The sequence below is a fragment of the Oryctolagus cuniculus genome, chromosome 2, assembly GCF_964237555.1.
Source record: "Oryctolagus cuniculus chromosome 2, mOryCun1.1, whole genome shotgun sequence".
Lineage (NCBI taxonomy): Eukaryota > Metazoa > Chordata > Mammalia > Lagomorpha > Leporidae > Oryctolagus > Oryctolagus cuniculus.
Window position 1 is genome coordinate 164450887 of NC_091433.1, and position 143589 is coordinate 164594475.

The 143589-nt window shown below is 45.3% G+C and overlaps 1 protein-coding gene across 9 annotated transcripts; it reads left to right on the forward strand.

Annotated features, from left to right (window-relative positions):
* The first annotated feature begins 35429 nt into the window (after window positions 1-35429).
* ATL2 (atlastin GTPase 2) lies at window positions 35430-94247 on the forward strand. 9 transcript variants are annotated; one of them, XM_051839515.2, is made up of 14 exons: window positions 35430-35741; window positions 65950-66194; window positions 76792-76926; window positions 77481-77585; window positions 80853-80903; window positions 81175-81231; window positions 83110-83202; window positions 85391-85529; window positions 86315-86442; window positions 87488-87544; window positions 89506-89577; window positions 90567-90998; window positions 92418-92432; window positions 92532-92858. In XM_051839515.2, exons 1-14 carry the CDS (start codon window positions 35624-35626, stop codon window positions 92637-92639), a joined length of 1755 nt encoding a protein of 584 aa, XP_051695475.1. In that variant the 5' UTR covers window positions 35430-35623; the 3' UTR covers window positions 92640-92858. The 9 variants fall into 9 exon arrangements, with proteins under 9 accessions (XP_051695475.1, XP_002709960.1, XP_002709959.1 ...); XM_051839539.2 differs by lacking the exon at window positions 35430-35741 and adding an exon at window positions 36051-36226; XM_002709914.5 differs by lacking the exons at window positions 92418-92432; window positions 92532-92858 and adding an exon at window positions 93031-94247 and having other exon boundaries at window positions 35472-35741.
* The last annotated feature ends 49342 nt before the right edge of the window (window positions 94248-143589 follow it).

Below are 143589 nucleotides of genomic sequence, written 5' to 3' on the forward strand. Positions count from 1 at the left end.
CTGTAATTCAGGTTCTGAAATATTCCTGCCTCAGCCTAACAGGCTCATCTGATTCTCATTCCCTTGAATTACACCCCCGGATTAGGCCCAGATCTTCCTAATTTGCCTGCAAAGCCCATACTGGTCTCCTTCATGGAAGAACATGGATGGCTAGTTATCTCTGCATCCCTAGGGGTAAGATAGGGAGCAAGGACCTCCCTGAGTAATGAATATTTTCTTTCTGCCCCGTGTTCGATTTCCTTTCATGGGGAATTTCTCGTTGTCCTTTTGATGATATAAAATTCTTTGTTTCTATCATGCATGATGGTCTTGCTGTTAGCATGATCCTTTTCAGAGAGTCTTTGCTCTTCGTGAGGCTTGGAAGTAAATCTCCATGCCACACAGGGGAGTGCTAAAAGGTGATGATTAATTCATCTGGTGCTACAAACCGAGTCAGAGGTGAGATGAAAACAGGCTCTAAATCCTTTTACTCCTAAACGCTGTCTCTAAAATGGCAGGCAACATCAGGGAGCCTGGATTCTTCTTCAGCCAGGACAAGGAACTAGTTACAAGAAAATGAACAGAGGAGACAGGACACTACTATTTATTCTCACCTTTGTGGTCCTTCTTCTCTCCCAAGGAAAAGATTCTGAGCAGAAGCCTCTAGAGTGATTCATCAGAGGGTGGGCCCACAATCAACACTCCCACCCTCCGCCTCTTCAAGACCCTCATGTAAGCTGTTGCAAACGCATTTGTAATTCTTAATCTGCAGACTTTGTTTGGGGCTCAGGGAGCGTCTCAGGTCAAGTTGGAGGTCACAGGATAAGTATAAACATCTCTGTAAAAGCCCGAGTGTTGACTGCAAGGGGTCTTGAGGGCTTGTGACGTTTTGCCTATGTCTGAAGGTGGACCAGGCAGCCTTTGACATGGGGAATTGACGGCACCCTTCTTGTCACTCTGTGTCTTAGCTTGGGGGTCCTACAAGCTGAGCTCCCGGTGGGGACTCGAGGGGGACGATGCTGTAGGAGAAAGGGGATGGTTGAAGCAGGATGGGACAGAGGGTGGAGCTAAGCAAGAGTGGGATCCCAGCTGGAGCCTGGCTTCATCCTGAGCCTGGCTTCCGCCACAGAGCTGGCCCACCTGCAGACAGGGCTGCAGCCTTTGCACAGAGGGCCATTGTCTGTCAGTCACGTGTTGGTCAGCTGTCCTGGAAGACGGTGGTGACGTGAACTCCAGGATGGAGGGCTCCTGTGCAGCCAAGGACAATTCTCTGGAGAAGGGGGTGACTCTGAGATCTTTGTGGCCATCCAAGATGGCCACGGACAGAGTCGACCTAGTAGCTGGGGATGAATAGGGATCAACACAGGCCTTTGGGCAGAGCTGAGATAATAGAGAGCCCTGTCGTATTCTGTCTCCGGTATTGGGCTGAGCAGGTATTATTAGGAGACTGATGTAGGTTTTTTGGGTCCTGAAGCTTACTACAATTTGGGGAGCCCCTTTTAAGGGAAAGCTGTACAGTCAGAACTAGGTTCACAGCCTGTGCGAGAAGCAGGTCGTGTAGCCGAAGCTTTGTTAGCTTCATCCATCTCTGCGAGCTTTAGCTCTCTTGTGCAGAAGAGCAAACCAGGGCTCAGAGCTGACGTGAAATTGTCAAAGGGTAGCAGTCCAGAGAGAGGCTGGAGAGGGAGCCCTGAGGTGCAACACCTGCTCTTTCATAACACAGCCACGCCCGCTGCAGAGCACTGCGGGGAGGGTTGGGCGATAACAAGTGAGGTCAGGCTTTCTAAGCGCCCTCTGGAGTGCCACGTGGCTATAAGGCCACGTGATTCAATAAGCAATGATCTGTGAGCCAATGTGAATAATTTAGTCAAAGGGGAGACCTATCTTTTTTCTCTCCTGAGTTTTCCACTCTGGCTTGCTGGGTTGGTACAATGCCTTTTTTTTTTTTTTTTTCAAGTATCCCTGGCTTAATTCAAAGCTTCAAGCGTCCAAAATTGGCATGAGTAATAAATTGATAAATCTCCCAGGCTTGCTGCTACTTGCCTGAGCATGAAAATGGAAAAAAGAGGCTTTATCAGTGAGAACAAGAGCATTCCTCCTTATCACTCAACCAGAAGGAAGAGTTGAGGAAAGCTCAACAGTTCTTCAGAGTCAAGGTCGAGAAGACCAGAGAAGGAAGTGTGGGTCCCTAAAATCACAGTGCAATGATGCAGTGGGTCCCTAAAAACCTGTCTCTGTCCAAAAAGTGTTGCCAATTACCATGGCCAGCCCTATGTCCTGGATGCTACAGTTTGTGCCCAGTGAGTTTCCTTCATCCAAGCTCTCATCAGCAGCGGGCTGGGGGGCTGCACTTACTCTCTGAAGGTGAGTGAGTGTCATTGAGTTGGGATTACATTGGCCTCTTTATCTTCTTTCTGCAGACTGAGCAATTCTACTGAATTGTGGGACAGTGGCACCCTGAAAGAATTGAATGGCTTTATTGAAGGAGCCCTTCTGTGATTCGGTTTGTTGAAGGAGAGGTCTGAGAGTGCAGGACTTCAGAAGCTGGTAGAGTACCGTGAGCTGACTTCTCAGAGGTGGGAATCCCTTTTGGAAGATTTCTGGCAGGTGATAACCGGGCTCCAATGGAAGCTTCCTAAAGACAGGGTCTCACTGTTTACGACGCCTATCTTGCTGTTGTGAGCTCAGGACAGCTCTTCTTTCTCTGCTCTGCCATCTATCATTCCTTTTCCCTTCTACTCGTTGATATTTCTACGCATTAAGACTCATTCTGAGGGACAGCACTGTCGCATAGTGTGTTAAGCCACTACAGGCGACGCCAACACCCCATACGGGTGCCCATTCAAGTCCCAGCTGCTCTGCTTCCAATCCAGCTCCCAGATAATGGGCCTGGGAAGGCAGCAGAGGATGACCCAAGTGCTTTGACCCCTGCCATTCATGTGGGAGACCTGGAAGAAGCTCCTAGATCCTGGCCTCAACTTGGCCCATTCCCAGCTGTTGCAGCTATTTGGGGAATGAACCAGTGGATGGAAAGTCTCTCTCTCTCTCTCTCTCTCTCTCTCTCCATCCCTCTCCCCTTTGTAACTCTGCATTTAAAATAAATAAATACATTTTTTATTTTTAATAAATAGACTCATAGGGCCAGTGCTATGGCATAGTGGGTAAAGCTACTGCCTGTAGTGCCGGCACCCCATATAGGTGCCGGTTCCAGTCCCTGCTGCTCCACTTCCAATCTAGCTCTCTGCTATGGCCTGGGAAAGCAGTAGAAGATGGCCCAAGTCCTCAGGCCCCTGCACCCACATGGGAGACCTGGAAGAAGCTCCTGGCTCCTGGCTTCGGATTGGCACAACTCTGGCCATTGTAGTCAATTGGGGAGTGAGCCAGCAGATGGAAGACCTCTTTCTCTGCCTCTCCTTCTATCTCTGTGTAATTCTGACTTTCAAATGAATAAATCTTAAAAAAAGAGAGAGAGAGAGACTTCCATCTCAATTCAGAGTGCCTGAGTTCAAGTTCCACCTGTGCCTCTGAGGCCAGCTTCCTGCCAATGCAGACTCTGGGAGTCAGTTGGTGATGGCTCAAGTAGTTGGGTCCCTGCCACTCAGGCAGGATACCTGAATGGGGTTTCCCTCTCCCAGCTCTGGCCTCAGTCCACCTACAGCCATTGCGCGCATTTGAAGAGTGACCCAGTGCATGGGAGCTCTCTCTATGTGTCTGTCCCCCTCTCTTCCTGTCTCTCAAGTAAATAAATTTTAAAAAGCGATGTCTATGGCAATTACAAGATCACTTAAGACAACATGAAATACTCTTTGCTGTCCCCCAGAAATCTGAATAATATAGACTGTGTGGGTCAAATAAGTCTGGGTTGATCCACAGGTGCATATGGGCAGGACAATATACAAAGTGATACACACCTCGTAGGTTTGGCAGTTCCTCTGGGCTACAGATTGGGTCATGGAACCATCCCAGATAATTTCTAGTGGGCTAAAAGTAAAGCACACAAAGCAATGCTCACACCAACTTCAGAGAGACCCGAAGAGTGGGAACAGCACAAAATTAGAAAATTGCAGCAGCCTATTTCCTGGGTCTGGTTTTCTCCTCTTCCTTTATACTTGAACACTTAGGCTCAGACCCATGATCAGAGGCCTCTAAAATGTTCTTACACAGAGGAGCTAGTAGTGGCTTCCTGACCTTTGGCCTCTAGCACATTTACTAGAAAAAAAATTTGCTCCAACCTTCAAACCTCAAGGAGAGCAGTTCTTTTTACCCCAAAGCCCTGGCATCCCCTGTACCTGAGCTCATCGAGCTGAGAGACTAGCACTTGGTTGGTCTGCTGTCAGAAGACACGCTGTGTCTAACTCATTGTCCTATGAGATCTATGGAAAACAGACGGGCATGTAGGATCTGGAGTCACTTTTCTATTTATGTCACAGACCCAGCCATCTTGGATGAGCTGAAATTGCAATTGATATGCAATTTCTCCATTGTCTCATAGCCCTTCCTGGGTTTCACACTGTAAAGCTATTTCTTTCAAGGATGTCTACCTTGGTAGAACTACTGCCGAGGGCATGGGATGGCTCGGGACATGTGGGTATTGCCTCTCACTTGGCACTTTGTTTGTAGAGCAACTTATTCAGTACTTGGCTTTGGAGAAAGCTCTTTAGAGCCTTGAAGGGTGGCAATGGATGAAGAAATCGGTACAGATGTGGGCTAATGGCATGATTAGGTCCAGAAGGCAAGGAGACCGAATTGTCAAGATCCTGGGATTTTTATGATCTCGTTGATTTGAAATATGTCATTATTGCCCATATTGTGCATTTAAGATCAATCCCTTAAAACAGACGTGAGCCATTTGCTGGGGCTGAGATGTGAACTATAGAAGGAGGCTCATCTTTGGGACTTCCCTGTCTTTCCTTTCTTCTTTTTGTACATCCCAAAATTCTAGATAAAGGCCTACAGTTGACATTTAGACATTATATTTATACATCCAATTGGAAAGTTTACAGAAACTCCAAAACAAACTGCAAGAACTCCGAGATTAGAATGTGTGTGTTTTTAGACCTTTGCCTGTGGCACTGCTTGCTACTGCCAAGAAAGAACAAAGGGAAAAAATAGATTTCATCCTTCCTTTGAAGCAAGTAACAGAAAAATATGGGGTGTGGGTTAAGAGGCTTGGATCTTTTATCTGCCTTAATTCTCTAATGTTGGCCAAGATATAATCACTCTTATCAGTAAAATGGAAAGGGCAAGGGGAGTTACCTTCTAACCCAAATAGACAGACCGTGTGAAGATTGTGGTTAGAAATTACTGCGATGAAAGAGAGAGAACAAAAGCAACTCAAGTCTTGTTTCTTTTGGAAATATTAGGACTTGGGTAACATCCATGGGCATCATGTCTACAGAATGGCGACCTTCCTTTCTCCACATCCTCATTTCTTTTTTTTTTTTTTTTATTTCTTTTTTTATTTTTGACAGGCAGAGTGGACAGTGAGAGAGAGAGACAGAGAGAAAGGTCTTCCTTTGCCGCTGGTTCACCCTCCAATGGCCGCCGCGGCTGGCGCACTGCAGCCGGCGCACCGTGCTGATCCGATGGCAGGAGCCAGGTACTTATCCTGGTCTCCCATGGGGTGCAGGGCCCAAGCACTTGGGCCATCCTCCACTGCACTCCCGGGCCACAGCAGAGAGCTGGCCTGGAAGAGGGGCAACCGGGACAGAATCCGGCGCCCTGACTGGGACTAGAACCCGGTGTGCCGGCGCTGCAAGGTGGAGGATTAGCCTAGTGAGCCGCGGCGTTGGCCCCACATCCGCATTTCTAACAGGTGCTACAGTGAGGCTTCTTGAAGCTTCAGGGTCTGGATAGATTGTCCGGGGGAGATGTCCTTTCGGACTTGGGGTTCTGGGAGATGGCTCACCCCAGGTTAAAGCCCAGTAGAACTACAGATGCAGGCTGCATCCAGGGTGTGTGGCTAGCTCTGAAGACTGCTTACAGGAATGCATAAAATCTAAAAAAACAGCATAAATATTCAAGACAAGAATGTCTCTCCTGGGTATTAGGACCAAAATGGAAGTTCTCCCGAGGATCCTCAGAAAGACAGTTTTGCATAATGAACACATCACGTCTTCAACAACATCCATGGGGAGACACCATGGAGAGATTCGGTTGCACTTTGCTGGGACTACACTCCATAAAGTTGGGTGGTGATTTCCAGAATTACAATCAGAAGTCATCAGGCCCAATCTTTGGACATCACTGCTGGGGGGCAGTTCTCTCCTTATTTTAACCACGCCTCTCTCTCTCAGATTCACTGTGTGGGTTGGCCCTCAGTGAGCAGTTGGCCACCCTGAGGACACTTCATTCTCGGGTTGTTATAAAAGCAGCATGGAGATTTAAACACTTGCACACACACACACACACACACACACACTTTGTTTTCTTTCTGGCCCACCATGCATCCCAAAAGACACAAGTTCTAAAAGACCATTCCACTTGGAGAGAACCCAAAGGAATGAAAAGGTCTTTCTAAATAATGAAAAATGTGAAACAACCCAGCAACAGCCACCCAGTTGGACGCTGGTGTCCTTTATTTCCATGCAAATGTAAGACAACTGTGGCCTAATAAGGGGAAACAGGGCCCTGGAGGACCAGGTCCCACAGAATGCAAGTTTTCATTCTCTCTGGCATGTTTTGCTGATGTGGCAGAGCTTTGGGAAAACCAGTTATTCAAAACCAGCACTTCTAAAATTCTCAAATCCACAGGGAGTCCTAACAATTATCTTTGGAGTAGCACAGTAAATTTCAGACCTATCCTTTTGTTAGTTAAAGTCCCCAAATCTAGAGCCAGGATGATTAGGGATGCTGGCAGAGTTGCAGGAAAAAATCTCTCTCCCAAGGCTTTGTTCTGTTCCAATGGGCCTGCCAGTTCTGCCTGTATATCCAGAGAGGGTTGTGTAATCCCAGCACCCCTGGGAACCTACCAACCCCCAAAGAGCCTGCCTCTGACTTTAACCTGGCCCAGCAGGTCCCTCAAACAAAGACCTCATTCACTGCCCACAGAACCGGCTTGAGCCACATTTTGCTGCAGTTAAAGCTATAATCCACCACCTACCTGGCACAGGTGGCTAAGAAGTAGCCCTTTATTCACTTGTGCAACTCAGAGTTTCTGGGCTGTGTTTAGATCTTATCTTTTTCTCCTCCCTCGTCTATAACAAAGGAGAGAGCACAGGCGGTATGACTAGTGTAGCAAGTGCCCAAAAGGATGGCAGCACAGGGGTGGACCTCCAACTGCAGCTTGGGAGATGCAGGTAGCATTAAAGGAAGAGTTCTGGCCAGGGCAGGTGAGGGACGCCAGGAGCTCCCTGGCCTTGTATAGGGGAATTGGAAAGCTCTCCTTCCCCCTTCGAGTTCCTGAAGCGGATTGGATTGCCTCAAGGTAAAGACCTAAGAGGTTCAGGGAGGACCCATTCCCCAGATTAGTCTTAAAAAGATTTATTTGAAAGGCAAAGTGACACAGAAAGAGATCTTGATCTTCTATCCACTGGTTCACTCCCCTAAATGCCCATACAATGGTAATGGCAGGCCAGGCCGAAGCCAGGAGCTAGGAAATCCATCTGGGTCTCTAAGTGGGTAACAGGAATCCAGGTACTTGGGCCATTATCTGCTGCCTCCCAGGTGCTTTAGCAGGGGGCTGGATTGGAAGTACAGAGTAGCTGGGACACTCTGGGAGTGGAATGTGGGTGTCCCAAGTTTGTTTGTTTCTTTTTCTTTTCTTTTTTTTTTTTTTTTAAGGATTTTGTTTATTTTTTGAGAGGTAGAGTTACAGAGACAGAAAGGGAAAGACAGACAGAGAGGTCTTCCATCTGCTGGTTCACTCCCCAAATGGCCGCAATGCCTGGAGCTGGGCCAATCCTAAGCCAGGAGCCAGGAGCTTTTTCCAGGTCTCCCACGTGGATACAGGGGCCCAAGTTTTCACTGCTTTCCCAGGCCAGAAACAGAGAGCTGGATTGGAAGAGGAGCCCATATGGGATGCAGGTGCCTGTCAGAAGCTTAGCCCCCTATGCCACGACGCTGCCACGCTCCCTCCCCCCAGTGTGTTTCTTAATGGAAGCTCTTGGGTCTCAAAGAATACCCTATTAAAATGTAATTACCTTGTGTAGGGTTTTCTAGGAGTGACAACTTTTAGCAGAGAGGAGGAAACACTGGCCCCTCCACCCCCAACCCCCAGGCTGAAAGAGGACAAATCCTGTAATCTACAGATAGCTCTGCTTCCCAGTGCCACCAGCAAGACAAAGTAATGCCTAGAGGTCCCTCTGTGCCCTGATTGGGCTGAGGACAAAGGCCACCTGGGAAGGAAAAGGGGGAGGAGGAGGGGAAGAGGAGGAGAGAAAGGGACTGGAGAAACTGCAAGGCTCCAGGTGGGGAGAAGACGATCTGGCCTCAGAAGTCTGTTGGGGCCAGGCCTGTTTGCCTCTGCCCTCGCTGACGACTGCTGACCGCTGGGGTGTGGACGTGTCTAAAGGCACAGGCAGAGTGGTGGGTTGGAGGTGGCACCAGCCTGAACTGCAGGGGCTGTCCTGTAGCACCTAGCCAAATGACCTCTGGAGTCATCTTGCTAACCTGAGGGGGTTGGTCAGATGGTCTCAAAGGTTGCTTCCACCTGGACAAGATACACACAGGTCCTTGTGTTGCGAAATGGCCATGATGTTGAAAGCCCCGTGACTCCAGCACCAGGAGGAGCTCATACCTTACCCAGAGGACATCCTGATTGACGCCAAGGAAAGATTAGCTGTGGAGGCCTCTGCCACCCCTAGGCTCCTAGGCTGAGGGTCATTGTCAGTAGAAAGTTCACAGGAAAAGGGCCGCTGGTCTTAATTCCTTTCTTTAACCTTGAGATAAGGAGGCCTTTGTTTGAGTCTCAAGCAAGTCTCCGAGTTATATAACTCACTTTTATTAAAACTCTCCCTGACTGTTTTATATTCAGCTTTTTAGCTGCCCTGGTTTGGGGCTTTAATTAAGTAGGTGGCCTTGTATTTATGCTAATTTTTTTTGTCTTTCTCTTTCAGATCTTGACAGGATAATCACATTGATTTGTTTAGTAAACAGTGAGTCCAGCTCCACCATCCCAGGCCTGACAAGTGGCCTGGGACTGCCCTGGGAAATCTTTGCTCCAGGCCAGGACTGCAGCAAGAGTTTTCAAGGCAACAAACCCAGTCCACCCAAATGTGCCTCCTCCCCAGACCCGACCCCTTAGAGAGCAGATGATTTTGTTCTTGGTTGCTGAGCAATTCCCAGGGCAAGATTCATTCATCCTTTACTCCTTAGAGCTGTCATGCCCTCCTCAAAGTAGCTCCCTTCCCCCAGCCATTGACCTTTTAAAATTGTCTCCACAGTGTTAAGGTAGGTAGACAGGAGTGTGGAGTGTGTGTGTGTGTGTGTGTGTGTGTGTGAGCGGCTGAAGAAAAACAGGAATTTCTGTGTGATGGAACAAGGCAGGAAGCCAGTATTTACTATCAAAAGTCTTGCCATTGTTCAAAAACCTGGTTGAGTGGGTCCCAGCCCTCTCCCTGGGGACAGTTTAGAGGATTTTCATCTGCCCTTCCCCAAGGGGTCTATGATGAAGTTCTGGGAGGAATTCCGCACCAGGAAAGCAGTCTATCCAGGAAATACCAGAGCAAGGGTGGGGGGCGGGGAGAAAGAAGGTCCACACCCAACATCCGTAGAAACTGCAATCTGAGTGCGGACTGGGCTCTCAGTTCTTCAGGGAGGTGCCTGCCTGGTCTGTCAGGTGCACTGTCTTTTCAGAGTTTGCTAGCATGCCTACCTCTACTGCCTGTCTCATGTCTGAATGCTTTCTTGTGCGTAGTAACAGATCCCAGGTGACAATGGGACATTTGCAATTATTATTTTATTACTATTATCATTATTATTTTGAGAGAGAGAGCGCTCATATCTGCTGGTTTGTTCTCCAAATGCCTGCCATGGCCAGGGGACTAAAGCTGGGGGCCAGAAACTCAATCCAGGTCTCCCATGTGGGTAGCAGGAACTCAAGTACTTGAGCCCTCTTCTATTGCCCTCCAGGGTCTGTGTTAGCAGGAAGCTGGAGTCAAGAACTAGAGTGGGGACAAGGACATTATGCTAGGCCAAATGCTCTTCCCAACACTTACCAAGATTTGTAATTATCTTATTTGTTTTTGCTCAGAATAATTGTCGTGCCCCACCTCGCCCTGGGGTGTGAGCATGCCTGAGAGGAGAGGAGTGGCCTAACAGTGACCACAACCATTGCCTTGCATGGGGTACCATATAGTTATGTAGTCAACAACCATTTCTTGAGCACCAAGTATGGCTGGGCTAGGTGTTGGGCTTACAGGGTGGGAGACAGGCGTAAAGTAAAGAAAGAAACAAAAAAATGATATATTTGGGGGTATGTTGGTAAAACTAGAAGTCTCCTCAAGCCCTTGTGTCCTTCCCTACTAAGTATTTGAGAGTCACGAGCCATTGATTTAACATTTGGCATTGAACTAGGAACTGGGATGGAGAAAGAGAATGCAAAAGATGGATAAGATGTGTCTTCTAGGAATTCTTCAATCTAGCATGGGGTGGGCCATAGGAGGGAGTCAGACACGTAAATGAATAACTGACATAATGAGATCAGTGCTCTAATAGAGAGATATACACAGTGTTAGGGGAGCCATCATCAGAGAAAGATGAGAGACTTAAACTATCCAGAGCCCTGAGGATGCAGTAAGAGATTGACAGGAGAAAAGGGGGAAGAGCATTCAAGGCACAAGGAGTAGCCTGTGTCAAAGGATGGAGCCCTAGAGTTCTCTGCTGTCAGAATGGGGCCAAGCTGGGGGCAGCTTTGCACAGATGCAGGGAAGTGGTGGAGGTGAAGCAGGGACAGGTGGAAAATGAAGCTGGAACGTTTCGCTGGGGTCGATTGTGCAATGTCTGGGCCCAGGTCCTAGTAAGGAAAAGAGACGCAAGTAGGGCAGCCCTTAGACATGGCAGTGTCTGACTTCCTGGACAGGATGGGAGGACTCAGAGCTTACAAAAGGGAGGCATTCACAAACCTCCAGGTCCTGACCTATACCAGAAATTTGCAAGGCATTTGGGTGCGTGTAGGGGTGGCGACAGGTTTGGAGAGAGTTTTCTTAAAGAAAAACTACAAAATCTGATTACCAGGAAGCCGGGGTGCCTCCTGGGGCATTGGAAGGGGCTTGGACACAGGGAGTTTGCTGTAGTGGTGAAGTGGCTGAGGGACGCCCTCATCCCATATCGGAGTGCCTGGGGTCTAGTGCTGGCTCTGCTCCCAATTCCAGCTTCCTGCTCCTGTGTACCCCGGGAGGCAGCAGATGATGGCTCACGTCCTTGGGTCCCTGTCAGCCATGTGGCAGACCTGGATTGAGCTCCCGGTTCTTGGTTTCAGTTAAGTCCAGCCCCAGCTGTTGTGGGTTTTTGAGGAGTGAACCAGGGGATGGGAGATCTCTTCCAGTCTATCTGTCTCTGTCTCTCTCCCTTTCAATCAAAAACCAGTGGGAAAAAAAATCTAAGTTAAAAAAATAAAAAGAAGTGGGGCACAATGACATTTATATTCTAGTCTTTTTTTTTTTTTTTAAGAGTTATTTATTTATTTGAAAGGCAGAGTTACAGAGAGGAAGAGTCAGAGAGAGAGAGAGAGAGAGAGATCTTCCATCCCATGGTTCACTCCCCAGATGGCCCAAATGGCCGGAGCTCAGCCAATCCGAAGCCAGGAGCCAGGAGCTTCTTCTGGGTTCCCCACATGGGTGCAGGGGCCCAAGGCCTTGGGCCATCTTCTGCTGCTTTCCTAGGCCATAGCAGAGAGCTAGATCGGAAATGGAGCAGCAGGGACTCGAACCAGTGCCCATATGGGATGCTGGCACTGCAGGTGGTGGCTTTCCCTGCTATGCTACAGCGCCAGCCCCTGGAAGAGTCTCTTGCCACCAGTTTTCCCTCTGCTGTGACCATGTCTTCATCGTGTTTCTGGCTTACCTCTCTGACCACCTCTCTGGCCTTTTCTTGCTCTAGCGACGGTGGCTTCCACTTGGTTCTCAGGGAGTTCAGCTCCGTCTCAGCACCTGTGCATCTACTGTTCCTTTTGCCTGGAGCACTGTCTCCTCAGAAATCCATTCTCACATTGAGGACATGGCTCACATGCACCACTCTCAGAGCAATTTCATTGCATTGCATTGTTAGTCTCCTCAGAGCACTCTTCTTTTTTTTTTTTTTTTTTTTTAAGATTTATTTATTTTTTACTTGAGAGTCAGAGTTACACATAGAGAGGAGAGGCAGAGAAAGAGAGAGAGAGAGAGAGAGAGAGAGAGAGAGGTCTTCCATCCAATGGTTCACTCCCCAATTGGCTGCAACAACCGGAACTGCACCGATCCGAAGCCAGGAGCCAGGAGCCAGGAGCTTCTTCTGGGTCTCCCATATGGGTGCAGGGGCCCAAGGACTTGGGCCATCTTCTACTGCTATCCTAGGCCATAGCAGAGATGCTGGATCAGAAGAGGAGCTGCCGGGACTAGAACCGGTGTCCATATGGGATGCCGGCACTTCAGGCCAGGGTGTTAACCTGCTGAGCCACAGCGCCGGCCCCCTCAGGGCACTCTTCAAAACCAAAGTTTGGTTTGCCTTTCTACTATCTGTCTTCCAGCATGTGAGCTCTTGAGAGCAGGGAATTTATTAGTCTTGTTAACTCCACTGTGCCCTCCGCAGCTGCAATGGCTCACAAGGACATTCATGTTTGAAAGAACCCAACAGACTTTATCAGCACCCTCCTACCATAATTATATAGCATTTTGTTAATTTTTGTAATTTCGGGTTTTTATAAAGCATTTGCTTTCACACATTCATTTCCACTTCAAAAGAACCCAAGGAGGTAAACGGGAGAGTGATCCTGAAGGACTCATTGTGTGTGTATGTGTGTTTTTTTAATGTTTACCTTTATTTATTTCATTGGTAAGGCAGAGAGAGAGAGAGAAAGAGAGAGAGGGAAAGAGAGATTGATTGATTCCATCTTCTGGTTCATTCTCCAGATGCCCACCACAGCCACAGCCAGGGCTGCAGGCTGAAGCCAGGAGCCTGGAACTCTGTCCAGGTCTCCCATGAGGGTGGCAGGCACCCAACTACCCGAGCCATCATCTGCTGCCTCCCAGGATGCATCAGCAGGAAGTCGGATCCGAAGTGGAGGAGTCGTGACCCTAACACGCACTTTGATCTGGGGACATGGGTGTTTCAAGCAGCAGCTTGACAACCTGCTCTGCGACCATGCCTGCCCCAGGGCCCCATTTTATAGACGAGCAAGTTGAGATTCCAAGAGGTGCTGTGGTCTAAAATTTTCCAAATGGTTAGCGGCAGCACCAGGTCTTCTTCCATTAGGACCAACTATTTTCCCATTCGCATTCTTAAGTCATGTTAGTTTTCCTGGCTCCTCAGAACAGAAGAAAGAAATCCATCCATGGAGAGAAAAAAAAAAAATTACATTTCCCCACTGCCTTAAGAGGAAAGGAAAAGAGCGTGGTTGCACCGGAAGGTTTGTGACAGCACAGACTTCACCTGTGGGTTCACAGAGCATCAGGCCAATTCCTCTATGGCGGTAGCAATTAAGTTTGGGTGATAACAACACATTCCTCTGGTGCAGTAAAATTGTGTTACCTATCATGAACGTGGTGAGGGACTCGAAGTTTCATTTTGATTTAATGTCACAAGCACCGACAGCAGTCCAATTTCACATATTTCACCTTAAAGGCAAATCTGTTTGACAGTGAATGAAGACTGAGAGGCAATTTTAATAGAGGAAATAGAATAATGATTTTCTAAAACTGCCTGGAGAATCATGGGCAGAACAGGGAGTTAAGAATCATGAAGTTACTGGTCTTATTCAAAGATTATTGGAAATCAATTGCTACAACTCTTCCGGCTTCACGTCTCTATTAATAGATGTCATTGGGAAATGTTGATGGGTTTATAGTGCTGAAATGTGAATCTTCTATGACTTTTTAAATTGGAAAACATGCATAAAAAGTGTGCAAGTCATGTAGTGCTCCATGAATTTTCATAACATGCATCACTCGTGGAAATAGCTCCCAGATTAAAAAAAAAAGATCATTGGGACTGATTTTGTGGCCCAGCGGGTTAAGCCACTGTCTGTCATGCTAGCATTTCATATAAGAGTCCTGGCTACTCTGCTTCCGATCCAGCTCCCTGCTAATGCATTTGGGAAGGCAGTGAATGATGGCACAACTATTTAGGCCTCTGCTACCCATATAAAAGACCTAGATGGAGTTCCTGACTCCAGGCTTTAGCCTGGTCCAGCCCTGGCTGTTTAAACCATTGAAGAACTTCTCTTTCTCTCTCTCTGTCACTTTATCTTCCATATAAATAAATAAATAAATAAATCTTTAAAGAAAAAGAAATTGATCATTACTACCAGCATACCAGTTCTCTTCTTGCCTCATCCCTGGGTAAAGGAAACTGCTATCCTGAGTCCTGCCACATGATTTAGTTTGACCTCCTTTTGACCTTTATATAAATGCTATCACCTCAGATGTACTTATCTTTTTTGTCTGGCTTTTTTTTTTTGCTCCATTTTGTATTATTGCTTATAGTTGTAGTTTCTTTATTCTCACTACATTCTGGTGTCAGATTGCTTGAATATATTATACAGCCACTCTACTGAACTGGTGGGGATTTGGGTAATTTCTGGTTTGGGTCTGGAATGACCATTCTTGTCCATGTCTTGGTGAAAATATTTATGAGCTTCAGTTGGATCTAAATCCAGGAGTAGAACTGATGGGTTATAGAATATAGATACATTCATAGACATTGTCAAACAGTTTTCCAAAGTGGTTTTTGCTAATTTATTCACCTATCATTGATGCATCAGAGGTTTTGTGGCTACTCTGCATCCTTGCCAACATCTGGTATTATTTATCTTCTTACTTTTGCTGTGATGGAATGTGACTCATGATGGGTTTTAATATTTAGTTTTTATAATTTACTGCTTGTGGAATGATACATAAGGAAATACATGAGATATGAACAAGACCAATTTAGGTGCCCAATTATATCTTTGTCTTGTGCTGTTCTTGATCTCCTCCATGATGGATAGGTTCAGCCCACTCAACAGGATGGCTAGCTTCTTGGAGAGATGCTAGCTTAGCAGTTTAGATGCCACATCCTACACTGCAGCACTGAAGTTCAAGTCCTGGATCAGGCTCTTGACTCCAGCTTCTTGCCAATATAGACCTTGGGAGGCAGTGGTGATGGCTCAAGAAATTGGATTCCTGCTACACATAAGGGAGACTTGGTTTGCATTCCTGGCTCCCAACTTTGGCCCTGGCCCAACCCTGGCCATTGCAGGCATGTGGGGTGTGAACCTGCAGATGGGAGCTCTGCCTTTGTTTCTCTGCCCTTCAAATAAATAAATAAATAAATAAAGTTTAAAAAATGAATGAGCAGCTTCTCGCAATCAAGGGTTTTGGTAAAGGCTTCTCTTATAGTTGATACAACCTTTAGCACGGTGTGCAGGGTAGATACAATCTGATTAGATTGTTCTGGATTAAATGATGGAGGCAATCTCACCATTCTCCACCCACCCCATCACCCCATTTTCAAGCACTTGTTCTGGTGCCAAAACAACCAGGAGAGAGGAATTCTAGAAAATATTCAATTCCTTTGTGTTCCTCCAGAGTATACATTCCAAGGGCTAAAAATCTTCAGGTTGAATGAGCTCATTTATTTCAAACTGGATTTTCTTGAGGGAGATACCTTAGGCCAACAGAAAATGGAATAGTTAGAATTCTCTCTTACCATGGATATCAGGAGAGAGGACTGTTTGTGTCCTTCCAAGCTTGAAGGAGTGCTTTGGACTCAAAACGTCTGATATTATTATACCAACCTGATTTCCCTGTGGCTGAATCAAGTTTGACAGAAATTTCTCCAAAGGCCACAGTAAACTCTAGGATATTTAATTGTCCTTTTTGCTGATTTTTTAAAAATCTGTCCTAACTTTTTTTTTTTTTTTTTGACAGGCAGAGTGGACAGTGAGAGAGAGAGAGACAGAGAGAAAGGTCTTCCTTTGTAGTTGGTTCACCCTCCAATGGCCGCCACGGCTGGCGCACCGCGCTGATCCGATGGCAGGAGCCAGGTACTTATCCTGGTCTCCCATGGGGTGCAGGGCCCAAGGACTTGGGCCATCCTCCACTGTACTCCCTGGCCACAGCAGAGAGCTGGCCTGGAAGAGGGGCAACCGGGACAGAATCCGGCGCCCCAACTGGGACTAGAACCTGGTGTGCCGGCGCCGCAAGGCGGAGGATTAGCCTAGTGAGCCGCGGCGCCGGCTTACTGTCCTAACTTTTAAAAACTGTTTCTATGATCTGGTAAGCTAAAGGATCAGTACTCAGTTGCCCATTTCAACATGCAGCATTGTGTCATGCTGTGCACATTTTTGCTCATGTCAAATATTGGCTCTTTCTGGATTGAGAGCCTGAGATGTTAAGCACATTTTACTGGTTCTTGATTTGATTGGAATTAGGTACATAATGAAAGTAATTCATGTAGACATTCCTCCTGGCCTTTCTATCAGATTTGAGCTCCTACTTTCAGCAAGAAAGATGGGGTTTAGTGGTCATAATCATGAAGTGGGGATTTAAAAAAATAAAAGAAAATGCAGACCTTAATAAACATGTGAAGAGGTGCTAAAACAGCCTTCCTGGGCCAGTTTCCAGGCTCCATTTGGGCAAACCTACCTTCAGATGTACCGAGGTGGGGTGTCTGCGTGTCTGTGTGTAGGGGATGGCAGGAAGAATAAGAAATTCCTGAAAAGAACATTGTGCTGAGACCCTGACAGCATATCGGACAGTAACTGTATACTGTCACTAATGGGAACGGGCTTGTTCGGCAAGCTGGGATCCATCAGCAGGTAATCAGATCTAGAGCTCTGGGGCCTCCCTTGACACGGTGATTGTTGTAGACCAGACCAGGAAACAATGGGATGTTTTCTTCTCTCCTCTTTCTTTCTCATCAGGCTTGGCCAGAGTCCCAAGATTTGTGGGGAGATGCGGAAAGCCTGCGAGTTTCAGAATGTTTTTCCTCTGGGGATGGTCACATGTCTCTGATCTCCTGATAGTTCATTCCCTTTATCTGTGTATTTGCTGTTCATCCTCAGATGGAACTCTGAGTTCATTAAGTTCAAGTCTATTAGGCAACTCTGTGGGGATTTTTGACTAGGAACCAGGGGTCATGAGCTGGATTAGGCAGGTAGCACAACTATGAAACAGGGTCTTTGGCAAGCTGGAGTATCGCTTTTTTTTTTTTTTTCTTTTTTTTGATAGGCAGAGTGGACAGTGAGAGAGAGACAGAGAGAAAGGTCTTCGTTTACCGTTGGTTCACCCTCCAATGGCCGTTGCCGCCCGTGCACCATGCTGATCCAAAGCGGGGAGCCAGGTGCTTCTCCTGGTCTCCCATGTGGGTGCAGGGCCCAAGCACTTGGGCAATTCTCCACTGCCTTCCCAGGCCACAGCAGAGAGCTGACCTGGAAGAGGAGCAACCGGGGCAGAATCCGGCGCCCGGACTAGGCCTAGAACCCGGTGTGTCTGTGCCGCAGGTGGAGGATTATCCCCATGAGCTGCAGCGCAGGCCTCGATTTCTTGACCAAAGGGGACTCAACAGTCAGCTTCAGACAATTCGCACTGTGAGGAAGACTGGCCCAGGTACACTGGCTTTTCTCAACAAAAGTTGGAGATCCAGATTTTTTAAAAGTGTGCAAAATTTTATGATTTTTAAATGTGATTAATTTTGAAAATTCAAAAATCACTTTGTAGGCCAACTATTTGAGTACCAAGCAAGACAAACCTGTGTATCTCATTTAGCTCGCCAAACCTGGACTTCTTGGTTACATTGATTTTCTGGGGGGAAAAATCCCAACACTTATTCCAGTCACTTCAAGTTATGGGGGACTATATTACAAAGATGCTTGTGGCAGTAAGGAAAACAAGATTTTCAACTATTCAGCAAGGTAAAAACCCTATAAACATCCCAGGCCAAGGGAAGAACAGCAAAAGCACATGGTGGGTACTTTGGGTGGGTTATTTGGAAGGTTCTTTAGCACCATTGATGGTATATAGTATACTTCTCACTTGTGGCATAATTCAGTAGAAGCCACCCATGATTATACTAATTTTTGGATAATTGTAGAATTCTTAACTGGGTCTCAGGGCTTCCTGTAGTAGAAGGGTCTTCACACTACACTTGTGATCAAATTTGGGAATTATTGGCCAAAGAGGGGAGCCAATAGAGTGTGCTCAGAAATCATGTCCAGTGTTCTTTCTCAATGAGGCACACTGCGTGCTGCCTCTCCATTGGCCATTCCTTCCTTCTTCCTTGCTAACAGCATCTGAATTTTGTTCAGATATAAGACAACATATACTTCAGGGGATGCTCTGGCTCTAGCCCAGAGCCAACTGATTACATCATTACACCAAACCAATCATGACAAGTCCACTTCCCTTGCCTGAAATTAGTTTAGGATTGGGCATATATAACAATCCTGAGTAATGAGACTGACAGAAAGTTAAGGGGGCTTCTGGGAAATTTTCCATCTGATGAGATCAGATTCAAGGCAGATTCATGACACTGTTGTCCACACTGTTGCATCTTTAAGGAGCACTTAAAAGTTTGGCAACCAGTTTGTAATGATGGAGGAAGAATGTATGGACAGACGTCAACATATCAAGGAAGGAAAAGCAAAAGTTGGAAAAAGCCCAAGTGCTTTAATGATGTCATTGAGCAATAAGTTAACCAATTCTGGAACCATTCTACCTTTGAACTTACTGCTATATGAAATGTACATTTCCCTTTTTGTTGATGGTGTTTTTGTTGGGTTTTCTGTCAAAAGCATCCTGACACACATATTGTCTAATTGACAATTAGACAATTGACTAATTGACTATTCACTTTGAATAGTGAATAGTGAATAAATCTAACTTTCCCCTCAGGATTAGATTGTGTTCACAAAGCACCTACTAGAACCTATCTATAAATTTTACTTAATTAATTTTTACATTTTTAAAAAATAATTATTTTATTTTGAAAGAATTGCAGAGAGAGGCAGAGGCAGAGAGAGAGAGGTTTCCATTCCGCTGGTTCACTCCCCAAATGACAGCAATGGCCAGAGCTGAGCTGATCCAAAGCCAGGAGCCAGGAGCTTCTTCTGGGTCTCCCATATGAGTGCAGAGGTCCAAGCACTTGGGCCATCTTCCACTGCTTTCCCAGGCCATAGCAGAGAGCTGGATCGGAAGAGGAGCATCTGGGTCTTGAACTGGTGCCCATATGAGATGCCGGCACTGCAGGCTGGGGCTTTTTTGGCCTGCTGTGCCACAGTGCCGGCCCCAGTTTTTTCATTTTAATTTACTTATTTTTATTTGAAAGAGAGTGAGACTGATAGAGAGTGAGAGAGAGCTCTTCCATCTGCTGGCTCACTCCCAATGTCTGCAACGTCTAGAGTTGGGCCACACTGAAACCAGGGGCCCAGGACTCCATCCAGGTTTCTGACATGGGCAGTAGGGACCAAAGTACTTGAAGAGATTGGAGATCCCTGGAGGACTGGTAGATTGGCTCAACACCAGATCCTTAGGTCTGGGAATCAGGCACAGACTTGAGTTTAAAACACCCATACTCATTGAAGTAGAAATTACCTAGATTATCAAAGGATCAGTACAGAGTTAAACCTTAAAGTGTCTGCTGTATGTAAGCCTCACGCGGAGTGGACAGTGAGAGAGAGAGAGACAGAGAGAAAGGTCTTCCCTTACCGTTGGTTCACCCTCTAATGGCTGCTGCAGCTGGCGAGCTGCAGCTGGCGAGCTGCGGCCGGCGCACCGCGCTGATCAGAAGCCAGGAGCCAGGAGCCAGGTGCTTCTCCTGGTCTCCCATGCAGGTGCAGGGCCCAAGGACCTGAGCCATCCTCCACTGCACTCCCGGGCCAGAGCAGAGAGCTGGCCTGGAAGAGGAGCAACCGGGACAGAATCCGGCGCCCCGACCAGGACTAGAACCTGGTGTGTCGGTGCTGCAGGTGGAGGATTAGCCTATTGAGCCGTGGCGCCGGCCTATTTTTATTTTTTAAATATTTATTTACTTATTTGAAATTCGGAGTGACAGAGACAGAAAGATCGAGAAAGAGTGACAGAAAGAGTGCTTCCATCCTTTGGTCTACTCCCCAAATGGCTGCAACAGCTGGAGCTGGGCAAGTCAAAACCCTGCAGATAGGAACTCCATCAGGGTCTCCAATGTGGGTGGCAGGGGTACTTGGACCATCTTCTGTTGCCTTCCCAGGCACTTTAGTAGGGAGTTGGATTAGAAGCAGAGCAGCTAGGACTTGAACCAGCGCTTTAACATGGAATGTGGTGGTGCAATAGAGCCCTTACCCGCTGCCACAGCACCAGCCCCAAGTGTGCTTATTTCTAAGGATAACTTTTCATGACTTAAAATGCATAACACATGGGCCCAGAATTGTGACATAGCAGGTAAAGCTGCTGCCTGCTGTGCCAGTATCCCGTGTGGCTGCTGATTTGAGTCCTGGCTGCTCCACTTCCTATCCAACTCCCTGCTAATGGCCGGGGAAATGCACAGAAGATGGCCCAAGTGTTTGGGCCCTGCCACCCACGTGGGAGACCCAGGGGAAGCTTCTGGCTTCTGGCTTTGGCCTGGCCCAGCCCTGGCCATTGTGACCATATGGGAAGTGAACGAGAGGATGGAAGATCTCTCTCTCTGTAACTCTGACTTTCAAATAAATATATACATCTATAATAAAAATATGGAACAGGTGGTTGTGCTGGCAGTGTTCATGCCCTTGAGATGCTCCACAGGCCTTTTGAGAGGAGCAGAGAAGGGGCACAGGTAGAAGGCCCGGGCTGGCTGCTGCCAGTGCCGCCCCAGTGTGGTTTCCACAGAGTAGTGGCTGGGGAGGCACATTGCTTCTCTAGCAGCAGTAGCCCTGCTTGAAGCCATCTGGGTTCCGGACCTGAGAGGCAGACTGCACTGAACACACTGGAGCAGCCTCCACTTCGTCTGCTGAGAACTGCCATTGTTGTTACATGCTGATGGTGGTGGCAAGCAGTCGAATGGAGACACAATCGGTAATCGACTATGGCCTTTGACTCAGGAGTAGAGAAGATAGCCCTTAATGATTGGAAGATTTTTTTTTTTATCCTGAAGGGTCTTAAACTCTTACAAGGGGACTTGTGGTGGGGGATTGTCAGGTCAACCCCAAGGAGCTATTGGTCTCACAACCCGGAGTTCTTACAGGCAACAGAGTTGAACCATTTGAGCGCTAGGGTTGCATCTGCAGCAGGGTCAAAGCCTAAGTCCATTATTTTATAAGCTTAGTAGCGTCAGACAAATTGCTTAATTTTTCTTTGCCCCAGATTTTTCAGAGTAAAATATAGTCGTATCTTTGCTTTAGACTTATTGCGAAGCTGCATGGAAAGAAAAGTAATTATTATTAGGATAATGTTAATTCCCTGGCATATATAAGGACCTGATCAATGTTAAGAGGATTCCAGGAAGTTTACCCTGTAACTTATGAATCTGATTCTGGAATCTGGTGCTGTTTTTCTCTTCGTTCCTGGAACAATGGCTGAAAGAACAGGGTTGCAGGCAGAGTAGAAAGCTTCCTTGTGTGACCACCTGGCAAGGGGGCAGGCGAGGATGCATGTTTGAGTCCCTGTGCTACCGGGTGGGGCCTTGCTGGGCTCTGCTGTGAGATGCTTGGCTAGTCTTGTCCCTGTGCACTCACGTCTGTGGAGCTGAAGTTGATCTGACTGAGCTTTCTTTGTTCTTTGGCTTGTCTGGAAGTTGGTGCTCCTTTTTGTTGGCCGAGACCACCTTGGTGTGGCCTACCTGTTTGAGTTTCACCTACAACCTCCGTCTGATTCCTGGCTTAGATCGAACTCCCTGTCCCACTACTCTCACTTCCAGTTTTCCATCAGCTACCTCTTTTCTTTCCTCTGGCGAAGACTCCGAGTCCTATGAAGGGAGGAGCAGAAGGGGTAACTAACCATCTGACCACCAGGCACCGCCGTGTTCAATGGGCTAAGTCATTTCTCAAGGCAGTAAGGTTGCTTTGTGGAGCAGTGTCTTCCATGAGTTCCACAAGGGGGCAGGGCCACAGCTCCCCTCCACTTTCTGTTTCTCCCCAATCTACTTAGCATCAACTGCCAGGATGTTAGCCCTGAAGCCTCTGTCTCTCAGTTCCCATATTCCTGGACTCAAGGTCAGTGGTTGAAAGCGTCCTTCAGTGCCAACACCAGCAGTAAGCATGTGGGGAGTGGGGGAAAATATTTGAAGTGCTGGGAGCCAGAAATTGGTCTATGGGAAATTATTCCCATCAGAAGATAGGTCAAACTGTAAAAAGAATTTCCCCTCATCAATGATGATTAAAAATAGAATTTCTCTACTGTCAAGAATTTACTGCAAAACACAGGATATATAGTTAATAAATATTCCACACATTTTCAATGCAAAGAGGATTTCAGAGTGTCACCAAAAAGAATACTTGATAGACCCTGAAATTTGAAATTCCTACATAAAAGAGACCTGATAGAGATTTTCTTAACTTTGAAAATACTCCTAAAGATTTATGTGACATTAAAAAAATGTAGTGATGCTAAAAAAGACTTTTTCTAACAACCAGTAAATGAAAACTATGCTATAGAGAAGACTAAGTTGTCTTTCTATTCTCACTTCCAAAACTGATATCCCCAAACTGGCATACTATGAAGAGTCCATCAAAGACATAAAGTCAGAAAAATTGTTTTAGGAAGGCGTATCATGAAAGTAATCAATTAAACATAATTGTTCTGCATGCTTGGTGTGTGTCTTAGCCTTAAAAAGTTGTGGTTTCGTGGGGATTATTTTCTCACTCTACATAAACATTTACTTTTAGAGTTTCTTTTTTTCATTCATAATTTGCTTTGTTAAAGAAGCCCCCTGTGTTTGTAAATGCTTTAGACCCCACCAGTACTGGACCTGTTCCTGATGGGAGCTATGTGGTTCATGGTCTAACTGACAGTGGTCATTAGTGGAAATTTGGGCACACCCATGGGAACATATCCTACAAGTGAATGTCATCTGTCATTTGAGTTATTGTCAAGCAAAGCAAAGCAAAGCAAAACAAAACAAAAATAAGAATCATCACTTTAGGTACAGAAGCAAAGAATTTTTAGCAAGTTTATCATTATCTGAATTCAGTACTCATTGTTGTTATGTATCTGTATGTTTATCACACACATATGTACACACATATACATACACATTTATCCATTGGTGTTTTACCACATGCACATGTTCTAGTTATTTATTTCTGTATCACAGATTACCCAAAAACATAATATCTTTTTTTTTTTTTTTGACAGGCAGAGTGGACAGTGAGAGAGACAGAGAGAAAGCTCTTCCTTTTTGCCATTGGTTCGCCCTCCAATGGCTGCCATGGCCGGCGTGCTGCGGCCAGCACACCGCGCTGATCCAAAGGCAGGAGCCAGGTGCTTCTCCTGGTCTCCCATGGGGTGCAGGGCCCAAGCACTTGGGCCATCCTCCACTGCACTCCCGGGCCACAGCAGAGAGCTTGCCTGGAAGGGGGGCAACTGGGACAGAATCCGGCGCCCCGACCGGGACTAGAACCCGGTGTGCTGGCGCCGCTAGGTGGAGGATTAGCCTATTGAGCCGCGGCGCCGGCCCCAAAACATAATATCTTAAAACAAGAGTCACTTCGTTATTTCTTATGATATCTCACCTTCTTGGAGAGCAATCTGAGCAAATTTGAAAGACAATTATTTGTTGGGCAGACCAGGTGACAGGGACCATTGCATTTGCTAGTTCAGGTTGAGCAACGGAAAAGGGAAAGAAGGAACTCACATTGTGAGTATTCAGTCACAGACTCCAAGATTGACGGGGGAGGGGAAAAGTGATGTGAGACCAAGGGCAAGTGTTTGAGGTGAGGTGCAGTGAAACCAGAGCAGTGGCCATGAGTCCTAGGATTAAGTAGGCTACAAGAGGCCCAATGGCTTCCAGAGGATTTGTTAAGGTGGAGTGTTTCCTTCTGCCAACCTGCCAGCCAGTTTTTCAGAGTTTAGAATTAAGCTTAGATATGAGATGCAAAGAAAGATTTGGCTGTTCTCCGGGTACAAATAAACTACTTCTGTTGTAAGAAGGCCAGTGCGGATATTGTCTTAATCTTGAAAGAGGCCAAGCTCTGCAGTTCCTTCTGTGAAATCTGCATTTCTCGCTGACTGTAAAGGCATTCCTAAGGGCAGGCAAGGTATGGGGAGCACACTGCCAAGGTGGACTCCGTTCATACTACACTCCCATTGCAGTCTAATGCACAGGGCAATGCTGGCTTCAAGCTACACGCACGTTTCTTGTGTTATGGTGGCTGCATTCCCTCCCTCACTGTTATTTTTGAATCAGTACTATAGAATATGATATAGTTAGTTTCTAAGGAGTTTCTGCCAACGTTCTTTTGTACGACGTTCATAATCTAAAAGTCAGTCTCTGTCTACTTTTCCAAACATACTGAAGTAAATCCAGTTCATAGATGTGTTTATTTGCGGATCCTTCTACTAAATTATGTTAGCAGCCTGAAGATACCCAGGAACTCCCTTAGAAGTCAGTAATTCTGGGAGATGCTTGTCATAACATCCAGGAGAAGTCTTGTCATGGTACTCATGGGGCCCCCATCAGGGACAGGTATCCCATACCATCTCCCGCATGCCCACATGATGTGCTTCTAACTTCTTAGTGGTCTGGGTAAGAGGTTCTTTTTTTTTTTTTTTTTTTTTTTAAGAGGTTCTTAACGATTAAAGAGTGCTCAGTGCCTAGCTGCAAGGTCAGTGTATTATTATCTAGACACAGGTAGGAATATGGGCATTTTAAAAAACTTATTTATTTATTTAAAAGATAGAGTTACAGAAAGAGAGAAATCTTCCATCCACTGGTTCACTCTCCAAATGGCTGCAATAGCCAGATCTCGGCTGATCCAAAGCTGAGAGCCAGGAGCTTCTTCCAGGTCTCCCAAGTGGGTGCAGGGGCCCTAGCACTTGGGCCATCTTCTGCTGCTTTCCCAGGCCACAGCAGAGAGCTGGTTGGAAAGAGGAGCAGCTAGGACTCCCACTGGTGCCGGAGGCCATAGCTTTATCTGCTATGCCAGAGCACTGGGCCCGAATGTATGCTCTTGAGTCAGACAAAACTGGGTTGAAATCTCAGCTCTTCAAATTGCTAGTCATGTGGCCTTGAATAAACCATGTAATCTTTCAAGACCTTCATTTGTTCATCTGTGACAGGCCGATACTAAGGAAAACGTCACCCATGTCTGTCTCATAGAGATATTTTCTAGATTCAATGAAATCATGGATAGGTATGATTACTAATTATCCTCCTGTTCTTGAATCCCTTCTTAGACCTGAAAGAGCTACTTCACTGGTGCAGTAATCATGGCGGCTCTGAGGTACAGCCATGAGCCAGCTGGCAGGTTCAATGCTTCCCATTGTACTGAACTTGTACTGAAAAAATGCTAGGAAGGAGACCTTCACAGCAGAGGAAACTGAGGGTCAGAGAGGTTAACTGTCTTTTTCAAGATCATAAAAACGTGTGACAGAGCTGAGGTGTGAGCTCCAAAACTGGTGTTCTTTTCACTAAGCTGCACGAATGCGCATGTTCCCAGCCTTGAAGATAAATGTGGGTCAGAGTAACATTAATTTCCTCTTGCATTCATGAGGGGACAGCTGGTCCTGGTTGTACAGAAAAACAGACATCCAATGTTAAGCAGCAAGCCTGGGTGGAAACCCGTCCACCCACAGAGTTCCATATAGAGCGAGTGCCTTTCAAGGTGCCCACAGTGCTCTACACGAGACAAACACAGTTGTCCCAGAAGAGGCATGCACCTGTGTCTAAGCTCCCACAACAAGTATTTCCCCCAATGAACCCTTGATGTTCTTGCTTTGATCTCCCTCAGAGAGTAGAATCCAATGTCCCTGGTTCACCAGCTTTGGATATAAATAAAATCTCTCTGCCAATCAATAAACCAGTTTGTATTCTTGTCCACATCCATCCCAGCTGGGCCTCTGATATTTCCTTTTTCCCCCGTAAAAAAAATTTCTGTCTGCTCCCCGCAAAGTGTTTAATCCCAAAGGAAGCCTCAAATGTGGCAGATTAACTTATCAGCAATAGTCACTATGCAACTTCTGGGGCTAATGAATGGCCACTACTTCTGAGGTTAATGAAAGCAGACTTCAGAGTCCAAGGTGGGAATATCGGTGATTGGGTCAAGCTTACCGTTTCCTAACACCCGACACTCTAAGTCCTTCAGCCCAGCATCCCACCCTGCTCTTTATGTCACTGGGACCCTGAAGCAACAATGCTCGTGTCCAGAACCCCACGGAATCTCAGAGAAATAGCTCATTCATCTCCTGTTGCACATGCTTACACAAGAAAGCACACTTCTTTAGGAACAATAGTTTGCAAGCATGGGGTAGCTTAAATAATGCTTCCGGAAACCATATCATTGATAAATCAGCAAGATCTACAGAGATGCAGTTTGCCTCCAACAGAGACGACACTTTCAGTTCTCAGAGAGACCAATTTATGTCATTTCACCCACAGCGATAGCTAACACCTTTTCTGTTGTGGTCTCTGCTTTACATTTCTCTATTCGTTCCCTCCTACTCTCATTCTTTCCCATCTGATGGCCACTGAATCAAGAAACAGTTCTCACTAATGGATAGCCCAATCTCTTAGAGGGAGGAACACGGCTTACACCACCTCTATGAAGGTTAAGAAGATTGTAGGACAAATTCTAGTCAGTCCTCATACTCTTGGTTCCCTGTGAGTCTTTCTCCCATAAAAGAGCCTCCACAAAGATTGTCTCCGATCACTAGCTTTTTTCTGGGCAGTCATCTTGTGCTTGTAAAAAAAAAAAAAAAAAAAAAAAAAAAAAAAGGTGTTCAAATGATCTTGATTGAAGAGTAGGAACCCCAGACGATAGAAGGAGTAGGTTTTTGGCAGAATACTGAAAAAGGAAAAGTGCATTGGGAAGGAAAAAAGAAAAAAGTTCAAGAGGTTGTAGATTAGATTAAAACATAGAATTGGGCTTATTCAAATTGAAGGCTGAGGGGGGATAAACCATAAGAGCTCTTATCACATCCAGAATATTCTGCATCTCCCAGAGAGAATGCCTGCTATAGACAGCAGAGGGTCAATGGGCTTAGGTGAACACTGCAGGTCAGTGAGGATTTAGGGAGCTTTTGTTGCTGTTGTTGACTATCATCTTTACCCTAGCGAATGGCTTATGCTGTCCTGTTTGTGAACAGTTTCTTTTTTATGTGTGGCTCAGCAAATATTTTTAGTGAGTAAATGCCAGCGTATACATTTTTGTGGAGCAATCCTTTTAAAGCTCTCTTATTTTTTAATTTTTTGATCTTTTCAAAAAATATCATGTTCTGTGGGCCAATGATAAAAAGCAAATGTCCCGACAAAGCAAGATCTCCAAAGCGTCTGTCACAAAGACAGAAGAGGAAGGTCACTTGCCACAGTGAAGAAGAAACTGCCTTCCTGTGCAGGAGGGCGGATGATGGGTCTTTGCATTGTGGTGGGGGTTCAGGCCCCAGAACTAGAACCTTAGCTCATCAAAGAACATTGCCAGGAATGTGGATATGTTTCTCAGGTCTGTGTGACAACAGGGACAAGCCCCTGACTCTGTAGTAATCTACTGCCATGTGGTAATCTGTACATCAGTTTAGCTCTTCCTTTCTGACTTTTCAGGTCTATCAAGCAATGCCCAGAGCTTCTGGGAGGAAAAAGGAAAAGAGAACATGTGATTTTTTTGTAAGAGGAGTGAGGGGACCAGGGACACAGGCTCTCAATTTCTCCTCTGGCAGGTAGACCTAAAGCATGCTGATGTCCTTCTCATATGGAGCATCTGCAGGCATGGTTTCATACATGGTGCCAGGGTGTGTTTGAAATCAGAACAGTCTGGGATGCTTGGACTACACGGCTAGAAAATTGTGCTGAGTTTTCTTTCAATTTCCAAGACATAGACCAGGCTGTGGAGAAAACCCCAAGATATTTTTAGCAGGTGTGGGGAGTAATCCGGACTAGACTAAGTTACTCGAATTAAGACTTATTCTATGCATCTGCTCTCCCACAATATGGCGCTGGGAGAGAAGTAAACAGCTTCCGCACAGCTGCCTCCAGTTCAACCAATTAACTGTAGGACTTGCTCCTGATTGGAGAGCAGCGTACTCGGCGTGTGGGCAGCCGAGTTGGGATTGGTGGAGAGGACTATAAAGGAGGAGAGAAACGGCATGCACCGGGAACATCTATGGGGAACATCTAGCTGAAGGAACACCCGTGCAGCCCCCAGAGAACCGGCTGGCGGTGTGCCGCTCCCCTGCGGAAGTGGGGAATGCGGCCAGGGGGAACTGCCCTTCCACGGAGGTGGAAGGGATAGTAGCCAACCCGGGAAGAACCAGCAGCAAACCCGGGGAGGGCCGAGCAGACGAAAGAACAGCGCAGGGTCCTGTGTTGCTCCTCCACGAAGACGGGGAGCGACAAGCAGGATTCTATACAGAAGGGACAAATGGCACATCAGAAATAGATTTTGAGACACTCTGGATCATTAGTTGTCCTGTTCAACATTTTCCAGAGAGATATCCTAACTGGAATTGTTTACATGTGACATTACTTTCTAAGACTTGTTTTCCCAGGCAGGAAGTCATTTCTGGTGTCTAATTTAAATCCTTCTTCCTGAAATCCAGGCCTCTTTCACCATTAAAAATTTGTTAAAAGTCCAAATGAGCTACCTGCCGAGTAATTTTAAAAAGGAGTATGGCCATGTGCTAATATCACAGAAAATTTGTAAAGTAGTAGAAAATATAAGTTCCATATTTTCCCATCACCTTCCTTTACCTTTTTTTTTTTTTTTTTTTTTTTTTTGACAGGCAGAGTGGACAGTGAGAGAGAGACAGAGAGAAAGGTCTTCCTTTGCCCTTGGTTCACCCTCCAATGGCCACCACGGCCGGTGAGCTGTGGCCGGCGCATTGCGCTGATCCAAAGCCGGGAGCCAGGTGTTTCTCCTGGTCTCCCATGGGGTGCAGGGCCCAAGCACTTGGGCCATCCTCCACTGCACTCCCGGGCCAGAGCAGAGAGCTGGCCTGGAAGAGGGGCAACCGGGACAGAATCCGGCACCCTGACCGGGACTAGAACCCGGTGTGCCGGCGCCACAAGGCGGAGGATTAGCCTAGTGAGCCGTGGCGCCAGCTCCTTTACCTTAAATATATCTTGTGTCAGTGTTTTCCATGTCCACTTGTGTTTTTATACAATTGTGATCTGCTTTTTTTTCCTACTAGACAGTATAAATGATTTCCTTTATTGTTAAATTGTTAATGATAGTAATTCTTAGCAACTGTGTGATAATACATGGAATGTAAGTTTTTCAAAGAATTCTTCAACTTTATAAAAAATGATTTATTTATTGAAAGACAGAGAAACACAGAGAGAGGGAGAGACAGAGAAAGATCTTCCATCTGCTGATTCACTCCCCAAATACCTGCAAGAGCTGGAGTTGGGCCAGGACTAAGCCAGGCACCAGGAACTCTGGTTTTGCCACATGGACATCAGGAATCCGAGTACCTAGGCCATCATCTGCTGCCTGCCAGGCGCCGTAAGAGGAAGCTGGATTGGAAGTGGAGGCAGGCCTCAATCCATGTACTCTGATATGGGATGTGGCTGTTGCAAGGGTTGGCTTCACCTGCTGCGCCACAACACTAACCTCTGGGAGCGTCAGTTTTGATGGAGTTTTTACCCATCAAAGGGATATGATGTTTTTCCCTTAAAAAAAAAGCTCCTTTTACATTTTATTTTTACATGTTTGAAGTAAAAAAAGAAACCTAAGCTCTCTTTTTTGGAAATAATTTCAAACCTACAGAATATCAAGACTAAGACATGGAACAGTTGTATATTCTTTGTCTTGATTCCTGTATTAATATTTTGCCCTATTTGCTTTAGCTTTTCATTTTCCCTCTCTCCCCTATCTCGTTTTCTGTAGACACATACTATGTTTTTGAAATGGTTGAGAGGAAGTTGCACCCATCACAGCTCACTGTTCCAAGTGTGGCCATGGAGAGCCCCTTGAAGGTGACTTTGTGCCATGCCTCACTAATTTTTGAATACTTCATCACATTCTGCCAATGAAATCGTGCTCACCTTGTACCTCTGCTCGAACTCTGGAATCAGTCATTTCTCAATACTTCTGATTCCTCTTAGTAGGGAATTATATCAGAGGCCAAGACTGGGCACTAGGTATGACCACTGCTACTTGGGTACCTTTCCTTAAAGACCCTTTTTGTGAACAAAATTAGAAAACATATGCAGGATATATAAATAATCATACAACATGTGTGAAGGTACTTTAAAAAGTCATGGGGAGATGGAATAATACAAATTCTCCACTAAATTTTTGAATATCCCTTGTATGTGTGGATTTCAATTTTTTTCTGCACCAAAACAAACCTTTTAGTTCCATTTTTCAAAATTTGAAACTTGGTATATGTCGCTCCCCCTCTTCGTGGAGGAACGACACAGGACCCTGCGCTGTTCTTTCGTCTGCTCGGCCCTCCCCGGGTTTGCTGCTGGTTCTTCCCGGGTTGGCTACTATCCCTTCCACCTCCGTGGAAGGGCAGTTCCCCCTGGCCACATTCCCCACTTCCGCAGGGGAGCGGCACACCGCCGGCCGGCTCGTCTCGGGGGCTGCACAGGTGTTCCTTCAGCTAGATGTTCCCCTTAGATGTTCCTGGTGCATGCCATCTCTCTCCTCCTTTATAGTCCTCCTCTGCCAATCCTAACTCGGCTGCCCACACGCCGAGTACGCTGCTCTCCAATCAGGAGCAAGTCCTACAGTTTATTGGCTGAACTGGAGGCAGCTGCGTAGAAGCTGTTTTCTCCTCTCCCAGTGCCATATTGTGGGAGAGCAGATGCATAGAATAAGTCTTAATTCCAGTAACTTAGTCTAGTCCGAATTGCTCCCCACAGGTATATACATCGATATGTATACCTATACATTTACATGAGTATGTTTCTCTTGCCTGCACACACATATTCATGTTGTAGAAGTCTCAAGTCCATATTAATACTCCCCATTTAGGGACTGGTGCTATGGCATCTTGGCAGGTAAAACTGCCTCCTGCAGTGCTGACATCCCATAAAGGTGCTGGTTCGAGTCCCGGCTGCTCCACTTCCGATCCAGCTCTCTGCTATGGTGTTGGAAAGCAGCAGAAGATGGCCCAAGTCCTTGTGCCCCTGCACCTATGTGGGAGACCTGGAAGAACCTCCTGGCTCCTGGCTCCTGGCTCCTGACTTTGGATCGGCACAGCTCTGGCCATCTGGGGAGTTAATCAGTGGATGGAACAACTCTCTTTCTCTCTCTCCCTCCCTCCCTCCCTCCCTCTCTCTCTCTCTGCCTCTCTGTAACTCTGCCTTTCAAATAAATAAATCAACAACATTGGCCCATCACTCATTTGCTCAATCCTATAAAACATCTAAGTGTAGAGGGATGGACTTTTGGTGCAGCTGTTGACACATGGCTCAGAATGCCTGTAGCCCTTACTAGAGTGCTTGAGTTCAAGTTCTGGCGCAGTTTCTTTTCCCAGCTTCCTACTAATGCACTCGGGGAGGCATTAGTAGATACCTGGGTTCCTGCACATGGGAGACCTGACTTGAGTTCCATGCGCTCAGCTTTGGTTGGGCCCAGCTCGGAGGTTTTGGGCATTTGGGAAATGAACCAGCAGACAGATAGATAGATAAATAGATCTCTCTCTCTCTGCCTTTCAAGTGAAAAAACCAAGCACATAAAAATTTAAAAATTATGTAAGTGAACAATTGCTTTCCCTCCACCTCTATAAAAACAAGCCTACCAAAAAAAGTTCTGAATTTATTTGCTATTCTACTCTCCTGACCCTGACCAAGATTGAGAAATATTTATGGTCTCATACTATGTTTGTAAATTGCATTAGTTGTCTTTCTATTTTTTCTGCCCAGGGTGGTTGTGTTATTGATTTTAGATATTGTTAAGATCAGCTCTCCCTTCCCATTCTTGTGGATTTAATTGTTTTGATCATGTAGAGCATGTTTCCAGAAGTCAACCCTAAACAAATGGTACACTCAGAGAAGTGTCACTTTCCTATGTTCCTTCTGCCCATGGTGGGCCCTCACTTTACTGTTTTCTGGTTAATCTTTCTGAGTTTCTTTTCAGACAGATAAGTAGACATATGTATATTTTGTTATTTCTCTTTCTCACAAAATACACTCTTTAACCCTTTATTTTTCCATTTAACTTTCTCTCAGAAATATATTGATTCATAGAGATTTTTGTTTGGAAAAGATCAAACAGCTGCAAAGTGCTCCCTAGTTTGTTTAATTAATCATCTATGTTTGAACATTTAGATAGTTTCCAATATTTTGTAACTGCAAATCATGTTGCAATAAATAACCTCGTGTTAGAGTTGTATCTTCAGGGTAAATACTCAGAAATGAGACTGATAAGTGGAACCATAAAAGCAAAGTTGGTTTACTGGAGATTGTCAAATTCCTTTCCACGGGGGTCTACCATTTTGCATTCTCATTAACAATGCTTGATAGTACTTGTGTCCCTTATCCTTACCAGCAAAATGTAATCATAAACTTTTAACAAGGTTGATTATTTAATGGAAATCAGAGAGAGACAGAGACAGAACGAGGGAAGGAGAGAGAGAGGGAGGGAGAGGGAGAGAGAGAGGGAGGAGAGAGGGAGAGAGGGAGAGAAGGAGAGAGGGAGAGAGAGAGGGAGGGAGAGGGAGGGAGAGGGAGAGAGGGAGAGAGGGAGAGAAGGAGAGAGGGAGAGAGAGAGGGAGGGAGAGGGAGAGAGGGAGAGAGGGAGAGAAGGGATTTTCTATCCAATAGTCAACTCCTCAAATGCCTATAGCGGGTCGGCTGAAGCCAGGAGCCAGGAACTTACCTGGGTTTCCCATTGTGGGTGGCAGGGACTCAAGTACTTGAGCCACCATTTCTGCCTCTCAGGATGGTAGATCAGAAGCATGAAGTAGCTGGGACTTGAACCAGGCACCTTGACAATGGATGCTGGGTCTCCCAAGCAGTAGCTTAACTCGCTGTGGCACGCTGTTCGATTTCCTCCAACCTGAGACATGGTGTCTCAGGGTTGCTTCAGTCGGTGTGTCTCTTAATGGGTTAAACCGAACATTTTTTCATATGTTCAAAAATAATTTTTATAACTCTTTTTTGGTGAATTGTCCATGGATATCTTTTATCTATTTTTCCATTTAGCATTAAAGACTTCACATTTGGTAGAAATAGCTTTTTTTAAAAAAAAAAGATTTACTTATTTATTTGAAAAGCAGAGTGACAGAAAGGGGTGAGAGAGAGTGAGAGCAAGAGAGAGCGAGAGAAAGAGAGAGAGAGAGAGAGAGAATGTCTTCCATCTGCTGATTCACTTCCTCAACAGCCATGCTGCCCAGAGCTGGGCCAATCCAAAGCCAGGAGCTAGGAGCTTCCTCTGGGTCTCCCACACGGGTGCAGGGGCCCAAGGACTTGGGCCATCCTCTACTGCTTTCCCAGGTGCATTAGCAGGGAGCTAGATCAGAAGTGGAGCAGCTGGGACTTGAACCAGCACCCATATGGGATGCTGGTGTTGCAGGCGGTGGCTTTACCTGTTATGCCACAGAAATAGCTATTTTTGATAGACTTCCCATTGCCTGAAGACAGAACTCCAGAGGCCGTGCTGTGGACAAGCCATCTGAAAGGATTCTGCCTCCCAGAAACTCACCGATAGCCTGAGCACTGTCACCGTGGGGACTGCTGCCTCCAAAGCCATTCCTGCTGCAGAGGCAGGGCAGGTCGCCTGTGGCGCCTCTGTTTCTCTCATCTAACAGCATTTCTAACCCAGGGTTGCTGTTACGGCTCCGTGATTTAACACCCGCGAATCACTCTGAACAGTGCCTGGGACAGGAAACATCTCATACATGTTAGCTGATTACAGTCAAGAACACGTTCTCAATGTGTTATTTGATTTGGTCCTCTAAGAATCCTGTTATATTTGTTGAAGGAAGAGAGTGAAGGGAGGGAGGCCTGTGTGGGGAAACATGAGGCTCCGTGTACAGACGGAGCCAAAAATCAAGAAAGTCCTTGTCCACTGCTCCAGAGTTTGGGCGTCATCCGGGGCAGAGACACTGCAGGATCAGACTTGCTGTGCCGAGGCAGCAAGGGAGAAGGGCAGCCATGGGCGGCTACTGCAACAGGTCAGGTGGGAGATGATGAGGGCCTGAATCAGGAAGGGCTGATGGGCTGGAGAGGAGGTGAGCAGGGGGAGAGACGCCCAAGCGGGAAGTGACTTCCCGTGGGATTGCTGGGTACGGAGGGCAGGCGAGGAGAGGGTCTGGAGTAACCCTGAGGTATCACTGGGATAAGAAATTCAAGAGGAAGAATGGAGGAAGGCTTTTAACCGGAGCGATTGCAGGTGAACGTGGGACCAGGGCTCATCCTCTTGGAGTTGGGAAGCTGGACCTGTTCCGGACACTGCAGGTGCAGCCTATGAGCTTAACAGGGTCCGGTAGTGGGAAGGAACCACTTCGGAGTCCAATGGGCCAGCAGCTCAGTCTGGGGAATCTCCTTAACGCTTGAGGGTCCCTGATGGGATCTCGCAGGGTGAAAGGCTGTGGTTTTTAGACTTTTATGACGAGACTGGGTAAGGCAAGCATTCGGACACCTGAAGGAACTTCGGAAGCAGCTGGTGATGTGATTTAAAAAGAAAAATCTAAGGAAATAGGTACCATGTCCCAGACACCTCCATGGGACGACACTGATTTTTTAAAAAGCGACTTGAACTTTCTACACGATGTTACTGATCCCCACAAGAAGGCTCATCACAGTCGGGGAAGCACCTGCTACCAGCTTCCCCGCCCCAGCTCTGGGCTTGCTCCCCCCAGAGCCAGGAGCAGGAGGGCTACGGCATGGACTGCTAAGAAGCCGGGGGAGTGGATGCGGAGCTGGGGGTGGGCGCGGACGGGAAAGGATAGCCTTACAGACTTGTGTGAGGGCAGCAAAGACCAAGAGAAAAGCCGGGCACGAGCAACAGCTGGAGGGGTGCGGGGGGCGGGCCTAAGGCTGTGGAGATGAGGAGAAGAAAAGAGTGCCAGAGCCACGGCACGTGCGGGCGCCAATCAACCTCACACGGGAGCGGTGGGCAGAACCGGGTGACTGGGCTGGGAAGGAGGCACCGGGCCCTCCAGAGGTCTTTCTCGGTCTACACAGGCCCGCCCAGCGCTCAGGGGGTGTGGCGCTGAGATCCGCGAGGCTGGGGCGTGGGACAGCAGCGGCGGCGGCCGCGGATTCCCTCGCTCCTCGCAGAAGCGGCCGGCGGCGGAGAGCCAGCGGCCGGCGGCATTGCGGGGGCGGAGCGAGGGAGCCTGCGGGCGGCCCGGGGCGGGGGCAGGCCGGGGCGGCGCTAGGACCCGCCGGCCACCCCGCCGGCTCCCGGGAGGTTGATAAAGCGGCGGCGGCGTTTGACGTCAGTGGGGAGTTAATTTTAAATCGGTACAAGATGGCGGAGGGGGACGAGGCAGCGCGAAGGCAGCAGCCGCACCAGGGGCTGCGGCGCCGGCGGCGGACCAGCGACTCAAGCGCCGAGGTTAACCACGTCTCGTCCACGACCTCCCTAGGTACGGGCCGGCTGGCAGAGGCCGCAGGGCGCGGGTGGGGTGAGGGCGCGGGCCGCTCGGGCTCGCGGGCACCGGCCGCAGGCGGCGGGGTCGGAGTCTCCGGCTGGCTCTGTTCCCCTCCCGCCGTCGCGTCTGCCCGCTGGGCCTAGCCCCGGCCGCGCCCCGTGCTCTCGCCGCGCGCGGCCCGAGAGGGCGGCCCGCGGGGCCTGGACGCTGGCAGCTGGCAGCTGGCAGCTGTCGGGCGAACGGGCGGCGCGCGCGTCTGCGCCCGGCCCGGCCCCCTGCCCGCTCTCCCGCCGCGTGGCTGCAGCCGTGTCCGCCCCGACCTGAGGGGGCGGCCTTGAGCCGGGGCCGCAGGCGCGGGGAGCGGGGAGGTCGGCGGCGCCTGCGCTCGGGACGCGGCCGGGGCGACCCGTCCTCCAGCGGGCACTCACTGATGGGCCCCGCGGAGGAGGAGGCGGGCGGAGCGGTCACCTCGCGGCCAGGTTGGCGAGCTCCCCGGGCAGCCTGCTGGAGGGGACCGCAGTCCGCAGGCCGGGGCTCCTCGGCCCGGGGCCGGTTCGCGCGAGTCGCGCGTGGCCAGGGTTGCAGGCTCAGGTCTAGGTGTCCCCGTGGGCTGTGAGTGCGGGGGTTACTCGTTCCTCGGACGCCAGTGAGGCCCGATCAGACCGCAGGTGTCCGGGGTGAAGTCACCTGACCCCTCGCTCCCCGTTTTTGCTGAATGTGAGCTCCTACTGTCTCCTACTGTATGCGTCCCAGGAGCGCCCCTGCCCCCTCGAAGACGCATTTGCGTTGGCAGCCGGGGGTTGTGTGTGTCTCTCTCGCTCCTGACACCCCTATTTTTAGGAGCTTAGCATTTGATCTTTCGTTGCTGTGAATTGAACGCACGAAATCCTGATTGAGAATTTTCGAGGTAGTTGAAGGCATAAAGTTTTTTACCCCAAGGCTTTTATGCCTCGCCGAAGCCTACAGTCAGGAAAGTGTGGGCAAATTAAAGAATACATCAGGTACATTAAGTGTGATCTGGTGTTTTTAGATTTCTCCTTTCATAATCTGAGAAAGGTTTTGCTGGGTTAAGTTTAGAGCATTTCGATGGAATATTAACCACAAGGCTGCAACTTTACTAGGAAAGTTTATTGGAAGTAGACTTCATCTTCCATGGTAGCCCTTGGACCATACTTTAGGTGATGACAAATTCGAGTTTTGCTGAGACAAAAAGAAAAAGAAAATAAAGCTTATTTTTATTGCCTGCCAACCACAGTACTTGACCGGTTATAGAAACGGTAGCCCTCTGTAGCAAAACAAAAATACTATCGGATGGGTTTCCCCTCACATCTGCGCTCCTTGGGATTTCTGTGAGTAGTTAGATGCTTTGGAATGCTGATGGATTAATTCAGCTCTTTTGGACCCTAGGGGAAGAGGTGTGTGTGATTTTTTTTTTTTTTAAGTTACCCTAGTTTAGTTGTCATTCCAGAATGTTTTGTTATTTGCCTTATTAGGAGAAGCATAGATTTCTGACTCTGTCATGGTTATGAACATCGTTTTTATCCTGTGGTACATTGAAAAGAGATGAGACTCTTGAGACTGTTTAGAGCCCAGCATTCATTAAATGCTCGTGTCTGCTATGATAGGTTGATAGGTTTTTGGCTTTTTATTTATTTATTTTTGAGATGGCGTTGGTGGGGAAGAAGACCTTCACTTGATGATAGCCATTCCTACCCAATGGCTGCCTAAAACAGCCCAGAACCTGCTAATTTGCTCTGAGTCACCCATTATTGCATTAACAACCAAATCATCGTGTTAGAAATGCTGTTGGAAGTCTGAACGGGGCTGGGAAGGACTAGGGACTTGTCTGTGTTTGTGTAGAAACTCTGTCTCCCTCTGCTTTCTGAGGAAGCAGAGTTGGGATGAGTCAGGTGTCACTCAAGTAGTTCAGTAGCAAGATGCTTTCTCACCCGGGAGAAACACTCTAGGAATGTAGGACCTTCCGAAGGCAAGTAAGCTCTCGTTTGATTGACTGTAGGTTTATAGGTTTCTGTAGGTGTGATTAAATGCATTTAGTAAAGGGTTTTGAAATTCTGTGAGAGAACTTGGGGAGAAGTAGGTGCCTTACAGCCAAGGGATTTATTATAGAGAAAATTAACCATGAATGGAAATGAGGTTCTGGCCTTAAGTTGAGTGCATATATGTTGGGTGGTTTTTTTTTCTCCCTTTCAAATTTTGGCTTTAAGATAATTGTTAAGTATTCACAAGTAAAAGTAACTTTCTTAAAATTGTTAGAACTTTCCCAAAATTGTAATATTAGCTGCTCAGAATACCAGGAAACACTGATGAACAACTAGTTTGATGCTGGAGTTCAAGACATATTTTAAAAATGTGTGAAAAAATTGTCTATGCTTAGCTGGCAGTTCTCTTTGACACATACGATTTTAGGAAAGCTTTACTGCAGGCTCTCAAAGTCAGAAGCGGAGAGGAGAAGTTAAGCTGTTTTCGGTAATGATTTACAGCTCTGCAGAAGGAGAGTCCCCCCGGGGTTTTCCTTTTTATCTTTGATGACACACAATGGATTTTGATTTTGTAGTCATTTTGGGTTTTCAGAGCTCAGGTATGTTATTCACCTTCTGGAAAATGTGGACATCATTCACCATGAGGAAGATAGATGTGAACATAGAATAACTGGACTTGATTAATTACTTGAATAAGGTTGTTATCATTTACTGTTCACGCTACCTGTGGTCTAGAACAGGTGAGGACTTTTTCTATAGATTTCTTTTTCTTCAGGATTTATTTATTTATATTTGAAAGGCAGAGATAGAAGGAGAGGGAGAGATCTTCCATCAGCTGGTTTCTCTCCCCAAATAGCCACAACAGCCAGGGCTGGGCCAGGCTGAAGCCAGGAGCTTCTTCCTGGTCTCCCACGTGGGTGCCGGGGGTCCAAGGGCTTGGCCATCTGCTGCTGCTTTCACAGGAGCATTAGCGGGGAGCTGGATCAGAAGAGGAGCTTACAGGACTCAAACAGACGCCCGCGTGGGATACCAGCACTGCAGGTGGAAGCTTAGCCTCCTGTGCCACAGCCCTGGCCTCTTTTTCTATAGATGTAAAACTGGAGAGACATCCAGAAGAAAACACCAGCCTGAAAACATGATGGCAGTAGGGTAATACTTGGTACTTTTATAAGGCATGTGCAACGTCCTGGTTTTTTTTGACAGGCAGAGCTAGAGAGAAAAAGTCTTTTCCATTGGTTCACCCCCCAAATGGCTGCTACGGCCGGTGCGCTGTGCTGATTTGAAGCCAGGAGCCAGGTGCCTCTCTTCCTGGTCTCCCATACGGGTGCAGGGCCCAAGCACTTGGGCCATCCTCCACTGCACTCCCGGGCCAGAGCAGAGAGCTGGCCTGGAAGAGGAGCAACCACCGGGACAGAATCCGGCGCCCCAACCGGGGCTAGAACCCGGTGCGCCGGCACTGCAAGCAGAGGATTAGCCTAATGAGCCACGGCGCTGGCCAACGTCCTGGTTTTGTTTTACTTCCTGAAGCCTTCCTATGAGAGAATGAAGTTGTAGTTCCCATTGGAGAGAGTGAGTGTGATTTTGTTCACAGTCATAGAAACTTCTGTTTGTTTTGGTAAAGACTTATTTATTTGAAAGGCAGAGAGCGAGAGAAAGGGAGAATGAATAAATGAGAATCTTCCATCCCTTGGTTCACTCTCCAAATGGCCGCAATGGCAGGAGCTGGGCTGGTCCAAAGCCAGGAGCCAGGAGCTTCTTCTGGGCCTCCCATGGGGTGCAGGGGCCCAAGGATTTGGGCCAGCTTTCACTGCCTTCCTAGGCACATTAGCAGGGCGCTGGATCGGAAGTGCATCATCCGGGACTTGAACCGGTGCCCATATGGTTCTGAGGCACCCTTATTCCTCATTAAACTTTGGAGGAGGTTAAGGACCCTTCTTGGGTGGACATTATCACATATAATTAGAGGTGGCTGAGTAAAATCTAGTGTAAGTGAAGTTTGCGATCAGACTGATGGGAAGAGAAAATTGTACAGTAAAAAAGGTGAGGCAAGTCATTGAGTGGAGTGGGAATCTTTAAAAAAGGAAGAGAGAAGGTGGCTGTTGTAGAAAGAAGTACAGTTAGTGAAGGAAGTAGAACAGTTCTTGGATAGACATGAAGAAGCATGGAATGCTCAGAAGTTCAAAGCCAAAATAACTATTTTACAGTTAATTTTTCAGGTTACCAGTAAGCATACCCGTGTCCCTGATTGTATATACATATAGCTAAAGTTGGGTAATTTTGCAAGGAATGTGTGTATTGAAGCAGTCACCTTCACTGCCTACTCTGGGACAAATGGCTATGTAGTAATTTGTCTTATGGCAGATGATAGCTACTAGAAACAATGTTTAAGTCATGAAAGACTAATTTCATACACCCTCTATTTTCCCTAGAGATAATGTGACTAATTTTGGATTTGACCTTTTGGCCAGTACAAGTAAAATATGAATCTAGAGAATTCCCTTGCTAACATACCCGTTTAATAAAAATTATTCATACAACTTGTGTTCCCATGATTGACACCAAAATATCAGTTAGTAGCTAACTGGATATTTTGCTAGCCAATATAATAACTTGTTGGCTAAATAGTGTGTAACTGATGAAAGTTGCTTTTCTGGGATCTCTGGTACATGTCGTCTTTTACTACAAAATGCTGTTTTTGGTGGCAGTGTTTCTTTATCAAGAAGGAAGATGGTACAGTGGGAAAAGAACGAGGAATCAAAAGCTGCGTGACTTCACTTAAGCTCTCAGGCTTGAAGCTGTCGTATGTAGTAGTGGTAATTATCTCATAACAGCCCTCTTGTGGAAGCAGATGATAGGTATAAGTGTTTTGCAACATTTTATAGTTAAGCTGTCTCTTTGTGTAAGACAGTAGTATATGTAAGAACGTGCCAGTTTAACTACCTGTGCTATTATATGTTTATATTTGCAATCAAAAGTTTTGATTTTTTTTTCTGACAGAGTTGTTAGTTTGGCTCAGGGTGATGGGCAAGTTTTTAACTTTATTTTTAAAATGCTGATAATATATTCATGATAAGGTTATTGTGAGTATTCATTTAACCTGGTGCCAGTTATCCTATTGGAAGCAGTTGTTACCATAATTTCTGGTTAGGGTGAGATTTTGAACTAAAAATTTTCAGAATGGCTGGCTTGAATTCAAATTTTAAACTAAGATAAATATATGTATTCATGCTTCTTAACTATCTTCATTTCAATAAGCATGCATTTAAGATAATCAATGATGCTACAAAGTAGTTTTCTGGACTTGTTTATTCGAATTATAAGATTCTTAGTTTAAGATTAGTCAGTTTCAAAGTGTAGTGTACTTTTTTTTAAGATTTATATATTTATTTGAAAGGTAGAGTTACAGAGAGGCAGAGAGAGAGAGAGAGAGAGATTGAGAGGGAGATTCTACCCACTGGTTCACTCTCCAAATGGCCACAACATCAGGAACTGGGCCGATCTGAAGCCAGCTCTTCCACTTGGGTGCAGGGACCCAAGGACTTGGGCCATCTTCTACTGCTTTCCCAGGCCATAGCAGAGAGCTGGACAGGAAGTGGAGCAGCTGGGTCTCTAACTGGCACCCATATGGGATGCTGGCACTGCAGACTGGTGGCTTTATCCCTATGCCACAGTGCCGGCCCTGTACCAACTTTTTAAATGACAAATCTGCAGAATCGAATTTGGATCTGGTATGTACAGGGATACCTTAAAAGATTGCCTTGAAATCACCACTGAGAGTGAAGTTAATTAAAACCTTTTTATTGCCTTCATTCATTCATTCTTTTGTATTAGAGTCATGGGTTGTGATTAGAATGATATCTTCAACATTGTAATTAAAAACGAAAATTTGTAAAATTAATTTTTTTATTTGAAAAGTAGAAAGCCCGGGTGGGGAGATATCTTGTATCTTGTATCCCCTGCTTCACTCTTTAAATGCCAGTCTGAAGCTGGGCCAGACTGAAGCCAGGAGCCAAGACTCCAGTCTGGGTCTTCTACTGTGGGTGACAGGAATCCCACTACGTGAGCCAGCACCTGCTGCTTCCCAGGGTGCACATTAAGCAGGAAGCTGGAATCAGGAATGGAGTCTGGATTCAAAGCCAGGTACTCCCGATATGCTACGCAGGCTTCCGGGAGTTGTTTTAACCTCCACACCAAAAGCCTACTCCTAACTAAAAACTTTGGCGTCCTGTAAGCTTCCTGTTATCTTCAGAATGCGTTTAGAATGGAGACTTGGATTTTAATGTGAGATCTCTAGTGTTTATCTGTCACATTTTTCCCTTCCTGGTGGTTGATATCTACCTTATCAAACTTAGAGTCTTTATAACTAAGGGGATGATGCCTGTACAGGCACTTCAGAAACTAAAACCTATTAAAAAAAACTTTGGAGGTGGGAAGTGGCACATTAAATGAGCTGCTGTTTTCATATCCATGAATGGATTTATGGGATATCAAAAGTTGGATTCAGTTCATTTTTGCCAGAGAGGGGTGATTTTTTTTTTTTAACTGGTAAATTGGAGAGAAGTTTTGACAGGAAAATCACCTTTGTTCTTAAGTATATTTTGAAAGCAGTTATTAAATCTTCAGAAATTGCTGTCTTATTTCCATCAGCACTTTAATTTTTAAATAGATAAGACAGTGTTTAGAGTTGAGAGCCATATTATTGCAGGAAGATAGCAGTGTACTTTGTGTGTTGTTTTCCCCCAAATAGCTAAATTCTGAAGTAGGCTAGCAGTTCGTGGGAAAGTTTAGTGATGTAGCTGATACCAAATATCTTGTTACAAGTAGGTATTATGATAGAGATTTGCTTCCTTTAAGTTACATCTATATTTGTTATTGAGCAGGGCTTTTGATCACAGCTTTTAAGTTTATTTGGATAATGTGGTTGTTCTTACCTAAAAGCTAAGTGGCTTTTTTTTTTAAGATTTCTTTATTTGAAAAGCAGAGGGAGGGAGAGAAAAAGAGAGATCGATCTTTCATCCCCTGGTTCACTCTTTTTTTGTTTTTTTGCCAGCCTGTGTGCGGCCTCCACATTCACTTCCGGGGGCACCCGCAGGCCCCCCCCCCCCCCGCCCCCGCCCCAGGCGACGAGGCTCCTGTTGCTGTGCGCACCCTATTGGAGCCTGGCCATGGCACGCGGCGGCTCCGGGGTTGGGGTGCGCGCCCCTGGTTCACTCTTGAAATAGCTGCAACAGCCAGGGCTGGGCCAGGACAAAACCAGGAGTCAGGAACTCCATCCTGGTCTCCCACATTGGTGGCAGGGGCCCAAGCACTTGGGCCATCTTCCACTGCTTTCCCAGGTGCATTATCAGGGAGCTGGATTGGAACTGGAGCAACTGAGATTGAACCAGTGCTCAGATATGGGATGCCAAAGACACAAGTATTGGCTTAACCCTCTGCAGCACAATACTAGCACTGCCCCCCCCCCCCCACATATACCCCCAAAATAAAAAAGGATTTTTTTTATTTCAAAAGTGAGACGTCTTTGCAGATATTTCTCTCTCTCTCTCTCTCTCTCTCTCTCTATATATATATATATATAAAGATTTATTTATTTGAAAGAGTTATACAGAGAGAGAAGGAGGGGCAGAGAGAGAGAGAGAGGTCTTCCATCCGCTGGTTCACTCCCCAGTTAGGCGCAATGGCCGGAATGTGCTGATCCGAAGCCAGGAGCCCGGAGCTTTCTTTTGGGTCTCACGCAGGTGCAGGGGCCCAAGGACTTTGGCCATCTTCTACTGGTTTTCCAGGCCACAGCAGAGAACTGGATAGGAAGTGGAGCTGCTGGCTCTTGAACTGGTGCCCATGTGGGATGCTGGCACTGTAGGTGGCAGCTTTACCCGCTATGCCACGGCACTGGCCCCTGCAGATACTTTGGAATCACAAATTTAAAAAAAAGAAAAATACAGTCTAGTGGTAACCACTGTTAGCATTTTAGTGTTTATTATTTTTAAATACCTAATTTAATTTTTTCCCAAACTGAGATCTCCTTGTTAATGTGCTTTTGAAAAAATCTTCATTATTTTATTTTGATGTAGAGAGAGAGGGGAGAGATCATGTGTCTGCTGGTTCACCTTCCAAATGCCTGCAACAGCTGTGACTGAAGCCAGTAGCCCAGAAATCAATCCGGGTCTGCTCTGTGGGTGGCAGGAACCCAAGTACTTGAGCCATCATCTGCTACCTCCCAGGGTTCACATTAGCAGGAAAGTGGATCTAAAGTGGAGTAGCTGGAAGTGCCAGCATCCTATCTACTATACCAAATGCCCATTTCTATATTTTGCTTTTTCATTTAATATCGTATTTCACCACGTGATTGTATAATCTCTATAATTTTTTTATTTAAAATTTTTTTCTTAGTTTTAAAAAATTTATTTGAAAGGCAAAGAGAGAGTCAGGTGGACTTAGAGATCTCCCATTCACTTGTTCATTCCCCAAATGCCTGCAATAGTTGGCTGATTCAGTGTGAATCTCCCATGGGGTGACAGGGACCCAAGTACTTGAGTCATTCATTACCTGCTGCCTCCCAGGGTGCACATTAGCAGGAAGTTGGAATAGTGGTGGTTGGAATTCGAACCCAGGTACTCAAATTCAGGTTGTGGACATCTTAATCACTGTACCAAATGCCTGTGTCGTTGTTATTGTTTATTTGCGAGGCAGAGTGAGAGAGAGAGAGACAGAACTCCTGTCTACAGGTTCACTCCCCAGATGCCCTCAACAGTGAAGGCTGGGCTAGATGGAAGCCAGTAGCCCAGAACTCAACCCAAATTTCCCAGGAGTGTCAGGGACTCAAGGGCGTGAGCCATGAGCTGCTGCCTCCCGGCATATGCCGTAGCAGGGAGCTGGGATCAGAGGCAGAGCTGGGGCTCAAACCCAGGCACCCTGATATGGGATGTCGGCGTCCCAGGGGGCATCTTAACGACCAAGCACCTGCCCTAATTCTCTCATTTTATTGCCAGAGTATGAGCATCTGCCCAGTGCCCAGTAGTGTGGTAGAAGGAAAGCAAGCTTAGGAGCACTCAGTTTCCTTAATTAAAAAACCTACTTCAGAAGTTTGAAAGATAAAGTCCCTTCTCTTGAGGGCTGGAGAAAACGTAAGGGATTGGAATTAGCTTTCATTTGGGATTTGAGAGGGGAGTGGGACAGGCAAAAAGAGGACTATACTTAGACACAGAACTTGCTTTCTCCCTTGATGTTATTTGACATACTGTGTACTTACCTTATAACAAGGCTTTTCAGTTGCTTGTAATGAATATGTGCATACAAAAGTGTGGCAATACATGTTCCAAAAGTTCATGTAAACTGGAGGTCATTTAAACTTCATGAATACTTGTGAGTTAAATTTATTCTTAGATTTGTAAGTTCAGAAGTAGAAATTACTGCCTGCTGGTTTTGTTGAAAATATCATGGAGGAGAGTGGGTTTTGTTAAGCTTTGAAGAGTGCACTGGTGGATCGTCTAGAGCAAAGCACTTTCATAGGATGCACTACTGATTTGGAGATATAAAGGAAGTATGGGAACCTTTTTACAAAGTAATTTTAAGCATTTGTCCCTGATTTCTAAGAATTTGCAATCTAAAAGGATGCTTACAAAGTATTTTAAAGCAGTTAGATAGAGGTAACTGAGAGATGAAATGAAGTTAGAGCATATTTAATAAAAAGAATATGAGCTGTTTTTCAGTAACCAAGCAGAGCAAAGAATTGATTTAAATAACTGGATAATTCCTGGAAAAAGTAGCCCAAGATGTGACTTAAAAACTGTGGCGATGTGTTTCTCCCTACCCATTTTTGAGCGTGTGTATTTATTTACCAGAAGGAATCCTGACATGAGCTGTAAAATTGCCAAACTAGGGAAAGGACAGGAGACTGTAGTGGGAAGCTCTCACTTTCTTACCTTTTGTTTTTTCAAATTAGTCACATTTTATCTAGTTGGAAGGATGTTTGTTTTTGGCACCATTCCCTTCATTTTACAGCTGCTCTTGTACTAAGAATTTTGCCTGTGTTGAGCCAAGTCTGGAATTTGAGCGAGTGCTTTTCTTTTTTTAAACTGTTGCTGTAGCAGTCATCTGAGGTAGAGAGATGTGGTAAAATAGAATTTAGAGTCTTATTTCCAGAATCTTGGCAAGTCTGTTTTTGAGATTTGTTATGATAACCCTGTCTAAATTTAAGTTTGGATGTGTGTGTGTGTATGTGTGTGCATGACTCTTACTAACTGGTTATCCCAAGTTTCATAGCTTATTTATTTTTTTTTGTGAGTTTTATAGCTTGAACTTCCACTAAGGTAATTTTTGTGCCAAAAAGGAATGATTAACTATTTGCCTGAGTCAAAGAAACCTGGAGTTCTGATGGATTCCTTGCAGTCACTGTGCCAAAAAATACTTCTGGAAATGGAAATGTATTACATGTTGCTTTATAAAGGCTTATGTGAAAAGAGAATGTCTATAGAAAATGTAGAATAATTTAACGTTAACTGTTGCCTCAGCCAAAGAAGGCTGTCTCAGGAACTAGCTCTTGAGTGCACCCCTTTTCATTTTTACTGTCAACGTCTTGACTTGGACTTCTCATTTAATACACGAGTTCTTGCAGTTGCCTTCTATCTCATCGCCCTGTTTTTAGGCTCTCATCACACTTAGGATTCACTCATGACTTTCAGTTTACCTCTGTAGTACAGCTTTGATCTTATCACTCCTCTCTTCCCAAATTTTCAGTGGCTCCCTTTGAGGGTAATGCCCAGCATTCTTAGCCTACACCTTTAAACTTTTTATTTATTTATTTATTTATTGAAAGGCAGAGAGAGAGACTGACAGACAGACCTCCCATTCTCTGATTCACACAAATGCCTGTAATTCTGAAGGCAGAACTGGGAACTCCATCCAGGTCCCCTGTGTGGGTGGCAGGGACTCAAATGCTTGAGCCATCATCGGCAGCAGGCTTTCTGTTATGGGATGGCAGCCTCCCAAGCAATGTCTTTTTTTTTTTAAATGTTTGTTTATTTATTTGAAAGAAAGGCAGAGTTACAGAGAGGCAGAGGCAGAGAGAGAGGTCTTCCGTCCGCTGGTTCACTCCCCAAATGGCATTGATGGCCGGAACTGGGCCTTTTGAAGCCAGGAACCATGAACTTCCTCCTGTCTCCCGTGAGAGTATGGGGTCCCAAGGACTTGGGCCATCTGCTGCTGTTTTCCTAGGCCATAGCAGAGAGCTGGATCAGAAGAGGAGCAGCCAGCACCCATATGGGATGCCAGCCCCACAGGCAGAGGCTTAGCTCACTACATATACTACATTGCTGGCCCCTCCAATCAATATCTACACTTTTTTTTTTTTTTAAAGATTTATTTATCTGAGAGGTGGAGTTGCAGAGGCAGAGAGAGAGTGAGAGAAGGAGAGAAGGTCTTCCATCTGCTGGTTCACTCCCCAAATGGCTGCAACGGCTGGGGCTGGGTCATTCTGAAGTCAGGAGCCTGGAGCTTCTTCCAGGTCTCCCATGTGGAGGAAGGGCCCAAGGACTTTGGCCATTTTCTCTGGCTTTCCCAGGCCATAGCAGAGACCTGGATCTGAAGTGGAGCAACCAAGTGTTGAACTGGCACCCATATGGGATGCTGGCTCTGCAGGTGTTGGCTTTACCCGCTACGCCACAGTGCTGGCCCCAGGATTTTTTTTTAAAGACTTATTTACTTGAAAGAGTTCCAAAAAGAGAGAAAGGGAAAGAAGGAGGGAAAGAGAGAGAGAGAGAATGAGAGATTGAGAGAGAGATCCTCCATTTACTGGTTCACTCCCCAGATGATTGCAAGAGCCAGGACTGGGCTGGGCTGAAGCCTGGAGCCTGGACCTTCATCCCAGTGCAGAGACTTGAGTACTTGGGCCATCCTCTGATGCTTTCCCAGGCATGTTAGCCGGGAGCTGGATCAGAAGTGGAACACCTGGCACCCATATGAGATGCTGGCATCGTAGCCTGTCGCTTTGTCTACTATGCCATGCTGGTCCAGAATTTTCTTTCTCTGTGTTTCTGTTTGTTTTGTGCACTACTAAATCTCCAGTTCCTAGCTCCATGTCATAGGTGTTGAGTGACTTTTATTTAAGGAATAAAGGCCTATGTACCTCCAATTTTAGTCCTTTTACCTCCTCCTCATGATAATTTGGTGGTTGTTAGTGGGGTGCTTATTTAAAATGTAGATTCCTGGGCATCATTACTTATGCACAAATCAGACCCCGAAGGTGGGTCCAAGAATTTTTTTTTTTTAAGATTTATTTGTTTATTTGAAAGAGTTACACAGAGAGAAAGAGAGAAAGAGAGGTGCTCCATCTGGTGGTTCACTCCCCAATTGGCCACAATGGCTGAAACTGTGCGATCCGGAGCCAGGAGCTTCTTCCAGGTCTCCCACGTGGGTGCAGGGGCCCAAGGACTTGGGCCATCTTGTACTGCTTTCCCAGGCCACAGCAGAGAGCTGGACTGGAAGAGGAGCAGTCAGGTCTGGAACCAGCGCGCAGCGGGTCTCGAACCAGCGCCCATATGGGATGCCGGTGCTTCAAGCCAGGGCATTAACCCGCTGAGCCACAGTGCTGCCCAAGAATCTTTATTCTGAGCAAGCCACCAGGTGGTAGTTCTTAAGCTTTGGTGTGCATTTGGCTTACTGTTTTACTGTGTGGCTGTGGCTAAGTAAATATTTATGGATGCATTATAACTACATTAAAGTTGAATTGACAATTCAGTAGCAAATACCCACCCCCCATCTTGTCTGTTAAGGAATGGATGTGTATCTGTAGGTGTGATTATTTTGGTTATTCTAATTTTTGTTCCTTAATCCAGTTTTAGGGAGCTAAAAATCTGAAACACCAGATGTCAGTCCACCTCTCCCAAACAAAAACAAGCCTTTTAAACCCACTCGTCCTCTGAACTTGTATTTTTTTACTCAGGAAAATAGATGAGATGAGCTAATATTAGGGATTTATTTTAAAATATAAGCATCACTCAAAACATGGACTAATTTGAGTATCCGTACTTTGGTTATATCACTGGAGAACAATGATTGATCTTTACAAGAATTATTCTGTAACACTGAAAGGAAGTTTGCTATGTGGAAACGGCATTGATTTAAAGTAAAAGGACAGGTCTTGATACTTGTAGCACTTCTTAGCTGCAGAATCCTGAATTTTTAAAAACATGTTTCCTGAATGCGCACATCTCCTCTCCCTGAGATGGGGTTAATAGCTAAGTCTCAGGGTCGTTTTGTTTTGAGGCTTACTTCCCTAGAGCTGCTATAAAGACATTGTGTCATTCCATAAATCTAAGTTGCCTTCCTTGGGGAAGTAAATTCAGAGGCAACTTACAATGTTTCATTAAACACAATTGTAACATATTTCAAACTTAGAAAAGTGACACAGAGGGATAAGATAAAATAGATGGCCAAGTGCCATTGCATACATTCGATATATAATATTTGCCATGGTGGTGTGAATTCTTTTTTTTTTTTTTTAATTTATTTATTTGACAGAGTTACAGACAGAAAGGGAGGGAGAGAGAAAGATCTTCCATCCTATGGTTCACTCCCCAAATGGCTGCAATGGCTGGAGCTACGCTGATCCGAAGCCAGGAGCCAGGTGCCTCTCTTCCTGGTCTCCCACGTGGGTGCAGGGGCCCAAGCACTTGGGCCATCCTCCACTGCTTTCCTGGGCCACAGCAGAGAGCTGAACTGGAAGAGGAGCAATTGGGACTAGAACCTGGTGCCCATATGGGATGCTGGTGCCACAGGTGGAGGATTAACCTAGTGGGCCATGGCGCTGGCCCCTTGAATCCTTTTGAAAAGAGAAATAAATGTTAGAGTATGGTTGGAGGATTCTTTCAATACCCTTCCATAGATAAACACCTGTCCTGAAGGTGGTCTGTGTGTTTCCTACTTTCCCAATTCTGTATTTATATATGTATATAGTTCATAAATAATATGTAGTATTTTGCTCCATTTAACAGATTTTAGTAAGTGGTTCAAATATGTATTCTTTTGTGACCTGATTTCTTTTTCTTTTTTTTTTTAAAGATTTAAAATGGGGCCCAGAAAAAAAAAAGAAGAAAAAAACGTGTTTATATGAAAGGCACAGTTACAGAGACACAGAGCAAGCAGGAGAGCAGGAAAGATAGAGCGCTTCCACCTGCTGGTTCACTCCTCAAATGGCTGCAATGACCAGAGCTGGGCTGATCCAAAGCCAGGAGCCAGGAACTTCTTCAGGGTCTCCCACATAGGTGCAGGGGCCCAGGCACTTGGGCTGTCTTCTGCTGCTTTCCTTGGTGTATTAGCAGGGAGCTGGATCGAAAGTGGAGCAGCTGGACCTGGAGCTGGCGCCCATATGGGCGCTGAGATGGCAACTTTACCTGCTACACCAAAGTGGCAGCCCCTGTTTTTGTTTTTCTTTCTTTCTTTATTTTTTTAAGATTTTATTTTATTTATTTGAAAGGCAGAGTTCCATAGAGTATATATATAGAGATTTTCCATTTGTTTTTTTTATTCTGCGTATGTAGTTATAAACAAGGAACCATATCACTCCCTTAGGATAGGACCTGCACTGTGGCATAGCGGGTGAAACCACTGCCTGCAGTGCTGGCTTCCCATAATGGGCACTGGTTTGATTCCCAGCTGCTTCACTTCCTATTCAGTTCTCTGCTGTGGCCTGGGAAGTAGTAGAAGATGGCCCAAGTCCTTGGGCCCCTGCACCCACTTGGGAGACCCGGAAGAAACTCCTGGCTCCTGGCTTCCGATTGGCCATTGTGGCCAACTGGGGAGTGAACCAGCAGATGGAAGACCTCTCTCTGCCTCTGCCTCTCTTTTTCTCTCTGTGTAACTCTTGACTTTCAAATAAATAAATAAATGTTAAAAAATTCATCTAGGGTATAAACAAGTACCTAAAAAGGTTAAGCTAAAAATATTAAAATATGAAAATAAAAAAATATGCTAGGATTGTGTGCTTTTATTCTTTAAAAACCTGGACCACAGAACAAAAGTCTTATTTCCCTCCCATTCTCTCCTTCCCCATAAATACCTAAGGGTAGGTTTAAGACCCTTTTTATATCTCGACTTGAGGTGAGATTTTCTGCAAGATTACTCTTTAGAAAAAAATGGAGAAGAACCCCAATGTTAGGGCTTTAGCGAGGACTTGCAGAATCTAAATATCATGTTTGTGATTTTCTGTCTTATTACTTGGAGCCCCAAGCCATTTATTTTAGCTTCTCTTAACTAGTCAAGAAAGCTGACTTTATAAACTGCAACTTTATCTAAAATATCTAAATTAACATCAGGCTTTTTTTTTTTCCTTAAATACTTTACACTCACACACAGTATATGTTTTAAGAATTGGCTAATATTTAATGAGAAGCTTTGGGAAAGTTTATATACTTAGAGTAATCTAGTTTATATTTTGCTTTATTTATATTTAGATGAATGCATAAAAGCAATTTTTTTGGAACCTCAGTGTCCTTTTAAGTGGGAACAGCAGAAATTCTGTGATATCAGTGTTAGTTTCTATGGAAACAGTAGATTTCAAGTGGAAAATAATATGTAAATCTTACAGGAAAAATATCTTTGTCTCCTGATTTGATAGTAATGGAGGAAAGAGATAAACTACATTGTATACTGTTTAAAGAATTTTTTTTGACAGGTAGAGTTAGACAGAAAGGTCTTCTTTTTCCGTTGGTTCACCCCCAAAATGACTGCTACAGCTGGCGCGCTGCGCCAATCCAGAGTCAGGAGCCAGGTGCTTCTCCTGGTCTCCCATGTGGGTGCAGGGCCCAAGCACTTGGGCCATCCTCCACTGCCTTCCTGGGCTACAGCGGAGAGCTGGACTGAAGAGGAGCAACTGGGACAGAATCCGGTGCCCCAACCGGGATTAGAACCTGGGGTGCTGGAGCTGCAGGTGGAGGATTAACCAAGTGAGCCGTGGTGCCGGCCTGTTTAAAGAATTTTTTAAATCCTGGATATTTTAGGATGTTTTTTTTTTTGCCAAAAGGGTTATGAGGGTAAGTCTTTGATAACTGACATTGTTAATAGGTCATTTTCTGGAATCTTTAAAGTTTTTATTTTTGCAATTTGCTTTGTAGTTCTAATTTTATAAAAGAAATTTAACTTTATAAATTTATTTTTTTTTAATTTTTTTATTTTTTGACAGGCAGAGTGGACAGTGAGAGAGACAGAGAGAAAGGTCTTCCTTTGCCGTTGGTTTACCCTCCAATGGCCGCTGCGGCCGGCGCACTGCGCTGATCCGATGGCAGGAACCAGGTACTTCTCCTGGTCTCCCATGGGGTGCAGGGCCCAAGCACTTGGGCCATCCTCCACTGCACTCCTGGGCCACAGCAGAGAGCTGTCCTGGAAGAGGGGCAACCAGGACAGAATCTGGCGCCCCGACCGGGACTAGAACCCGGTGTGCCGGCACCGCAAGGCAGAGGATTAGCTAGTGAGCCGCGGCGCCGGCCTAAATTCTATTTTTTTAAAAGAGTTATTTGAGAGGCAGAGTTACAGAGAGATGAGAGACAGAAGTCTTCTATCCTGTGGTTAACTCCTCAAATGGCCTCAACGGTTGGAGCTGGGCTGATCCAAAGCCAGGAGCCAGGAGCTTCTTCTGGGTCTTCTATGTAGGTGCAGAGGACCAAGCCCTTGGGCCATCCTCTGCTTTCCCAGGCCACAACAGAGAGTTGGATAGGAAGTGCAGAAGCAGGGACTAGAACCGGCACCCATATGGGGTGCTGGCACCACCGGCGAAGGCCCAACCTACTAGGCCACAGCACTGGTTCCTATAATTCTTAATAATAGTTTATAATAGCAAGTTATGAATTGAAAAATTTTCCTTTTAATACTGGATTGGCTAATAGTTGCTTCTGTCTGTCAAAAAAATATTGGAATTTGTTTCATTGTATTCTTACCTAGCCTGCAGGCAGCGTGAGTCTGGAAGGTGAAACCCAGCACAGCTATAAAAAGCTCAGCCAGATGACTGGTGATCACTGTAGAGCAGTGGTTTCTAACTAGTTGTATGTCAGGTGAACATTTTAAAACATTTTCTACTTTTTTTTTGTACTTTACATAGAATCCTCAATAGGTAGACTAGAGTTCTGTTTTTTGTATCAGTTAGCAGTCTTCCAGGAAGCATAAAACACTATAGTTTAGCTTGAAACTTTTCTTTAACATTGTTGTAGACTACATGAAGTGAAATAAAATGCATAGTATTTACATATTGCACACCTATAAAATATTGTGACCCTTGTTACTCTGTATAGTCTTAGGGCCAGCAATTTTAGCATCATTTTAGGGTTAGAAATACAATTTGAAGCTTCAGTGAAGATTCACTAAGTCAGAATATGTATTTTAACAAGATCCTAATGTGATTTGTATTCATGTTAGAAGCTGGAGCAGCAGTGCTGTAGAGTAAACAAAACTAAATGAGAAGACCTGGCCCTGTTCTCTTCTCATTGTTCTAGTCATATATTTTCCTTTTCTTTAAAATATCCAGATTTGGCTTCACAGCTATAAGGCCCCTGTGAGTGGTATTAGATTGTATTTTGCATACTGAAGCTAATTTTTAAACACAGACACCAGAACATGAATATCCTCACCTGTCTTTGATAAGTATATTAGGAACATGATATGAGGGGATTTTTTGTAGAAAAATTAAAAGGTAAAGATAAGGGCCAGCAGTGTAACACAGCAGGTTGAGCTGCTGGCATCCCATAATGGCAGTGCTTCTGATCCAGCTCCCTGCTAATGCTCCTCGGTGGGCAGTGGAGGATGGCCCAAGTTCTTGGGTCCCTGCAGCCATGTGGGAGACTCAGATGGAGTTTCTGGTTCCCAGCTTCAGCCTGGCCATTGAGGCCATCTTGGGGGTGAAGCAGCAGATGGAAGATCTCTCCCTCTCTCCTCTCTGTGTAACTCTGCCTTTCAAACAAAAAAAAAGATATCAAAGTAAAGATAAAAATTAAAAATATAAATTTTATTTTTCAACATATGCCTTACCAAGTTCAAGATACTTTGCTGCATGATGATAGCAGCCATTTAGCCCATTCCTGAAGAACTGATGGTTTTGGGAATTTAGCCATGTCAGTGCAGTCTTTTTTTACATGAGTAACTGAAGAAAAAGTGGATATTCCTTAGAGATAAGATTGGGAAACAAGACAAAAAAATGTCAGGAGTAGCCAAGTTAGGAATGGAAGGTGGATTGATTTCCCACTAACCCCCACCTCCACCCCCAAGATCATTTATCTATTTGAAAGGCAGAGCAACCGGAGATTAGAGGATAATAGTTTCCATCCGTTGGTTCACTTCCCAAGTGTGTAACAGCTGGGGCTGGGCCGAACTGAACCCAGTAGCCAGGAACTCCATTCAGTTCTCCCTTGTGTGTGACAGGGACCCAAATACTTGGGTCATCATCTGCTGCCTTCCCGGGCACCACATTAGCAGAAGTTATCTGACAAGGAGTAGTCAGGACTTCAAACTAGCACTCATATATGGAATGTGGCTACCCCAAACAATTGCTTAACCTACACCACAATGCCTGTGCCTGCCCTTGTTTTAAGAAAATGAATTGGGGGAAGCTGGCACTGTGGAATAGTGGATTAAACCTCCGCCTAGGACACTGGCATCGCATATGGGTGCCAGTTCTTGTCCCAGTTGCTCCTCTTCCGATCCGGCTTTCTGCTTATGGTTTGGGACAGTAATGGAAGGTGGCCCAAGTGCTTGGGCCCCTGCACCCATGTAGGAGGCCTGGAGGAGGCTTCTGGCTCCTGGCTTAGAATCTCCCCATCCTTCCATTTCAGCCATTTAGGGGGACCTCTCAGTCTCTCCCTCTTACTGTAACTCAAATAAATAAGTAAATCCTTAAAAAAAAAAAAAAAAGAAAAAGAATGAGTGGGAACATTGTTGTAGTGGAGAAAGACTCTTTGTTGAAGCTTTCCTGGGTGTTTTTATGTTAAAGCACTGGCTGACTTTCTCAAAACACCAATAAACACATGTTTTCATTATTTGGCCCTCTAGAAAATCAACAAGCAACATGCTTTAAGTATTCAAAAAAGAAAAAAAACTGTTGCCATAACCTTTACTCTTGCTTTTGCTTGGACCGAACCACTTCTACCTCTTGGTAGCCATTGCTTTGATTGTCTTCAGAATCATAATGGTAATGTCATGTTTCATCTCCTGTTACTTGAGGAAATGCTCTGAGTCTCATCCCACTTGTTGAAAAACTTGTCTGCAGGTGATCTGGGTACAACAGTTGTAGTACGAATGCAACAGAATGCTTGCTGTACTTCAATTTTTCAGTCAGAATTGTGTAAACTTAACCAGTTGAGATGTCTATGATGGTGGCTATTGCATGTGTGTGTGTTTTTTTTTTTTTTTTTTTTTTTTTTTAGATTTATTCATTTATTTGAAAGGCAGAGTTACAGAGAAGCAGAGGCAGGGAGGGGGAGAGAGGTCTTCCATCCTCTGGTTCACTCCCCAAATGGCTGGGCTGAACCAAAGCCAGTTGGTTTGAGTCCTGGCTGCTTCTGTTCCAATCCAGCTCTCTGCTGTGGCCTGGGAAAGCAGTAGAAGATGGCCCAAGTGTTTAGGCCCTTACACCTGTGTGGGAGACCCATAAGAAGCTCCTGGTTTTGGATCGGCTCAGCTCCAGCCTATGTGGCCATTTAGGGAGCAAACCAGCAGATGGAAGACCTCTCTCTCTGTCTCTCCCTTTCTCTGTAACTCTGTCCTTCAAATAAACATTAAAAAAACAAACAAACAAAAAACCAAAAAAACTGGCCACATGAAACCATAGCCAACTAATCTAGGTGAAATTCAAGTTAACAAAGCTTTCTTGCTCAGTGGCTTTTGTTGCTTTTTACATTTTAAAGAAACCTACTAACCCTTCCATGGCAGCAGGAATGAAACTAGTTGTTGTTGTTGTGTTTTTTTTTTTTTTTAAAGATTTATTTATTTTAATTGAAAGAATTAGGGAGGGAGAGAATGAGAGAATGAGAGAGATCTTCCATCCACTGTTTCATTCCCTAGATGGCCACTGTGGTCAGGGCTGGGCCAAGCCAAAGCCAGGAGCTTCTTCCAGGTCTCCCATGTGGGTGGCAATACTTGGGCCCTCTTCCACTGCTTTTTCCAGGCCATCACCTGGGAGCTGGATTGGAAGTAGAGCAGCTGGGACTTGAGTGTCAGTATGGGATATTGGCATTGTAAGTGGCAGCTTTACCTGTTACACCACAGTACTGGCTCCTGTTTGTTGGTTTTAATAAAATTACCAGTCCCCAAATTGGGTCATTGTAATATTCTAGCCCTTACCAATTATGATTTTTTTAAGGTGTTTTACATGGTAGAACTTCATAATTTGTAATTTTTATTGTGACTTTGTGGCAGTAATGCATACAATTCTTGAATTGCTAGAGGTATTTCCATAAGAAATTATCATATTTGCTTTTAAAACAGATAAAGATAAGTGAGGATTCCTGAGTAAAATGTTTGAATTTCATTATTTCAAGAAGTATTCCACTGAATGTATTGCTAGGGTAGATTTCTTTTCTTTTCTTTTTTTTTTTTTTTTTTTTTAAGATTTATTTATTTGAAAGTCAGAGTTACACAGAGAGAGGAGAGGCAGAAAGAAAGAGGTCTTCCATCTGATGGTTCACTCCCCAGTTGGCTGCAACGGCCAGAGCTGTGTCAATCCGAAGCCAGGAGCTTCTTCCAGGTCTCCCACATGGGTGCAGGGGCCCAAGGACTTGGGCCATCTTCTACTGCTTTCCCAGGCCATAGCAGAGAGCTGGATTGGAAGACGAGCAGCCGGGACTAGAACCAGTGCCCATATGGGATGCTGGCGCTTTAGGCCAGGGCGTTAACCCGCTGCACCACAGTGCCAGCCCCTAGGGTAGATTTCAAGGGCACTGTTCTAGGTGCCAGGAGATAGAGTAGTCAAAACAGTGATTCTTTTTTTTTCTTTTATATTTAAAATGTTATTTTTTTAATAACATTTTACATAATTTACCTTATTTGAAAGGCAGAGAGAGACAGAGGTGAATCTTACATCTGCTGCCTTATTCTCCAAAAGCCTGTATAGCGCTGGTCCAGACTGAATCCAAGAGCCTGGAATTCAGTTTCGGTGTCCCATATGGGTAGCAGGGACTCGAGTACCCAAGCCATCAGCTGATGCCTCTCAGAGTGTTCATTAGCAGGAAGCTGAATTGGAAAGAGTAGTGGGGACTCAGTGGAAAACCAGGCACTCCAGTGTGGAATGTGGTGTCCCACACAGCCATCAGATGCTGCATCAAGTGCTCACCCTCTGCTTGAGATTCTGACTTCAATGATACACGTTCTATGGAGGGGCAGCTTACAGATACAAGTGTAAATAAGTGAAAAAAGATTTTCTTTGTGTTTTGAAGAGGGCTGTAAAAAATCAGTTTTGTTAAGTGATAACGTTGTCTGTGATTTAGATTGAGTGGGCAGGGCAGATCATACTGAGGAGATACCATTGGAGCCGGGGTGGGGCTGGATGATGGAGATGTAAGTTATAAGAATTTCTAGAGACAGAGCTGAGCATTCCTGACAGGGCAATACAGGACAAAGATTCTAAGGTGGGAATTAGATGTAGCCTGTTCAAGGAGCAGCAGGAGGGCCAATTCACCTGGAGTTTTAGGCCTGAACCAGGAGTGTGTTAGGAATGTGACAGGAGCCAGATCACATTGAACTATGGAGACTATGGTAAGGAACTTAAGGCTTTTTTTTTGTTTTCTTGTTTCCGTTTATTTCTGGTGGTGGTGGTAAACTAATTTGAGGGATCTCATAATTGCACTGACAATCTAAAATAAGTTCTTACATAAATATTCAAAGGATAGATTAAAGTTATGGGAGTGTATAAGAGTACTAAACTTGATTGGGAATCTCAGGGCAGATTCTTGTTCCTGTGTAATGATATTTAAACTGAGACTTAGGAATAAGTATAAATTAGAGGAACAACATGGCAAAAAGAATATTCTAGGCAGAAGAATATGGTGAGTGAAGACTGAGTCTAGAAAGAGCTTAATAGCATACATATCTGAAGAAAGGCTGGCTTTGTCCTCTATAAAGAGGGGTTGGAGGGCAGTTTGGAACAAGAGGGATTGACAGTCTTATAATGCATATGTATGATTTCAGTCATTCGTCCTGTAACAGTGATTTAAAGGAGAGTGACCTGACTAAATTTAATTAGACTGTTACTTAGTTACTACTCTGGAGATTGGATTGAGTTGGGAAGGGAGGGCAAGAGTTACTAATGATGGGCGATCAGTTAGGTAGTACAGTCCAAGTGCAGACGATGGTGGTGGTGGTAACAGGATGGTATCAGTAGAGGTTCTGAAATGAAGAAATCTTAGAAACATGGCTGTTGCTTAGATTTAGAGGTAAGGAAGAGGAGAGAGGTGTTAAGTACAGCTCCCGGGATTGTACTTGAGCAAATGGATGCATGGTGGTATCAGTATATGGTTAAACCAGTCAGTTGAAAATCACTGCAGTGTAGGCTGGCGCCACGGCTCAATAGGCTAAGCCAGCACGGCACACCGGGTTCTAGTCCTGGTCGGGGCACTGGATTCTGTCCCGGTTGCCCCTCTTCCAGTCCAGCTCTCTGCTGTGGCCTGGGAGTGCAGTGTAGGATGGCCCAAGTGTTTGGGCCCTGCACCTGCATGGGAGACCAGGAGAAGCACCTGGCTCCTGCCTTCAGATCAGCATGGTGCGCCAGCCAAAGCGGCCATTGCAGGGTGAACCAATGGTAAAAGGAAGATCTTTCTCCCTGTCTCTCTCACTGTCCACTCTGCCTGTCCAAAAACAAAAACAAAACAAAACAAAAAAAAATCACTGCAGTGTTTCAAGGTATAAATGAAAAGCTCTTGTTGGATTGACTATTTTAAAACTGCTGTTACCTTAATAACACCTATATGCATAGTACTTCCTATGTACCATGAATAGTTCAGCTCATCCTAATGGCAACTTTATGAGGTAGGTACTTGTTATTAACCCGATTTTACAGGTGAAAACACAGACACAGAAGTTAGGGGCATACATTTCGATAGTTGTACTCCTTAGCATATGGTGTTAGCAATTGATTAAGCTTGTGAACTTTTTAGGCACACAAGTTGCATGCCATCATTTATCTGAGCTTACCTAAAAATACATTAATCTGGGATTTGTTTACCTTCATTCAAATTTCATACCTGGTGGTAGCTGTATGCCATTCAAACAATGATAATATCCTTTTTTTTTTTTTTAAAGATTTGTTTATTTGAGAGACAGGGTTATGACAAAGGGAGAGAGAGATTTTCCATCTACTGGTTCATTCTCAAATGGCCGCAATGGCTGGAGCTGACCTGATCCAAAGCCAGGAGTCAGGAGCTTCTTCTGGGTCTCCCATATGGGTGAAGGGGCCCAATCCCTTGGGCCATCAGCAAGGAGCTGGGTTGGAAGTGAAGCAGCTGGGACTAAGCAGGCGCCCACATGGGATGCTAGTGCCGCAGGCAGAGGCTTAACCTACTATGCCATAGCACCGGCCCCCATAATATCCTCTTAAATTAGATATTGATTGCTTTTATAATCCAAAAATTCTCCTTTGAAATTGTTTGCTCTTTATAACGCATTGTCACTGCAGCACATTTTGAAATAATACTGTTGACTTTGCAATCAACTAAAGGTGCCTTGTAATGCAAAGACTATTCCTTTAATGGTCTTTGCAAATCTCTGAATAGTAGTTATGTGGGTCAAGTATTGTTGCATTGTTGACCAGGAATATACTGATCTTCACTGGAGTAATTCTGTCCTGTAGAAGAGGGACAGTCATTGCTTTGAACATAATGGATGCCATATATCTCCTTAGTTTGGAAACTGACAGGTTCAAGTGGAAGACCTTTTAAAAATTTTGGCTGGGAGAGTGTAAGAACCCCAGGAGTAACTTGTTGCTAGTCAGATCAAGCAATTGGTTGAGAATTTCAGATAAGGCATGTGTCCTGTGAAACTATTAGGTGTTTGTTCAAAAAAGAACAGGAGCCCAAACTTTGGAAATTTATCTCTGCTATTTGCATTTGCTGTATTTATTTCTTTTTCCATTCATCTGCTGACACATGGATTGATTAGCTATTGTAAATAGTGCTGCTGTAAACATGATGAAGCAGGTATCTTTGATACAGTGGGTTCATGTCTTTTGTGTATATGCCCAGTAGTGTGATTGCTGGATCATATGGCAGTTCCATTTCTAGTTTTTTTTTTTATAAAACAAATCTCCATGTTGTTTTCCATAGTGGCTGCACAAAATTACGTTCCCACCAGCAGTGTCTAAGTTGTCCCCCTTTTGCCTGATGTTGTTGCCTACTGGGTAAGCCATCACCTGTAGCATTGTAATCCCATAGAATCCCAGCTGCTTCACTTCCAATCCAGTTCCCTGCTAATGCACCTGGGAAAGCAGCAGAGGGTGGCCCAAGTCCTTGGGCCCCTGTACCCACATGGGAGACCTGGAAGAAGCTCCTGGCTCCTGGGTTCGGCTTGGCCCAGACCTGCCTGTTGCGGCCATTTGGGGAGTAACCAGTAGTTGGAAGATCTCTGTCTTCTCTCTATGTGTAACTCTGCCTTTCAAATAAATATATCTTTAAAAGACAGAGGGAAGGAGGGAGGGAGTGAGAGAGAGAGAGAGAAAAGAGAAAGCCAGGTCTCTCATTCGAGTACAGGGCCCAAGGACTTGGGCCATCCTCCACTGCTTTCCCAGGCCATAGCAGAGAGCTGGATCGGAAATATAGCAGCTGGGACTCCAGGACTGCAGGTGTTAGCTTTATCCACCACTCCACAGTGCCAGCCCCCCCCCCCCCCCCCATTGCTTTTTGTATATTTGTTGGCCGTTTGTTCATTTCCTTTGCTCATTTCTTAACTGGATCAGATTTTTTTTCTTACTGGGTTATTTTGAGTTACTGATACATTCTGGGTATTAATCGTTTATCAGATAAGTGGATTGCAAATATTTTCTTCCATTCTGTTGGAGTGTCTTCAGTCTCCTGTTTCCTTTGCTGTGCAGAAGCTTCTGAGTTTGATATAATCTCACTTGTCTAGTTTTGCTTTTGTTGCCTGCGCTTTTGGGGTCTTCTCCAGGAAATCATCACCTAAACCAACATCTTGAAGTATTCCCTGTATTCATAGTTTCAGGTCATACATTTAGGTCTTTGATTCTTTTTGAATTGATTTTTGTGTATGGTGAGAAGTACAGATCTAATCTCATTCATATATGCATGCAGTTTTGCCATCACCATTTATTGAAAAGAATGTCCTTTCTCCAATGTAGAACCTTTTGTCAAAAATCAGTTGATTGTATATACATGGATTAGTTTCTGGGCTCTCTATTCTGTTCCATTGATTTGTTTTTTTATGCAAATGCCCTGCTGTTTTAATAACTATAACTTTGTAGTGTGCTTTGAAATTAGGTATGGTGATGTGTTCAGCTTGATTTTTCCCCCCCCCCAGCGTTGCTTTCTGTGTTCTGGGTCTTTTGTGAGTGCATATGAATTTTAGGATCTTTTTTCTAATTTTGTAAAGATTATCATTGGTACTTTGACAGTGATTATATTGAATCTAGGGTCATTTTAATGTTATTTCAATTATGAATATGGAGTATCTTCATTTTTTGTGTTGATTCTTTCATCAGTGTTATGTAATTTTCATTGTAGAGAAAATTTCACTTTGGATAAATTTATTACCCAATATTTGATTTTTTTTTTTTTGTGGCTACTGTGAATAGATTTTTATTTCTCAATGAGATCATTATTAGTGTATAAAATACCACTATTTTTGTATGTTGATTTTTTAATCCTGTGACTTTACTGACTTGTTCATCAGTTCTAACAGTTTTTGCTGGAGTTTTTGTGTACCATATCATCTGCAAACATGGTTGTTTAGACATTCTCCTCCCAACTTGCTCTTGCTGATACTTCTAATACGGTATTGCATTAGAGTGGTAAAAGTGGACAACCTTGTTTTGCTCCACATTTGAGGGGAAATGCTTCCAGCTCTTCTGCATTCAATATGATATTGGCTGTTGGTATGTCATATATAGCCTGTAATAATTTTGAGGCGTGTTCCTTCCATATCTAATTTTTTGAGTTTTTTTTTTTTATCATGAAAGAATGTTGAATTTTCTCAGATGGCTTCTCTTCATCTGTTGAGGTGATCATAATGGTTTTGTTCTTCATTTTGTTGATCTGGTTTATGATGTTTGTTGATTTGTAAATGTTGAACTACCCTTGGATCTTGGGATAAATCCCCCTGGATCATGATGTATGATCTTTTTCATGTAATAATGGATTTAGTTTGCTAATATTTTGTTGGGATTTTTTACATCTGTGTTCATCAAGTTTTTTAGTCTGTAGTTTTCTTTTTGTGTTGTGTCTTTGTTGGTTTTGATATCAGAGTGATGCTGGCTTCCTCATGATTCCTATGTTCCTATGTTGACATCTGCAAATCACGTGTAATATTCTTTTTTTTAATGGAGTAGGTTTCATTGGAAAAGACTTTCTCATTTAGATGGAATATGGGGTATCCCTTGGGTTGTTTATTTGGCTTTGGTACTAAGTCCAAAATGTAACCTCTAAGTAATTTCTTCAGTAGTAATCAGTGTCAACAATGTCTACAAGTGCCACAGCTGTTTAGTCTGCAGTAGTTTGTGGAAGTAATAGTTTGACTTTGAAGTGGACATGAGTTCCAAAAGTGTATATTTAATTCCCAGAGAGTTGAGTGTCAATCACACTAGGGTTTATGATAGCTGTAGCTGCGTTTGTTTTTTGACAGGCAGAGTGGACAGTGAGAGAGAGAGAGAGAAAGGTCTTCCTTTGCCGTTGGTTCACCCTCCAATGGCCGCACTGCGCTGATCCGATGGCAGGAGCCAGGTACTTCTCCTGGTCTCCCATGGGGTGCAGGGCCCAAGCACTTGGGCCATCCTCCACTGTACTCCCTGGCCACAGCAGAGAGCTGGCCTGGAAGAGGGGCAACCAGGACAGAATCTGGAGCCCTGACCGGGACTAGAACCCGGTGTGCTGGCGCCACAAGGTGGAGGATTAGCCTAGTGAGCCGCGGCGCTGGCCTGTAGCTGCGTTTTTGGTGCCGTAGGACGTAGGAGGCTGTTCTCTTTTGCCATAAGGCAAGCTTAATTAATTCTGGGGCTTGTGGCACCAACGACTATGGCCCTTGGATTGTGATGTGGATAAGGCCTTCCCCAGTTCCTGCTATGTTAAGGCTTCTAGCATCAACAGCCCAAGCCACAGCTCTGGGAGATGTTAAGAGGATCTTGCTCCAGTCCGGTAGATTACACCAAGGCTTGCACACTAGTAAGTGTGAATCTGCAGCACTGGAATGCCTGTAGGCTCTTCCCTAGGTCCCATAGGGTATGTGCTGGTGACTCTCTAATCAGCAAGGTGGCATCCCCTGGCAGGGTAGCTGGGAAAGGAGTGGTGAGCTGTGGTGATGAGTATCCTCTTTCTTCACTGTCCTCCAGAGTCTTTATGCAGTTTGCACCTCCTTACTGAAGTTTTTCCCTCTGTCAGTATCTGCAGGTCTAACATTTTATATATAGAATCCTTTTCCCAGCAAGATGGCATCCCCTGGCTGGGGAGCCAAGGTAGGAATGGTAGGCATTGGCAGCGTTAGTAGGCAGTGGCAGGGTAAGACGTGCTTTCCCTCTGCTGGTTTTCGGAGTCCTGTGATGTTTGTAGGAACTGCAACTGCAGTTTTCTCTCAGCTAGGTTTCTGCAGTTACAGGTCTTCCCTTGTCCTCAAACTGCTTTCTGGCTGAGGTGGTTGCAGATCCTCTATTCAGCCATCTTGATCCTCTCCTATTAAATTAGGGATGCAGAAGCTTTATTGTGTTATTTTGGAATTTTCTTTGCATGCTATCATCGCCCTTTATGTTCTACAATGAAAAATTACATTCACTGTTCATATCCTTCAGAAAATTCATGTAGAACAGAATTAAAAGTTTATTTTGGAGCCGAAATTTTTTTTAAAATCCACGCATAGTTTTCTTATAATATGTATTTTTCAAAATTAAGACTTAATTGAGAGAGAGGCTGTTCTTAGTATTGTTGCTTACCTATATTTGTAGTGGGAAATCTTGTGTTCTTTGTCCTGTTATAGAAGCAGTGAGAAATCCACAGGTACTAGAACATTAACTTTTTTTTAACTTTTATTTAATGAATATAAATTTCCAAAGTACAGCTTATGGATTACAATGGCTTTCCCCCTCCATAACTTCCCTCCCACCCACAACCCTCCCCTCTCCTGCTCTCTTTCCCCTTCCATTCACATCAAGATTCATTTTCAATTCTCTTTATATACAGAAGATCAATTTAGCATATATTAAGTAAAGATTTCATCAGTTTGCACCCATGCAGAAACACCAAGTGAAAATAAATTACTGTTTGAGTACTAGTTATAGTATTAAATCATGATGTACAGCACATTAAGGACAGAGATCCTACATGAGGAGTAAGTGCACAGTGACTCCTGTTGTTGACTTAACAAATTGACACTCTTGTTTATGGCGTCAGTAATCACCTTAGGCTCTTGTCATGAGTTGCCAAGGCTATGGAGGCCTTTTGAGTTTGCCGACTCTGATCATATTTAGACAAGGTCGTAGTCAAAGTAGAAGTTCTCTCCTCCCTTCAGAGAAAGGTACCTCCTTATTTTTTGACCTAGAACATTAACCTTTTTTTTTTTTTTTTTTTTTGACAGGTGGAGTGGACAGAGAGAGAGACAGAGAGAAAGGTCTTCCTTTTGCCATTGGTTCACCCTCCAATGGCCGCAGTGGCTGGCATTCTGAGGCCGGCGCTGATCCGAAGCCAGGAGCCAGGTGCTTCTCCTGGTCTCCCATGCAGGTGCAGGGCCCAAGGACCTGAGCCATCCTCCACTGCACTCCCTGGCCAGAGCAGAGAGCTGGCCTGGAAGAGGAGCAACCAGGACTGAATCCAGTGCCCCGACCATGACTAGAACCCGGTGTGCCGGCGCCACAGGCGGAGCAGTAGCCTACATTAACTTTTTAAAAAAATATTTATTGGGCCGGCACCGTGGCTCACTTGGCTAATCCTCTGCCTGCGGCGCTGGCACACCGAGTTCTAGTCCTGGTCGGGGCGCCGGATTCTGTCCCGGTTGCTCCTCTTCCAGTCCAGCTGTCTGCTGTGGCCCGAGAAGGCAGTGGAGGATGGCCCAGGTCCTTGGGCCCTGCACCCCATGGGAGACCAGGAGAAGCACCTGACTGGTGGCTGCAGCGCACCACAGGAGTGGCCACTGGGGGGTGAACCAAAGGAAAAGGAAGACCTTTCTCTCTCTCTCTTTCTCACTGTCCACTCTGCCTGTCAAAAAAAATTATTTATTTATTTATTTATTTGAAAGGCAGAGTTACGCAGAGGCAGAGAGAGAAAAAGGGAGGGGTAGGTAGGTCGGTTGGACTGTTGGTTGGTCTTCCTTCTGCTGGTTCACTCCGCAGATGGCTGCAACATCTGGAGCTATGCTGATCCCAAGCCAGGAGCCGGGAGCGTCTTCCCAGTCTCCCACGCGGGTACAGGGACCCAAGGACTTGGGCCGATTTCTGCTTCCCCAGGTCATGGCAGAGAGCTGGATGGAAGTGGAGCAGCCAGGTCTTGAACCGGCATCCAAATGAGATGCTGGCACTGCAGGTGGTGGCTTTAGTGGCTATGCCATAGTACTGGCTTCATAGAACATTAATTTTTTTTAAGATTTATTTATTTATTTGAAAGATTTACACAGGAGGAGAGGCAGAGAGAGGTCTTCCATCGCTGGTTCACTCCACTCCACAGATGGCCACAATGGCTGGAGCTGCACCCATCTAAAGCCAGGAGCCAGGAGCTTCCCCCAGGTCTCCCACGTGGGTGCAGGGGCCCAAGGACTTGGGCCATCTTCTACTGCTTTCCCAGGCCATAGCAGAGAGCTGGATTGGAAGTGAAGCAGCTGGGAATTGAACCGGCGCCCATATGGGATGCCGGCACTACAGTTGGCGGCTTTACCTGGTAGGCCACAGTGCCAGCCCCAGAACATTTTTTGTAACTGTCCTCAAATGATCTGTAAGGGGGAAGAGTTTTTGAAGTTGTGTTTCAGTTGTAGTTCTTAAGCAAAAGTTTGTAATACAGGGAATCAAATAACCTGTTTTCTTTTTCTAATTCTAGGTGAGAATTATGAAGATGATGACCTAGTAAACTCTGATGAGGTTATGAAGAAACCATGTCCAGTACAGATTGTTCTTGCTCATGAAGATGACCATAACTTTGAACTTGATGAAGAAGCTTTGGAACAAATATTGCTACAGGAGCACATACGAGATCTTAACATAGTAGTGGTATCCGTGGCAGGAGCTTTTCGTAAAGGGAAATCATTTCTGCTGGACTTCATGCTTAGATATATGTATAACAAGGTGAATAGTGTCTTTTAAATTGAACCAAATTAAAAACAAACCTAACCAACCTTTTTGTTTTTAGATAGCTAAAATCCACCAAGATCTGTATCTTTAATTTTATAGAAATACAGTTCTTACAGGATTTCTGTTTAAGGCAGTAACAGAAGTTGTTTGAACTCTTGATTCTCCATCACCATAGTTCCTTTTGCGTACAATACATGTATGCACAATGATGCATGTGATTGAGCATCTGTTCTGGGTCTCTGTCCCAAGATGTCTGAATGTACCTTGAAGGTCTCTGGAGTATTATTTATCTTTCCTTCCATTTTGTTATTTCTCCTTGATGTCTCTTTCCTTCTTGGCCACCTTTCCAGTGAGTGAAGTAGGCAGATAGAGACCCCTAGAAAAGTACACCTATGTTACTCAAATAAGTACCTTTTAGTGGCTGTTACTTTTTTTAAAAATTTAATTTTTAATTTATTTGAAAGTTGGAGAAACAAATACTGCCTATTTGCTGGTTCACTCCCCAAGTGCCCACAACAGACAGGAGTTGGGAACTCAATCTAGGTCTCTCATGGATGGCAGAGGCCCATGTACTTGAGCCATTACCTGCTACCTCCCAGGGTTCAGGAAGCTGGAATTGGAAGTGCAGGCAAGACTGTAACACAGACACCATGATATGGGATGTGGGTGTCTCAGCTGGCATCTTAGCCACTGTGCCAAATGCCTGTGCTTAGTGACACTTGGGAATAATGTGCAGTTTCTTAACAGTGGCTTCCATAACTTTCTATGACCTTTGAGGCTCATCTCTTGCCTCCATATGTCAAATATGAAGGGCTTCAAAAAGTTCATGTAAATTCTTTGTATTTTCATTTTGTTTTTTCATGAAATTTTTAGAGCCCCCTCATGTACTGTAGTTTTTGTTGTTCCTGGAGTATGTTTTGCTGTTTGTCAAATCTTGCTGTATTCTTGGCTGATCTTTTCACAGGAGTGCTTTCCTGACTTTTAAGACTATACCCTCATCTCAGCTCACACAGCTAAGATTTTATTGATATTACTTAATTTTTTTCTGGCTAAGTTAATTTCTATTGGGGTGTTCCTTCTTGATAATCCTAACATAAAAATTGGGCCTTGGTAGGCATGTATCTATTTTGATTGATGAATCTTCCTTCCTCTATACAACTTCACTCTCCCCCGTGACTTGTATCAGAATGTTTTTCCCCTCCCCTCTCCTCCTTTCCCCTCTCCCTTCCTTTCCCCTCTCCCTTCCTTTCCCCTCTCCCTTCCTTTCCCCTCTCCCTTCCTTTCCCCTCTCCCTTCCTTTCCCCTCTCCCTTCCTTTCCCCCTCCCCTCCTTTCCCCTCTCCCCTCCTTTCCCCTCTCCCTTCCTTTCCCCTCCCCCCTCCTTTCCCCTCCCCCCTCCTTTTCCCTCCCCCCTCCTTTCCCCTCCCCCCTCCTTTCCCCTCCCCTTCCCTCCCCTCCGCTCCCCTCCCCTTTGCTCTCCACCCCTCCCCTCCTCTCATCCCTTTCCCCTCCGCTCCCCTCCCCTCCCGCTCCCCACCCTCTCCCCTCTACTCCCCTCCACTCCCCTCCCCTCCCCTCCCCCCCCACCTCCTTTTCCTCCCTCCCTCCCTCCCTTCCTTCCTTCCTTATTTGAGAGGCAGAAAGAGAAAGAACTTCTATGCTCTGGTTCACTCCCCACAGTGGTAGAGATAGGGCTGAAGCGGGAGGGCCAGACCCTCAGTCCAGGTCTCCATGTGGAGGTCAGGAACCCGTTTACTTAGCCCCCACTGCAGTTTCCCAGGGTCTGCATGAGCAGGAAGCTGGAGTCAGGAGCCAGAGCTGAGAGTTGAATCCAGGTACTTTGATGTGGGATGCGGGCATCTTTAACTACTGGGCTAAGCACCTACGCCCAGGATGGTTTTTTTTTTTTTTTTTTTTTTTTGGTAAAAGATTTATTTTATTTATTTGAAAGACAGAGTTACAGAAAGAGGTAGAGAGAGAAGGTCTTCCATCTGCTGGTTCACTCCCCAGATGACTGCAATGGCCAGATCTGTGGCGATCCAGAGCCAGGAGCCAGGGTCTCCCACATGGGTGCAGGGGCCCAAGGACTTGGATCATCTTCTACTGCTTTCCCAGAGCATAGCAGAGAGCTTGATCAGAAGAGGAGCAGCTGGGACTAGAACTGGCACCCAATGGGATGCCAGCGCTTTAGGCCAGGGCTGTAACTTGCTGCTGGCCCCAAGGATGTTTTTCTAGCAGTGAAATTTGGCCTTAGGGAATAGGCATTTGATAGGGACCAAGAAAGAATTGGAGCACTAGGGAAGTCTGACTTAATAAAGACTTTTGACATTCAGAAGCCTCATGAAGACAATAGAAGTAACACTTTGACAGAATTCTGTAATTACTTAAACACCTATCAGGGTGCTACATTTATGAGTTCTGTATAAATCTGTAACTGGGCATATCTCTGCCTTGGGATAAGAAACATTCTCTGTTGGTTTTCCAGGAAACTGTTCAGTACATTCTTTTCACAGGAATCTTTTCAGGCATTCTAAAATATGCCTGAATATCAAGAATGTAGTTGCAATTAAAAAAAAAAATTGCGTCCTTAAGGAATTGAGAAAGATATATTTTAAAGTTTTTTAAAATTTAGACTTGATTAATTTCTCAGTTTGACATCTGGAAGAGAACAATGTATAAGTAGTGGCATATTGTTTTTCTGAAAATCTATATACTTTTAAAAGTGCTAGAGAGTCTCTGTACTTTGAGGCCTTCTGAAGTTACCTTGTATATATTGTATTCATCTGTGTCTGAGCTGTTCACTGCACGTGATTCGATTCCAGGTAGGTCACAGATAGTGAGTAGAATGTTAGAAGGGGAAGGAAGCTTAGATCACTTGCCTAAGAATAACAGATAAGTTTCACCTCAGTTGCCATTTCTGATAACTGCTCTGATCAATTGGTAGCGGCAGTTTAGAGGAGAGTAGCAGCCTGTATTTGTCATGTATTTACAATCACTGATAATAAAAGTTCCCCTTCTTGAAGCCACAGAAAGAATATGATGGCTTGAGAATATAACTCATCTAGTTAGTGGCTCTAAGTTGAAATATCTAAGTTTTCACTTGTAAGATTCCCATAAATAATTCCAGTTATAAGTCACCTGTTTCTGTTAACCAAAAATTACATTAAACTGTGCTTTTTGGAATAGCATGACTCCAATGGATTTAGTGCTTTTCCTGTGAGATGGAAATAAAGGGGAAATAGCAGTGGGTTAGCTTTCAGTTTCTTTTATTGACATGTGTGCATATAGAGATGGGGTACTTGCTTAAAAAAGTTAAAGAACAGTGGCTTATGTTGACTTTGTATATATTCTGCTTTGAACCAAGTCAGTATGTGTAAAGATGCAGTTCCCCAAAGGGGCTAAACAGGTAAATTTTTCACATTATAATTTAGAAATAGATGAGTATTTTCATTTTGAGTAGTTAGGGAATAATATCATAAAGCTGAATGTGAACACTTATCTCTTGAATAAAAATTTTTAGTAGCAAAGTATCTAAAACTAAGAACAACATTCTGGGATTTTTACTAAAAATCTTCATGAAGTACAGGGCATATTCTGATTTTTAGGTCTCATTTTCTTGTGAAGTAAGTAACTTTGTGTAGATTTTTCAGCCTAAGAAAATAAGTTGAAGTGTGGGAAGAAAGACATTGTCTTACAAACTTTAGGTGAAGTAGTTTCTAGAATAAAATTTCCTCACATTATGTTAGAATTAATTATTAATTATAGTAAGACTTTCACCATGAAATGGTGAGAAAAGAAAGTATAACTAGAGTTGCTGATTTACTGAATTGAAAGCACAGTAATCATTTTGAGCTGATCTTTGTTTGCCATGAATGCTCTAATAATGAAATACCTCAGAAATTCAAGTATTATGTAACAATTTTGAAATAGAATATTTGTTACTTGGAGAGGTACTTGAAGTTTTCCAGTGAAACAGTTGTAAACAACTTAATATAAATACTGTTAGGACTGTTGGGTTCATTATGTCAATTTCTTTTAAAAATCATTACTTCATGTGTAAAAGAGGTTAAGCAAGAGATTAAAATCTATAGTCAGAGACAGAATTGGTGTTGAGATAGCTTGACTTTCCTTTGAAATATGTGTGTCTTTTTTCAAGTGCCTCTCAGTCTCTGATTCTGATTAATTTATTCAGGAATGTAGTTCAGATAAAGATTTTTTCCTCTTTAATTTTTTTCTTTGTTTTCAAAAAAATTCAATTTATATTCAGAAAGGTGGACAATTCTTAATTGGATACTTGATGACATTTTAAATATATAAGTTTTATCACCACCCAGGTAAGTATAGTGAACCCTCACCTCTGCGTTCTCTCCTGTTTATGTCTATCCCTCAAAAGTAACCACTTTTCTGAACTTCTCATCACAGGCTTGTTTCATCTGTTTTTGAACATCACATGAATAGAATCATACCATAGTACTGTTTGACTTAATTTCATTAACACTGTAGCTGTGAGTTGTCCTTCGGCTTTGGCATGTAGTGATAGTTCATTAATTTTGTTGACTTTTGTATTCTGTATGATTTTATCTCATTTATCTATTTATCTGTCAGATATTTGCTTTGATCTTCAAATTTTTAGTCAGCTGATTTTTCTGAATCATACACTTCGAAACTATAAATTACTACCCTGTCAATAGGAATTGTTAGAAAAATATTGACAATTATCACATCTGGCTATTATAAAAGTTTCAAGGTTTTCAAGGGTCAAAACTTAATTTAGTAGAATTAAATTCTATAATGTAAAAATTAACACAGTGCTTGGGATATTGACCCTAAGTAATGGTGATAGCTGTTATTGAATTCTTCTAGTTAAATTGCTTTTTTACAAAAAGTTATTTGAGAGGAAGAGAAAGTGCATCTGTGTGAGAGAGTAAGCTTCCATTCACAGGTTTCCTCCCCACGTACCTGCCAACAATTGAGGTTGAAGCTAGGAGCTGGGAACTGAATCCAGGTCTTCCATTAGGTAGTAGGGACCCATCCACTTGAATTCTCATTTGCTGCTTCCCAAGTATGTACACTGGCAGGAAGCTGGAATCAGGATTGGATCTTGGAATTGAACCCGGGCACTCTGACATGGAATTAATCACGAGGCTATACTTCCATCCCTAGTTAATTATTCTGTACAGTGGTGGTTGATTTGCTTTTTTTCTTATTCCATATTTTTCCTTTCAAAAACTCTTATTAAAAAGCTTAAACGCATGTGAAGATAGAAAGTAGTATAATAAATGCCCATGTACTTGGCAATTAGCAGTTAACTCCATTATCTGTATACTAACTCACTGAACACTTTATGTGTTGTTTTAAAATAAATTCCAGAAATCATTTCATTAGTAAATACTCTAGTATGTGTCTCTTAAAGATAGACTTTTGATATAGTAATGTCATTTTATTTTAAAATCAGTTCCTGAATATTAAATGTCTAAATATTGTTCAGCTTTGCAATAGCCTCAGATATGTTATTTAATCTTTAGTGGTCCAGATCCTTCCAAATGTGGTCCATAATATGATTGGTTGTTTCTACATTGTTATAAACTCTAGATTTTCCTGTCTCTTTCTCTTTCTTGGCAATTTATTTGTTGGAGATTATTGTTGATCTTACGGAGTTTTCCCACTCTGGATTTGCTGATTGTATAGTTTCATATGTTTGTCCTATGAATTTTCTGTAAATTGTTAATTTTAGTGACTTGGTCCAAGTTTGACTCTTAACAAGAGTACTTCATAGATGATGAAGATGTCTTCTATCGAGATATGTTATCTTTTAAGATAATGTTTAATATAATGGTTTTGGAATTTGTACTGAGTTGTAGGTTCTCTGATTACTAAGCATTAGATAGATATTATCTTAGTATTCACAATAACCCTCTGTAGCAATATTAGTATTTCAACTTGGTAGTCGGATGCCCAAGCCTTTATTCTAGAAAACTATTATGTAAAATTATATTTAGTCTTTTCTTCTATATATTTCTAGTATGTGAAGTACAGGAACTTTGTTGGATCTTACTGCACTGAATTGTTCTTTGTAAATGCTCACTTTTCACTATTTGCTCCAAAGAAGTTGAAATGGACCATAGGAGGGCAACAGCTAGTGTAAACATGGTAACATTTTTGCTGCCCATGGGTAGCTAAGCTTAAGAATAAAGGTTATTTGCTCTGTTTGGTATGCAGAAGTTTGATTCCGTCTATGACATATTCGGCAAAGGCATTTTTAAGGGTTTTTAAAGGAAACAGTCCTTTATCTAATGTCTTTACTATTTACAGCTGCTCTCAAAACTGCTGCCAGAGATCAGGAGTAAAAACTGCCTTTAAATATTGCATGCACTGCTACAAATAACTTACCGAAAGCACAAATATCCCAGAATGAGCCCTGTGGAATGTTGAGCTAGATTTTACCATATTCTCGAAGACTAGCAGTGTTTGAGATGTAAGACTCATGGGAAATGTGTGAATACATGAAGAGAAACTTGATTTGTTTCATGTTGTTTTTAAAGAAAAATATGTATTTGAAAAAAGAACAATATTTTAAAGTATTTCTTCCTAGTATCATTTAATTTTTCATTGTGGTATTACTTCTGTGCAGTAAAAGGCAGAAACCCTAGTGTAGCCAGTCCTTTTTATGTATGTATTCTTTTTAACCACTGCCTCTCAGAACAGACAGAGGATGCTTCCTGCTTGCTACAGCTGCCCTCATCCCTGCTTTAATATCTCCAGTTCTTAGGTCCAGTTCATCATATATTAGTTTTGCCAACTTTGGAACTTCATAAAATATAGTCATGAAGTTTGTACTTTCTGTGTCTTTTTTTTTTTCTTTCAGTTAATATTAAGTCTAAGAGATCCATGTTAACATGGGTTAAAATGTCTTTATTGATGAGTTGTATTTCATTGAATGAATACATTGCAGTTTATTTACCTCTTTTGTTGATAAACATGAATTGTTTCTAGTTTTTGTATATTATGAATAAAGCTGCTATGAAAATTCTTGCACAAATTTTGGTGATGTTAAACACTTAATTTTGTTGGGTTTCTACCCGGAAGTAAAAATGCCAGTTCATGGGGTGAAATACCTATTTAACTCCAGTAGCTATTGCCACAATTTTTCCAAAGTGGTTTCACTGATTTGCGTTTCTACTGGCAATGTAAGAGACTTGTAGTTATCACAGAGCTTGTAAACAGTATTGTCAGTCTTTTTAATTTTAGGTATGTATTTTGTTAATTTCAAATCATTATGCTTGATGCAGGTTCATATGTTCATAAAACTGTTTTCCAGACAATGTAGGAATTCAGCTTATTTAACCATTGCTTTAACTGAATTTTCTTTTGTATATTTTACTAATTACAAGTGAAACATTGTGTGTGACTAGGGTAACAAGCTGCTAAAGTTTTGAATTTTACATTATTTTGCCAATCTGAGAAGTAGGCATGATTTATCAATTTTAAAGTCGTTAAGGAAAATAAACTGTCCTGAAGGAGTTATTGAGCTTATTTTTTTCTTGAACATAAGCTAAGGGGATTTGGGTACAAAGGTTGTGTGAACTATGGACTGCCTTTTTTTTCTTTTTAGTTTTTTTTCAAGTTAGCACAATTGGTGGTGCACTCCGTCACCCCCACCCCCACCTAAGATTTTTATTTTGGAACTGAAAATTTTTAAAAAATATTTATTCATATTTGAAAGGCAGAGATACACAGAGAGAAGTAGAAGGAGAGTGAGAGAGAGATATATCTTCCATCCCCTGGTTCACTTCCAAATGGCCACAATGGCTGGGGCTAGGCCAGGCGGAAGCCAGGAGCTAGGAGCTTCTTCTGGGTCTCCCAAGTGGGTAAAGGTTATCAAATGTTACTGGAGTTAGAGGAATCAGAAATAGATGAGATGAAATAATCAACAATGTATTTTTTTAAGTCCTTGTTGTAATGTTTTCAAAGAAGCTTTGTTGGTTGCGTTCCTGAATCTATTACCTGGAAATATTGTCGTTTGTAGCCTTTGAAATACTGTTTGTTCTACCTTTAAGCCCCAGATGTACACTCTGCCTCTTTTGTAATATCAAAATTATGGTATCTGTGTCATCACATATTTTGATTTTTGATTTGAGAAAAAATACTTTTTTTTTTCTGAAGACTATTAGATATAGGATTCTAAAGCAACTGGTTTAATTTAGGCCATTTTTTGGAAAAATAAGTAACAAACTCTTATTACATATAAGCACTATTCAAACACCAGCTTTTCATTTAGGTCATCAAGCATTTCTTTTATAATTAAAGTTCCTTTTATATTAATATTAACAATTTTTGGAGGAGAAATCTTTAAGGTAACAAATGTATCTGTACCTCATTCTCTACTCTCAGAGGACAATTTCTTAAGAGTACATTTTCTATAGATATTTTGGAGAAGACATCTTTTTTGCTTTTAAAGATTTATTTATTTGAAAGAGAAGGAGGGAAGGAAGGAGGGAGGGAGGGAGGTCTGTCTTCCATCCTCTGGTTCTCTTCCCAAATGGCCACAGTGGCCGGAGCTGAGCCAATTTGAAACCAGAAGCCAGGAGTTTCTTCTGGGTCTCCCACATGGGTGCAGGGGCCCAAGGACTTGAACGGTCCCCTGCTACTTTCTCAGATGCATTAGCATTTTTTAAGATGTGGTTTATTTGAAAGGCAGAGTTGCAAAGAGTGAGAAGGAGAGAGAGAGAGAGAGAGAGATCTCCCATCTGCTGATTCACTCCCCAAATGGCTGCAGCAGCCAGGATTGAGCCAGGCCAAAGCTATGATCCAAGGAATTTGTGGGACAGTGATAATTATAGATGGTTTGGAGTTTGTTGTGCTGTCACAGTAGGTGATAGTCTACATTTGGTTTTTGGCTGCCTTACATTTACTTTTCATAAAGTGCCTTACTTGTCATTGATCTTGCCTTAACTTTCTTCCACCCCCATGTGGGCTTTGCAATCTGTTTTAGATTAGATACTCAAGCAAATAAAGTATTTCTGAAGCAAAGCAGTTTTATCTTTGGAATACCTTGAGTATACTCAATGTGGACTTTTAAGCATACTAATGTCTAGACAACTTGCCTGTCAAAAGAACTCATATCCCAGATTTAACTTTTTAGATAAATTACCTTATACTATATTAAGTTTTGTGTAATTTTAGAATATTTGTAATAGTTCAGCTCTGTGGTTTTTGTTAAAACATTTTGGAAAATTATAAACATACCCCAATAAAGAGAATAGTGTAATGAACCCTAGTGTACCCATAATTTTGCTGGTCTTGTTTTCCTCTGTCCACCCTCGATTTTTTTTTTTTTTTGGATTTATTTTTATTTGAAATGAAGAGAGAAACACATTTTATATCTGCTGGTTCACCCCCCAAATGACCGAAGCAACTGGGGCTGAGCCAGGCTGAAGCCAGGAGCCAGGAACTGCGTCCAGGTCTTCCATCTGGGTAGCACGGGCCCAACCACTTGGGCCTTGTCAAGCGAATTAGCAGGGAGTTGGATTGGAAGTTAGGCAGCCAGGACTTGAACCAGCGCTTATGTAGGATGCTGGTGTTGCAGGCAGCTACTTAACCTGCTGCCCCAGAACATCAGCCCCAGCTGCCAGATATTTCAAAGCAAATGCAAGGCATATCCTTTGAGTATCTAATAATGTTTATCACACCAAATCATCTTTTTTTTTTTTTTGACAGGCAGAGTTAGAAGGAAAGGTCTTCCTTTTCCATTGGTTCACCCCCCAATGGCCGCCGTGGCCGGCGCACCGCGCTGATCCGAAGCCAGGAGCCAGGTGCCTCTACAGGTCTCCCATGGGCGTGTAGGGCCCAAGCACGTAGGCCAACCTCCACTGCACTCCCGGGCCACAGCAGAGAGCTGGCCTGGAAGAGGGGCAACCGGGACAGAATCCGGCACCCAGACTGGGACTAGAACCCGGGGAGCTGGCGCCGCAGGCGGAGGATTAGCCTATTGAGCCATGGCGCTGGCCTACCAAATCATCTTTCTTTACCCCAACTAAACACAGTCTGATCTGATACCTAGTTTGGGTTTGAATTTTTCTGTTGGATTTTAGAAAGACCTTTTTAAAAATAGTTGTTTTGTTTAAATCGGGTACCAGACAAATCTTGGGGTTATTTTTAAGAGAAAATTAAAGTAGTATGAAAACGTTTCTGTATAAGCTATTCTAAGAGTAATGCTATTTTGACAGTCATTCTGTCTGGAACTTAGTTTTACTTCTCTATATAGAAAGATGTTAATATAGCTGGTGTTTATGTTTTTCTCTGATTTCTAATTGTTTAGGAAATCTTTCCAAGAAGAGAAAAGTTGGGTATGACCCCTTTAACTAGAGGCCTACAGAGTGAGGTGATTAGAAGGAGTTTCTTCTGGAGGAGACCATATCTATGAGGCAGAGTCATACACTGTTTTGCAACTATTTGTCCGACGTTATACAGTGGATTTTATCTTTCTAGATGTAGTTTCCTCATCTATAAAATATGAAATAGGTGATTTCTTAAGTTTTTTAGTTCTTAGTTTTGTATGTGTTTTATTTTACATATATCTTTGATTTTAACAGGATTCTCCAAGTTGGATTGGTGGAAACAATGAACCATTGACTGGCTTTACATGGCGAGGTGGTTGTGAAAGAGAGACAACAGGCATACAAGTTTGGAATGAAGTATTTGTGATTGACAGACCTAATGGAACAAAAGTAAAATTCTGTTTATACATTTTACTATTTTTTTCTCCTGTATACTTTCCCGAGCTATTTTTCTGCTTTTAAAAATCAAAACAACACAGACTTATTAATGTCTAATAACTTTAAGACTATTTATTTGGCAGAGTTACAGAGAGGCAGAGGGAGAGTCAGAAAGGCCTTCCTTCTGCTGGTTCACTCCCCAAATGGCCACGATGGCTGGAACTGGGCTGATCTCAAGCCAGGGGCTTCTTCAGGGTCTCCCAAGTGGGTGCAGGGGCCCAAGGATTTGGGCCATCTTCTGCTTTCCCAGGCCATAGCAGAGAGCTGAATTGGAAGTGAAACAACCGGGTCTTGAACTGGTGTCCATATGGGATGCCGGTGGTGGCTTTACCTACTACACCATAGCACTGGCCCCAAATATCTGATAACTTTAACCTATGAACTATTATGTTAAAATGTGACGTATTTTTCTTGATTTAATTACTGATTTTATAGTTTGTTTGTATTTGATTTTTATGGCCATATTTGATGACTATTCTAAGTATTTTCAACTTCTAAATTCCCAGGTGGCTGTGCTGCTAATGGATACCCAGGGTGCCTTTGATAGCCAGTCAACGATCAAAGACTGTGCCACAGTGTTTGCTTTAAGCACTATGACTAGTTCTGTGCAGGTGAGAGATAAGTGGTGTGAACCTTTCACATAACCCTAAAACCTTTTACCCTTCCTTAAAATGCCTTGTGATTAAAAGAATAAGACTAAAATTAAAGAGTTGTTTCCCTTTCTTACTGGTCATTGACATTTGCATGTTTGCTGTTTTGGCCCACGATGTGGAATTTTATACTTTGGGTAGTTTTAAAGGAAGCAGTAATCTAATAGCCAATTCCTTTGTGTATTTTTTTTTCCATTATAGAAACTGTTTCTGTTTTTTAAGAAAAGGTGTTGCATGATATCTGTAATTGAAATCAGTTATAAGACTGCCAGACACAGTAAGCTGTAGAGTGTAGGAGTGTATTTTTCTGTTTGTTTAAGCCAGCAGAAGTCCGGTTTTCTGTTTGATATCTGTGACAACTAGTACTTGATTGTTTGAACTAAAATAGACACATAAGAATTCATATTTAATTTAGGAAACCTATGTGATGCTTATATAATAAGCTTAAAAGATTATAGCATTTGTGTCATTTAGAAAGGGGTGAAAACCACCCCCCTTTTAAATTAATTTATTTATTTTGAAGAGTTTCATAGAGAGGGAGAGGCAGAGGGAGAGAGGGGTCTTCCATCCATTGGTTCACTCCCCAGTTGACCACAATGGCTGGAACAGTGCTGATCCGAAGCCAGGAGCTTCCTCTGGGTCTTCCCATATTGGTGCAGGGGCCCAAGGACTCAGGCCATCTTCTGTTGCTTTCCCAAGCCATAGCAGAGAGCTGGATTGGAAGTAGAGCAGTCAGGACTAGAACCGGTGCCCATATGGGATGCTGGCACTGCAGGCTGTGTCCTTTACCTGCTACACCACAGCGCCGGCCCCCAAAATCCCTTTTATACTCAAATTGTGTGTGGTTTTCTGTCAAGTTCTGTTTTCTTCAAACTAGGCCAGTATTTAATTTTTGTTTTATGAGATCCTCTGTGGTTGATACCTCTGTGGCTGAAAAATGAATTATTGAAGTATGGTGGGTGGGCCATACAACCTGGTGATGTTATGTCAAGAAGTTTATTTGCAAATACTTTTTAAAAGGTAGGGGTAGATGAGTCTCCTAAGATAAGGAAGTCTTCTTAGTGGCAGTGAATTGTAGTTGATATTGTCACAGTGTCTTAGGACTTTTGGTATGCTTTCCAGTACTCTCTGGAACATAAGGCCATTCTCTGTGAGCTCCTGTTTTCCTCCTCCTCTATTTGAAGTGCCTGGCTGTCAGGGTGGAAAGAAGATAGCGTATTAATATGAGCTAATAGAGGAATACTTTTCAGCCTGGCTTTTGTTGATTATAGAGCTTGTCATTTCACTAAGTGATGCTACCGGGACCCTTAAGGTGACTTTTTTCCATTTTGTTCTACCTTTTTTTCTTCTCATTTTGTAGGATAACACAACTGTAATTTCTTTGAGAAAGCAGGAGCCATTTCTTTGAATTTTTATTGTTACCTTTTAGCTCCTCAAGTTAGTTGATTTTAGGACTTGCCTTAAATTGTAATGAAGGAATTCTTCGTCTTAAAACTTGTCCCTTGGTGTTCTTTATATATCCAGCTTTTTTTTTTTTTTTAAAGATTTATTTATTTATTTGAAGGTAAGAGTTACACAGAGAGAGAAGGAGAGGCAGAGAGAGAGAGAGAGAGGTCTTCCATCCGCTGGTTCACTCCCCAGTTGGCCTCAATGGCCAGAGCTGCGCTGATCCGGAGCCAGGAGCTTCTTCCAGGTCTCTCACATGGCTACAGGGGCCCGAGGTCTTGGGCCATCTCTGCTGCTTTCCCAGGCCATAGCAGAGAACTGGATCAGAAGTGGAGCAGTCAGGACTTGAACCGGCCCCCATATGGGATGCCGGCACTGCAGGTGGCGGCTTACCGGCTATGCCACAGCGCTGGCCCCAATATCCAGCTTTTTGATAGGAGACTTGGTTTGGTCTTCTACTACCACTTAAAGCCAGTCAGTTACACCCATCTTGCTTGTCTCACGTGAGGATTTGTAGTAAAAAATGAGATCTAAATGAGAATGTATATGAAAGTAGTTTTTTAAAACTATGAATAATCAAGAAAGATTAATATCTCTGTTACTGCTTCCCCTCCCCCGCCATGCCCTTTAAGTGTGGGTTTCCCTTCTACATAAGATATTTGGCTGGTCTATGACAGATTGATCTTGTTATTTATTCTTTCAGTAAGTACTTACTAAGCACCTACTAAATATAAAGGAGTATGCTAAGTACTAATGATATAAGATAATGACCCCTCCCCTTCTTTCTTTGCTGCTTGCAGCCTGGCTCTGACAGTGAAAGGATCAGGACCTATTTCCAAATGCTAAAGCTCAAATGGATTAAAAATAGGGTGGTCATGGCATCAGGCTTTAAGTTTAAAGGTTAATTACCTCAGTCATTCATTACTTTTTAAATATACCCTGTTGGAATTAATTAGTAACTGAGAAAAATAATTTTAGGTTTGCTGGCCTGTATTGACTGTTTACATTCTTGACCTCCAAGTAGTTCAGCTAGGTTATCATTTACTTGCTGTTAGAACACATTCTTTGAACTAACACTGTGTGTTTAGGTATACTATCTCTTAGCAGAGTTGTTATCTGTAGATGCCCAGTTTTCTCCATGGCAGGGTAGGTTGCCCTCAAAAGCTCTATCTTAAAGGAACTACACTTTCTCTTCCCTGAGGACATTGGATCCTTCTTACTGGTCATGGTTGTTGGTGTCTTGGAAGGGCCTCCTGAAAATATTAGAAAGGGAAAGAGTGCCACCTACTGTTGTTTTCATTCGCTTACATGGGTTGGAAAATTTTCACATTTAGACTGATGAGTCTGAGTAAAAAGAGAACGTTAGAGATCTAAGATGGTGGTTGAAGTACTTGCTAATTAACTATGTATTCTGTTTGTACCAGGGAGGAATTTATCTTTGTAGAACTATTGCCCCTCAGATTTACTGACTTAGAAAAATGATTGTGGAAACTGCCTTCACTTAAAAAAAAAAAAAGATCATGTTATAACGTTAAAGAAACTTTGAGAAGCAAAAAAGCTACTGTGTACTATACTTGTTTATGCTTGCCACTTTATGCTTTGTATTCATGAATTTCTCAAATTTTTGCTGCCAGTTTTATCTTGACTGTTATTAGGAAAAAGAAAATTCTTTTGTGTGTCAACAAAGGTATGGCTAATAATTCATTTGTGCTGAATAAATGAAGTTACAAACCGTGTTTTCATAATAAAACACTAATAACAAAATATATTTTGTTTTAATAGGTGTATAATTTATCTCAGAATATTCAAGAAGATGATCTTCAACACTTACAAGTATGTATGTCTAAAAGAGTATTCAAAATATCTCATATTTTTGTGAATTCATACTTAGAATCCTTTAATATAACAAGATTGAATATTCTGTGGTTTTAAACTGACTCGTGACTTCTTAACTAGAAGAAATTTCAGTGTTAAAAAATTGAATGTGTAACTTTTAAATGATTTTAAAGGCTCTGACATTTGGCATTCAGATGTAGAATCGTCTTGCAAATTGTCTTCTTTCAATCTCTTTGGAGGCATTATTTTAAATAACGTGGCTTAATAGTTATTTACAGAGTATGGAAGACTTGCAATGGAAGAAATCTACCAGAAACCATTTCAGGTAACTAAGTATCACATTACTTAAAAAGTTTTTCTCTGTGAGAAGCTGTTATGCCATCTCAGCGTATAATTTTGGAGATACAAAGATATTACAACAAACTGAATTCTAGCAACAAATTCAGTGGAATTGAAACCAGTCTGCTGGTGACAGTAGCAGGCTAACAGGAGAGGAAAGAACAACAAATCTAGATTGATTCTTACCATTTTCACTAAGATTAATGAGTATAATATACTATTAATAGGTATTTAATTTTTAAAAATTAAGATATGGGGCATTTAACAGTAATGTCAGATTTCTTTTATACATTATAAACTACAAAATGTTCTGAGTTACTTTTTATAGCATGAGTATTTTAAGTTGAAGTTAGTCCTGTTATTATTCATTTTGGTTTCATATTGAAAAGTTCCAGATAGTCTATTTTTTTGAAGGAAGTGTAATTTACAACTTTCTGTTAGTATTGTTTGGTTACTTGCAGTTATAGTAGGGGAAAAGGACTTCACTCTTTGGCACATCAGTGTGTGAAGTGTTTCTTGTATGACAGCATTGCTAATGATTATTAGCACGTGGGCATGAATTCTGCCTCCTTTCTGGCTATTCTGATTTAAGTTATCGCTTTTATGAAGTAGTTGGGTAGGTTATAACTTCTTTTTGTGTAAATGGGTGAAATGTTCTGAACTGGGGTAATTTTGCCTCACAGAGAACCTTTGCCAAAATTTGGGATATTTTTAATTGTCACAGCTTTGGGAGGGAGGTTAGTGCTACTGGCCTCTATTGCAGAAATGCTTTTCTTTATGAAAGAGAGAGGGATGATGTGGGTGGGGGATAGATCTTCCTTTCTCTTGTTCTCTCCCTAAGTGATTGCCATGGCCAGGGCTAGGCTAGGCCAAAGCCAGAAGTCAGGAACTTTGTCCAAGTCTCTCACGTGGGTGCAGGGTCTCAAACACTTGGGCCATCTTCTGCTGCTTTCTCAGGTGTATTATTAGAGAGCTGGATTGGCACTGGTGCTCGTGGGGGATGCTGACCTTTCAGGCAGTGGCTTAACTTACTGCACCACAGCACCAGCCCCCAGATACGCTTCAGCATCCTGTAGTGCACAGGATAGCTGTGCTTAATTAACAGTAATCTGACCCTGTCAGTAGTGCCAAGGTAGAGAAGCCCATTCTTGATGAATAAAACATTCTGTGAAAGTGGTGTCTTGACACCAAATCTATAATCAATCTTGGTCTTTTAGTTATACAACCTTGATTTTGAATTGTAATCTATATGTGTTGGTATGCCTTTTGTTCATTTTTTAAAATCCCATATTACAGTTTGTGGTGATTCTACTTATATGCAGTGAATTTCTAAAATCACTTATTGTTAAAGGGGTAAGAATTTTGTTGGTTTAGGTGGGACCTTGATATTACCATAAGCAATCCTAACCGTTGGGTTTCTTTAACTTTCAGTAAGGAGTGTTTCTTTTTTAATAATAGATTTCCCTTAAAAAAGTATTTATTTGAGAGACACAGAGAATGTTCCCATCTGCTGATTACTCAAATGCCTGCAAGGGGCTGGTCTGGGACTGTCTGAAACTGGGAGCCAGAAACTCAATTCAGGTTGCCCCCATGACTGGCAAGGACCCAGCAACTTGAGCTATCATTACCGGCTCCTTCCAGGATACACATTAATAGGAAGCTGGAATTATAAGTGGGTCCAAGACTGGAACCCAGGCATTCCCATCTGGGATATGGGTGTCCCAAGCAGTGTCTTAATGGCTAGGCCAAATGCTTGGCCTTCGATAAGGATTGTTTAGGAGAGAAAAGGTGGCTTCAGCTGTTAAAGTTGTAATTCTTTTTTCATAAAATTTTGTAAGAAATGATATATTTTCTCTGTATGTAGACGTTAATGTTTTTGATTCGAGATTGGAGTTATCCTTACGAACATTCATATGGTTTGGAAGGTGGAAAACAGTTCCTTGAAAAGAGATTGCAGGTAAGCCCCCATTTCCTAGAGATGAGAGCATAAGCACCAGGCCAGGTGAAGAGGTGGGCGGCCTGGATTGCTGCTTACCCTACCAACCTAAGTGTCATTGAGTACATTGTGTAACCCAGGTTACTCTGTACATAATTGGGGAAAAGTAAATTGGCTGCACTCCTGCCTTAGTGGACAATGTTCTTGAGCCAAGTATTTTTCTTAGAGCCAGTGAACAAGACATTGAAAGGTAACAATTTGAGGGAGACTTAGCTTTTTTGACATACTTAGATTTCTTGTACGTCTCTGGGCCAACTGAGCTTCTGACCCCTGGGGACAGGCTGGATACTGTGACTTTTTTGTGTGTGTTGAATTCAAAATGTGAATCCCTTTCTCAGAAGAACTCTATCTCTCATACAGTGCTAGAATGTAGAGCTAGCCAAGAGATCTTAAACAGCATCTAGTTCAGCCTTCTGATTTTATACACAATGAACCCAGAAAAATGACTTGCCTGTGGTCATTTAACTGATGACTGGAACCAGGACCCACATATCCTGACTCCTATGCAATATGCCACACAAAGGCATTCTGGGAAATAACCTCACCTATGTGATCATGGGGCACCCCAACCTGTGCCCTGTGGAAATACTTGATCAGATACGTACAGACTGCCTGTCTGCTTACATACAGAAAAGGTGCATGAGGACCCCTTTGTTCATGAGTGGGAGAATGCCATCTTTTGCTTACTAGGATTTTGTCTGTGTGATGCTGCATTTGGTTTCTCAGCTACATTCAGAAGCTTGAGGTGCAGTATAATTTTCTTATTCTTAATGTGAGATTAACTGTCAGATGATTATATTCTGAGTTTTCTGTGATTTCTTCAGAAAAAATTACCACAAAGCACATCAGACATACTAACTAAACTCTGAGTTAGGTCCCTTAAAGACAAGATTATTTAACATATTTCAGTGAAATGTGTATTTGAAAATTACTCAGATCATAAGTGTGTATGTAGCTTGATGAATTTGTACAAGATAAACATTGCCATATAACCAGCACCTAAAAGTGCCTGCATCTAAACATTAGCTCTTCAAACCTTCTACCACTGTCCTGATTTCTCCCAGGCTATGTTGGTCTTGTACTTTATGTGAATGAGATCACATACAGAGTATGTTCTCGTCCCCCAGCCTCCCATTTTTAGTTTCTGAGATTCATCTGTATGGTTTAGTTCATTTATTCTCATTACTATGCAGTATTCCATCGAATCAGTAGACAACAGTTACTCCATTTTACAGTTGATGAAGATTCCAGATTTTAATTATGAGTGAGTATTTTGTTGGAATAGTTTTTGAGTCTTTGGGACTCTTGAAAATGTTTCCAAGTTTAAAAACGCTTTTATTTTAGAATGTACAACCTATCTCCCCAAAACTCTGATAAGTAGCATACTGCATAAATAACCATGTAGAGAGAGCCTGAACCCCTAACAGGTCTGTAGTATTCTCTGATGCACTGGCACTGTTCACCTCAGCTCTTACTCTGCTCGGAGGCTCTCCTTTTTATTTGTAGGCATTTAAGTACGTGCTCTTTTGGTTTGTTTTTTTTTTCATTTTTAGTATTTTTTTTTTTTGACAGTAGAGTGGACAGTGAGAGAGAGAGAAAGGTCTTCCTTTACTGTTGGTTCACCCCCAAAATGGCCACTATGGCTGGCACACCGCGCTGATCCGAAGCCAGGAGCCAGGTGCTTCTCCTGGTCTCCCGTGGGGTGCAGGGCCCAAGCACTTGGGCCATCCTCCACTGCACTCCCGAGCCACAGCAGAGAGCTGGCCTGGAAGAGGGGCAACCGGGACAGTATCTGGCACCCCGACCGGGACTAGAACCTGGGGAGCCGGTGCCGCAGGCGGAGGATTAGCCTAGTGAGCTGCGGCGCCGGCCCATTTTTAGTACTTTAAAGGCAACTTTTGCTTACTGGTTTGTAAGTCACAACTGTAACTTGTTATTCAATATTAGATATTAGGACTTTGTTTCCTGGTTTAAGAAAATTTGAAGTCTTACCAAACTGTTCAGAAATGGGCCTTTACTTATTTTTTGTATACTCCCTCTGGTGTAGAATCTGATTCAAGTGTGTGTGTGTATGTGTGTGTGTGTGTGTGCTCTGTTTTACATTTTTTTTCTCCTCCTTTTTACGTACCCTGTCTTCTTCTGCCCATAGGTAAAACAAAATCAACATGAAGAGCTGCAGAATGTAAGGAAGCACATTCACAATTGTTTCTCAAATCTTGGTTGCTTCCTTTTGCCACATCCTGGTCTTAAAGTTGCAACTAATCCTAGTTTTGATGGGAGATTGAAAGGTGGGAATTCCCATTCTTGCTACAATCAGATACTTTTTAGAGGCTGAAAAAAATTTTTTTAAATTATATGTTGTTCCTTAACTTTCCGGTTGGATACTGGAGGCTGTTTTGGTTCATTGTTACTGATGTGATTATAGTGCTTGCAAGTCATCACTGTAGCTTTCTATTGGTGTTTGCATCCGTCTAGTGCATTGCTTAACCTATTTTAGACTGGAGTCTGTCACCCAGCAGTGATGTTCCAGAAATTCTGAAGGCTGAGAACATCACTTTTCAAATTCTACCTGATGGCAGTCTGCCAAAAAAATCTTTGCCATTCTGTTGTTTTGATGTAATCAGATTTAGGCCTCCCTGTTTCAGTGGTATTTTTGTGTGTTTCAGGATAATGTTGAGTATTATGGCAGAAGGCATAAGTTGACAGAACTTTTACAGTGTGACTGGAGAAACAAAATCTAGTAATAAAATTTAATACAGTATAGTGCATTGTTTGCCTCTTTCGAAAAGAATATTTTAGTTAATACAGGATTTATTTTGATAGTCCATAATTTGTTTTATTTGTGTATTATTTGAACTGGAAGAATTACTAATAGGAGAATGGCAGAGCAGAGGGGATTATATTCTTCCTAGGAGATATGGCATATTTGGATGAGCATTTCTTTTATATGAACCTACCTTAAGTAATGGATACTGTGCCCTCTTTATTTCATAAAATAGGATTTTATGAACTCTTGCCAATGGAATTCTTTTCTTTTTGGTCTAATGATGTTGACCAATTTCATATCCACTAGATATTGATGAAGACTTTAAACGAGAGCTTCGAAATTTGGTTCCGTTGCTGCTTGCCCCTGAAAACTTGGTAGAAAAAGAGATCAGTGGATCTAAAGTCACTTGTAGAGATCTTGTAGAGTATTTTAAGGTAGGCAACCTCTTAAATTAATGGTTTGTCCAAGGTAGAAATGTAGCTGACTTACAACTCACATACATGTATAAGAAATTTCTTGTCTTTATTTCAGAGCAAAAAAAAAAAATTAGAATTTTTCTCCCTTGAGTTGAGTGGATCAGTGATATTTAAGGATATTTGAAAGATTTTTGTAGACTATTCTGTCTTTTGGAAACTGGTTTTATTTGTTCACAGATTTTTCATATGTTTTCTCCATGTCTGGTATGGAGAGAAGCTATTTATTAAACTGTACTACTGCTTTGTCACTTTGAGCGATAATAGGAATTAGGAATGTAATTCTCCACCCAAGTTCTTGATGAATGAAACTAAAAGTATCTATTTTTTTCCTGCTCTTCTCTAGTCTTGATAGCCTGTCTGTCAGAAAAAGACTCTTGTAGGGGTTGTGTTAGTTGCAGTACTTGCAGAAGATGGAAGGGGAAATAAGTGGATTTCTGTTAACTTTTGGACACTTGATCACTCATATACCGTCTTTGTTAGTTACGCATTAATTTTCTATCAGTAGAAGGTTAAGATAAAAGACTGCTGTATTGGCTTCTAAAAATTCCCATTCATTCCTTTTTACTCTTGAACTACAATTAGGTAATTTTTTTTCTTCAGCTTAAATATAATTGAAGCTGTCAGAGTAAAATACAAGTAAATACAGAGTAAAATTCAAGTGTTTTGTAACATGTCTATAAGAAACATTGGCAGTAAAAAATTATGGTTTTCACCTCATAAAAGGATACTATTTTATATGCAACTTTTAAATAGGAGATATAACTTCTATTTAAGTTGGAATTATATTTAGAAATATTTCTTTTGTGTATTATTTAGCAGTATATGTATTTAATGATATTGAGAATAGAGTTTAACTTTGAAATGAGATTATATGATCTTTAAAGTCTAAGAAATCCTTTTGATGTTATGAATAACTTTTATATTAATGCTTTTCCTTTTGTGGGGGATCTAGAGCCAAATGGCGTAATAGCCTTTCAGTATAATGAATCTTCTATCTTTTTAGGCTTACATTAAAATCTATCAAGGAGAGGAGCTTCCACACCCAAAGTCCATGCTTCAGGTAGAGAGAGAATGTGTTTATGTGTGTGTTGGGGTGGGGGGTGGAGGGAGGGAGGGAGAGGATGGAAGGAGTGAGCAAAAGAGAAAGAAAGATAAAGACAAAGCACTTACTCATGAGGCAGAACAAAATTTTCAGACAGCAATGTTGGTGGGAGCACAGGGAGATGCTTTTTGCATGCAGATAAGTTTTCAATATTTAAGACAATGCATGTCATAAGTCCTAAAGTTTTTAGGTGGTTTTTTTTTTTTTTTTTTTTTTTTTTTGTAACTGCAGATTGCAGACCTTACCCATATATAGCCACAAGAAATACACAAGTCCTTGGTGCTTCTCTTCAGGTGCTCTAAGTGTAGAAACAGTTCTTTTGTATAAGATGGCTGGATGTGGGCCTCTCTGGACTAAGCTGCTTCTGTTCTCTAAGTCTTTAACAATGACTACTGTTTGAAATAAGGCTTATTTCATTTGGTATTAATGATTTACACCTGTTTCTAGTGAATAAGTTTTTTCTTTTTTAAAAAATGCTGCTTTTTTAGGACAATGCTGTTGTATTTTTTAAAAAAGATGTATTTATTTGAAAGACAGAGTTAGAGCAAGAGAGATCATCCACTGGTTCACTTCCCAAATGGCTGCAGTGGCCTGAGCTGTGCCGATCCAAGGCCAGGAACCAGGAGCTTCTTCTGGGTCTCCCACGTGGGTGCAGGGACCCAAGGACTTGGGCTGTCTTCCACTGCTTTCCCAGGCTACAGCAGGGAGCTGAATCGGAAGTGGAGCAGCTGGGACATGAACTGGCACCCATGTGGGATGCCGGCACTGCAGGCGGCAGCTTTGCCCTCTATGCCACAGCGCCGGCCCCAGGACAGTGTTGTTTTAACTCAGCTCATTGTTTTTATGATTTACTACTTTGGGCAGTTTCTCAGTTTTGTAGTGGAAAAGCAGTACTTTCTAATAAAACTCAGGCAATAAGATATTTTGCAGGTTTGAAAATGTCTCTTGTGTAACACTGATTATGAGAGGGAGACCCATATGCGTAATTCCTGACTCCTACGTCTGGAGACTCAGCACATGTTAGGGTTATAACTACAATCTGCCTCCACGAGGGTTCCGCATATGTGAATTCAACCAGTCACAGACTGAAAGTGTTTGAAAAGAAATTATATCTGTACTGGATATGTACAATTGTTTAGGCATTATAAGTAATCCCGAGATGACTAAAAGTGTATAGGCGGGTAGTGTGGATTCTAATGCAGACACTAAACAATTTTATCTAAGAGACTTGTGCATCCATGGATTTTTGAGTATTTGGGGAAGATCTTAGAATCAACTCCACTTGGGTACCAAAGGATGACTGTATTTATCTCTGTCCATTTCCTAAGTATATGTGATATTTTCTACAATTCTATGTTTTTTTTGACAGGCAGAGTTAGACAGTGAGAGAGAGAGACGGAGAGAAAGGTCATCTTTTCCGTTGGTTCACCCCCCAAATGGCCGCTATGGCTGGCACACTGCACCGATCCGAAGCCAGGAGCCAGGTGCTTCCTTCTGGTCTCCCATGTGGGTGCAGGGCCCAAGCACTTGGGCCATCCTCCACTGCCTTCCCGGGCCACAGCAGAGAGCTGGACTGGAAGAGGAGCAACCGGGACAGAATCCGGCACCCCGACCGGGACTAGAACTCGGGGTGCCAGCGCCACAGGCGGAGGATTAGGCTAGTGAGCCGCCGCGCCGGCCTCTACAATTCTATTTTAACATAAACTTAAGCAAAATGAAATTAGGTGGGCAGCTTTGTTAGAAGCATTTACCATGTGAACCATTATACCAGTGTTGTGTTCCTTGGAAAGGAAATTGAAAGTTGATATCTCCTCTGGCTCATTTTCAGACTCATTTATTGTACATAATTGTGTTAATCAGAATTTACAGAATTATAGGATATTTCTGCATAATTATGGTGCATTTAACTTTTGTTTTAGGCAACAGCTGAAGCTAATAATCTTGCTGCAGTAGCAGGAGCAAGAGACATTTATTGCAAAAGTATGGAACAGGTTTGTAACTGAATTTTAAATCTGATGCCAGAGGGGGATAGATTTTTATACTTAAAGTAATTGAACTTATTTGTGCTTCTTAGTCTCATCATTTTGTATCCTTCCCTAATTCTACTTTATAACCTTTTTATTTATTTTTAAATATTTATTTATTTGAAAGGTACAGTTAGAGAGCTGGAGTTGGGGTGGGGTGGGGTGGGGATTGATCTTCCATCTGCTGGCAACTCCCCAAATAGCTGCAGTGGCTGGGACTGGGCCTGGCTGAAGCCAGGAGCTTCATCCTGGTCTCCCATGTGGATACAGGGGCCCATGTACTTGGGCCATCTTCCGCTGTTTTCCCAGGCACATCAGCAGGGAGCTGGATTGGAAGTGGAGCAACCCGGACTTGAACCGGTGCCCACATGGGATGCTGGCGCTGCAGGCAGCAGCTTAATCCAGTGCGCCACAATGCCGGCCCCAAGTTTATGTTCTCTACTGGAAATAAATTGTAAGAAGGTAGTTCACATGGTTACAGAGTGCAGGATTCAGTTGGGTAAGTTATTACATAAATGCTACCGAAATATTTTCTGACTCAGAGTGTTATTAGTGGGCTCTGATGTGAGTAACTTTAGCTTAAGGTTAATAGCACTTTCCGCACTTGACTTGCTCAGTCAGTATAATACCTTTTTATTACCTTTTATCCACTCTCTTGCAACAGTCTTTTATACTATTATGGTGATTGTTGGGTCAATTGAAGTCAGATACAGAATGCAGTGTAAATTTTTTCTTTTGGTCTTTAGTTTCATTGGTATTTTGTTTGGAAAATGGTTTTGCTTAAGTCAGTTAAACATAAATCGGTTGTAGTTACCTGTGAGGTTATTATGCTTTAACTGAAAACAACCATGGTGTGATTTGACTTTATGGGGCTGAAAACTCTGTGTGGAGAAGTTTCAGAAAGTGTTAATTATTGCTAGCAGGTAATCTGTCCTGCTGTAATTCTGTCTTTTCAGGTCTGTGGTGGGGACAAGCCTTACATTGCACCTTCAGATCTGGAGCGAAAACACTTGGATCTCAAGGAAGTGGCAATCAAACAGTTTCGTTCTGTGAAAAAAATGGGTGGAGATGAGTTCTGCCGCCGTTATCAGGACCAGCTCGAGGCTGAAATTGAAGAAACCTATGCAAATTTCATAAAGCACAATGACGGCAAAAACATCTTCTATGCTGCTCGCACTCCCGCCACGCTGTTTGCGGTCATGTTTGCAATGTATATAATCTCAGGACTGACTGGCTTCATCGGCCTGAACTCGATAGCCGTCTTGTGTAACCTTGTCATGGGGTTGGCACTGACATCTCTCTGTACTTGGGCGTATGTTAAATACTCTGGGGAGTTCAGAGAAATTGGAACAGTGATTGATCAGATTGCTGAAACACTATGGGAACAGGTTGGTATCTATCTTTTGGTTTTCCAGTGACTAACCTCATTTTCTCTGATTTTTTTTCCCCCTCTACTTCTACAGTGTTTGCTTACCTCCATTTTCTTTGTGTGAAAAATATCAAAAAGGATGTTTTCTGCTTTGTTTGGATGTAGCACCTGCATAAATAGAAGAGGCTTTTTTTCTTTCAAGTTAGAGTTGTAATGTGTTTTGGTTAGCTTAAATCTGATATCTGGATAGGTTGTTAGTCATAGGCCTTGATTATACCAGATAGTGGGTAGGGCTGAGAAAAGAAAATACAATCAATGAACAGGTGTAAAGGTAAGGAAAAGCTTGGGAATGCATTACTTTGGAAAGCAAAAGAAATTTGTTAGTAATGTTAGCAACAAGCAATGTAGGAGAAATACTGGATGGCCTTTTATTGACTTCCATGAAGACAATTGGTGATTTACTGGGGTACTCCAAGGGACAATCAGGTAGAATTTCTTTTCTGAGAAATCTTGACCTCTGAACCATGAAAATGCTAATGAGAGAAGCAAAGCACTGTGAGCAGAGACCCAGCTTCAGTCCTCATCTTTTACCTCAAACCAGGATCAGTCAGCCGGGAGCTCTTCTCCAGTGAGTGCCTGTTAAGAAGACCCCTTTAGTGTGTCCCCCATCAGTGTGTCCCAGCACTGCCCAGTGCAGAGCTGCACTTCAGGATGTCATTAAAATGATCGTCATGAAGTCCTTGAGCACCGTGTCAAGGACCAGAATGCGAGCTGCAGTTCTGCTGATGAAGGATGCCGCAGGCGTTTCAGATGCTGTTTCTGGGCTGATGAGGGGTTGAATTTGTTTAAAGATTTAGGGTATGCAGGCCTGTGTGTGTGTGTTTTAGCTGTAAATTCAAAGGCTGAAGAAATAGACCAGTTTTTGAAGAAGGTTGAATGGGTGTTGACTTTTCCTGTAATACTGTCATTATTTTATTAAGTGGTCCACTATATTAATTTGGATTTTGTATTTGTTCATTAGAGAAATGCTTTATTTATTGAGATCTGATTGAGAAATTTATGTGTGGGTATTTGGAGTGAGTTTTTACCTCTTAATAAGCTTTACAACTACACTTTCCTTTGATATCCTCTGGTAGGAGATGGATTAAAAGTATCACCACCTTAAATGAATCTGCTTAAACATTTTGGACCATCATTATATTCCTGTAATATTAACTTCAGTAATTGTACACTGTCTTCTTACGAAAAACATGTTTTGTACAGCATTGATTCTAGGATACTAGAAGTGCCGATATTACAAAGCAGTTAAATGGAAGACTTGAAGTGTGTAAGATTATTTTCAGTGTAGTTGAGGTAAGGTGATCACTAGTCAGAGATTCGTGGTGTGTCAACAAACCTTATCTAAATCTCTTTGCATTTCTCTTTTCTTTTGCTTCAGAGGAGTCCCAGGAAGGTGAGAAACCTACAAAGTCTCAATTCTTGTGATCATAAGCTCTTTAGTTTCAAGGCTGTAGTCTAAGTCACTCTCCTAACGAATCGCTCCATGTTTTAGGTGTTTTCCAAACTCTTTGAAGTTACTAGACGTCGGATGGTTCACCGTGCTCTTTCATCAGCACAGCCACAGAGACTGTCACCCAACAATAACAAGAAGAGAAATTAGACAGTATTTTTAACCTTTTTCTGTATCTGAAGTGTTCACACTTAATACATGTAGGACAATAAGCAGGACCGTCTGGGCCGGTCTGCATAAATGCTGTATACATACCAGATTTGATGCTGCATATAGGGTATGGAATTGCACATCCATCTCATAGGAATTGTAAATGGTTTGAATAAGAGGAAAGTAATTTCTGTTGCATTATAAAATGTCTAACTGCATTATTTGTAGCATCATAATTTGTTGTTTTTGTTTTGGGGAGAAGCATCTTTTTATTTTCCACATTCCTGGTTATTTTCGTCATTGCTTTGAATTGAATTTTTATATCTATTTTTATATGTACCTCTTTTTTTACCTCATGTTTTTGTTTGTTTGCACATTTCTCATACCACAGGTATTGAAGCCCCTGGGTGATAATTTGATGGAGGAGAACATAAGGCAGTCTGTAACAAACTCTATCAAAGCAGGCCTGACTGACCAGGTGTCTCACCATGCCCGATTAAAGACAGACTGACAGTTCATCTCCTCACGGACTCCACTCTCCCTCTTGTTCATGCTTGCTGTACAATGAGAACTCAAATAAAAATAAACCAAAGTTTACAATCAGCTGTAGAAGTAGTTTAGTGTAACTGGCTTCACAGACGGCTGCCACAGAGTGTGAAACTGTTTGTTGGTTTTAAGCATTCTTGCAATGGCTCCTGCGACACGGAGATTGGCTGAGGAGCATTAGTTTCTCATGCACATTCGTGCCATGTTTAATTCTTTCTTTTTCTTTTTACTTATTCTAATGTTAGTGAAATTTTATGTAAAAGGATATTTCAGGGAAATATTTTAAGAAATCTATTTAGAGTCTCTTTAACACAGTGTGTCCCATTGAAGTTTTAATTTGTAGAGAATTTATGAATCACTGTATCAAGAATCGGATTGGAATGACAATGAAGCCTTTATTGAGCCACCACATTAAAAGTATATATTGCTTTACTGCCTTCAGTACCAGTATTACATAAATGCATGTGTCAGACTCCACCGCAATTACATGACAACTCTCGTAGCTAAGGAAGTAATTCTGGGTGTACATTTGTCTTGCCTTTTTAAATTTATAAACCTGCCCTAAAAGGAGATGCATATCTGGGAAACTGAACTGTCTTTTTGCAGTTTAGCCTTCATGTACATAAAATATGCCATTAATTTTATTGGGGGAGAAATTCCATCCAAAAATGTTGCCTACAGCTGTGAGTTAAGAGTGTCTGTACAGTGTGTAGCTTTTATTTTCTAAAATCACAGATAGGGCATGTATATGAATTATAAATATATAAATACGATTTTGTATTAAAAGTTTTGTAGTTTATGGCAAAATCTGGTTCTGTGGTAGGCTAAGAAGTACAGTCCCTGTGGAAGGAATGTTTGTGGCTCTGTCAGTGTGTGAATGCATAGACAATTGGAAGTTTTTGATATATTTGTGATATTTATCTTGAGCACTGCAATCTCACCCCCCAAGGGAATTCAATGGGAATGTTTATCGTGACTTTGTCCTCTGTTGCATTTTAAAGTTATTTCCTGTAATTTATTTTCAGTACATAATTAAAAATTTGTTGTATATATACAGTGAAACTTGTGATTCTTTTTTAAGGAATTATTTATCCCACTACATAAACCATACTTGTTTCTACTGCAGAGAAAGTGAGCAGGGAACTCCCAAGTGGAGAGCTCTTAGGTACTGTCCCTCGAAGCTAAGCTTGTTGTAAAAAGGTATTTTTCTGTGTCTGTGTAAGTGAGAACTTGCTGTCATTAGCCTACATGTAGCAGGGGATTTATTAATTTCTTCTGGTTTTTTTTTCCGGTGGTATATGTATTTTTCCAGTACTTTTGTTTATTGCTGCCTTTATGAACATCTGTTAAAGTACCTGGCTTGGTTTTTAAGTGAAAAAAATTCAGATGTTGAGTGGCATGAGTGACCCCTCTAAATCTATGTTCGTTGATAAATCTCCCTCCCACCCCCATTCAGGTCTTGTTTTTATATGGGTTATATTTGTCTCCATCTGTATTAAATTGCTACCTACTCACATGTTGCTAAACACAATCCGCTTGGGGAGTGTCTTTATTTCTCCCACCACCCTGTTTTCTGAATGCTATGGACTGTTTTTATGAATGAAAAATAAAAAGTTGTTGTATAATAGCAATTTTTCTGAAACTAAAGACTTACATAGTTTACCTTAAAAAAAAAAAAAGTTGTGAAATCCAGACTATTGGATTTCTTAGTATTTCTTGTTGGAAAGAGTATTTTCCCCAAAGAAGATGTAATTCTTTACAGAATTCTAAGAAAGCACTTTGGTTTCAACTGGAAGACTCTGAACATTGTTAATCAAGAAGCAATGCAAGCGATTAAAGGCAAATTCAAAACTGGTGTTAGTATATGTTTTGTGGTTCAACTTCTGATGATCTGTATTACGTTAGGTTTTGTAGAAGATGTTCTCAATGGCAATGATTTGTCTTCCAATTAAGAAGGTTGCCTTTGTGAAAGGGACAGTCATTTGTGACTGCTGAGGAGTGTACATTGCGTGTTACCCATGAAGACCCCTGCTCAGAACCTTGGTTTTTGCCACACTTACCTTCCTGCCACAGGGCTGGTGAGAGCCTCAAACTTGGGAAGCAGGCACATGAACAGAAATTGGGATCTTGGTTTTACTGGTCATACTTACTTCAGTGAAAGCATTTTTTTTTTAATTTGAGAGGTAGTGTTACAGACAGTGAGAGGGAGAGACAGAGAGAAAGGTCTTCCTTCCGTTGGTTCACTCCCCAAATGGCCGCGTTGGCCAGAGCTGCGCTGATCCGAAGCCAGGAGCTTCTTTCCGGTCTCCCACGCGGGTGCAGGGGCCCAAAAACTTGGGCCATCATCTTCTGCTTTCCCAGGCAAAAGCAGAGAACTGGTGGGAAGAAGAGCAGCCGGGACTAGAACCGGTGTTCATATGGGATGCCGGTGCTGCAGGTGGAGGTTTAACCTACTGTGCCACCGCACCGGCCCCAGTGAAAGCATTCTACTTACCAAACTGAATAGCAGTGTTTCACCTCTGAGGGCTATCTTCAGAGAACTCAGAGCAGTTCTTTATTTTACTTCTAGAATTGACTTGGGAGGGCTAGAGACCTCACTTGTGCTGTGGACATGGGTGTTAGGTTTAGTTCTACTGTTTTGTTGTCACAAAGTTAAGTTTTGTTCTTGCAGTTCCCAAGCAGAGCTCAATAAGGATTTTGCCAAGCAGCAGAGAATTGCTGCCACCTTCTGCACTTGGTCTTACATTAGATCCTAAGAACACCTCTCCTTCAGATTTGCTTTCTGTTGGGATTTTGGCTGAGGAATTTGAGCTGCCCTTAACATAACTTCATTGAGGTACAACCTTCAGTTATTTAGGTTTGTGACTTCAGAGCCAGAGAATGACTGATTAGGGGTAGGGGTGTGTGTGTGTGTGTGTGTGTGTGTGTGTGTGTGTGTTTAAAGCCTAAAGATATGTTTAAAAAGGCTCATGAAGGGAAATGACAGTCTTTGTATAGCTCAATAAAAGCACTGTCATGAAACATGAATGTATTGGTACTTTGCATACTCGGTCCTGGTCCTGCCGGACAGACAGGAAGCCGCTTTCTCAAGAGTCTGAGTAGTGTCCTGGGCTTGCAGGGCCAGGCCTCTGTTTCCCGTCTGCAGGGTTTGGGTCAGTAGGAAGCTTCAGGCACAGACAGGTGATTTCCCTGATGGAAGATGAAGCTGTGGTTTGGCTGCATTCGAAGGAGTGGAGAAAACAAGACTTTGCTAATACTGAAACAAGGTGGCAATTACTCCGAGTGTTAAAAGTGGACATTTCCCTGTTTGTACTCTGAAGTCTCTCCAGTGCTTCCTGACACACCTGTGCATGCATAACGTATACAGTTGGCTTTTACTTTATGCAAAATAGCATCATGCACTGGAAATTAGTTTTCATCTTTGTTGACCCTGGACATTTTCCTAGGTCAAGTAATTCTTGGTCACATGTGGCTTTGCTTCTGCGGGTAGATGGGGTTTGCAGGAGGAAACACTGAACCTGGGATCTCTGCTCAGAACCTTGATTTTTGCCACAGTTTTCCTCCTGCCACAGGGCTGGTGAGAGGCTCAAATAACGTGAAGGGTGTGGGAGGGAGGCGCACGGAGAGAAACCGTGATTTCAGTTTTGTGGTTTCAAGGCTCCATCTTCTATTTGACCAAATGCACTTGTTCTTTCTTCCTCCCTCCCTTCTTTCCTTTTTCCAACTGTACTTTCTGAAGCTTGTCTGTAGCAAGCTCTACCCCTCCTGTCCTTTGGGGTGTTGCTTAAGAATTTAAAAAGCCTGACAAGTGTATGAGGCAATTAGCCAACAGTGATTCCGGGAGTAAGTGAGCGTAGTCGCTGACAGCAAGAATGAAAGGTCATGCAAAACAGCAGAGTTGAGACTTCGGCCTAGTAAGCGCGAAGATGACCCAAAAACTTGGATGACCTAGAACTGGAATCCTGGAGTCTCAGTCCTAGGAAAAGGAGGTGTATGCAGTCAGAACGGAGCTTTGTGGGAACGCCAGCACCAGCACTTGGCAAGCGACGTGAGCCCGGGCAAGCGCTCATGTAACAGTTGAGTCGTAGTTGCTTCATTTATAAAATGGGAACACTGTCTACCTCTCAGGGGTGTTAGCATGTGATGGAAATGTACTGCAAGACCCTGTTGGACATTTGGAAATTATCGGGGTGTGGTTGGCTTTGTAGCACAGTGGGTAAAGCTGCCACTTGCCATGCCAGCATCCTATACGGGCGCTGGTTTGAGTCCCAGCTGCTCCACTTCTGATGCAGCTCGTTGCTAATTGCCTGGGGAAAGCAGTGGAGGATGGCTCAAGCGCTTGGGCCTCTGCCACCCACGTGGGAGACTTGAAGCTCCAGGCTTCAGCCTGACCCAGTGGCCATTGGAGCCATTTGGGGAGTGAACTAGCAGGTGGAAGATTCTCTCTGTAACTCTGACTTTCAAACCTTTTTTTCATTTTGTTTTCAAATTATGGGAGTGATAATTTGCAAAAAAAAAAAAAAAAAAAAAAAAAAAACCTACCAAATAATCTCTCTATCTTCACACTGCTTCCTGAGAATGAGCAAGATGGATTGTGGGTGGTGGTGGTGGTTGCTGTTTAGTCTGAGTGAAAGTATCAGAACTTTTTCCTCAACTGGATCAACTTCATTGAAAAGAAGAAACCACGTTTCCTGAATATTTAATCTTTTAATAGTGATTGATCATTTTTTTAAAGATTATTTATTTGAGAGGTAGAGTTATAGACAGTGAGAGGGAGAGACAGAGAGAAAGGTCTTCTTTCCATTGGTTCACTCCCCAAATGGCCGCTACAGCCAGAGCTGTGCCAATCCAAAGCCAGGAGCTTATTCCTGGTCTCCCATGCGGGTGCAGGGGCCCAAGGACTTGGGCCATCTTCTTCTGCTTTCCCAGGCAAAAGCAGAGAGCTGGATTGGAAGAGGAGCAGCCGGAACTAGGACCTGCGCCCATATAGGATGCTGGCGCCGAAGGCAGATGATTAAACCTACTGCACCATGACACTGGCCCAACTGATGATTTTAAAAGTTAATTTCAGAGACCCAGAAAGCTCCAGTCAGCTGATTTGCTTCCCAAATGCTGTCAGTGCTGAGGCGGGGCTGGTGCTAAGGTTGAGGTGGAAGCCTGGAGCTGGCAACTCAATCCTGGTCTCTCGCATAGCCGGCCAGAACCCAGTGACTTCAGCCATCACTGCTGCCCGCTATGATCAGCAGCGGCAGCATGTTGGAGTGCAGTTATTGACCCCAGGTACCCCAATAGGGAACGTGAGTGTATCACACTAGGCTAAATGCCTGTTCCTCAAGTATTTGTGTGCCTGGTAAATGAGCAGAATATTTTAACGTGGGCTGGATTAGTCCACCGCAAGCCCTCCATTGGTTTCCATACTTGAACATCTCCATCTGTGCTGGATGGTTATTTGGCAACTATGGGCTCTTAAATATCGCTGGCTGGGGCCGATGTCGCAGCACACTAGGTTAATCCTCCACCTGCGGCGCCGGCATCTCATATGGGTACCGGTTCTAGTCCTGGTTGCTCCTCTTCCAGTCCAGCTCTCTGCTGTGGCCTGGAACAGCAGTGGAGTATGGCCCAAGGGCTTGGGCCCTGCACTCATATGGGAGAGCAGGAAGAAGCTCCTGGCTCCTGGCTTTGGATCAGTGCAGCTTTATCCGTTGCGGCCATTTGGGGAGTAAACCAATGGAAGACCTGTCTGTCTCTCTCACTGTCTGTAATTCTACCTGTCAAATAAAAAAAAAAAAAATATATATATATATATATATATAAAATCTGGCTAGGGTTTCTCCCCTTGGCATCAAAACACTAAGGAATATGTTCATGAAGTTTAAAAAAAAAAAAAAACTGTTGCAAAATAACTTTGGAGGAGGACAAGGGTGGGTCATATAACTGTAAGGATATGGATTGTCCTTGAATTTAGTATGCCGATTCAATCTAATATCTGCTCGCAAGTTCTACAATTCAGTTTACAAGGCTGTCCAGTGAAGAGATAGATTGTTTATATTTATCATGTGTGTTAAAAAGGAATGTTCATGGCCAGTGCCGTGGCTCACTTCGCTAATCCTCCGCCTGCGGTGCCAGCACCCAGGGTTCTAGTCCTGGTTGCCCCTCTTCCAGTCCAGCTCTCTGCTGTGGCCCGGGAAGGCAGTGGAGGATGGCCCAAGTCCTTGGGCCCCTGCACCTGCATGGGAGACCAGGAGGAAGCACCTGGCTCCTGGCTCCGGATCAGCGCAGCGCCAGCTGCAGCGGCCATTAGGGGAGTTCTCTCTGTCTCTCTCTCACTGTCTATAACTTTCTCTCTCTCACACTGTCTAACTCTGCCTGGCCAAAAAAAAAAAAAAAAAAAAAAAAAAATGTTCACAATACTCAGACAAGGCGTTTCTTTCTGGGGAAATTGAAAATTCTACAATTGGGAAGCCCAGATATACTTAGCATCTAAACCAAATGCCAGCAGTGGTGCCATAGCTTTAGGGTGGGTATTGTCTTTTTAAAGATTTATTTATTTCAAAGGCAGAGTTACAGAGAGAGAGGCAGAGGCAGAGAGAGAGGTCTTCTATCTGCTGGTTCACTCCCTAGATGGACTTGGGCCATCTTCTGCTTTCCCAGGCCGTAGCAGAGAGCTGGGTCGGAAGTGGAGCAGCTGGGACTCGAACATGTGCCTATATGGGATGCCAGTGTTGCAGGTGGCGGCTTTACCTGCTATACCACAGCGCCGGCCCCCTAGGGCGGGTATTTTTAAATCAGTGTTTTATAGAGATGTCATCTGAGGTTCAGAGATTGCCCATGTTTACCAAAGGGAGAGTGCTTTGGGGCTGGAAGCCAGGACTGCTGGCGTTAAGAGTCCAGGGAGCCGTGAACTGCCCTCACACCACTGTGAAGACAGCAGTTCCACACAGGCAGGGGAGGGAGGGAACCAGGCGATGGGAGAGAATGTGGCAGGGGTCCAGGCTGGCTCTGGGCAGGGAGACTGAGAGGCAGAGGTGGATCCAGCACTGCAGGTGCAGTTACAAAGACCTAGGCCAGCTTGCGAAGGGTCTTACGGATGCAGGGATTCTAATACTGTGGGTTTTATTTTTAGTTAGAATTACCCAGAGCGCTGGTTTTAAATGCATCTTCTTGGGCCCCCCACCTTCCCCAGTGTTGTATAGTGAATTCTTTCTTCTAGGCATCTCAGATCATTCTAACGCACACCCTGAAGTTTGAAGAATTTGTATTAGAGCGGTGTCTCCTGATACGTAACAGGGATACTGATTTTCCCTGCGGTCTTTTTCTAACCAGGGAAGCGTTCCATGCAGACAAAACTGAGACTGGGTTGTATGATACGGCCTCACTGCCGGGCAGGGTGGGGAAGAACAGATGTTGAAAATCTACCCTTCCACGTTGAAGTGAGCATTCTCTCCCAAATTACAGACCTGCTCTTCAGCTGAGATACTCTTTGGAAAGGACGCCATCGGCTTCACAAAGCTTTGGGCTGCTTCTCTCCTTTAAATACTGTCTTTAAAGAACAAACCAGTTTTCGGCACAGCCGACCACTGCGGTCTTTCCTGAGGGAATGTTCACAAACGAGCTGAGACTTCTCATATATTCCTTGTCTTACGATCTGCTTCAGGATACAAAAACAAAACAAAAAAACCAAAAGACCTTCAGGGCTGGATTGTGTAAATCAGGAGAAATGTAGCCAGTTAGCAAAGCATGATCTTTGACATTAAATGCGACTGTCATACAAATACATAGTGAACATTAAGCAAAGTGGCTTCAACTACTTAGTGAGGGAATCGGTAAGCTGGCAAAGCCGGTGCGAAGCAGAACTGGAACAGGAATGGTGGGCGCTTTGCTGGCTCCGCTTCTAATTGCAGCTTCCTGCTACCGTGTGCCCTGGGCGGCAGCGGATGATGGCTCGGTTAGTTGGATCCCTGCCACCCAAGTTGAACACGTCCAGATCAGCGAGGCTCAGAACCCCCTTATGACACTCAAATGAAAATTGTGGGCCGGCGCCGCGGCTCAACAGGCTAATCCTCTGCCTTGCGGCGTCGGCACACCAGGTTCTAGTCCTGGTCGGGGTGCTGTATTCTGTCCCAGTTGCCCCTCTTCCAGGTCAGCCCTCTGCTGTGGCCCGGGAAGGCAATGGAGGATGGCCCAGTGCTTGGGTCCTGCACCCCATGGGAGACCAGAAGAAGCACCTGGCTCCTGGCTTCAGATCAGCGTGGTGTGCGGCAGCCATTGGAGGGTGAACCAATGGCAAAGGAAGACCTTTCTCTCTGTCTCTCTCTCTCTCACTGTCCACTCTGCCTGTCAAAAAAAAAAAAAATTGTGGACCCCCAAATGGCCTGTCATTACTTGCATCATTAGAAATTAAAGCAAAACTATGAAAATATCAACTTAGAAAATAAGAATACTATATGTTACCTTAAGAAAATCTTACCTGAGGTTGCCACATACTGTTTTGATACACAGAGAAGGGATTATTACAGTCAAGCAAATTAACTTAGCTATCCGCTAACACAGTTGCCTCTTTCTTGGGGGCAAGGATACCTCCAAACTCATTGAATTTTCAGTGTACAACCCCGTTATCAGCCCTAGTCCCCGGGCTGGGTCTGAGGTCTCCCGACCTGCTCATCCTGCGTGGCAGCAGTTTTGTGCCCTTGCACTGCCATCCCGGTAACCGCTTCTACCATTTCCTTGTCGTCAATTTCTTTTTTGTTTAGATGCCATAGGTAAGTGAGATTATGCAGTATCTTCTTTCCATCTGGCTTATTTCACTTAGTGTAATGCCCTGGAGGCTCATTCTTAATACAAATGGCAAGATCTCCTTTGTAAAGACTTCGTCTGTGTGCACTACGGGTCACCTGGCCAGCCGTTGATGGGCGTTTCTCTTGTTTTCCTGTCCGGCTATTGTGCATAACCCTGTAATGAGTGTGCAAGGGTAGATGTCTTTACAAGCTAGAGATTTCCCTTCTGGTGTGTACTCAGGAGAGAGATCGCTGGGTCAGGAGGGAGCTCTCTGTTTTATTTCTTTAGGAGCCTCCCTACTCTTTCCCACAATGGCTGCACCAATCTGCATCGCCCCCAATAGCGCACGAGAGTTTCCTTTTTTCCTGCACCCTCCCCAACACTTGTTATCTCTTGTCTTTTGCGTTACATCTGTCCTCACAGGGGTCAGGGGGCATTTCATTGTGGTTCTGATTTGCACTTTCCTGAAGAGTTGGGATGTTGAGCACCTGTTCCTATGGCCGTTTGCCATTTGTTGTGTTGGGAGAAATGTGCGGATCTTTTGCCCATTTGAAAACTGGGTTATTTTTACTTTCTTGCCATTCACTTGTGTGAGTTCCTTGTGTATCAGATATATGATCAGCAACTATTTTCTCCAAATTGTAGGCTTCCATTAAGAGTTAATTATTTTTAATTAAATGTGTTTTAATGCAAAGTGACAGAGACACAGGTGGAGAGGGAGAGGGAGAGAGCTCCGATCTACCTTTTCAATCCAGGCCAAAGCCAGGAACCAGGAACTCCATCCTGGTCTCCCATGTGGGTGGCAGCCACTACCCACTGCCTCCCAGGGTGTGCATTAGCAGGAAGCTGAAATTCAGAGCGGAGCCAGGCCCAGGCACTCTCATATGGGATACAGGCACACAAACGGTTTCTAAACTGTTGCGCCAAGTTAACATGTTAACGCATGTGTGTTAACATTTTTTTATAATAAATTTCAGAGAAATATTTTAAGGAAATAATGGCCTTGTTTTACATTTTCGCCAATAAAACACTAGATTCACCAGAATACAGCTGGTTTCTCCTATCAGCTTCTGCTTTCCTATGTCGTAGCCGGTTGTTTTGGTTGCAGTCTACGGGGAAAACCTGAAAAGGTGCACAGGGAACTCGCAGGGGTCCTTGAACTGCACTGTCAGCCCTGGATCGAGCAATATCGTTGAGGGGCAAGGGTTTGGCCTCGCGGTTAAGACACTGTGTCCCACACCCAAGTGCCTGGGTTCGACTCCTGCCTCCAGCCCCTGCCCAACTCTGTGCGGAGGGCGCCGGGCTCCCTCTCCCTTTCTCCTCCGTTTCATACCCGGCTTGCCCACCACTCCGCAGGAGCTTAGGAGCGCGCGCTGGCTTAGGCCCCACTGCCCGGTTCCGGTTTTGTTCCTGTGAAACAGACCGGCAAAGGCATCAGGCCTGTCGCCTGTCCTCTCTGCTCCTCCCTTGAGGACTGCAGGCCCCCGCGCACACCTCTATTCTTGTCCCTTCTGGGAGTATGCTCGGAAATCAGCTCCACGTCAACCACGGAGCCGGCGGCTTGCTGGAGCCCGCGGTCTCTTCTTCCACCCCTGTGCTGAGTCGCTGTCCTGCCTGGCAAACCTCCGTTTCTGACAGCCGCGGCTTTCCAGCCTTCCAGTTCCTCTACCAGGGTTTCCTGGCAAGCAGTTCTCGGGCTCAACGAAACCTCCTCCATCCCCCCCCCCCCGGCACCTCCTGTCTCACTCCCCTCGCCGCTGGGCTCCCAGCACCACACCCATGCCTTAGAAGCAGCCCGGTCCCTCCGTGCACCCTGCTGGCGAAGCTCACCCCCGACGTCGGCATCCGCAGCCCGCAGGTCTTAAACAACGCTCCCAAGCAATGCAGCCTTTGAAGAAGGGTCAGACGAGAACAAATATAATCAGCCAAATGAGACGGTTTGTTTTGTTTTCAGTACTGTAGGGGAAAAAACCAAACAAACTAACTGGGGACGATAACTGTTGGAGCCCTGAGTGTTGAGTGTCCGAGTGGTGACATCCGGGCGGAGACCCGCGGGGCAGGCGGGGGAGGCGTGCACGTATGCGCGGTTAAGACACCTGTGTCCCACACCCAAGTGCCTGCCTCCAGCCCCAGGTGTGCAGAGGAGGAGGGGGAGGAGGAGGAGAAGGCCCGAGGAATGAGCAGGGTATCGCGTTCAAGGGGCAGCAGAGAGTACTGGAGCAGCGAGCAGCTAGGGGCTGCAGGTGGGTTTTGCAGGCTGTTGAAAGGAATTTTAAGTAGGGGAAAAAGGGATCCGTTAGGGTATTTTGAGAAGAAAAGCAAGAGGAGCAGACTTGGCTTTTGAGTGTCTTCCCTCATTCCTCACATTTATTAAGTGCCTGCTGTATTCCGGGAGCTGGCTGTATGCTGGGGACTGAGGTGAGCCACGTGCTCAGCGTGTATGTCATAGCCTTTGGGTTCTAGCTGGGCGTGTGACAAATCACCCATCTCCTGTGCTAAACTGGGAAGTCCTGTTAGCTACCTGGAGGACAGCAGGGGGCAGATGAAGTCCATTTTCCAAAGCCGTTCACCCTAGCCCAGCATTTCCCGTGTAGGCTGAGGGTAATTGTGGCTTCAACCCTCTCGGGAAACCAGAACCTGGTTTGACATTGAATGCTTACTGCTTATCTGACTTTAGGTACTGTCACACCCCGTCTCACATCTGGAAATAAAGTGAACCGGCAGGGTACATTTCCTCTTTCAGAGTAAATATTTTTTTCTGGAAGAGTTGCTAAAAGAACTTGCTAAGTAATATAGTTTTGCCAAAATCCTTTTCAAAAATAGAGACCGCAAACCCAAACGATCCATCAGTCTGAATTTTCATTTCTGTGCTTGCTTACACATTTTGTCTCTTAGCTGAGAGGATGGATAAGAAGTTATCTTTCTCCTTAGCTCATCTTGTTCCTGTTTCCGCACTAGCTGCTCTTCCTACTGCTCAGCCTGTGCGAGTAACATAAGGGCATTTTCGGACATGTAAGGAATGCAAATGAGTGTGTTTTACATATCGTTATGATCACAAGGGTGGAATCAGCGTGATGTTAGAAGATGGAGAGAGGAAATCCTGGGGATCTGTCTTGCATTTTGGGCGGAGCCCTTAAGAGAATGTTGAGTTTGGGCTGTCTAATGCTGTGTTAGATTTGCTAGGAGCTTTGAAGCTGGCAGTATCCATTTGAGGCACGAACTCCTCGAGTTTCCTTCACAGAGGCGGATCTGGAGAGAGAAGTGCAACACCGTCCGTCCTCCTGGGTCTTGCCGGGGGTCTCCTTGCTCTAAGCTTTCCCCACCCCGCCGCTGCATTACTCTATGGGACAATCACAAGGTCACTGTTACTGGAGAAGCAAAGGGTCCTTGTCTTCACGCAAGAAACAATTCAGGGGTGAGACAGAGAGCAGTGGAAAGCAAAATAGCAAGGTTTATTAGGGTAGGGACATCCATAAGAACAGATGGGCACCTCTCCAGACAGGACCTGAGAGAGAGTGTGTGGCGCACATTTAGGCTGGGGTTTGTAAGGGGATGGGTCTTGCCTTCCCACCTTTTCCCTCCTCCTCTCCTTCTCCTCCCGAACAAAGGAGTTGGGTGTAAATATGAAAAATTCCTTTCTGAGTTTTTCCCCCTGAAGTTAGCAGACAGGGGAAGCCTGGCTGGCGTTGCCCCGCCTTAGAGGAAGGGTGGTTATCAGGCCAGGTAGAAGGGGCAGGACCCCCTGGAGGGTCATCAGGATCCGGGCAGGACTTTGAAGTGCAAGATGCTGGGCTTCTGGAGCTTCAAATCAGCAGCGGGCGCGGGTCTTCAGGCCTTTCTCATACACACATAGGCTCACTTTCTGACTTCCTCCTAACAGTCACTGCACTCGCCCCCTCCCGGCCCCGGCTCTCGAGAGAGCTAGTGACTGTGTAGTGAAGTGGATTCCTAGGGAATCTGAGCGCCAATCACAGCTTCCTATTCTGCTAAGCTGTGCGTCTTGCCCACCTGATAGTCCGTTCCATGGGACAGGGCCATACTGACCCTGCTCACTGGTGACTTTCCTATGCCCACCGTGTTTTTCACATGTCCTCCTATTGATCTCATTTTAAAAAGTTTAAAGAGCCGGTTGCCCCACTTCCAGGCCAGCTCTCTGCTGTGGCCCGGGAGTGCAGTGGAGGATGGCCCAAGTACTTGGGCCCTGCACCCCATGGGAGACCAGGAGAAGCACCTGGCTCCTGCCATTGGATCAGCGGGGTGCTCCGGCCGCAGCGCGCCAGCCGCAGCGGCCATTGGAGGGTGAACCAACGGCAAAGGAAGACCTTTCTCTCTGTCTCTCTCTCTCACTGTCCACTCTGCCTGTCCAAAAAAAAAAAAAAAAAGAGTTTGAAGAGATTAAGAAACATGGGTAATCCCAAGCATGATTTGTTCGGTACATGTGTTTGGTGTGTGTGTGTGTGTGTGTGTGTGTGACTTCCAATCCCTGGACCCTGGTCCGCTTATGAATATGATAAGATGGGGAGGCAATGAGCAGGGATAGCTAAAGGACTCTGAAATGCCCCAGACGTGACTACTGGATGTTGTGGAGTTTTTGAATGTGAAGGCTCTTCCCTGCCCTACCCATCCAATCCAGGAATTCTGTCTCTAAAGGAAGTAACCCATGTTTTTTTGGAACACTTAAATCTCAAGGCAACCATTCCATTTCTAGACAGGTCTCGCTGCTGCTTCTTTTGGAGAGTACTAGGGAGAGATATTTTAAAAATATAGAAAAAGCTTCCTTGTGTCAGCTGTACATGCGTGGGAAAGCATTCTCCAGGCGTCTTTCCCATTGTTGTGCATCTGTGAGTGAAGCACTGACTGCCCGTTGCTCTGGGCTACATGTTCAAGGTTGTTTGTGTGTTACACAGCCTTGGAAGGTGCAGTGTTTCAGAGTGAAGGGCAGGTTTGCCCGCGACCTTGGAACATACAGTGCTCTGGAGCAAACAGTAGATATATTTACTGCCCGCTATAAAGTAATCAGGTCCCCAGCCCGGGGCTCCTCCCCTGCGGCTGAACCTAGTGCAGGTGTGGATGCCAACAGGCTCGCTCTACGTGGCCCCGCGGGAGCTGGAGTTAGGACATTGGTGCAAAGCTGCTGGTACCCAGGCGTTGCTGTTGCTTTGAAGAATAAACTGTCCTTTGTTTCCAATCCAGGAATTTTTGTGCCAGCATCTATGAAACTGCACCAGGCAATTATTTAAACTATCCCAGGCCAAAGGAGAAGGTGGAGATAGTTTCTGGTTCATTTTATGGAGCTAGAATAATATTCATACTAAAATGTGCTAAAGGTAGAAAAAGAGAAAATTAAATACTTTCACTTATGAGTGCAGAAGTAAAAATTCTAAATAACAATTAATAAGTAAACTCCAGTAGGAAATTGTAAAATGAATACATGGAAATTAAGTCACTTTTACTTCAGGTATGTAAAGATAATTCAAAATTAGGATATTTATCAATAAAATTTACTATGTTAAACAGATTAAAGGAGTAAAATGTCATTACAAAAACATTTCATAAGATTTAACAATTACTAATAGAAATTCCATCTCAGATAAGAGTAGCATAAAAATTTTAAACATATTAATGACTATGTCAAACTATGCAATATTGAAACTATTTTAAGGTTAGAAATAGAACAGAATTTCCTTCTATTACAATTATTTAGGATTGCTTTATATGCACTAGGACAATGTGTGAAACACTCGAGAAAAACATTGTCTTCTTGTAGAAAATGTAAGTATGTACTCAGAATTTAGTGATTTAAAGAAGCAATTAGAATGAAGGGGATTTGGTAAGGTGCTGAATATGAGAAACACTAAGAAGCTGATCACTTGTCTCTAAATGAGCATATCTGATTAGAAATACAAATACAAATATCTCCATTCTTTTTTTTTTTTTTTTTTTTAAGACAGTTACAGGGAGGAGAGAGAAACAGAGAGAGATCTCTTCCATCCTCTGGTTCACTCCCCAAATGGCTGAAACACCCGGAGCTGGGTGAGACTGAAGCCAGGAGCCAGGAGCTTTTTCTGGGTCTCCCACGCAGGTGCAGGGGCCCAAGCACTTGAGCCATCCTCTGCTGCCTTCCTAGGCCATAAGAGAGAGCTGGATCAGAAGTGAAGCAGCCATATGGGAAGCCAGCACCCATGGTGTTTTAACCTGCCGTGTCGCAGCACTTCCCTAACTCCACTCTCCATAAAAACAAAAACTACATGGTATTTAGGAATGATCCCAATGAGATGGTTAAAAGATGGGTGTGTTAAAAAAAAACTATAAAATTGTGTTAAGGGACATAAGAGTGTATAAATGAAGCCATTTATCATGTTACTGCAATATATAGTGTCTGTCCTTATTAATAATCCATATTAATATGCAAATGCAATCAAATTCAATTAGAATCAAAATGTTTATTTTGGTTGCAAGGAGGGAAGCAGACACAGATGTGAAAGGTGATATGGGAGAATAAATACCTGAGAAGCGTCACAAACGGTGACTTTACGAGGCAGTAAAGTCTAAAAGGCAGCTAGAGGACACATGCAGTCAGGGGCTGACACTGGGGTGGATCAGGGAACCCCGAGAGGAGACTGACAAAGTGAATACGGAAACATGATGGAGGACAAAGCAGGCATCTTTAATTCATCAGGGAAATGACTCTTTAAAACAGGAATCATAGGGCTGGGTGTTTGAGACTGCAGTTACGTCACTGGGGGCCGGTGTTGTGGCGTAGTGGGCTAAGCCTCTGCCTGTGGCGCTGCCATCCCACACGGTTGCCGGTTCAAGTCCTGGCTGCTCCACTTCTGATCCAGCTCCCTGCTATGGCCTAGGAAAGCAGAAGGTGGCCCAAGTGCTTGGGCCACCTGCACCTACATAGGGGATCCCGAGGAAGCTCCTGGTTCCTGGCTTCGGATTGGCCCTGCTCCGGCTGTTGTGGCCATTTGGGGAGTGAATCAGTGGTTGGAGGACCTCTCTCTGTCTCTCCCTTTCTCTGTACCTTTGCATCTTATATATAAATAAGTAAATCTTAAAAAAAAAAAAAAAAAGCCACTGTTTGGGACGCCTTGTATTTGAGTGGGTCACATCCTGGCTCTGCCGATTTCCATCCTGCTAATGTGCACCCTGGGAGTCCGCAGGTGATAGCTCAAGTACTTGGGCCCCTCCACCCACATGGGAGTCCTGGATTGGGGTCTTGGCCCTGGCATTAGGGAGTAAATCGGAAGATAGGAGATAGATCTCTCTCTCTCTCTCTCTCTCTCTCTCTCTCTCTGTAATTCCCTTTCTCTGGCCCTCTGACTTTCGAACGAATTCTTTTTTTTTTTTTTGACAGGCAGAGTGGACAGTGAGAGAGAGAGACAGAGAGAAAGGTCTTCCTTTGCCATTGGTTCACCCTCCAATGGCCACCGCGGCCGGCGCATCGCGCTGATCCGAAGGCAGGAGCCAGGTGCTTCTCCTGGTCTCCCATGGGGTGCAGGGCCCCAGGACTTGGGCCATCCTCCACTGCACTCCCTGGCCATAGCAGAGAGCTGGCCTGGAAGAGGGGCAACTGGGACAGAATCCGGCGCCCCGACTGGGACTAGAACCTGGTGTGCCGGCGCCACAAGGCGGAGGATTAACCTAGTGAGCCACGGCGCCGGCCCTCGAATAAAGAAATGTTTAAAACTTCTATCCATTAAGACAAAAATAAATCTAAGCCTCTAATTTGCATCACATTACAAAATAAATTCCAAACGGATTAAAGACCTGAACCTAAAAATAACAAATGAGAAAACAGGAGTAAGAGCTCGCATTTCCAGGTTTCCCCTCATCCTGCCCCAGGGGCTTCACCGAGGGCCGTGGGGTCAGGAGCGGCTCCTCCAGCACCTGCTCTTGGGCTGGCTCAGGAAGCCAGGTCACACCTACATCGAGACAGAAACGCTGGCGGCTGGAGAGAGGCAGGCGTGGCTCAGGATCTCTGTTTGGCTCCAGGTTAGCTGTGGAACTTTGGGCAAGCAGCTCAGATTTGGTTTCTTTAAGCTTCCGTTTTCTTTTCAGAGAAACAAGCAATGGTCACCTTTGGAAGTCTCGCGAGGACTGAGTTCTGTCCTGCAGGAGAGCCTCACTCGGCGCTGGACATATCCACGGTCTTCCCTCACTGCCCACTTCCTCCCCTTGTTTTCAGTCTCTGAGAATTTGCAGAAATTTATTGTTGGACGCTCTGGTATTTCTGAGCCCACCATGACGGCCGATCCCCCTGTCTGTGAGCAGGGCGGAGCCGAGGTAGAGAGAGCCGTGCCAACCTTTTCAATCCAACAGCTTTCAGAAACCCGAGAGCTTTCAGCCCTGGCAAAAGTGGAGGATTCTGCCTGAAACTGAAGAAAAGCAGAAACACGAGCTCCTCGGGGCACACGGTTTCTGATCTTACGACAAACACCATCCATCACTCACAGGTCCCGGCCAAGGGCGCCTCTTACCGGAACCCCATTGGCCATACCCGAGACCATCTGGGTCTCCTCCTGGTTTGCTGCTCTGCCCACACGATTGGTTTGCATTCTGATCTGATGTGAGCTTGGCCAACGCCCGGCCCGATGGACTTCCCTGCCCTCCAGGGCCAGTGCACCTCCAGGGAGGGTCCTGAGAGATCTCCCGGGCCGGCTGGGACCCCCTGGTGCCAGGCTGAAGATTGGTTTCTTTGAAACTTTTTCCCGATTTCTGGCTCCACCTCCTCTGCTCATCCAAGAGAAGTTACCTTTGAACGTGTTCAGGGCGTGGTCATTCCCATCAGCAGCATTGCACTGGACCTGAGCAGGGCCCTCTCCCTCGTCCTCTGGCCTCAGCTGAGTGCCCCTGCCTCAGGCTTCCCAGGTGGGTAGGGGTTGTGCCTGCTGATAGGAGACTGTCCCGATTGCCCAGTGTCTTCATGAAATATAACTTGGCTCTCAGGAGCAGGTGCCCCTGGCTTACGCATAGAGGGGTTTGTTACACAATGTCAGGGTAAAATCTCTCAGACATTCAAGGACAACAGACAAGGTACAACCAAACTGGAAGTGCCACTGGAATGCTGGGAGCTGTTCGTGCCTCCTCCAGTTCTGAGGACCAGGCCATCTCCCTACGTCTTCTTTCTCGTGTGGTTTCTGCTGCTTGGTGGCCCCAGCAATGACTCCACGACTTCACTTCCACCAGCCGCTCTACGCGGGTTCAGATACTGGAAGAGGCTGATGGCCAGCTTGTCTGCCAATAGACTGACGGGTCTAAGTCAGGTGTTAACCTCTGCTCCAATGGGTTTTGGCCAGAGGGCGGAGCCAAGTCACAGGCCTTGGCTGTGGGGCAGAGCAGGTTTTCTGAGAAGGGAGCTGGTCAGGTTGGATCTGCTCTCCTGGAACTGCCCAGGGCGCGTCCCCAGGCCTTCACATATAGATAAAGCCTGCTGACTTACAAAGCGCTTTTCCGTGCATTATTTTATCACCTTGTTTGTTACAGTCATTTGTTCATTTAACATGTACTGAGCACGCCCTATACCAAGGACTGGAACAGTCCCGCTGGGCTAGGCCCCATGTTCAGACGGGAGTATGCCGCCCTCACGTCAGTTCTATCAGGAGTAGGGTGCAGGTTTAACACACAAATGTGAAGACGATGCTGGGTTCGTCAGATGGGGGGGGGGGCTTTTTTTTTTTTTTTTTTTGACAGGCAGAGTGGACAGTGTGAGAGAGAGAGAGACAGGAGAGAAAGGTCTTCCTTTGCTGTTGGTTCACCCTCCAATGGCCGCCGCGGCCGGCGCACTGCGCTGATCCGATGGCAAGAGCCAGGTACTTATCCTGGTCTCCCATGGGGTGCAGGGCCCAAGCACTTGGGCCATCCTCCACTGCACTCCCTGGCCACAGCAGAGAGCTGGCCTGGAAGAGGGGCAACCGGGACAGAATCCGGCGCCCCGACCGGGACTAGAACCTTGTGTGCCAGCGCCGCAAGGCGGAAGATTAGCCTAGTGAGCCGCAGCGCCGGCCTGCTGGGGGGGGGGGGGGCTTTGACTCGGAGGGTCGAGGTGATTTGCCTGGCACTGCACTGCCCCTGTCCCAGGAGCAGGGTCCAGAGCGCTGAGGGTTCACTCCGAGGACCGGCTTTCCTCCTGCCTCGGGACTACTCTTGGGGTGCATTGGTGGGGTTCATCACGTGAGCAGGGTGCTTGGAGACTTGGCTCACTGCCCACCTTAACAGCTGCTGTGGTCATTCGATGCAGCGCCTACAGCTGTCAAGGCCAGGGTGCCAGGCAGGACGGGAAGGGGGAGAGGAAGGAGGAGGGGTTCTGAACCTGGGATGGGGAGGTTGGGGCTGGGAATTCCAGCCTCTGAGACAGGGGCTGACTGATTGACAGACACACAGCGGGAGTGCAAGGGCAGAGGTGGAAGCAGGCAGGCCCTCAGGGTCTCTAGGATGCTCCTGAGATGGGATTTGCGGTCCTGGAAATCCTGCGGGGAGTGGGCCCAGCTGCACTGGAGGGGGCAGGGCTCGCCCCGGGTTTGGCCCTTGGCCTGGGAAGGGTCTTGGCAGGAAATCAGGGCACCTGGAGGCTTCACCCTCCTGCCTTCACCCACCTGTTTCCCTCGGAAGTGGCTTCCCTCAGACCCACAAGCCTTGCTTAAGCAAGAGGTGAGGGCCAGCTCGTGGGGACTAGTTACAGAGCGCCATGCACGCGTGCATCCCGGCCACTTCTTGTCACCAGGAGAAGTGTGGCTTCCTTGAGGCTCACCTTACCATGCTCTGGCCTCATTTCTCTTGAAGCTTGGGACCATCAGGGTCCATTTCTGATATAATAGAAACATAGAAACATCCCTCTTTCCTGTAAGAAAACCAACACTGTGGACATGGCTGATGGCAGCTGACACTGGGCTTCCGTGCTGGGGAGGCCACAGGGCTTGGGGGACCCTAAGAGGAGCTTTCCTGCCTCCCCCAGCCTGCCCGCCGCCACCGAGGCCAGCTGCTTCTCAGTGCCCTCCTCTGGCTGTGGGGGAGGCCTGGGGTCATTGGTGCTTCCTATTTCTTGAGAGAAGCTGAAAGTCTGGATTTGGAAAATTCAGCAAAAAGTTGGCACAAAGTTTCTTTTAAAATGTTTGAAGCAGAGCAACAAGGAGAGGAAGACACACACACACACACACACACACACACACACACATTGTTAGACTGGACTCGGATCAGACTCAGTGAACCCAACGAGAGACTCGGTGATGCCAGAGCAAAGAGGTTTATTGTTCTAGCCCGGGCGAGGGTCCACGCCTCCAACTGTCCCAGAGGTCTTCGGATGAGGACTCCTCCCGTTTTCTTTGCAGAGTTTACACAGGGTTTTCAGAGACATTCCATACATTATAGCACCATGCAGCCAATCATCTCATTCTGCGGAAATTCAAAGAACATCTCTTAAAATTGATAAGTGCATCCAGCAGCAGGAATGGACCTAGGAAAGGTGGTTGGATGGCTTTTGGAGTTGATGCTTTTTAAAATGATTGGCTAAAGTATAGGGTCCGAGCCGCTAGGGTACATGTGCCAAACGGCAGGGTCTCGGGATGTTATCAATCCCCTTAACTGTCCAAAAAGACACCTGGAACTTTAGGTATTTCCCTGCTATCTGCTGATTGGCTGTTGCTAGGGGAGCTTATTGCAAGGGGAGTTTGTTTTTCTTTTTTTCAGTAGCTTTTGGCTTAGGATTCAGGGCCCGACCAGGCCCAAATTACAAGATGGAGGCCTATTTTAAAATAGCTGCACCGTGATCCAGGCTCAGGTCTCTCAATATCTTGCATCTGCTGGTTCACTCCCCAAATGCCTGCAGCAACTGGGGCTTGGCCAAGCTGAAGCCCCGAGCCAGGAACTGCATCTGGGCCTCCCATGTGGGTGGCAGGGACCAAAGTAGTTGAGACTTGAGCCTCCCAGGTACGTTAGCAGGACACTGGATGGAAGCAGAGGGGAAGGCAGGACTTGATCCTAGGTACTCCATTATGAGGTGCAGGTGGCCCGAGTGGTGGCTTAACCCACTGTATCAAAACACCTGCCTCTCAAAATTTTTTAAAAACAGAATGGCACAAACAAAATAGGATTAGCTTCATGGGAAGTCAGTTTGTAACTGCTGAGTTCCCTGTTCTTTAAATATTTAGTTCTTGGGGCTGGTGTTGTAGCATAGCGGGTAAAGTTGCCACCTGTGATGCGAGCATCCCATTTGGGTGCAGCTGGGGTTCCAGCTGCTCCACTTCTGACCCAGCTCCCTGATAATGGCCTAGGAAAAGCAGCAGAAGATGGCCCAAGTGCTTGAGCCCCTGCCATCCATGTGGGAGACCCAGAAGAAGCTTTGGCCTGGCCTAGCCCTGGCTGTTGCAGCCATTTGGGAAGTGAACCAACAGATGAAAGATCTCTCTCTCTGTAACTCTCAAATAAATAAAATAAATCTGAATATATATATATATATTTCTTTATTTCAGAAGGAGAGAGAGAGAATGACTCTCTTCTATCCACTGTTTCACTCCACAAATACCCACATAACTGGGACTGTGCCAGGCTGAAGCCAGGAGTCAGGAACTCCATCTGGGTCTCCCAGGTGGGTGGCAGGGACCTGAATTATTGTGAGCTCCTTGTTCTTTAAGAAGTCCCTCCGAGTCACTGCAGCTCTGGGTGTTCTTTTGAAAAGCCTAGAAGCCAAGTCTAACCACAAGGCGACCTCAGACCCACTCAGATTGAGGGACATTTCATGAACTATTTGACAAGTATCCTTCAAAAGTCTGAAAGTCATGATAAACACAGACTGTCCAGAGAGGCTGTCCCAGAACAGAGGACACAAAAGGAGACCAGATGACTGAATGCCATGTGGGAGCCTGGACCACGGATGGGAAAACAGTGACATCTGGCCGAAGGCACTGAGCCAGTGTCGAGTTCTTCACTTTGACAAATGCAGCGTGGTTATGAAGGTGTCAGTCTCACAGGGAACTGGGAGCATGGGAACTCTTTGTACTGTACTTGCTGCTTTTCTGTAATTCCAAAATTCTTCCCCGGTAGGTTTATTAAAGGGAGGGTGTGTGGCTCGGTGGTTAAGTGGCTGCTTGGGACACCCACATCCCGTATCGAGTGCTTGGTCCGAGCTCTGGCTCCTTCACCAATGTGCATCCTGGGAGGCAGCAGGTGCCTGGAGTAGTTGGGCTCCGGCCACCCGCATGAAGATCCTGCCCAACTCTGACTGTTGTGGGCATTTGGGGATGAGCCAGCAGATGAAAGAGCGTGCGCTCTCTCTGCCTTTCAAATATAATGAAAATAAACAAATACATAATTTAAAAAGTTTGTTAAGGGGCCTAGGATTATGGGCATCCCAGATCGGAGCACAGGTTCGAGTGCCAGCTGCTCCACTTCCAGTCCAGCTCCCTACTGATGCACCTAAGAAAGCAGCAGAAGATGGCCCGAGCACTTGAGCCCCTGCCACCTATGTGGGAGACCTGGATGGTGTTCCCAACTCCAGGCTTCAGTCTGACCCAGCCCCAGGCCCAGCCATTGCAGCCGTCTGGGGAACGGACCAGTAGATGAGGATGTCCCTGTCGCTCCTTCTGTCTCTAATAGTCTGCCTTTCAAATAAATAAAATAAATCTTAAAGTTCATTTTTAAAAAAAGTCCCTTCTAAACCTGAGATAACCTTTGGTTGTTATGATTCTGAAACTGAAGCCAGGTTTCCAATGGCAACACAAGTGCTATCTTATTGGAGTCTTTCCTTTATGTGTTTGTTCAACCGCGAGGCAGCGAGACACAGAGCGAACCTCCATGCGCACGGTCACACGGCTTCCTGTACAAAAGGGCGCCTCTCTTTGGGCTGGCGAGGCGTGGTCTGCGCTGTGATCTCTCACACACCGCCCTCCCACGCGAGGCCGACATCCACAGGCCCAGTCGTGGTGCTATGTGAAGGCTGACAGTTTGCTTGCGGGTGTGGGGCCTTGCCCTGCCGTACAGGTTGTGCGGGTGGATGGTTTCCTAACTGGCTTTGGGCTTTGTGTGGAAGGATCGAGAAGACCCCCCCCCCCCTCCACCGCCCGCCTCTCCTTTCTAAGAAAACATTCCCCCAGTCAGAAAGCGGGGATGCAGAAGGGCTGAAGCCCCATCTCCCAGAGGCGGGAGAAGCCTCTGCGTTTATTTTCCTCTCTCGCAAGGAGTCAAGTTTCTCCAAGGCCGTGCTCCCTCCGCTGGGCGGGATTCCCAGGCGATGACTCCCTCTTGCAAAGCTCAGGCTCTCAGGACCCAGTCAAGCGGCCGCAAATCAGAGATAACTTGGACTCGGTCCACTAATAGCACGGAGAGCCCTTAGCTGAAGTCATTCGAAAAGGCAAGTGGCTCGGTTATGTCTGGTCTCCCAAGAAAAGCCTGTGTAATGCCGGCTTATGGTCACCACAAGGCTGGCCCGGGGCGAGGCATCGCGTTTCTCATGGTGAACCCAGTGAACCGGCGCTCATTCCCTAGCTCACATGCGCGAGATGAGGTGAAGAATCCCTTCAAGCTAAATGAAGTCTAAGAGGAAAAACCTGGCACAGGCTCCCAGCAAGTGCTTGGTTTTCAACTCTGGTTGTGAAAGGGAGGGAGCGTAGGCGGCACCCTCCGCGTGGTTTGAAGGGTTCTAGAAGATTCTCCTAACCCTAGACTCTAATGCTCGGAGCTGGACTCCATGGGGTCATTGCTTTCGGTTAACCCTCTGTTGAAATGTTGACTCTGAGCTGGCCACAGTCTCAGCCTCACAGAAACCCCTCGTTCCGGAGGAACCTACGTCTCCTCAGTCCCTTTCCGGGTGGCTCAGAGGCGCTGCCTATCCCAGAAATCTGTGCCAGGCAGGCGGGCGCATGTTTATCTCTGAGTGCAGTGATTGGGTCAGAGATGGGCACGTGACAGAATCTGGCCAATCAGCGGCTTTCCCCAAGATGGTTCCAAGAGAAGCTGCTGGCGGAGGCATCTTAACTCAGAGAGGTGGGCGGGATGGCCATGATGCGTGGCTGCCCGCGGCTGTATTTTCAGTCACGCGGAGAAGCCCCTCTGTTTGGGGAAAATGAGAGAGGAGAGTTGGAGCAAGAGGTCCTCACGGCATGGGGGTCCCGCTGTAAGTCCTGAGAGCGCAGATGTGCCGGTGGAGGCTCCAGGGCCCTTCCAATAAAGCCCTGCTCTAATTGGCTGTTTGCTTGGGGCTTCAGCCACTTGGAAGAAAGAATGTTCTGGTTAGCACGCGGAGCCGTGTTTGTGGTGTGTGGCTTCCCGTAATCAGCGCTCTTGGGTGGGCAAGAGAAGGTGCATCTGCTGGCCCAACTGTGCTGGGTGTAGAGGCACCGACAGACACCATGTTTGTTCCCAGAGCTGTCAGAGGGAAAGGATGCAGCGAGGCCGGAGGAGCAGCCCCAGGGAACAGAGCGGAGGCCGGGTCCTTTTGAAGAAAGCGCTGTGCGGCTAGAACAGTTCTGTGTTCACGGGCTTGGAAGAGCTTTACTCACTCGGCAGGTGTAATGGTCTTTGTTATTCCACTTTTTTGGCCTTTGCAGGTGCGACTTGAGATGCCTTGGGCCTTGCTGTGTTCACAGGGGTCGGAGGGCAGAGGTTGGAGGTTGGCCCAGGTCAAAGTGTGGAGAGGCTTGAAGGGAGGTCATGTGGGGCTGAAAAAGGGTCTAAGCACATACCCTCAGGGGCCTCGATTGCTTGTTCCCCACTTCTGTAGCCCCTGCTGAGACAAGCCTGGGAATAAGTCCCCAGCTGCGAGCCTCGGCCTCTGCAGACCACCAGCTCCCTCCGGTAGGCTCCACTGCCGTCAGAGGGGCTGTGTGGACACGCGGGGGTCTGTGGGTGTCAGGGCCAGCAGGAAGGCTGCAGGCTGCCAAGCACAGGAGCTCTGAGGCCTGAGGGATCTGCAGAGGATGCCGCGGCCGTGACCGTGACCGCGGCAGGCTGTTAGGTCGGAGGGGGAGAGGGGATGGGACGCAGAGCAGCACGAGGTGCGAGGTGTGGGAGGAGTGACCTCCTTTGTGGCTCTGAAGCCTCTTGCAGTCTGATTTTTCAATTATAGATAATTCCAGGATTTGTTCAAAGTCCGCCAGCAGCTTCTCAGGTCCCGAAGTTGAGCAGAGCACCCCACATGACGTTTTAGATACTGCGAGGGTGACAGTCTCCCAATTCCTGGTGACACGGGACGGGGTGTGAGAGACACAACTGACAGATGTTTACCAAACCAAAACCAAGGTGACAGCCACCTTTATTGGCCGAGTTTTTGTGTAGGTGTCGTAACAAGAAATGCTGTGCTTCCAGTGGGGAGCTTTTAGTTTACTCGGCAAATGTTTATTTATTGAGCATCCAATGCGTGCCTCCGTGCAGGGTCTGCAGCAGGCCTGTGAGTGCAAGGCAGGGCGTGGAAGAGTGACAAGCTCCTGTGCTACAGTTTGTCAGAGGAGGCAAACACAGGAGTCAGCTAAGCCTCTGGAACAGAGGCATCGCCCAAATCACTGTATGAGAAGGGGTCTCAGAACGACGAGGAAGGCCTGGAGGGGCTGCCGTCGAGGGGGTTCCCACGGGAGCAGCAGGAGACCCACACAGGAGGACTGAATTCTGTCTGCGTCCTCCCAAGAAGCAAACGTGAAATTCAGAAATGCAGGGTGTAGGACAGGATGGTGAGGAAGAATTCAACCTAAGCAAAGGGGCTGTTGGGAGGGCTGTGTGTGAGACACTGCAGGGCCCAAGGACCAGGGGTGGGTGTTTGGGGTCAACCCTGCTTCTGGCGATGGCCTGGAAGCAGCGTGAAGGCTGGCAGAGGGTGTGGCCGTCCCAGGGCAGCAGACCGTGTTCTTCTACGCAACCATCCCGCAGTTAGCTAGGGCCTGTGCTTTGATATGAAAGATGCACTTCTAGTGTACCCTGAAGAAGTCTCCGGACACGTATCATCCAAAGACAACATCCTCCTAGAGTTTTAATGTAGGCGGAGGGAAGGCAGGGTGAAGTTCAAAATCATGTTTCAGTACATGGTGTCCTTCCAAGGCTGCAAACTTGCTTTGCTGTGCTTTGGGACGACTTCAGGCTGCTGGGGAAGATAAAATTATCCCGCTGTAATCTGAGGAAGAGTCATTTTCTTCTCACTGCCCTTGCAAGGGAAAATAAACTCTCTGTATGTGTGTGTGTGTGTGTGTGCTGCTGGCTGGACTATCAGATAACATGACTTCCTGTCTAAGGACTCTTGTTGTATGTCTGTGTGTCGTTGAATTGGTTATCTTGGAAAGAAATTCTTAGAATCTTCCAAAGCAATGTATCCCAGCCTTCCAGCAAGGATTTTACCACAACAGTAAGAACAGGCGTCACATCTGTCCCCCTCACTTCTAGCATTTATGTATCTTTATTTTAAAGGCAGAGTGAGAGATGGGGGTGTGAGTGAAGCCCCAGCTTGTGATGCTGGCATGCGACATTGGAGCTCCAGTACAAGGCTTGGCTGCTCTGCCGCTGATCCAGCTCCCTGCTAATGTACCTGGAAGTACTTGGGCCCCTGCTACCCATATGGGAGACTTAGGTGGAGCTCAAAGGGATAGAATATCTACATAGTCCAGTTACTTTGGAAGAAACAGAGAAAGTGTCAAATAGCTTTCAACCCCAACAAGCACAGAGCCCAGAATTGCAACACGGTGCTACTTTATTTGTGAACCTCTTGTGCCAGCTCCGTGTGGTTGATGATGGCAGCCAGCTAGCATCACCTGGCAAGCTCATTCACTTGATTTTTACTGTCTCACCTGTGTTGATAGGTACTCTCTGGTGGGTCTTACGTGTGGTATAAAGATCTGCTCGCTCTGTAGATCCTCCACATGTCTTTCCCCATACATCCTTGTCTTCCATCTTCTCACCACTGTATTGGCAGATCCCTGGCCTGCCAGCCAAGCCATTGCCCACTGCCTGTAGCTTTTTTTTTTTTTTTGACAGGCAGAGTGGACAGGGAGAGAGAGAGACAGAGAGAAAGGTCTTCCTTTGCCGTTGGTTCACCCTCCAATGGCCGCTGCGGCCGGCGCGCTGCGCTGATCCGATGGCAGGAGCCAGGTACTTCTTCTGGTCTCCCATGGGGTGCAGGGCCCAAGTACTTGGGCCATCCTCCACTGCACTCCCAGGCCACAGCAGAGAGCTGGCCTGGAAGAGGGGCAACCGGGACAGAATCCGGCGCCCCAACCGGGACTAGAACCCGGTGTGCCGGCACCGCAAGGCGGAGGATTAGCCTAGTGAGCCGCGGCGCCGGCCTGCCTGTAGCTTTTCACCATGGACCACTTCTCTTTCCACACAAAGTGACGACCAGCACTGCTGCTCTAATCTCTACCCACTGGGTTTTCTCACCACTGTCTGCCAAAGCTATCCCGAGGGGCTATTGTGATGGCCCAAAACATCACATCATAGGCGGAGCTGACTCCTCTGTGAACCGAGCTTGGCCTTACCCTTCCTCCAACAGCCAATCGTGAAGAATCTGCCTTACCCCGCCCTGCTCTGCCCCATTTCCTGTGCCCGGTTAGAGGCGCTGATGTAAAAGCAGGGGATGATCTGGGGGACTAGGACACCTGCACCTACCCCTTCCCTGTTCTGTGCTCAACCCCACATGTGCCAGCTTCTGTTTTGTAATGGACAATGGCTGGACCTGACCTTGCGACTTCATGGGGCTGACAATACCTGGCCCTTGGTGAGTAGCTTTGGTTTCTGGGGAATGTTGTGTCCATCTCTTCCAGGGCCTAGTAGCATGTCAAGACTAGTTTTTTGAGTGGTGAATGGTTATTTGCTGAAGATGGTATCAACTTGGTTCCACACGGTACCTTTACCCATCAGAGATGTTCCCGCTACCGGAGCATCTCCCTGGGCATAGCACCTGCTGCAGAGCTCTTCTCTGCTCCGGGCTCTTGCTCAAAGCTTGCAGCCTTCTGTGCTACTCAGTACATGGGTCAGAGTGGTGCGTCCATGCAGAACCTGCTGCACGAGAACTGAAGCAACCTGCCAGCTGTTAGGCATCCTTCTAGCAGGAATTACAAAACATCGTAATCGTCCTTCCCTTTGGAAGGAGTTCTCCCGCATGGTGCAGGCCCCTGAACCCCAGACCTTTGCAGCTTTTATCTGTCCCGCGCCCTCTGGCCTGTGTCTTGCCAAAGCCTGTGATGGGCTGCTCCTTTCTTGCCAATCTTGTACAATGATCATGGTGTCATAGACGAAGAGATCTATGTGCTCTCCAGGCCGTATGCTGGCAGAGGGCAGGAGAAATGGCCTGGGGCGACTGTACAGTGTGGCTCTGTAAGTCTGCTAGCATGCTTGTCTGCGCCAACTGAACAGAGCAGTCTCTGGCTCTGCTTCCTGACCAGGTGGGAGAATGACGACCACCCCACCCCCAAATAGGCCTTAAACCCGGAGACTTGGCAACGTGTTAGTGGATGTGGCAAGAGACTTGCAGATGTGATTAAGTTAAGGGCCTTGTGATGGAGTGATTACCTAGGTGGTCTCAATCTAATTGCATGGGTCTTTAAAACTGGAGCGCCTCTCCCAGCTGGGGTTAGAGGGATGACTACAGAAGAATCGTTAGTGAATGCAGCAGTGCTGGCTTTGAACTTGGAGGAGGGGGCCATGAGCCAAAGCATGTGGGTGACCTCTAGAAGTTGGAAAAAGAATTGAAATGGGTTTTTCCCCAGAGCCTCTAGAAATGAATGCAGCCCTACTGACTGTTTATGGAGACCCAGGCTAAGGAGCTGTCAGCCAACTGGTGCTGTTGTAAGCCACTCAGTTTGTGATGGTTTGTTATGGCAGCACTAGAAAATTAGCACAGGTGGAAAAGAACACATCCACCAGAGGAGGGGCTGTGTAACAGGTACACAGGGCTCTGTTGCTGTGGTATGGCTGGCGTGCCACGTGCATGTCTTGGGTAGTCCACTCTCATCTTCAAGATTCCATTAGTCCTTTCTAGGGATCAGACTGGTGAGTTCAGTGGCAGTAGGAAGGGAGCTACCACCTAGGCATCCTTCGCTCTTTGAAGATTGCATCCTTTTCTGCCATTTCTCCCTTACAATATTGGTTTGGATTTGCTATCTTGGTTACCTGAAAGGGGACTTTTCAGGGGCATCTGCTTGTCTCTTCCCACTGTGATGGCTCTTACCTTATTGGCTAAGAAGCCAATGTTTTGGATCCTGACAAGACCAGGTACCTCCATTTCCACTGTACCCTCAGCGACCAGGGACATAACCATGGGTGGGTATGCAGATCTCATGGACCAGCTTTGAGACAGACCCTGGCCAGGCTCTCTTTATTACCTGGCACCTACTCTAACACTGTGTATGTGTGTGTGTGTGTGTGTGTGTTTGGCAGGCTCTTGGATTTGGCGACTCCCTCCCACAGTGGCTTTCTCCTCTTCCCACTCCCCCTCCTCTCATCAGAATTCCACACCCACCTTCCGAAACCTACCTGCCAGCCACCAGTGCCACCCACTGCCCTCCTGGGGAACTTCGGGAATGAGGGTCTGTGTCGCCCCCACTTTCTACTGATGCTTCTCAAATTAACTCGGTGGGTGCCTCCTCCTCCCAGTTCTGTGGGAACCTGAGCAGGTGAGGCTTACTGAGGCCTGCACCGTGAGAAGGCTGCCTGCCTCCCCTCTCTCCTCAGGTCAGTTCTGAGATGCAGACAGTCCTGGGACACACGGGCTCAGCGCTTTGATCGGAAGCCAGCAGCGTGTAGTCATCTGTCTGAACACATCCCTGTGCCAGCTTCCCCGTGGCCACACCCTTGCAGAGACACTGCAGGTGCACTAGGGAGAGAATTAAGAAAGCACCCGGTCTAGGCACTCTGGGGTCCTCACTGGAAGCACTACTGCCCCCTAGCGGAGCATTTTGAGCCTGGGGGGTGTTTTCCATGAATGGTTGATTGGAGGTGCTGCTGGCATTTAGGGGCGGGGTTTCAGGGACACTGGCATTCTTCCATGCACAGCACCCTCTGGCACATCAAAACCCTACTGCACATCCATGTGGATTTCTAGTGTTCCACACAAGCTCATGTGGGTAAAAAACCCCACCGGCAATTACTTGATCCTAAGCGTGAACTCCATCTTACATATAAACACAAATACATTTTTACAAGATAGTAAAACATACTGAATTTTCCCAGGATGCAATCAATGGACTGTTTTATCTTCAGGTAATGCTATCCGGACTTTTTGTTTATTTGATTTAGGGACAATTTGAGAACTACAACTTTTTGTGTTTTGTTTAAATTTATTCTCCCTCAGTGTGGAGCCACGTAGAATAAGTCTGGTAGAAATACTCAACACACAACACATATTGAGTAATATCTTGAATGTATGTTTGTAAGGTAAGATTTATGGAAGCCCAAGATTAGTTAATAGGCTGCATGTCTCAAAATGTTGGCTGTTTGCACCTGAATTTCGCAACCAGAAGAGCTACAGAGCCATCCAAGTTCTCTAGAAAATGTTTCCATCTTGTGTTTCTGTTTTGACTGTAAGCTAAAGGAAACGAAGCAAGCTGGTCCTGGATTGTTGGGACGACTCTCTCCTGATGCTCCCTGGCACGGTGTACTGCCCGTGTCTGCAGTTTGTTTACAAGCATCCTGGGAACCAATCACTAATTAAATTGTATTGCCAATGATAACATAACAGGCCTAATTGTGTGCTGTGTTCTGACACAGAAGAAAGATGGTGAGGGCCTGGCATTGCAACATAGTGAGCTGAGTCACCATCTGTGATGCCAGCATCCCATATGGACACTGGTTTGAGGGCTGCACAGCTTTTGATTCAGCTCCCTGCTAATGCACTTGGGAAAGCAGTGGGAGATGGCCGGGATGAAGTTCCAGGCTCTGACTATGGCCTGGCTCAGTTCCAACCATTACGGCTATTGAGGGGAGTGAACCGATGGAAAGATCTCTGTAGATTTATTTATTTATTTATTTATTTATTTTGAAAGGCAGAGTTATAGAGACAGAGAAAGAGAGACAGAGATCCTCCATCCACTGGTATACTTCTCAAATGTCTGAAATGGCCAAAGTGGATCAGGCTGAAGCCAGAAGCCTAGACCTCTATCTGGGTCTCCAACCTGGGCAGCAGGAGCCCAAGAACTTACGCCATCTTCCACTGCCTTCGCAGGTGCACCAGCAGGAACTGGATTGGAAATGGAGCAGCCAGATCCCACACACTTGCCTATAACAGGTACTAATGTTGCAGACAGCAGCCTAAAACTGTTGTGTTACAATGCTGGCCCTAATAAATAAATCTTAGAAAAAAGGAAAGATGGTGAATGTCATTTGGGTACCATTGGTTTAAACTTTGCCCACCTTAGAGTAATGCTATCCTAAAATAACTGGGAATGGCACTTTCTGGAAGCCCAAGGAAGGGAGTTAGTGGAATTATAATAATTCATGAAATTTTGCTCAGAAATATATGGAAAATTATATATATTTAAATATAATTAAATATGTGGATATTATATATATTGCCACTTGCCTTTCTTGAAAGCAAAGTTTCCTTAATAGAACCTAAACCACCTTCTGTTATGAGACCCTGGTAAATGAATTCTTGACTTTAAGCTTCAGCTAGCGTAATGTATATGGCACACCAGTAGTACACCCATGCTCTTAAGGAGAGGGGAATTAGACACTAGCTCCCTGTGTGAACACAGATGCTTCCAACTAAAGACAACTCCCTATTCCCTGCATACTATTTTCTTCAAATGTTTGCCATGGCATTGCAGTTCCCGGTAGAGTGGACTCTGTATGAATTAGAGAGCAGATGACAAACATTTGTGGTTCTGGAGTTTGTACAAGAATGCAAAGCACTATCACTTAGCAAGGTAAGAGTTTACCCCTTTCTCACATGCCTACAGGTAAGTGGCCAGGTGTGGCAGGAAGCTTTGTCACCTTCTACTTGTGGATTCCACATCTGGGTTCAAGACACTTGCCCTTGTTGTTGTCATCGTTTCCATGCAGTTAAAAGAGGAGAAAGGCAAGTCCCAGGCAGGGGCCCCGCGGTCTGTAGCTCATCACTGTAGCTCCTGTCCCAGCCGCCCAGACCTGGTCACATGAGCACAGCCTACGACAAGACAGGCCGGGAATTGTAGTCTCAGGTTGGGCAGCCATATGCCAAGATGAAATCGAGAAGGTTCTTATTAAAAGGAAGAAGGAGCAAATGAATACTAGGGACAATTAGCAGTTCCTATTCTCAGCCCATGTCTCCCTTTGATTTCCTACATTCCAGCCACACAAAAGATGTCACCCTACATGTGCGTTGGTTTCTGGTGCTAGGTCTTTGTGCTCCCTTCTGTTTGTCTGGGTCACCTTTTTCCTTCTCTACTTGTAAAAATACTTATCCTTCCAGGCCCAGGTACCATGCTACTTTTTCTACGATGTCTTCCCAGCGACCCGTAATCCCTCTGTTTCTCTCTCCCTTTGGCTCTTTGTTTGTATTGGACTAATGAATAGTATTACCCATGGCACAACTTATAAGACATTTACTGAAAAAGAGGGAGAAGTTCAAAACATGGAAAAAATGAGATTAAGAGATAAGTCTCTCTTGGTGAAAAAATTTGAAATCTATGCATAGTTTTTTCATACTACACATTTTCATGAACTTTTCAAGTATCCTTTGCAAATTTTATTATTTTCTTTTCTTTTTTTTACTTTCTTTTAAAAAAGATTTATTTATTTGTTTTGAAAGAGTTACAGAGAGAGATGGAGGACGGAGGGAGAGAGGGAGAGAGACAGAGAGAGATAAAGGGAATCTTTCATTAGCTGGTTCACTCCCCAGATGGCCATGATGGCCAGTGCCAGGCCAGGCCAAAGCCAGGAGTCAGGAGCTTCATCCGGGTCTCCCCTCATGGGTGGCAGAGGCCCAAGCACTCGGGCCATCTTCCGGTGCTTTTCCCAAGCCATTAGCAGGGAACTGGATTGGAAGAGGAGCAGTGCCCACATGGATGCTTGTGTCGCAGGTGGTGGCTTTAACTGTTATGCCCTATGCCAGCCCTTATACTTTTTTTGGTGACAGTTTGGAAATTGCTTGGGGCACAACTCAAGGTTTTTGGAATTTTGAGTTTGAATCCCAGCTATGCCACCTAGAATGAGGTGACTTTGGTCAAGTTCTTAAAATTTGCTAAACTTAGTTTTTTCTTTGCAAAAATTAGGTGAATTGGAGAAGACAATTTGTGTAGCAGTTGTCTGGGACACCGGCATCCCATGTTAGAGTCCTGGGTTCAAGTTCTGGCTACACTCCCAGTTCCAGCTCCCTGCTAATGCAAACCTAAACCTTGGGAAGCAGCAGTGATGGCTCAAGTAGTTGGGTCCTTGCCACCCACAAGGGAGACCCGGATTGAGCTCCTGACTCCTGGCTTTGGCCTGGCCTAACCCCAGGTATTGAAGGCATTTGGGGGTGAACCAGTGGATGGAGGATCTGTCTTTCTGTCTTTCAAAGAAAATAAATAAAAATAGTGTTTCTTTAAAAAAATACATGGATGATATTACTTGTCTGAAGATTAAGTGAGATACTGCATATGAAGACCTTAGCACAGTGCCCGACATGCAGTGAGTGTTCAATAAATACAAACTACTGTTTGGTATTATTTTTTGCTCATGTAATTTTTCTAGAGTTCTCTTATTCTGTCTTCTGGTAAGCACTAAATACACGTCCTGAAATAGGATATTTATGTGCATTTGTTATTAGTCTTGGGGTAAAAATATAAGACTAAGATGTGCACAGCTCTTGGCAAAGTCATTTGTGCCTGCCCACCTCTTATGTGGTGGCTGTTAGCATTCCCACCTCCGGGTGACACGAAGTGACAGGGCAGGTGACTGGCCCCAGGCGATGTGGGTGGCTCAGTGAGGCTGAGCGCAGCCCTGGGGCATCCACGTCCAGTGCCCTTCCACCCTCCCCCCTGACATCGGTACTCTTGATCAAGAAAGTCCCGCACCTCTGTTTTCTTTGTAAAGCGCGGTGGAATTTTCTGGAGGATTGCGAGTGAACTAGAGGAAAGCAGTCGCGTAGGAGTTGGCTGCTTTGTATTCTGTAAAAGTTGGGTGCCTGAAGGAGCCATGTGGGGACGGCAGCTGGACACAGCTGTGGCTGGGCTTCTCCTCTTGGGCTGCCCTCCCCCTCTGAGCATCCACGCTGCCAGGTCTAAGAAGCTCAAGGACTTCTTACACACAGGTGTTCTGTAAGTGTCTGCATGATAGTTCCTGAGAAATTGGGTCTTAAAAGTAAAAAAAAAATGTGTATCATCAGGGTCTCTGGCTCTTGGCATCACGGTGTGCGAGCAGCACCTCCTCTGTAGACACCTGGTATCCCAACCCGAAGTGACAAATGAACACCTGGACCCAAAGAAGGTGGTGCTTCTTTATGGGAGAGACAGGGCATTGTTTTCAGAAAAGAAACGGTGCCTTCTTGGTGCAGAGCCTCGGGAGAGGTCCCAGCCGCAGGCTCTCCGTGCAGAAGCGGCCCGTTATCTCGCCTCATTCAGTCGTGTGCCTGAGTCACCCCATATACAGCACACCGTGGGACATGGTGATTGGGAAACGTGTAGGATTTGACGAAGGAGACAAGGATGTTTATGGAAGGCGATTTGAGTGAAAGGAGAGATATAGCATGATCCTGGACGGGAAGCCAGAGTTCTTTGTCAACTCAACGCTCTCAGGAAAGCCTTGGGAAGAAATCAGAGATTTTGGCCGCTGTTAATCGCAGGTGGGAAAAGTGAGGCCACATTGAGACGCTCGGGCCCCCGCAGCGCTCCAGGGAGGCCAGCTCCACTCTGCCTTCCCAGCCTTTGCTGCAGAGCCGTCCAGGCAGGAGCAGCAGAGGGAGTTGCTGCAGACTGCCCCAGACGAGACCCCCGGCTCCGCCTCCAGGTGCTGGGAGGGGAGGTCCACACAAGCCAAGGGTGGCAGAATGGTGACACCTAAGGGAGCTGCAACCACTAGAAGTAGAGGGCCTGGGGAAACCCGAGCGCCAGGGAAGCTGCCAGGGAAGTGATCTGGAAACTCCGTGCCTTGCCAGGAACTTGCGAAGGCAGTGCGGGCCCTGGCAGCCGTTAGGCAGCTAGACTGGAAGGCAAAGTGCTTCCGTTGCTCATTCCACAGGCAAACCACAGATCCTGGCCTCTCCTCGCCTTGGAGGCAACAGAGGCACATTGCTGGGGGGTTGGCTCCCACCCTCTGTGTTTTACACCTTAAGCAAAGCAAGTCAGTCACGCGAACCGGCCTGCTGGGACCAGCTGGAGAACGCGCCCGGACTGCTGGAGGGGTCTGACCGGCCGTGTGCCTGCACATGCGCATTCTGCCATGCGCGCTCGGATGTGGCTGCTAGTTTGTCTTGCTGCCAGGAATCACTTTTTTTCACTTTTTTGGTTTAAGCCACTGAGCCAGGAAAGAAAAATATTTTTTACCACTTTGGAAATATCTTGTGACCAATCCAATGAGAATTTCGTAGTATTAAATAAACAGATGCATTTTGAGGGCTAACAAATTGCTAGACCCTTGGCCGGGTCTGAGAGGCACACAGATAAAAAAAGACTGATGCTTTCAGTTCATGAACTACCAGACGACAGGGCACAGCCTGGGGACGTGGTCGAAGGAGAGAAGAAGCCAGGCGGTCTGCGTTTGGCTCCTGGTCGTGGAGTGGTCACCTATGACCCCCAGCCTCAATTTTCCCCACCGCCTTAGTGAGATGACCTTGCTGTTCAGGTCACCTCCAACGTTCTAGGCTGGTGAATGTGTGGGCACTGGCAGAATGACGAGTAGCTGGGGGAAATCTTGTCTTTGTGTTCTCAGAGAAGTCTGGACACCTGCTCTTTGCTTTGACCACTCGTGTGCAGTAGTTGAGCCTTGTAAAAGGTGAGGGAGGCACCGTGAAGTGACGAGTCTGGTAAGGATGGAACACCTGTGAGTCCTACCTAGAAGGGAACATGAACAACCCCATGGCTGCAGCTGGTGGGCTCCTGGCCTACACCATCCTCTGCCGACCCCTGGAAGGAACCATCCTTTTAAATTTTATTTCTATAAACCTCTGGCTTAAAAAATAATTTAGCATGCATATCCACATCATCAAATTATGTATCACTTAATTTTGCTTGTTTAATCAAGATGATATTTTATTCCATGCAGTCTTTTTTTTTTTTTCACTCACTATTCTAAGATTCATCCGTCTTGCATGTAGTTCACCATGTCTGCCTCTCTGTCAGCATTTCAGGAGTGTGGGTGTGAGGGGCTGTGCGTAGCAGTTTCGTGTTCCTCTGGACACTTTGGACACTTGGTTTGTTCCTGTTGTGATTACAAAGATTCTGTGAGCATTCCCATGTGTAACTCTGTGCGTGCGAGAGCTTCCCTCAGGGTCACTCATATCTGTGGAGTCACATAAATCTTGTGTGTGTGTGCAAGAGCTTCTCTAGGGCACACTTCCCAGGCTGTAAAGTATGTGAATGTTCAGCTTAATTTCGCCAAAGTGATTATAGCAATACAGACTCCTACTCACAGTGGAGTAGGCGCTGACTCACTCTCTCACCATGTCTTTAATAGGGTGAGGCTATTTTTTTTTTTTTTAAGAGTTATTTGTTTATTTGAAAGGCAGAGGTTCAGAGAGAAGGAGAGACAGACAGACAGACAGACACAGAGAGATCTTCCAGCTGCTGGTTCACTCCTCAAATGGCAACAACAGCCTGGAGCTTGGAGCTTCTTCCAGGTCTCCCATGTGGGTGCAGGGGTCCAAGGACCTGGGCCATCTTCTGCTGCTTTCCCAGGCCATAGCAGAGAGCTGGATGGCAAGTGGAGCAGCCGGGACTAGAACCCGCACCCATATGGGATGCCAGCACTAAATCTTCTATGCTGCAGCACTGGCCCCAGGGTCAGACTTCTTAATATTTCTTAATCTAGTGGGTGAAAAGTGGAATCCCATTTGTGTCTTTTTTTTTAAAACATCTTTCAAAATTTATTATTTCTTTGCATTTTATTTGAAAGGCAGAGAGACAAGGAAAGAGAGGAGGCAGAGATAGGGAAATATTTCCCATCTGCTGATTCACTCCCCAAATGCCATAAAAGCCAGGGCGAGGTCAAAGCTAGGGCTGGGCCAAGTTGAAGCCAGGAACCGGGAACTCAATCAGCTTCTCGTGTGGGTGATAAAGATCCGAGTACCTGAGCCAACACCGTTACCTCCCAGAGTACACAGCAGCAGGAGGCTAAACTGGAGGCAGAGCCAAGACTTGAACCCCAGAATTCTGACATGGGTGAGGGCATCCCCAGCAGGGCCTGCCCCTCGCTGGGGTCTTACTTAGTGTTGCGGTTGAGTCATACATTCAGAGCCCATTTGCATTTCCTGTGCTGTGAACTGTGTTTAGCCTGATGTCTTCCTGCTAGATTATCTGGCTTTGAGTTTATTAACTTATTTATTGGATTTTGAAGAGATTTTAAAAAATAAATCCTCTCTCTGTTAGTTTTATTCATTTTTTATTTCACAGATGTTTTCAGGTTTGTGTTTTTTCTGGCCACTTTTTTCGTGGGGGCTAGAGTTAAGCAGAATCCTCCACGTGAATGCAGCAACATTAATCTATTTCTGCAGTTTGTACTTTTGGGTCTGTTGAAACAACTGTTACCACCTGAGGTCCTAATGATCGTCTTCTATACCATCTTCAAAAGTTATAGAGTTTTGCCGCCTGTATCTGCCCTGAACCCACCAGGATTGGATTTTTTGGTGTGGTGTGAAGCAGAGTTCAATCATGGTTTTTGTTTCTCTTTTGTTCCCTTGTAAGGAACCAGTGGCCCCACAGCATTTGATGAAGAGTTCATGGTTTCCTTAGTGACCTGCAGTGACTTCTCTGCCATTCTCGGGTAGCCTACCTTCTCTCTTTCTGGTTGTCTGTGTTATCTGGTCCACTCTGCCGGGTAATGTGTCTGTCTCTGGGCCCATACAACCCTGCCTTCATTATTCATCTTTGAGATAATCTTGATGTTCCTCTTCAGGAGGGTTTGCTCTGTATATAACTAGGAGGACCACTGGTTAAGTTCCCCAACAATCCGATGTTGGACTTTACTGGAATTGCTTCCCATCTTTAGATGAACTGGGAAGACACAACATATGTATAACATAAGAAAGATTGTGCTACGGTCCATGAGCAGCTGATGGTCTGGTGGGGAAGACAGACACGGACATGTGTCTACGTACCGTGGGTAAATATGATGAGCACGGCCATTGAGGGAGAGTTAAAGAGAGTGTTATTGGGACAATAACCTGGAAGATTCTCGGTGAACACAGGTTCCGGATTCTGGCTTCACATGAGAAGTGCCAGTTTATTTGTTCATCAGAGCCTTCTGCATTGGAATCAACCACCATATGTCATCCTCACTGCGTTCCAAGGGGCTGGGCCAGGATTGCTGTGCTGTTTCCACAGATGGATCAGTTTTCTCTTGACCTATGAACCCAAACCATGTGCATGTCCCTCCCTTTCTGTGTCTCCGAGCTTGGACGCTGACTCACGACCTGTCTTCCAGGATCACATTTGCCTTGTACCTGGAGTGTTTTTCTTGCCTTATTAGGTCTCTCTTGTCTCTCTCAGACAGATCTAATTGGGGGCTCTTCAGTCCTTTATGAAGTTAATTTGCACCAGTTCTGCAAGCTCACCTTTTAATCATTCTGCCTCCAGTGTTTTATTGACTTCTGGGCCAGATGTTTCCTGGTCAAGCTTGCTTCTACTGTCCATTAGTGTACATCACCAAGTGCAGCTTCCAGGGCTGGACAGTTTATACTGATCCACTGACAGCGACACGACACAGAGGCAGGGATCTGGATCAGAACTGGGACTCGGTCTTGGCCCCGCTGTAGCAGTTCATGCCACTGGTTTAATTGTTCAGCCATTCTGATCATGCTACTTCCTATGCCACATGGAATGATACTTCTGGGTTGCAGAGAGCATATAGAGAGTTTTGCAATATACTCTTTAATCAAAGGAAGAACAAAAACCAAAAATCTTAGTTTCAGACGCTAGAACAGAACCTGCTGCGGAGGGCATGTACGTGTGTTTTCTTGAAGCAGCCTGTGATGTCGTGGGAGCTAAGGCAGTCCCAGTGCACCTGTGCCGGGAGGGAAGCACGGTAGTCCAAAGAATTGTATTCAAGCTCTACCGGTTCCTGAAGCAACTTAGGACATAATATAAAATTAGATCATTTAGTGCAAGGTGACAGGTGAGAAGTGGGTGAGAAAGCAAAGCAGAGTGGAGGGCAGGTGGGAAGAAGGAGATGTGGCAGGTGCCACCCGGGGTGGGCCGGCTCTACACTTGCTCTACACTTGCTCTATGGGGGCCGAAATGTGACGCTAAGCTCTCCAGGGGACCCCACCTACAGTCCTAAGGACAAATACAGAAAATGGCAGGAAACAGCAACCTAGGAGAATGACCCACAGGGAGAGAGGATGCAGGGGAGGTTTGGGCCAGGATTTGGAGTGTATGAGAGCTACGTGCTCCAGACAGAGCGAGCCACCCAAGCAAAACACACAGCACAGTCAAGAGGTGGTCCTGGTTACAGGAGCCCCTTGCCATAGTCTTGGGCTCGCGGCAGATGAGTGGATTCTTTAATATCAGGCATTAGATTTTCCACAAAGGGAGCCCTGACTTCCCCTGAGAAGAAAATGAGGTTATGGGAGTGCAGTTTGGAGGAAATTATCCTGGCACCACACAGCTGTAATTGTCCTCTTTGCAAATTGTGATTTACTGCAGACATTTGGGAAAAACGCTGTCATGTGTCTCTCTCTCCTGATGTGGGCCACATCTGGCTCTGCCATTGGCAACACAGAATACTGGGCAATCTGGGCAGCATTAGCATCTAATAGCCTTTGCTTTAAACACAGTGAAGTAAGCCACAAACTTCGAAATGGCATGTAGCTCTCCAGGATAATTGAGTCCAGGTTCCCGGTGCCATTTGAGAAATCCCTGGTGGTAGCATGGTCCAGGGATTTGGACAATGGCGTGATTAATTTCAGTCTGCTCGGGTTTCAACACAGAATTGCTCGGTGTGGTTAGTTTAAGCTATGTATATGTGCTGAAATATTGCATTATACCCCTTAAAATGTGCAAATATTATACGTTAACCTGAAATTTAAAAAGAAATTACAAAAGAAAATGGATCTGGTTAAAATACTCATACAATCAGCAAGAGGAGTTTCTTTTCTAAAAGAAAGTTATATATATATATATATATATTTTTTTTTTTTTTTGACAGGCAGAGTGGACAGTGAGAGAGAGAGGCAGAGAGAAAGGTCTTCCTTTTTCCATTGGTTCACCCCGCAATGGCCGCCACGGCCGGCGCGCTGCGGCCAGCACACCGCGCTGATCTGAAGCCAGGAGCCAGGTACTTCTAGTCTCCCATGGGGTGCAGGGCCCAAGCACTTGGGCCATCCTCCACTGCCTTCCCGGGCCACAGCAGAGAGCTGGCCTGGAAGAGGGGCAACGGGGACAGAATCTGGCGCCCCGACCGGGATGCTGGCACCGCAGGTGGAAGATTAGCCTAGTGAGCCGCAGCACCGGTGGAAAGTTATATTTTTTGCAATGACAGCATCATCAGTTCAAATGCTTGTGTTTCAAATTTAGGCTGGATTTTTGGTTGAACAAGTTTATTTTTTTCTTTTTCTTTGCACAGAATTCCTTCAGTCCTTGGAGGAAGTGAGGAGGACAGTTCCTGAGTGACTGGAGCCAGCAGAAGATAGGAGCAGCCATCCCGCAGGGTGTATGCACCTGGGGATGGGGAAATACTTGAGGGAACATGGACTTTATTCAGTCCAAGATGAATCCGGCTTTTGCAAGAGGGTAGGCCATGTCGTCTTGCCCCGAGTTAATTGTCATTCACAAGCAGCCCATCCTCTAGGGACAGGTGTAACTGGGCCGTGTCCCTTTGTCCTGTCCACCTGGGCAGAGCTGGCCCCTGGTAAATGCTTGGGGGAAGAGAGCAGGCAGGTCTCTTTTATTTTTTGAATCTTTTTTTAAATTAAAAAATTAAAAAAAATTTTTGTTTAAGGAATACAAACTTCACGCACAGGTGGGTCTTCGTCGCCTGGACTGCTCAGCACGCATTTGTGTTCCCAATAGGAGCCGAGAGACTGTTTTCTGTGGAGGGCATTCCCCGTCGACTCCGATGAACAAGTGGAAAAGAGGATTTTTAAGATGAACAACAGGTGTCTTCCTGCTCTTCCCAGGAAGAGAATTTCATCTGCAAACGGCAGAACCCCTGGGAGAGAGTCCTGCTGGGAGGATCTGGACTGTGAAGTCTTCTGTGTCTTGGTGACCTGTTCGTGCTGGGCTGGGCCATTGTGATCCTGGGTGACTTCTCTTCTATGCAGGGAAGTGAGCATAAAGCTGGGAGTGATGCAGACAGTGTAGCGTTTTGTGCTGAGTCAGTTTTTCTCAATGAAATCCATTCACTTATTTAACAAGCATGTACTGGTGAGTTCTATGTGCACGGTGCGGAGGGTCTTGCAGACACACGGACAAAGAAGACAAATGGTCCCTGAGCCATTGCTGTGGCATATGGCGGAGTCCCAGTTCTCCAAGGGTGGATCGTATGATGATGCCAGTTCCGTGACTTTCTCTTGTTCCGTCAAGGGGGGAGTGGGAAGTGGGGGGAGGAGAAGAGGCAATAAGTAGAGAAGGAGAGAAAGAGGAAGAGAGAGAGAGAGAAAGTAAGAAAAGAAGAAAGAAAAAGATGACTTTTTCACAAATTTGGGAACCACTGCTACTGTGTTTTTGATGGACTATACACTACTAAAGGCTTAGCTGTATTATTCTCTAAATAACTGAAATCATAACTTCCTTTTAACTCATCCTTTCTTGTTCCCATCACCACCCCTGAGACCTGGCTCTGGCTGCCTCCTCCCTGGGCCACTACCACAGGGCGGTAGTGGTCAGGACACTGTTCTCCCCGTATTTCCAGTCCTTCCCCTCTGGGCGCAGTGGGATGGGGTCACCCCGCTGATCCTGGCCAACGGGATTTGAGCGGAAGTGAAATGTGCGACTTCCAGGTCAAACCATCCAGAGGCTGGAGCCAGGCCATGGAGAATTCTCCTCCCTCTGTCAAGGCCCCTGGTCAAGTCTGAGAAGCTGCCTGCCCCAACGCTGTGGCCCTGGGAGAGAAGCGGTGAGGGGCAGGGTTTCCAGCTGGATGTAAATCCTTCTTGTTTTGGCCACTGTGGTCTGCAGTGATGTGGTATAAGACGAGCCCGGGCGGACAGGGGCTGCCTCTTGTTGGGTTCTGTTATCGTCCGTTTCCTTTGTGCCTTCCCTCAGCCTAGCCCACCGTGTGTACCCGGCCACCTTCCTGGTCAGGACACGCCATCCTTGAAGACAGGGGGAGCTGCACCTTCTCAGTGTGGCGTTCAAGGTCCTGTGGTCCTGCTCCAAACTGCATTGCCAGGATCATTTCCTTCCTCAAATAGTTTAGTTTCCAGCCCCAAACGACGCACTCACAGCTCCCACTCACATGACTGGCTTGCCCTTTTCTCCTTTGGCTAATGTTTTTCCCTCCACTTGGATTGTACTTTGTTTCCATTGATCGGTGGTCAGATGCCACCTCCACCATGAAGCCTTTCCTGATTATCTCTTGCTGGACCCCCTTCCTTACTGAGGGCTCAATGTGCATGAGAGGCCTTGATGTCAGAGTACCCTGCAAACATGGCCTTTCCCTCCACACGTGTCCAGAAGACACAGGTCACCGCTTCACTCCATCTTTTCCCTGCTTGGCACAAAGGAAGCTCTTGATACAGATCTGGAGAATAAATAAAACTGATGAGCAAATGCAGTCTTTGCTCTGTGGCCGCTGCCACTTCTGGAGCTCTTCGTTTCGACGGAAGATGAGCCTCATTCACACTCACGTCTTGCCCTCCACATCTGCAGGTCACAGAGGAGGGAGGTGCCCCTGAGGGCGGCGCAGGGCTGGGACAGCTGCAGCAGGGAGTCCCTCACTGATGCGTCCCCGGCTCCACCTGCCAGGCCCCTCCCGGGCTGTGTCCTCCATCCACCGCCATGCCCGCATCTTCCCCTGCCTGGCCACTCCCTGCGCCCCGACCCCTGACCCTCGACCGCCAGACCTCAGGCCCTGGAGGCCCATTCCGACGGCCACTCCCTAAGCTCTCCTCCCTAAGAAGCCCCCTGTCATCCCCCGCAAAGGGTTTGCCCCATCACCTTCTCAACATCCCAAATGAAGCAGACACGAGGAGCAGATTTTAATAAAGTGCCTGTAAGACAAGATAAGGGGAAAGATGGATTCCCCGTCTTCCTCATGGTAGCCAGCCAAGGACAGGCGTCCTGGTTCCTGTGTGCACGCCGCCAGGCGAGGTGCCCCTGGGGCGAGCCTTGGGGTCCCGAGGAAGGTTTGGAGCAGGCTCCTCCAGACGGCAGGGTGAAGCCCGCAGGGGTTTGGAAAGAGCGCCCACCCTGGGTGCCCACCTCGGCCATGCCTGGGAGCCGCGGCAAGTCGAGGTTCAGGAACTATGTTAATTAGCTTCCCGAGCCACCAAACTCTCATCCATAGAACAGGGAGATGCCTATCTCGCCCGGTCTTCCAGGACGACTGCACGAACTGAGCTGTAGAAATTGCCGGCACATGGGGAACTCTCCTGAGTCGTTAGCGTCTTTCCCTCCCAGAGGCAGGAGAAACAGGGACGGGTGTTTGTGGAGGTCCCATGAGCCGCAGGAGCCCAGGGTCTGGCTGCTGGAGCGGGGTGAGGGCCACAGGAATAGGACAAAGGGTGTGCTTTTGAGCTCGAGGGCTGGGCGCCTGCTCTTGGGGGTCCGGGCAAGAGCGGGCTCGGCAGAAGCCTGGGTCAGAGGGTTCATAGGAATTACTTGGGGAAGATGTGCAGGGCAGCATTTTGTACAGTGGAACAGTGCATCTAAAGGCCTGGAAACTGAAATCGGGTGGGTTGGTAGACTGCGGTCATACCGACAGCAGTAACTGCGTTTGCTGTGTCTCGTCTCTGTACCAAGGACCCTGCTCAGCGCTTTCCATACACAGCTTCATTCGTTTTCACAACAGCTCTTTGAGCACTTTATGATTAGTCACTCTGCCTTACAGAGGAGGAAATGGAGACCCAGAAGAATACAACGAGCTCTGTAGGATCAGACGCTCACGGGTGCCGGGGACAGGCTCTGATTGAGATTCGTTGGGTCCCAGAGCCAGCAGCTTCTCCAAAACACTCTACAGGGTTGCCTTTTGCAGCTTAGCTTTCTCTAGATGTCTCAGTGGCCACTGTTCAAGGTCAGCCTCTTGAGTCAACATCTAGGTGAACAGAACAGATCCGGGGCCGGCGCTGTGGTATAGCGGGTAAAGCTGCTGCTTGCAGTGCCGGCATCCCATATGGGCGCCAGTTCGAGACCTGGCTGCTCCTCTTCTGATCCAGCTCCATGCTATGGCCTGGGAAAGCAGTAGAAGATGGCTCAGATGCTTGGGTCCCTGCACCCACGTGGGAGACTCAGAAGAAGCTCCTGGCTCCTGGCTTCAGATTGGTATAGCTCCAGCCATTGTGGCCATCTAGGGAGTGAACCAGCAGATGGAAGACCCCTCTCTCTCTCTGCCTCTGCTTCTCTGTAACTCTACCTTTAAAATAAATAAATAAATCTTTTTAAAAAACCCAAAGAACAGATGCACAGGGCCACTGTCACTTTCCCTGTCCACCCCTCTTGGGGGGATGCCCTTTAGGTGACTGCAAATCTGCAGCTGTGATCGACTGAACAGGCGCTCACAAGGACGCTTCCCCGTGAAAGGTGTTGTGGGGAGGCTGACTCACAGGCTGAGCGCCGGCAGAACCAGGCACACACGTGACCACGTGAACGCCTCCCTGCCCCACGCCGCCTCCCTCAGGGTTCTGTAGGTGCTGCCTGTGAAAGTCAGATGATCTGGTGTGCTGGGGTTTATGGAGAAGGTGAGTTACTGGCTGTGTCTTGGAGCTCATCTGTTTTTCCGAGAGTTTTATAGAAAATATCTTGCAACAGTTTGGCCCACTTTAGGACAAAGAAATGGACTTGGATGATTCTGGGGTGGGGGGAATGCTGGAACAGATAAACAATGATTGTGATCGAAGTGAAACTATTTTCCAATCTTCCAGTGAGGCGTACACTTGACACACACAAAACACAACTGGTCCTTGCAGAGTTCTATCTTTCTTGATGCTTTTCATGGTTAAATTTCTTGCCATTAGGAAAAAAGTGAAGTCCACATTATGAGCACGTGGAAAATGCTCAATGTCACTGGCCATTAGGGAAATACAAATTAAAATCACAATGAGATACTGCTTCACACCCATTAGGGTGGCTGTATTTAAAGAAATAGGTTATAAAATATGGTGGAAAAGATGTGGAGAAATTGGAACCTTCAGGTTGGGTGTGTGGTACAGTGGTTAGACCTCTGTTTGCCATCATCTGCTGTCTCCTATATTGGAGAGCCTGGCTCACTCCTGGCTGTTGTGGGCATTTGGAGAGCGAACCATGTGATACAAGGTCTCTCTGTGTGTCTCCTATTATCTCTCTGCATTTCAAATAAAATGGAAAAAATCAATCAACTAAAAACAAGAAAGAAATTGGTACCCTCATACATGCAGATGGGAATGTGAAATTGTGCAGCCACTTTGGGCCACAGTCAGTTCCTCAGAAGAGTTGGCCATATGACTTAGCAGTTCCGTTCCTAGGTATGTTAAGAGAAATTACAAGACGTGTCCACAAAAACAAAGGAAACAAGAATGTTCATAGCAGCAGATGGTATTGTCCTGAAGGCCCCGGCTGCTGAGTGCACAGGCCAGATATGGTCTCTTTACAGCGGGATATGAGCCTCCAATAAAAATGGAATGGCATAGAGTTAAGCTTTGAAAATAAGCTGCATGGAAAAATAAAAGCTGTCCTAAAGGATCATATATCATACGGCCCCATTTACCTGAAGTGTCTAGCCCAAGCCCATCTAGGTAGAGAGAATGTAGAATGGTGGTTGCTTGGGGCTGAGTGTGGGGTGGGGAAAAGGGACGTGACTGCTAGTGAGTACAGGGTATCTTTCTGGGGTGATAAAAAAATTCCAGTATTGATTTGGGTGATGATTGCGAAACTCTATGAATATACTAAAACTGTTGAATTCAGTAGGTGAATTATATGGTATGCAAATTACATCAATAGAATTACTTAAAAAGACACTAGTATAAGCAGTCACCGCACATAACCCTGATGGGTGGCCTGGGTGCATAGCACAGTGTCATCTCTAATCCACTGCTCCTCACCTTTGCCTCCTTGGCAGGTGGATAGGAGAGTCATGTTGACTTGATGAGAAAGCCAGGCACAGTGAGACTGTGCATCTTCCCCATGCAAATGTAGCTTTGCAGAAGGCACCCATGCCTTCCAGCAACTAACTCCAGACACATGTAAAAGATTTTGTATTTACTGGGGCTGGTGTTGTGGTGTAGTGGGTAAAGCCATCACCTGCAATGCAGGTATCTGACATGGCTGCCGATTTGTGTCCTGGCTGCCCCACTTCCAGTCCAGCTCCCTGCTGATGACCTGGGATAAGCAGTGGAAGATGACCCAAGTGTTTGGGCTGCTGCCACCCACATGGGAGACCAAGGTGAAGCTCCTGGCTCCTGTCTTTGGCCAGGTGCAGCACTGGCTGTTGTGGCCATCTAGGGAGTGAACCAGCAGATGGAAGATCTCTCTCTCTCTCTCTCTCTCTCTCTCTCTGTGTGTGTGTGTGTATTTGTGTGTCTTTCTCTCTCTCTCTGTAATTCTGGCTTTCAAAATAAAAACAATTTTTTTGTATTTATTTTCATTTTATTTGGGAGAGAGAGAGATTCCATCTGGGTCTCCCGCACGAGTGGCACATTCCCAAGTTCTTGAGCCATCATCTTCTGCCTCCCAGCATGCTCACTAGCATGAAGCTGGATTTGAGGTGGAGGAGCTGAGACTTGAACCAGGTGTTCCAATATGAGATGTGGACCACCCCGTATGGCTCAAGTGCTGCACCAAATGCCTGCCCCTCTAGTTTCCATGCTAAGTCTGTGCAGCCTGTTCAGGCCCAAGAAGGACGGTGGGGTACATGGAGTCACAGATGGGTGGAGTTGCTGATCAGGCCAAGGCCTTCCTCCTACTTGGTTTGAATGAAAGCGTTTCTGAGTTTAAATCGACACACTGTGTTTGAAAAAGGTTACCCTGATAAGGTTCTCTGCCCTTAGGCCCATGGTTCTCTATGGTAAAGATAATGAGCACAGTACTGCCCTTGACCCCAGCATCCAAAGCACCGATGTGTCTGTAGAAACAAATGCCCACAGTCCAAACACAAAAGTACTCCCCTGGGTTGCCAAGATCTTCTGGCTTTGCTGCTGATTCTTTGCCGAGGAATGCGGCGACGAGCTATCTACAACACAAATTGCCAATGAACAAGTGGGAGATACTGCCGTTGGCTAAAATATATTCTGTTGCTAGAAAACAATGAAGCAAAAGTGTTTGTGAAATTATTAGAAAACAGTCACTTAACGCTAATGTCCTACAAGATGTCCTTGTCCCCAGAAAGGCTCCCATCTTCATTGAGACTGTTTCAGAAGCAAAAATTGTTTCTCAACAAAATCTAGGTTTGCTCTCAATTTGTCTTAACAAGAAATGACATCAGTTTACCGGACAAAAGAGTCCATTTTTCATTCCCTGTGTTTAATCTGGGTGGACAGAAAGCTGTAAATAACATAAATGGTTGTAGCCGGCCGGCCTTGCAGGGGCCCATTTGTTAGGGACGTGGTTTGCTGATTACACGCTGTCTTCCAAGGACCAAAAGCCTGCTTGCCCATCACCACTATGGGGCCTTGGGTACAAAGGCCTGGGGCCCAGGAGCTTGTGCTGAGCAATGACATGACCTTTGACCTCCATTAGCAAGGCCTGCAGGGAAAGAGGCTAAATCAGGCTCCAGTAGCATCTAATGACAGATCTTGTTAGGGTTAAAAAAACAGCTCTGGCTTCCAGCTGCGACTTCTCTGGGGAGGGGCTCAGAGGGCCGTCCTCGACAGCCACCCAGGCCCAGTGAGCAAGGGCACCTGGTGCCCACGAAGCAATCCTTCTGAGACCACTCTGCCCCGGACTCCACCCTACGTCAGTCTGAGTCCGCAGAAAGATACAGTGATTTTATTTCCCTATTACCACTGGCAAGTGCCACTTTAGTGGCCAGGCGCTGATCCTGCTTGGGTGTTTCAATAAAAAGATAAAGAAAGAAAGAAAATGCTACAGCGTGCCCCTGGCATCTTCAGATGTAACACCATGGTCCTTACTGCTCAGGGGCCTCCCAGCAAACTCCAGCTTTGCAATAAATTGGCATTTTGCAGGGGGCACAGGTGGAGCAAGTCAGGAGCTGCTGGCTTGTGTCACCTGAGGCAGCACCACGCCTCTTGATTTGCCCTGTGTAGCGGGTCTCGGAAAATGAGGACGGCATTGTAGAAAATGTGCATAAAGGCAGAGATGAGATGGCAGTAAAAGCTAAAAGTGTGACGAAGTGTGTGAGGATGTGCACATGGATGAGTCTCCTGCAGGCAGTGGGATGAGATGAGGTTGGGGTGAACATGTCCCTTTAATGCTATTTGGAGATTCCTGAAGATGTGGATGTATTATTCTCAAATATCAAGGAGCTGCTATAAAAAAGTGACAGGTTAAAAAAGTTTCGAGGCAATTATGGCTTCATATACACTTAATAAAAATAATACAGAGACATCCTGTGTGCGTGCTTGGCTCAGTTCCTCCCATGGTAGCATCTTAAGCACAAGAATTTAGCCCAGTTTTCAGGATACAGACAGTAATGCAGTCCAGGTACAGAACACTTTCATCATCACACATGACCACTAAGTCTCCCTCATGTTCACCTTTTTTTGTTAGTGTTTAAAAAATACATTTTATGTAAGTTTAATTATCTCATTGAAGAAGTGTTTTTTTTTTATTTATTTATTTGAAAGGTAGAGAGACACAAAACAAGAGGGAAAGAGACAGACAGATCTTCCATCCACTAGTTCACTTGCCAAATGCCACATCACGCAGGGCTGGGCCAAGCTGAAGGCAGGAGCCTGGAACTCAATCCAGGTCTCACACATGCGTGGCAGGGACCCAAGTACTTGAGCCACCACCTGCTGACTTCCAGGGTCTGTGTTGGTGGGGAGCTGGAATGGAGAGCAGAGCTAAGACTTGAACCCGGGGACCCAACATGGCATGTGAGCTACCCAGTTAGTGTCAGCCACTGTGCCAAACGCCTGCCCCGTGTGCCCCCTTGTGGCTACCTCTACTCCCCTTCTACCAGTGTTCTTTCCTCCTTAATCTCTCACAAACACTAGTTTGTTCTCCATTTCAATAATTTTATCATTTCATGAATATTATTATGACAGAGTCTTACTCTAGGCAAACTTTTGGGATTGCCTTTCCCACATAATTCTCTAAAGATTCATCCAGGCTATTGTATGTATCAATAGTCTGTTCATTTTTTAACTTGCTGAGGGGTATCCTATAGTATGGGTATGGTTAGTAAAATGGTGCTGTCATATCTGTGGCACCATCATAAGTCTCAGGGTGGGGGGTGACATCTCAGGCTCTGGCCCCTGTCGCCATCTTGCATAGTAAGCTTCAGTCCTACACCCGCCTGGCTCACTAGATGTCAGGTGACCAAACGGCCCAACCACAGCATCAGCTCCACCCGCACCCTAACGGGACTCGCTGCTCCTGTTCCCTCACCCCTGTGAGTCTATCACAAGGCCTGCGGTCCAGCCCAGGTCCTCTTTTCCTTTGCTCTCTCCCTCTGGGCTGTGGGGTTTCCCCAGCCCGACAGTAAACCTTGCCTTGAACTTTGCTGTTTGGTGTGTCTTGTGGTGGCCTCACGGAAACGCCACAATTCACTTAACCATTACTCACTGAAGGCCATCTGTGTTGTCTCTAGAGTTTGGTTGTTATGAATGAAGCTGCTGTAAACATTTGTGCACGAGCTTTTGTGGGTCTTTATGTCTATGGGACGGACGCCCACCACTGAGATGGCCGGGTGGTAGGTAAGAATGACCAAACTGTGTTCCGGAATGGGCGATCATTTTGCATTGCCACCAGCGCTGCGCGAGTGATTCCTCCCATGCTTGCCAGCATTTGCCATGACTGCTCTTTAATATTTTAGCCAGAGTTGAAGGTTGGGTAGCGACGTCTCACACGCAGTTTATTTTCAGCTTGCCTGTGTAATATTTGAAGTGCACTTTCATCTACTTTGCTCATCTCTGACTTTTAATTAGTATATCCACACCATGTACATTTCATGGAAATATTGACATACAAGAGATTAAATCTGTTCCCTCTGTTTTTCATTTCATGGTTTTCATTTTATTGCCTTGTCTACGATGGTTTTAAATGTATCTCTTTGTATCACTTTTTGAGTGGTTTCCCTGATCATTACATTATATTTATGTATGTATCATAGTCTATTGTGGTGTCATTTTTCCAGTTATGAAAATGGATTTCCATTTGTGTCCTTTCCCCTGTATCTGTATATAATGTAGTTGTCTTTTTTTTTTTTATTTGACAGGTAGAATTATAGACAGTGTGAGAGAGAGACAGAGAGAAAGGTCTTCCTTCCGTTGGTTCACTCCCCAAATGGCCGCTAC

Coding starts and splice junctions, on each gene's coding strand:
- ATL2 (XM_051839515.2), top strand. CDS start 35,624: ATGGCGGAGGGGGACGAGGCAGCGCGAAGGCAGCAGCCGCACCAGGGG. Junction 80,904..81,174: donor ATGATCTTCAACACTTACAA/GTATGTATGTCT, acceptor GTGGCTTAATAG/TTATTTACAGAGTATGGAAG. Junction 83,203..85,390: donor TCCTTGAAAAGAGATTGCAG/GTAAGCCCCCAT, acceptor TTCTGCCCATAG/GTAAAACAAAATCAACATGA.